The sequence below is a fragment of the Ascidiella aspersa genome, chromosome 2 (genome assembly GCF_963924565.1).
Source record: "Ascidiella aspersa chromosome 2, kaAscAspe10.2, whole genome shotgun sequence".
Classification (NCBI taxonomy): domain Eukaryota; kingdom Metazoa; phylum Chordata; class Ascidiacea; order Phlebobranchia; family Ascidiidae; genus Ascidiella; species Ascidiella aspersa.
In genome coordinates, this window is record NC_139448.1 from 36,884,919 (window position 1) to 37,021,200 (window position 136,282).

At 35.8% G+C, this 136,282-nt stretch overlaps 10 protein-coding genes across 12 annotated transcripts; all 10 read left to right on the forward strand.

Annotated features, from left to right (window-relative positions):
- Positions 1 to 6,678: 6,678 nt before the first annotated feature.
- LOC146165564 (uncharacterized) lies at positions 6,679 to 7,200 on the forward strand. Its single transcript, XM_083383119.1, has one exon. The coding sequence runs from the start codon at positions 6,715 to 6,717 to the stop codon at positions 7,198 to 7,200; it is 486 nt and encodes a 161-aa protein (XP_083239245.1). The 5' UTR covers positions 6,679 to 6,714.
- Positions 7,201 to 10,249: 3,049 nt separating this feature from the next.
- Positions 10,250 to 31,487, forward strand: LOC146165565 (uncharacterized). Its single transcript, XM_083380966.1, has 19 exons — positions 10,250 to 10,376; positions 11,734 to 11,952; positions 12,702 to 12,872; positions 13,368 to 13,505; positions 13,860 to 14,039; positions 14,367 to 14,497; positions 16,254 to 16,413; positions 19,561 to 19,665; positions 20,267 to 20,409; positions 20,999 to 21,212; positions 21,665 to 21,798; positions 22,458 to 22,645; positions 24,432 to 24,743; positions 25,708 to 25,892; positions 26,568 to 26,673; positions 27,354 to 28,697; positions 29,015 to 29,467; positions 29,987 to 30,213; positions 30,786 to 31,487. The coding sequence occupies exons 1-19, from the start codon at positions 10,275 to 10,277 to the stop codon at positions 31,032 to 31,034; spliced, it is 4,761 nt and encodes a 1,586-aa protein (XP_083237092.1). The 5' UTR covers positions 10,250 to 10,274; the 3' UTR covers positions 31,035 to 31,487.
- A 6,936-nt stretch (positions 31,488 to 38,423) lies between these two features.
- LOC146165566 (kelch-like protein 12) lies at positions 38,424 to 55,733 on the forward strand. Its single transcript, XM_083380967.1, has 15 exons — positions 38,424 to 38,601; positions 39,197 to 39,320; positions 40,629 to 40,779; positions 41,408 to 41,622; positions 42,138 to 42,284; positions 42,407 to 42,509; positions 42,848 to 42,954; positions 43,079 to 43,253; positions 43,942 to 44,015; positions 45,513 to 45,618; positions 47,221 to 47,368; positions 48,722 to 48,839; positions 54,023 to 54,157; positions 54,207 to 54,353; positions 55,551 to 55,733. The coding sequence occupies exons 1-15, from the start codon at positions 38,525 to 38,527 to the stop codon at positions 55,731 to 55,733; spliced, it is 2,010 nt and encodes a 669-aa protein (XP_083237093.1). The 5' UTR covers positions 38,424 to 38,524.
- Positions 55,734 to 59,195: 3,462 nt separating this feature from the next.
- On the forward strand, positions 59,196 to 70,323 carry LOC146165567 (kelch-like protein 23). The gene is made up of 13 exons (XM_083380968.1): positions 59,196 to 59,473; positions 60,181 to 60,304; positions 60,955 to 61,105; positions 63,234 to 63,451; positions 63,845 to 63,991; positions 64,273 to 64,375; positions 65,480 to 65,565; positions 65,918 to 66,092; positions 66,339 to 66,403; positions 67,024 to 67,129; positions 67,815 to 67,982; positions 69,603 to 69,726; positions 70,215 to 70,323. The coding sequence occupies exons 1-13, from the start codon at positions 59,397 to 59,399 to the stop codon at positions 70,321 to 70,323; spliced, it is 1,653 nt and encodes a 550-aa protein (XP_083237094.1). The 5' UTR covers positions 59,196 to 59,396.
- A 5,211-nt stretch (positions 70,324 to 75,534) lies between these two features.
- Positions 75,535 to 77,725, forward strand: LOC146165568 (kelch-like protein 12). The gene is made up of 3 exons (XM_083380969.1): positions 75,535 to 75,633; positions 76,441 to 76,564; positions 77,519 to 77,725. Exons 1-3 carry the CDS (start codon positions 75,578 to 75,580, stop codon positions 77,723 to 77,725), a joined length of 387 nt encoding a protein of 128 aa, XP_083237095.1. The 5' UTR covers positions 75,535 to 75,577.
- A 1,054-nt stretch (positions 77,726 to 78,779) lies between these two features.
- On the forward strand, positions 78,780 to 83,358 carry LOC146165569 (kelch-like protein 41). 2 transcript variants are annotated; one of them, XM_083382365.1, is made up of 8 exons: positions 78,780 to 78,992; positions 79,083 to 79,232; positions 79,525 to 79,594; positions 79,714 to 79,802; positions 79,866 to 80,064; positions 80,121 to 80,273; positions 80,567 to 80,713; positions 82,250 to 83,358. In XM_083382365.1, exons 1-8 carry the CDS (start codon positions 78,945 to 78,947, stop codon positions 82,402 to 82,404), a joined length of 1,011 nt encoding a protein of 336 aa, XP_083238491.1. In that variant the 5' UTR covers positions 78,780 to 78,944; the 3' UTR covers positions 82,405 to 83,358. The 2 variants fall into 2 exon arrangements, with proteins under 2 accessions (XP_083238491.1, XP_083238490.1); XM_083382364.1 differs by having other exon boundaries at positions 79,714 to 80,064.
- Positions 83,359 to 92,700: 9,342 nt separating this feature from the next.
- LOC146165570 (kelch-like protein 21) lies at positions 92,701 to 105,709 on the forward strand. The gene is made up of 6 exons (XM_083380970.1): positions 92,701 to 93,006; positions 93,072 to 93,195; positions 93,252 to 93,405; positions 105,103 to 105,320; positions 105,399 to 105,539; positions 105,632 to 105,709. The coding sequence occupies exons 1-6, from the start codon at positions 92,948 to 92,950 to the stop codon at positions 105,707 to 105,709; spliced, it is 774 nt and encodes a 257-aa protein (XP_083237096.1). The 5' UTR covers positions 92,701 to 92,947.
- Positions 105,710 to 106,662: 953 nt separating this feature from the next.
- On the forward strand, positions 106,663 to 108,832 carry LOC146165571 (uncharacterized). Of its 2 annotated transcripts, none has more exons than XM_083383214.1 (3): positions 106,663 to 106,772; positions 107,860 to 107,992; positions 108,640 to 108,832. In XM_083383214.1, the coding sequence occupies exons 1-3, from the start codon at positions 106,703 to 106,705 to the stop codon at positions 108,767 to 108,769; spliced, it is 333 nt and encodes a 110-aa protein (XP_083239340.1). In that variant the 5' UTR covers positions 106,663 to 106,702; the 3' UTR covers positions 108,770 to 108,832. The 2 variants fall into 2 exon arrangements, with proteins under 2 accessions (XP_083239340.1, XP_083239341.1); XM_083383215.1 differs by having other exon boundaries at positions 107,863 to 107,992.
- A 2,501-nt stretch (positions 108,833 to 111,333) lies between these two features.
- LOC146165572 (uncharacterized) lies at positions 111,334 to 112,732 on the forward strand. The gene is made up of 2 exons (XM_083380971.1): positions 111,334 to 112,555; positions 112,659 to 112,732. The coding sequence occupies exons 1-2, from the start codon at positions 111,334 to 111,336 to the stop codon at positions 112,730 to 112,732; spliced, it is 1,296 nt and encodes a 431-aa protein (XP_083237097.1).
- A 66-nt stretch (positions 112,733 to 112,798) lies between these two features.
- On the forward strand, positions 112,799 to 117,687 carry LOC146165573 (uncharacterized). The gene is made up of 2 exons (XM_083380973.1): positions 112,799 to 113,547; positions 113,689 to 117,687. Exons 1-2 carry the CDS (start codon positions 112,915 to 112,917, stop codon positions 117,157 to 117,159), a joined length of 4,104 nt encoding a protein of 1,367 aa, XP_083237099.1. The 5' UTR covers positions 112,799 to 112,914; the 3' UTR covers positions 117,160 to 117,687.
- The last annotated feature ends 18,595 nt before the right edge of the window (positions 117,688 to 136,282 follow it).

The following is a 136,282-nucleotide window of genomic DNA, read 5'->3' on the forward strand; positions in this document are numbered from 1 at the left end:
CACAAACGACAAACAAATAGTAGCAGAAGCAATAAAATCGTTCCACAACGTTGGGCACAGTATAATTTGTAAACGGAAACACACAATAAGACCTACAAAAAAACCATATCTAGAACAGAACCATCTATAATAACATAGTATTACAACAACGACATAATAAGGCCAAATATGCAGTAATATCCACGACAGAATAAAATCTAAATAGTCTGAATAAAACTAATACATGTCTGAATAAGACCTAAATTCAACTGAATAAGGCATAAATGGCCAAAATAACACCAGTAACTGTAGATACATGTTTACATTTAATCATTGAAGTAAATAACCCAATATTCCTTTAATAAATTTAATAAAAACACTTATATATGTAATTTGCGTAAATGTCTTAAGTTCAAGATAGGTCGTTTTGTCGGAAGTTGAGTCCAATCATTTGAAAACAGTGACTTATACTTTCCAGTAAGTCACTGTTTTCAACATTTGATAATATTTGAGAAAGCTGGGATTTATTTGTAAAGTTACTAATAATTTGTGGTAACAAAAATCTCTAATACAAAAAGCCTTTACGGGTAAAAGACGACACTGACGTCAAATTCAGGCAAAGATTTTTTAGACTTTTAGGGAGTAATCAAAGTCAGTCTTTTATGAGCTCTTATTTCTTTTATTTAAAGGCCTTAAGAAAAAATATACCCTTACCAAATTGGATTATGACAAAGTCTAAAAAGAATATTAACCAGCATCTCTCTAATTGCATTAACAAACTCACCAGAACTAAACTTGCTAGTGCTGCTTTTATTCCTTTGAATCTTGACTAAATAAAAAATATAAGTTAAAACTTGAACCAAACGGAACCTCACAAAGGGTATAAAATAATCTAACACACGTTTATGTAAAAACAGAAATTTTGGTTATTTATAGAAATAAAGTGGTTTAGATCTCTTTGATACCCATTGTGGTTCTGTTTGAAAAGATGAACAACTGGCTGTGTAGAAGAAGCTTAGTTCCGAATATAAACAATAAAGATAATATTAATAGTATTATTATTTTATCAAATTAAAACGTAAAAATATTGGCATTTTAACCAGAATAATCAACACGTCTTACCATTTGAATACTCTTGTTATCCAATAATTACAAACACAGCAACTTAATAATCCAAGTAAAATCTGCTAGTTATCAGTTAGAACTGCAATTTGCGCTAACAAACTATTCCCTATTGCCACAAACAGTTGTTTAACTTTATTTTTTTTAAAGTAGGCCTATTTCAACAGTTTTGGAGGGGAATTACCTCATATTGGTGCCCCTTCTGTTTCGCCTCACGCGATATTTGTTATGGCTTTTTCACGGACCAACGAACGTCTAAGTACCTTGAGTTTTAACTTGTATCTTGCGATTTAAGTTTTTTCTCGACATTAAAAATGAACGTTGTTAAATAGAACTTCCCAATTTCGAAATAGTTTTTCTGTGCATTTTTGTAAATAACCAAAAAATATGGAATTGCTTGGGCAAGCTTGTTTTTTCCAGTTAGTAATAATCTCAGCCATACCACGAAATAACTAACCACCAGCTAGCCAAATATAAAAATAAATTAATTTTAAACAATTTTATTTAGAGGTTCACGAAAAGCCATCGCAGGCCAACCGAATCTATCAATGATTCAAGCAAGGCTGCCTAAAAAACAACTAGCCTGTGGTAAGCGTTGGTCTACCACCTAAGCTACACAGGATGGTAGAGGAACGAGTCGAGAAATTCTCATAACACCGTTGCCTGCCGTGTTCTGTTAGTACAAGCAACTTTATAAGGGGGATATACAGATCTACAGTTAAATGTGTGTGTATCTTTCACGGAAATATTTTACACTTTCATTTATATGTATTTGAAAATGTCAATATCTTTAATAAATAACTAAACGGATAGTAAGCAGTTTTTATTTCAGAATAATGGATTAAAGTGTGTGCCGTTCGTTATCCGCAGCCCATATTGCAGCACTTAGGTTTAAAATAGGAGTAACTCCCAATAAAAAACACATAATTAAAATTTGCAAAAAATGTTGAATTTTTAACAAGACTCAATTTTTTACTAAGAAATTATATTGGCTTGTTTATTCGAATTGTAAAAAACACTGTTTTGGGGGCTTTGTATTTTTGTCAATTCTCTTTAAATTACTTTTGAGTGTGTAACCTTTTACGGCCGAAAAAGAGCAACGGACACCAATATAAACAAAACCTTTTTATTCGTTTTAAGAAAAAAAGGCTCCCAATCGTTTATTTTATAAGTACTAAAAGGCCCTTTAATCATTATAGATAGTAAAAAAAACATAACCAAATGTTTTAAATAAATAAATAGTGGCCCAGCTGAAAACATTGTAAACATTGTTGGTTTCGCCACCTCTCGAATTGCGTGATGTTTCACTTTGTTAAAGTCATTCCGATGCACCGAAGCGTTAAGTTTGGTCATGCTTACGAAATTGTCTGGGTAAAAATAACTTTAACATCACCCATCGGTGGTTCCCCTGATATTTTCCTGCTAGAGAGTCCCTTTTTCCAACTTGCGTCAGGTCCCTATACTTTGTATGTACGATCATATCGGACCGGAGCCGATACCTGATGTAAAGTGGTAGTATCGGTATTCGTCCGATAATATCGGATCGGAGCCGATACCCGATGCCAAGTGGTAGTATCGGTATTCGTCCGATAATATCGGATCGGAGCCGATACTCGATACCAAGTGGTAGTATCGGTATTCGTCCGATAATATCGAATCAGAGCCGATACCTGATTGCCAAGTGGCAGTATCGGTACTCGTCCGATAATATCGGATCGGAGCTGATACCTGATGCCAAGTGGTAGTATCGGTACTCGTCCGATAATATCGGATCGGAGCCGATACCCGATGCCAAGTGGTAGTATCGGTATTCGTCCGATAATATCGAATCAGAGCCGATACCTGATTGCCAAGTGGCAGTATCGGTACTCGTCCGATAATATCGGATCGGAGCTGATACCTGATGCCAAGTGGTAGTATCGGTATTCGTCCGATAATATCGGATCGGAGCCGATACCAGATGCCAAGTGGTAGTATCGGTATTCGTCCGATAATATCGGATCGGAGCCGATACCTGATGCCAAGTGGTAGTATCGGTATTCGTCCGATAATATCGGATCGGAGCCGATACCTGATGCCAAGTGGTAGTATCGGTACTCGTCCGATAATATCGGATCGGAGCCGATACCTGATGCCAAGTGGTAGTATCGGTATTCGTCCGATAATATCGGATCGGAGCCGATAGCTGATGCCAAGTGGTAGTATCGGTATTCGTCCGATAATATCGGATCTGAGCTGATACCTGATTGCCAAGTGGCAGTATCGGTACTCGTCCGATAATATCGGATCGGAGCCGATACCTGATGCCAAGTGGTAGTATCGGTATTCGTCCGATACTATCGGATCGGAGCCGATACCTGATGCCAAGTGGCAGTATCGGTACTATAGTTTTGTGCCGTGAAAAAGAAATTTCTTGAAAAATTTAATATAAATATAGGTTTTCTTGTTGCAAATTGTTTTGAAAATGTCGGTTATCAGTTTTGGGCTAAAAACAATCGCTAGGCCCTCTTCCGACGGCAAAAACAGTAGAGATTAAACGTATCGCCTTATAGTCGACTCGACCGAGTAACGAGTATCGTATATTTTCTTATCTATTAATCACTATAAATTATTTCCCGATTTACTGTTGTTAGGTATGAAAAGACGTTAAATTGAACATTTCACCAACGAGTGTTTTTTTGGCTTATTATATTAGAACATTTAAATTTACAAAGAAAACATATTACCTAAAAATTGCGAACCCATTTTTAACAAAAAAATTGAAAACAATTAATTAAAGTTATTTGTCTTAACATCCCAATTGCTAGTTAACCCATTCGTACAAACGGGTTAAGGCAAGTCAAGACATTTTGACGAAATTTCATAAGACATTTCATCTCATATCTTAATAAAAACTTTGAACTTCATTGATACAAGGATTGAATTTTAGTATTCCAACGTGTCATTGACCTAATTTCGTTTAATTTGGTGAATATGCTCGGCCTTTAAGATTTCATTAAACGAAGGCCGAAAATGTTTTGGTCGACACCAATGACAAAAATATTTTTACCATGTTATTATATATATATTTTTAAGTGAATGGAATAATGTAAGTAAGCGTAAAAACTTCCTTTCCTAAAATAACTACTACTTCTGTTTTTGCGATGTACCTAATAAAAAAATATTATAAAACGTGATTCATGTATGAAATACACCGCCACAACATTCTTAATAGCATTTTACAATTTATTTATCTAGATAACTGCTAAAAAATAACTCATTAATGTTAAAATTAAAATATTTCTATCTCCTTTCAATTTGCCACATTGTTGTGTCACCATGCTTTTCAGTTTCGCCAAGGTACACATTTAAATGACATATGCTAGTACGCCACCGTGCGACAGGTTAATAGTCGAAATTTTTTTCAATAAGGGTAAGGTAACTGTACTACCATGGAGTCAAGTGACGAAGAGGATGGAAGGCTAGTCTCGATACCTTTGATTTCTGCTGGTGTAACAAGAGCAAACCCAAATGGTAAACGCCATGCAAGAAGAAGGCCAAAGTACAGGGAAATGGTTTGCGAAGCAATCGAAAAACTTCAAGAACCAAAAGGATCCAGTTACCGTTCCATTACAGGGTTCATTAAAAATAAGTACCATGTTGAGAGCGAATTCATTATAAAGCGCATAATAAGCTGGCTGGCCGACAAAAAAGTTGTGAGCAAGAAAGGTGGAAGGGTTAAATTAACAGGAAATTCACTGTTCCTGCATGCTAGCAAGTGCGTTCCCCCCAAAGGGCATGCATTCAAGATTAGTAAGTCAAAGGGAGGGAAAAAATTGAAACTGAAGAAGGCGAAAAAGCCTAAGAAGAATAAGAATAAGAGGAAGAAAAATAAGAGAAAGAAGAATAAGAGAAAGAAGAATAAGAGAAAGAAGAATAAGAGAAAGAAGAATAAGAGAAAGAAGAATAGGAGAAAGAAGAATAAGAGAAAGAAGAGTAAGAGGAAGAAGAAGGCAAAACGATCCAAGAAATCAAAGAAATCGAGAAAGTCAAAGAAGGGGAAAAGAAGGCGCTAATAACCGTCAATAAGCGCAATAAAAAAAAAAACCATAAATCTCTTGTCAAACGTTGTTGCGAACTACTAGTGTTTAATTTTGTTGTGTATAGGGAAATTGGTTAGGATATAAGCCTAATCCACAAACCGTCAAAATCTAAAAAGATAAATTAAATTCAAACTCGTAAACTAGGCATTTTGCGAAAAGCAAAGCACAGTTTCAGATTATTACACAATATGGTTTCGTTGCAAAATACGATGACCTTTTTGGCATAACAAATTTGCTAGGTGGCAATGTTCGCGCTTAAATTACTTCTTCTTTAGGGTCAGCAGATTCAAATAACCACCCTTGCCTTGCTGCGTATTTGCGCAAACTAAATAATGGCGTCTTTGTATAACTGTTACAAATTCTAAAATCTTATTGATCGGGTAAAAATGAGATTTGAAACGCTTTACTGAATGTTTATAAACCAGTGGCATTAGTGCGCTTAAAAATAGACTTAAAAGGATTTTAACTAGAATTTATTCGATTCATGCAAACTTTTACTCTTAATTAGAATTCGTTAATAAGTTGACTAGGTTAAGATAATGAACAACTGTTTTGTCATAGGCAGCTAAAACGCATACCAACAGTGAATTAAACAAATAGTATTTACATAATGTTGGGGCATGCCTGTCAAAACAGTAATGTATATCAAAAGTGGCAGTCGTAATTAATCTTTTTCGTAATTAAAAAAAAACAATATAAACATTTTTGGCGGAAGGGAGGAGGGGGGGGGGGGTTATTTATTACTCGTTAATCAATACGAATTAATTTATATAAATATTCTTTTTTTTTAGGTTTTTGGGTAATTTTATTTTATTTTGGGTTTCCGAATGTTTTCTTGATATGCTTTTTTTTAGTTTTTTTTCTCTTTTTCATCAACAAAAATGTCTGAAAATCGATGAAAAAGAATGATTTTAATTTCTTTGCAAAAAATTGTTGAACAGGAGGGGAATAAAATTACCTAAAAATTCCAAAACGTACTCCAAATAGAAAAAAAAAAAAAGGGCCATCATGAAAAGACCACAACCACACAAAATATTTACCATTGAATAGTTAAGTACAGTACAAATGTTTATTTTTTTTATTTGCCTACCAAAATTAAATTAAATAAAATTATTGAGTAGTTGAATATTTTATTTAGAGAACGCCAGAAAACAAAGCTAAAGTTGTAATTTGCTAGAAACTTATCTTGGTTCAATTTAATTTTCGAAAACTTTTGAACGGGGATTTAATTCTAAATTTTATCTGCACCAACACACTAGCTGTAGTGAACAATAAATCAAACGGAAACCTCTTCATAATTGTTGAAAAATAACTCTCTATTGAGATTCAGTTTTCACGGTTTTCTCAATGTTTAGTTTTTTGGCTCATTGTTACGTCACTATAGGTTAAATTTCGCACAGGTACGAAATAAACTGACTTATCCTAGTACGCCACCGTGCGGCAGATTAATAGTCGAAAATTTTGCCGCTAGGTGTAAGTTAGCTGCCCCGTTATGGTGTCAAGCGACGAGGATGACGTTTCGCAGGCCTCGATGCCTTTCATTTCCGCCGGACCAAAACGAAAGACCAAGAAAAGCAAGAAAAAGGGTAAAGCCCGCCGAAAAAGAAGGCCTAAGTACAGAGAAATGGTTTGCAGTGCAATTAAAGCCCTCCATGAACCAAAAGGATCCAATTATGGAGCCATTGCGAGATACATTGAGGAGAGGTATCACGTTCGAAATGACTTTGTCATCAAGCACGTAATCAGCTGGCTGTGCCAGAAGAGAGTGTTGGTGAAAAAAGGTGGAAGGTTCAGGATTACCGGCAAGTCATTAAGGCTTAAAAAAAGTGGTGGAAATAGAAAGAAAGCCAATAAGAGAAAGAAAAAGAAGGCGAAAAAATCAAAAAAGAAGAAGGCGAAAAAGTCTAAAAAGAAGAAGAAAAAGAAGAAGAAGAAGAAGAAGAAGAAGAAGAAGAAGAAGAGGGCAAAGAAATCGAAAAGGTCAGGGAAAGGCAAAAGGAAACGAAGAAGGCGTTAATAATCGTCGTTGAAAGCAATAAAACAACAAAACACCCACTAAAATTATTATTCTATTGAAAGCATTTTTAGGCAAAAAACATATTAAAAAAATAGGCGACAATGAAAACAAACGAAAAAGCATGTCATGCCTACGACTGAAAAACTATACAAGATAAAGATTGTTTTAAATTCTATACCGGTAGGTAATAATAAGTCATTTTATAGTTTAGTCGCTTACAGAAGCTAAATAATTAAAATCAAGGATTAACTAGGAAAACGAAGTTTAAAAAGATCCGTTTAAAAGACAAGTTTAGTTTGTTTAAAATAAATCAACGCACAACGCAAAAAATTAGTTAAAAAAATCAACGCACAACGCAAAAATAAGTTTCCGTGAGGGGTATTTTTGCGTATTTTATTGGTAAAACATTATTTACTGTGTATTATTTCCGTACACTTGGGGTCACCATTTCTCCGCCCGCACATTTTTCGTGACGCGGTGAATACAAACATGATTGTGACGTTTTTTGTCGTCACAACAGTCGAATCAAGAGGCTGTGGCTTTTAAAACAGTCGTGCTCGAGAAATATAGGCCGTGTATTTAATGTATTTAAAATTGCGGTTTTAAAAGCTATAGTGCCTTGAAATACTTGATTGCATGTCTCTGGCATTGCGTTATTTTACCAAAAGTGTTGGCGCAGCTCTAGAATCTTACCACAGCGTTGAAATTAATAAACAACGCACAATATTTAGGTTAGGGTGTTGGTTAGTGTTTGGTTGAGGGTGGGTCAAGAATAATATTTAATAATATTACTTAAATTAACCAAACGCTAACCTGCACCTAACACATAATACTGTGCATTGTGGTAGGATTCAAAACCAGCACCAACGTGCTCATTTTTTAATGGTTTATTTCTGTTGGTTACGTTATTTCCGATTAGTAATTGGGGATTACGCTGAAGGTAAACGGATGTTCAAGTAATTAGGAAGTTCCACCTTTGTAAGTACACTGAGTGTAGTTAGGTGTTTCATGAATAGGCGCTGGTCTAGAATCCTACCACAACGAAACACCACTTGGGTTAGGGTGCGGGTTAGCGTTTGGGTTAAGGTGGGTCAGGTATTATTATTAAACAAAGAATATAATAATACTTGACCCACCCACACCCAAACGCTAACCCGCACCCTAACTCAAATTTTGTGCGTTGATTTTAGAACTGTGGTAGGATTCTAGACCAGCGCCCATGAATATGCTAAAACTGTATCATTTCCAGAATTAAACAACCTTTATGCATAATTTTTAGTTATTTATCAGCCTAAAGCTGTGTTAATTTATTGCAAGTTTCCATTTCGTGACTGGTGCACACCTGAGATATTTTTTTAAGAAATAAAGTTTTATTGCCTTCAACTATATATTATTTTACGGCCCTGATCTAAAAAAATCCTAAAAATGCTAGAAGCTTGTGTAATCCAACAAAGAATTGGACACTGATCTAGAATCCTATCACTTTTTTTTCAGTAACGCAACTAATTGTAAAAATGTATATTGCAAGAGATAAATAGCTTGATAATGAATTGCAAAGCCGAAAAGGTCGAGTAGATCGACATCATCTTGATTAAGACGTTTCGATACGAGCTTGTACCAGGTTTGGTTAGCGCTCAGCCGCGGTCATAGCTGCGCATTTCGTGTAAAATCAACGTTAAATGAGGCCAGCCGCGAAACGTCGCGCTAACGGTTTTTTCTTTCGTCGCGCTAACGTTTTTAGTATAGTAGGAGTTCCCATTTTCAGCTGTCCCCCTTGCAAAATCCAAAGTTTCCAATCTGGAGCTTGTATCATCTTCAGTTAATACAAGCTCATATCGAAACGTCTTAATCAAGATGATGTCGATCTACTCGACATTTTTGGCTTTGCAATTTATTATCAAGCTACATTACAGATTCGTGCATAGTGTACCCAAGAGATAAATAAATATGGGAAAATAAATATAATAATAATACTTGACCCACCCAAACCCAAGTGCTAACTTGCACCCCAACCCGAATAACGGTAGCAATATAAACCCTCTGGACGAAAAATTTAGTATGATTGTAGACAAGTTTCATTATTTTTAGTCTTTTGTGGCTGGTGCACACTGAGATTTTTTTAAGATGTTAAAGTTTTATTGCCTTTACCCATGTACTCTAAAAAGTCCTAATAGGTTTTATTTCATTCAAATTACTATTCTATTGTGTCAGGTTTGTTTTACATTTTTTTTGCACTTAACTTCTTTAACAATCACTGAACAAAAAAATATCAAACTACTTTCTTGTTAAAGTTTGTGCATGTCCATAGAACTAGAATATTTTGAGTTTCATATTTCATACTTGCTCGGTTTTAACTAAGCACCTGCAATTCTAATACCTCACTTTTGAAGCCTTCTAAAAGATGCCGTTTCACATAAAAAAGTTTTCCCATAATTGTTCATAACACTTGTCAATTTTTTAGTACTTATGTTCAAAAGTATATAAGAAGAGGCAGTAAGTAAAGTTCAATTGAATAACAGTTAGGATTTCGTGTTTAAAGTAAAACGCTCATCAATGCCATTGTAATTCGCTATGACAAGTGCTGATTGGCACTCCTAAGCTTATTATCAGACCTAGTGTGGACTAAGTTTGTGTATGTGCGGCCAATTATTTTATATGCCAAAGACTGAAAAAAAATTTTTTTTTTTTACAAACCTGTTCGCCAGTAAAACAAGGGCATTAAAATGGTAAAGTATCAGACACAGCATTTTTGGCGAATATTGCTTTGTCCGAGCGATTACTGATTGGTAGACGCCAGAGTGGCAAATGTAAATTTTAATTCCGAAAAAACCTGGCTGTTTTACCTTTATATTTATCTGTTTTGTGTTTTTAGAAGAAATTTACTTGTTGATGACCCAACAAAAATGGCCCAAACCACTCTTGATACCTCAACTTACTAAAGCTTATCCAAATTCATGTATTCCAGATTCTAAAAATACTTTGTACAACACACAGTATAGTATTTTGGATGTAGACAGAAGAGCAGAAATAGTTTGCAATGTGTTTATCAAGGATAATTATGAAGATTTGAAGCCATGGATCGTAACACTTCCTCAAAAGATGTGGCTGTCAGAAGAAAAAAGAATTACCCGGGATATCAGTATAGGAGAAGAAGTAAAGCGAATTATGCAGACCAGGTAAAATATTCATATAAGATAACGAACCTGTTATAGTTGAAAAACTAAATGATATTTAAACAAGATATGACCTTGCCCTTTTAAGTAAACGACGACAATGGGTTAAATTAAATTAAATATTCTGTGGAAATTAGTCTATTAAATATTTGTAATAATTAAGAATGGCACGGATTATAAGTGTATAATTGTATATATACTGCTGAGGCAGATGACAGAAAAGAAGGATACAAGCAGAAATACACTATGTAAACTGGGATAGTTAGTGTACGGACAATAAGTGTGTAGGTCGCCAATAATAGTAAGAATATCAAAGCCCATACAAAAGTAGGTATTATGTTAAGCATTTTGAAGATTTTTAAACTGTTTATTCATTTTCAACATAGTGAGAAGGCAATCAAATAGCTAATCAATAAAATCACAAATTGTTTTAAATATTAAAATGTGCACTACGCTTCAATCAAAGTACCTGTTTAGTGGGACGATTGATTAACCCAAGGCAGCAAACTGTTGTGCAAACAATGTTGGAATCTGACATTGTTTGACCTAAAATCAAGTCAGCATTCCATTCTCAATGGTCTAGGCTTGACATAACATACGTTGTAGTGGTTGTACTGGTCCCAGCATTTCTATCACGCTTCGATGCCATTGTTTAACACCTGTAACGTGAGCCTACCGGCTTGGTTTTGTTTCACTTTAGAAGCAGAAGGACCCCTGTGTTTAGCAACTTGTTTACGAAAGCGTGCCCCGACAATTTAAATCTATTATGCCAACTGCCACTCTCAGTTTAAATGTTTTGTCAGTTTGTGGCCGACCTAATTCTTGTCGCATTTCGTTCTCAATTAAACTTTTTGTTATTAACAAAGATTGTCACCACCCTGAATTTTTTTTCTTTTAGTAGGTACCTATTTTTATAAACTTTGACCCACCATGTATAAAAGATTTACCATTTGTAAGACATATAAATTAGTTTAAACAAGAAAACAGTGTTCTGGAAATTTGCATCAAAATGGGTCTTTTTTAAGAATTATTTTTTTAGATGTTGATTTTTCGATTGACATTATGATAACCTATTGAAACTGATTGCCAATGATTGATTGGAAGGAATAAACTACTTTCTATTTTTTATAGTAAGAAAAGTGTATATCTCAATTGATGGACAGGATTGATTTCTGTTACATAATTTACAAAAATATAATTTCCTCATTTTAAATAAAAACTGTAAAAACACTTATAGATGTTTTACACTATATATATATATATTGTTTTGTGTAAATATTTACACGTAATATACTCGACAAGAAAAGAAGATTGTTGTATTTACACTGTTTTAGTGAAATCATGTTCTATTTTTTTCCAGTATTCGGCCGAACTTCAACACATCCTTGGTCTAACGCTGAAGAGCAACTGTGCGTTTGCATGCGACCCCAACACCGGTTTGCTTGCATACCCCGCTGGATGCGTAATCGTGCTGCACAACCCACGAAATGGAAAGCAGCTCTTCATATTCAATCCTGGGCAGAAAACGATTACGTGCCTGAAATTTTCACGCGACGGGAACTTTATAGTAACAGGAGAGGTGAGTTGGAAATCTTCTTTTTTTTGAAAAATAAAGACTCAGTAAAATGTTTTGTTTTCCACTCGATTAAATTTAGCTTTCTTAAAGTTCTCTTTTTGTTTGCCACTAAAGTAAACCTTTTGTTGTGACACTGACACCACATACAACGCTAACAAATGGTTACAGAATAAATCAATAGTGTACACTAAAGTTCACTTTTAAGATAGTTACACAGAATTAAGTATAAAAGCATCCTCGCAAAAATTCCAAGGTGTAAAACTTATTTTGGTTTAAAACTTAAGTTTTCATAGAGTTCCAGTAATTTGAACAGAAACCTTTTGAATTACCTGATTCACATCAATATACACTCAAGGATTATCAGAAATCCAGCACTATCTATGAGTATATAATAATAATTACACATGACTATAAAAACTGGCATTGTTTAATAATTAGAAAAAATATTAAATGTGTAAGAAAAGGCAACATATGTCAGTTGAAATCTTCGTTAATTTAAACCTTGCATAATGTTGATTCCTATGTTTGCCAAAGGTGAGCCTATTTTAAAAGCATCAAGGGCTTGTAAAAAAAGTTCATTTATTTTGATATGTCATTTTTACAACATTATCACAAAACCTATTAATCTTACATTACATCCAACATTGATTTGCGCGTGTTTATTAATTGTGTTGAAAGTTAGTCAATCAAGATACTTTGAAAAGCCGAACATCTGTAACTATTTGCTTTAGACAAACCCTGTTTATTTGCAGAGCGGTCATCAGCCGTGCGTTCGAGTTTTTTCCGTTGCTGATCGCCAACAAATAACTTCGTTCCTATCTCACAAATTTGGTGTCTCCTGTGTGGAATTTTCTCCCAACTTGAAATACGTAATTTCAATTGGATTCCAACATGACAACGTGATTAATGTGTGGGATTGGAAGGTGGGTTAAAAATAGACACCCTGTCCTTTTTTGACGATTTTAATTGTAAGCCAGTTTGCTGTTTAAAGGCCCTGTTACATTTAGTGTTTTCTATTTCGGACAATTACTTTTAACATTTACCAGTTTTACTATCTTGTCATTCTAATATTTGAAAACTAATTTTTTTTGTTCTTGTTTTTTTTTAAAACCACAATTCTAATCAACATTTTTTATGCTAGTTTACAAAACTTTATTGATAGGCTAAATACAATATGGTATAACCCACAATTTTTGTTGAAATATGAAGGCTTTTCGGGCTTGAAAATTATTCAACAAGTTTATTTTAATTTATATATATTACATAACTACCTTTAAAAATCAAGTGTAAATGTATAAATGATAAGTCTTTCCATCTGTATGTTTTTGCCTTTTACTTAGATGTGTATGAAATAAAATTGTTCTTTGCTTCTTAAATAATTCTATTAAAATATTTTTTTTACTTTTGTGTTGTTTTAGAAAAATGTTCTTGCCGCTTCCAACAAGGTTTCGACCAAAGTCAAATCGCTCGCATTTTCCGAGGACAACAATTATTTTGTTACCGTGGGCAACCGGCATGTAAAGTTCTGGTACCTGGAAAAAGCCACAACTCCTGATGTAAGAGTAGTATAAAAACCAAAAATATTAGTAGTGAATTTCATGTGAAAACTTGAAAGAAAGTTACATTAATTTTTTGTTTTCCATTAATAAGAATGAATCTTAACGTTACCACAGTGTATATATCTTATTCATCAAAATACATGACTCTCTGGCTGCAGAGTTTTACCAAGATATAAACGAATTTCAAATCTGCCAAAAATCAGTGTGTTTTAATGATATTTAAAAGTAAAAATCCTAAATTTAAAAACTTCATAAAAGTTACATAAACTATAGCACTACAAATGGCACTTCTAAAGCTCATTATTACCTTGTATTTTTTTTTCAAGAGCTGTTAATTTGCTGTCTTTTCAGAACTGTACAGTTCCCCTGAAAGGTCGTTCAGCCATACTGGAAACCCTGCGTAACCACATGTTCTGCGATGTTGTGTGCGGGGTTGGGTCAGATTCTGAGCTAACTTTTGCGATTACACGATCCGGCCTGCTGTGTCAGTTCAACGCTAAACGAACAGTTTCTAGGCATGTGGAACTTAAGGTAAAGACTTTTTTATTCTTTTTTTTTAAATGTGGTTAAAAATACTACCTATGTTGAATGGCCACGTTAATTTCTCACTTATCAATGTTATGTATTTTAAGGTTTACCAACTTTTTTTCAATCTTATTTAAGTGTCTGTGTTTCATGAGTTCAATGTATTTAGTGTTATATTTATATTAAATAAAACTAAAAAATGTTACAAAACTTACACAGTTCGATATGCATTCAAACTGTTGTACTTTTATTTCCTTAGATAGAATAACTTTTAGGTTTAATAATGGTTTAGATTAAGTTTAATGGGACATTAAAAAATGTTGTGTATTACAGAGTGGTACTGGTCGTACAATTTGTATCATCAATGACTCACTTCTGTGCGGATGTGGAAATGGGTCTGTTTGTGTGTTTTCTACAACCTCTCTTGATTTTGTAACGGAAATTTTTCCCCCAAATAATATGTGGTAAGTAGAAATGTTAAAGTATTATTGTCAAGGCTTATAATAAAAAGTAATTATATGCGCCAGTTTAACAAGAATTTTTATTTTGTAAAAACATTTTCACCAAAGTTTGGTGGCCAAAGTTTGGTGTATTCTAATTAGTACTGATGGTAGTGCAATAATATGTAAGTTAAATGCTAATACTCCTTGAAATACAAATAAAATAAAACATCTAAATGTCATATGCAACCCTATAAGTGACATGTTTTGTATCTATACTAATCAATATCCACAAAACCATTCACATTGCCGTTCTTTTAATAAAAAAAAATCAATGGAAAATGTTGCATCCAAATGAAAATATATAAAAAAACGTGCAAAATTTGCCCGACCAGGCACTCAAGACTCAATCATATCTCATTTAGATCTTAACACAGAAACTTTCTTTATTAGCCTGGTCCTATTATGGTTGTATTTATTTTATGGCACAATTATTGGCAGCCAAGGCTAGTTTTGGAAAAGTCCTTTGATGCAATTCAAACAGTAGCTTCAGTACAACGCCCCTAAACTTTCAAAGTGTAGCCAAAGAAGCCCTAAGTCAATCTAAACCCGAGATAATCCCTTGATAATTTAGAGACATGAGCTATATCTTATCTCTTATATCTGTAATCCCAATAAGACTAGGATGGCCCATATTCTTATACTTGATGTGGTTATTGTTGTCGTGATCACTTACTATTGTGCGTTGTGGCTTCTACGTACACAAACTCCCAATCGCTAAGCCCTTATAGGTGAGAACAAAAGACTATTCCCAGTATTGGTCCACTGTTGGTTTTGCTGAAGTGGAATTTGAAAACTTGAAGCTATATTCAGAACATTTTGCGTCACATTTTCGTTTACATGCTTAAAGTGTGGAAAAAGTGAAAAATTTGACTTCTTTTTTTTAAATATACCTGCTCAAAAATATAAATTTATTCCTGGCGATAAATTTTAACACTTTCTAACATTTGTCCTCTTCAATCACTTTAAAAGTTTTGTCTGCTAGTTAAAATATGTTGTGCTTTATTTACATCAACTCAGTAAATCATTATAAACATTCTAAAAAATGGTTTGCTCAATAGGAAATCTATACCTAAAATTTTTTCTACTCCTTATCCAAACAAACTATTTTAATTAGGCAAAAGTGACATATATTCTGTTAAGGTTTTTGAAGCATAATTTACCATGTCCATTATTATGTTCAATGTGTTGCATTTTTCAAGGGTGGAGTATTTAATTAGAGTTAGTTTGATATCAGTTTAAAACATTACACAAATTTCAGTCGGGACATTTTTGATGTTCATTTTATGATCTATGATAATTTTTCAAATGCTGGCAGTTAATAATAATTTCTTCATACAAAAAGATAGAAAAGGGCTACTGACGTTTAACATGCTTGTGGTTCTTTTTAGATATTACAATCTTTTTAGTTCTTTTACCATAGTTTTACTTTGTTAACTGAAGAGATTAGACCAGCTGTGGAGTTGCTTAAAAATAACCAGAGTCGGAATCTGGCCAAAAAATAAGCCTGAGTTTCATCAGGCTAAATTCCACTTATAATTTTCGTGTGATGAATCAACAAAAAAATTTCTGTTTCAATTTGTTTAATTTGTTTAAAGTTTACATGCATATAAAAATTGTATTAATTGGAGTAGCACTTCATGATTGAATGTTGTTAAAGTTTTATATAAAACTACTTTGCAGCCCTAAACACTTCTTAATGTACTCTTTTGTTGTGCAGTGGCCAAGATATCCTTGCTACTGCGATAGATAGCAACAATATGTGGCTACACTGTGTGTTCGCCGATCATTCGCTTGTCATCGCAGATATCATGGACTTTTGCAACGTTCACATCAATTCCGTCGCAAGGTTTCACAATTCCTGTGTGTGGGATGTTAAAGTGAGTCTAAAAGAAAAATACTTGAGTTAATAAAAAGCAAAAAGATTATTCTTTGTAAAAAACACAGGCACAACATTTGAAATTAACAGCCTTACTGTGACAGGGTTGCCACAAAGTCAAATGAAACCTTTAAATTTTTTTAAATGTGCTTCAATTTGTTTGTGAATTAAATGTATATATTTGAAAAACTATATTTTTTTTTTATGTCTGGCTTAAATGTGTTTTGAAAGAAAAACATGGACACATGCTATTAATTCTGTAAATTATATTTTAATTTTTACCCAAAAGGATTAATTTACCTAAAGTTGCACAAAAGATTATAATTGCCTCAAATTTCCAAAAGTGTGGTCGTTTTGTGTACACAGTAATTTTCTTGAAATTAATGTTGTGATTTTGACCTTCTAGATTCACAGCAGGCAGTCGAGTCTAGACTATATTTATTTTTAATGTTGACATTGCAAGAGCTTTTGTGCCATGCCATTATTCAAATTCACAAAACTAAATTGCCAATAGCTCATAATTATAAGAATTCCCAAAATATAAAATTAACCCTTATCATACTGATCTTTGTATAAAAATTGTTTTTTTTTTCTCTGATTATTATCATAAAATTTCTATGACAGTTCAAGTAATCGTTATATAAAAAATGATTTGTTTTATTGTTCAATAGTTGTAAAACTCATCATATTTAGAAAAACACATATTTGTTTAAACTCCTTATATATTTGACTGTACTTCTAATCATAAAAGTATTCGTTTTAAATTGCCTAATTATTATAATATTTGATCCTCCGTCCAACATTTGTATAACAAATTGTATGTTTTATTGTCTGATCATTATAACAGTTAATTTGACCCTACATCCAAAAGCAATATGTTTATAACCTAGATCCCAAATTCACGAAATTCACAAAATTTAAGCCAAAATTTCTCAATAAAAAATCAACAGCCAGTAGGGTATTTTACTTTTAATTAAAATCCCATTGTGGCGTCTAACAGCCAGAGCAATGCTTAAAAATTATAATAATTTTGACAATTTGTGACCTAACGTTTAAGTTTTGACAAATGTTTGACTTTTTTGACAATTAAAAAAATTAATCTCCTTATTTATTTATAACCTATTCCAAAGTCACGAAATTTGCAAATCCATCTTTAGGAAAGTCCTTTGTTCCGGCAAAAATTTGTCAAAAACAACACCCGGTAAGGTTTTTTCACCCACTTTCGATTTAAACGCCATTGTGGTGTCCAATACCCAGACCAATGCTTTTAATGTTTTTTAGTGTTTGTGTTGTTAAGCACATGTTTGCTTAGTGAAACTGCATGCAGTGGATGCCCCAGGCAACACACACAGTATGACGTTTACATTGTATGCAATCAGCAATAAAACAAGCATTTTGTTGTTTTCTGGCAATCTACATCCAACTGGCACTAGCTGTTAGTATTTTGGGTTTTTGTTGGACAATTTTTTGCAAAAACACCTTTAGAAACAACTATTACAATGAACAATAATAAAGCATGCATTTTAATTGTGTGTAATCAGCAATAAAACAAGCATTTTGTTGTTGTTTTTCGGCAATCTACATCCAACTGGCACTAGCTGCTAGTATTTTGGGTTTTTGTTTGACAATTTTTTTGCAAAAACACCTTTAGAAACAACTATTACAATGAACATTAATAAAGCATGCATTTTAATTGTGTGCAATCAGCAATAAAACAAGCATTTTGTTGTTGTTTTTCGGCAATCTACATCCAACTGGCACTAGCTGTTAGTATTTTGGAGTTTTGTTTGACAAATTTCTTGCAAAAACACCTTTAGAAACAATTATTACAAGTAATAAAGCACACATTTGAATTGTGTACAATCATCAATAAAACAAGCATTTTGTTGTTTTCTACATTCAAATTGTGCACTTATCACAACCTTCACCATCAAAACTAACCAGCAACCAATATTGCCAATAATTTAGGTGTAATTTAAAAAAGTGTTTTAACCTTCAATGGCTAAAATATTGACTATTTAAAACATCATACAATTAATAGTTAATAAATATTTGTACAGCAATGAAACAAACAATATGGTTTCTTTATAACCAACATTTAAAACAGTTTAATCAGCAAAATTTACTAGCAGTACTAGCAGCTTATATTTTTTTGTGTTTTTTAACAGTTTTAAGGTAGTGATTATTACTAACAAAATCTAATGCATTAAACTCTAATAAAAGTTTACAGCAGAAGAGCGATTTCTATCTATTGATATGTTGCCTGGTGGAGCTAACTCTATTTTTAATGTTTTTAATTATGTTGGTGTTTTTACCAGCAGACACAATAAACCTGTATGTAACACAGTTTAAAATGCAGAATACAGTATATAATCCAACCAAGTTGTATTGCTTTGGGTGTTGAATAGTGAAAAAAGTGAACTGAAACCTGTTTGTGCTAAATATAAACCTGAGTTTTGTACAGCTGTCTATAAATCAAGTTCAAATTGGACAAAAAGTAAACTGTGTATTGTTACATATTGAAAACCACTGGTCTACACAACTGTCCAGTTTTTTTAACATTCCTTATCAGTTCAAAAACCTTTTAAAACATATTAAACAGAGAATAATAGTTTTATAATGTTTTCATAGTATCTTGAAAATATAGATCAGGGGTGGGCAAACTGTGGCTCGTGAGTCACATACAGCTCTTCAGCATGTTTTTTGTGGCTCTTCTAGTCGAATCCTAAAATACCCAAAAAATTGTAAAGGCTACCTAGATACCGTTTATGAACGTTTCTCTTTTTTTCTTTTCTTTATTTCGGCCAGCATTTCATTTATGACGTAACACTAGACATACCATCCGAAGAGTCAGTTAACAAAAGACTAATATTGATAAATTGTAAAGTTCTAAGTGTTATTTTGTTATTACCGTTGTTATTATTATTGTGTTAACTATTACGGGTTTGTTATATTACAATTCTGTTGTTATTGCTAAACCTGCAGTATTTACCGTTTTTGTATGGAATAATTTAGAGGCTCTCTGGTACTTGTATATTTTCTGCAAATGGCTCTTCCATTGAATACATTTGCCCACCCCTGATATAGATTTATGTTAAACCTTATTGACTTTGTATTTATAAATTTCTTTATATTTATTTTCCTTTAGATTCTACCTCCAAGCAACTTGCTTGATTCCGAGTCGTCCAATTCTTTTATAACTTGTTCCAACGATGGCTCGGTGAGAATTTGGAGTTTGAACGACCAGGAATATGTAAGTATCATTATAATATAGCATTTGTAGTACATCACAGTTAGGCCTGTGGTAATTTATTTTGAGCCAGCATAGCTCGGTTAGTAGCATGAAGACTGAAGATCCCAGTATTCCAAAGGTCATGGGTTTAAATCTTATTGTAGGGCATCTTTTCATTGTCTCACTTAAATAGAAATTCTTGAATGTTCAAATATTATGATTTGTCTACTCAAAACACTCTTGCACCAATAATATTATGTAGATATTTCGGCTGATAAAATCTAAATTAAGTATTTTTTTTAATTAAACCTAATAAAAAAATGCTTTTAATAAACACCCTTTTACAAATTAATTGTATTCACATTTTTTAATTATTGCAATCTCTGGCCAACTTAGATGCACACAGTGTTATTTTTCATGTTGCTTTGATTTAAAGTTGCTGTGTTAAATGATGTTTTTGTGGCATATTACCGGTCGTTCTTGTATGCAACGAACAATTATTTTTTCATGTCAGTGTTCGGTATTTAAAAGGATGTGACATATCTAAAAAGGGTTGTTGGAAATTTACTTTTATTTTTGTTTAATGATTCATTTTATTGTTGAATTTTTTTTTTATCAACAGAAACTGGTCAAGGTTATTCATCTTCAAAGTCAAAGTGATTCCACAAAGAACCTTGAAAACCTTCCCAAGGTCGAAGCAAGGTCGATTTGTGTCCGGCATGATGGAAAGCATGTTGCCATCGGTGACAGAACTGGCCACATTCAGTAAGCTCATTTTTAAATTAACGTTTTTCGTATTTAAGAAATAAATCAGAGAAATTCAAAATATGGAAAAGTATCAGATTCAACTAAGGTTCATTCCTTCTCATTTGACCAACTTTAAAGGCTAATACATATTCTATCCAATATATCAGCCTGTAGGTAAAATAAGATTTAAGTTCTCAGATAAGGATTTAAAAATATATCTAATTTGGTAATGGTCTAATAACACAACTGATGCAAAAACACAACTAAGTTAGATTGCAAGTGTATTTGTAGTTGTAATTTCCAGGAGATGTTTAAACTATTTTTTGAACACATCCAACCCTTTGTATTTGTGTCTTCAGTAACTTGCCCTGAACAGTATCTATTAGTTTAATTTGTTAAAATAAATGTGATGACTTTTTAGAGCCTGTTTTCCTATAGCCTACATACATTTAATTATTTTTTCCCACTTATCCATTCATCCTAAAAATTGGGGCATTGAATTTCAAAAGTTTAGTGCTATTTGTTGAATCAACATATAAAAGTCAATGGGAAATATTGTTAATGTTTTTTAAAAAAAATGTGTGTTAATTATTCCAATATATTTCAGTGTCTTTGACCTTGAGACCTTTGAGAGGGTCGCCTTTATCCCAACACACGATGGTGACATACTGTGCATGGATTACTCGCAATCTGGAATGCTCGCTAGCGCAAGTCGAGACCGGTGTGTACACACATTCTCCGAGGGTTACACTCCAACGCACACAATCGCTGATCATTCTGCAGCTGTAACTGCTGTAAAATTTGCAGAGCATGACCAAAAAGTGAGTGTAGTAGCTTTAATATTAACAACTAAGCTAAAAAAAAGTATATTTTCCAATGTAAGAAATACACTTAAAGCTGTCACAGTAAGTATATCAAAGCTCATCAAAAGTAGGTAACATTTTGAATGTTTCGAATAACTCAGAGGTATTTCAAAATGTTATCTACTTCTGTACGAGCTTTGAAATTCTTACTACGTCTTACTACAATTAGCCTCCAACCAAAGTGCTCCAAAACTTAAGGCCGACTTAACAAAAAAAATAATTTAGAGTTTATGAATTGTCCTATTAAATAATTGTCTTTTTTAAATTTTAATTAGTTGTAGAAAGTAGTAAAATCAAATTTCAGAGCTTGATCATTAACCTGTGTATAAAGATCATTCAGTTGGTGATTAAGTATAAGATTGGTATGACTTTTGAAACTCCAAATATTTACCAGAAATTTTGTGTTACAGTTCCGTCTGATGACCTGTGGTTCTGACAAGTCCCTTTATTTCAATGCCATCTCCTCCACTTCTGGAAAAACAGAAATTAACAGGGAACAGCATTTCGTTGAGAAACACTCCATGGGTCATATGGCAATAATTGAGTAAGACATAAGTTTTATTAGAAATTAGATTAATTTGATCGACTGATTCGGTTAGGTTTTAGTACGTGTTTGTTTACGATTTTTTTAAATTTATTTTTTTCTTTAATATGTAGTGTTAAATTATAAAGACCTACTTCTTCCAAAGGTGCAAGAACTATGTTGTTTGTTTGACTTTTCTGGTATAATTAATTCAGTCATTCTATAAGAAAAATCTTTTATGAAACGTAAAAAAACTATGTTCCATCTAAAATTACATATTCGGTCTCCAGTTCAAATAAGTCTCGTAAAATAAAACTGACCTTAATTATGTAAGAAAGTTCTAAGTAATACCTTCTTTTATTTAAAATCAGTTTCATTAATTACTTGCTTACAAGGGCATGTGCTCCCATTAAAAAGCATCAGTTTTGCTTCAGTCAATCTATAAAAAAAATATTTTATAAGCTATAAAAGAGAAATATTTTTATCTAAAATTGCATCATTGGTCGCCAGTACAAATAAATCTTATAAAAAAAATGCTGACAGTATTTTATGTAAGAATTGTCTTAAAAATAATACCTTCTTTCATTTAAAATCAGTTTCCCCATTTACTTAAAAGGGCAGGTTATACCATCAATAAGCATTAGTTTGCTTTTGCTATAAGGCATTTCATTGTTTTCTAGCGATTCAGTAATAGTTGCTTGCGGGAGCAATTTAAGCGAATATGACATCTTCGGGGCTCGCTTGAAACGCACTTTTCGTGGCAACGAGGTCGGTTCGAACATACTTCACGTCGCTGTGGACGTCCAGGGCACACTGCTGGCCACATCGTGTATCGACAAGAATATCTACGTGCTCGGTTTTATGACAGGTTAGTATATATCAACTGTTACTGTTCAACCTTACTTGTAAATGTCTGGAATCGTTTTTTTGTCATTTATAAAATAAGTGACAAACAGGTGTATGTTTTTTGTTGCTTATATTGAAAGTTGTAAAAGAATTTATAAAATAAACATTAAACTAAAAAATAATAAAATACAAAGACATAAACATCCAAATAAAATCACAAACTACACCAAAAGGTGTGCTTAGATAATTTACGACAGGTGAACATTTTAATCATTGATATTAAAAGTTGCTTTTTTTAAAACCTAAAACGAAAAATACATTTTAAATCACATTTTTCAGTAAAATATCAGAATGGTTTTAAAAGAGTAAAAAATTTCTAAATCAACCCAACATGTAATTACGACAAAACTATGCAACTTAAAAGCATATAATGGAAACTTCTATTTAATGAGCAATATGCTGCTTTGTTTTCGGTATCATACGTGTTACACGTGGTTCTATTGAAGTTTTTCACATACAACTGCTCCTAAAGTTTAAGACTTAAACGAATTGTTGCCTACTTTTAAACAGTTGGGCACAACGCTTGTAGCAATGTGACGTACGATAAAGTCCAAGTAGACCACTCTATGTTACGTCACAATGCTGCAAATTACGGAACTGGCGAAGTCTTTTGATGGTCAAGCCTTCAGCAAGCATCTTGCATTTGCAATAGAGTTATGTTTGGCGGACCGGCAGAAAAAATGACGCGGACCGGTGGTATAGAACCACTGATATAGAACAATCCTTAACAAAATTTAACTTCCCCATCAAATATGAAAATTTTGTGGCGCAGCCTATATTTTAGATGCTGAATTGCATTGTTGCATAATTAATTGAATAATTTCATATCATATTATGGTTAGAAAGTTTGATGTTTTATTGATGAAATTACCTGCAGATACCTGAATTTTTAATGTAGTTAGAAATGATATGAACTGAGCGGCCCCTAGTGCTATAATGTCATCTGGTGTGTTGTCAAGATTTATCCTAAGGGACTTTTAACCTATTGGGAATTTGCTAGATATATATCCAATTTCCTAATCTGATTTAAAGCGGTTAAATTGAATTAAAGGTAGCCTTTGATTTTTCTTTGGTTCATTGGCTGCAAATTTGGCTTTTATCCCATAGAACAGTGGTTCTTAACCTTTTATGGCTTTTAGTATCGTGCAAGAAAGATAAATAATTTGCAGCGCTCTTACTGGTATTTCTGCTAATTGGTTAACTATAATGTCACAATAATGTGTATTGGCTTACAACATTTCACGGCTACAGCTCCCTTCAGAAAAATAAATTAAAGCAACACACATTACTGTGCGCAATGTAGGAATAAATAATTTTTTTAGAAGCTCAGCAAAAAAGCAAAAATTTGTATCGTAAAAATCCAAAATATATCCAAGTTGGGAAACCTCTTATTGCATCTAAAGGTGCTTTGGGGCGGATTTTTGTGCAAAATCGTGACAACTTACAGTTCGATCTGTGTTCAAATTACCATAAATCAGTTTTGTGTTTCATTAATTAGAAGCTGATGGTGTCGTTGAATTTAAGGCGATGTCTTGTTGACATACAACCTGTATGCTTTTAGCTTGCACTCTGTATTTGGTAGTAAATATCACCAATAAAAATGAAATAACAATCAAAGGATTTATGAAAGCAGAATACTATATAGTTACACAACACTTTCCTATTTTGGCATAAGAATTGAAGTGCAAAATATAACTTTAACAAACTTTATAAAGACTGATCTAAACCTGTCTGTATTTATTCTGCAGCCGAGTGTTTGTGTGTGATCAATGGTCATTCAGAGGTGGCGGTTTCGCTTGCATTCGACAGTGAGTCTCATCTCCTCTCAACATCAGCCGACAGTTCCATATTTGTGTGGTCTTTACACCACAGGGTGGCAGAAGAGGTCAGGCACTTGCAATCGATCGCAAACTCGGCCAGTTCCAATCTTTCGACCCCCGGGAGCCCAGATTTGAACCGCACCTCGTATTTTGCCAGCGAGGAAACCTTGAATGTGGAGAGTATTGGGGACAGCGTTGAAAATACACCGCGTTCTGTTAACGGAGACGCGATTTCGGCGCTTTTCGGAGCAAATATGGTTTCGCAAGATGTCTCGGAAATAAATTTCAATATCGCTTCTGGTAGGTTTCAAATAGTTGTATATTTTGCGCTGATTTCTGTCAGAAAATACGTCATAGTTTAACTGAAAGAATAAAAAACAATTATTTCTTTTTTTGTTTTGTGTTTATAAATTCCTCTCAGTTCATGAAGTTTTTAGTTTTTTTCTTTACCTTTCACAAACTAAATTGATACACCGGAAGCCTTTGACGAATTAATCAAAATAGTTGATTAAGATGCAAGCAAAGCAGACTAGAAAAACAACTAGCCTTTAGTGAGGTTCGAACTCGCGACCTTGGTCTTACCGGGACCGTCGCTCTACCAACTGAGCTACACAGGCTCAGAGAGGAGCAAGTCGAGAAACAACCCACGGCACCGGAGCCTGCTGCATCCTGTTCGTAAAACTAACCTTTGGTGAGATTCGAACTCACGACCTCGGACATACCGGGACCGTCGCTCTACCAACCGAGCTACACAGGCTCAGAGAGGAGCTAGTCGAGAAACAACCATAGCACCGTTGCTTGTTCTGTCGATGGCTTCCTGTGTGCTGTGATATGTAGGCTGTTATCATTGGTCAAAACACAGCTGGGCTAAATCACAGTTGTTGTACACGATGTTTGTGTATCTTTCAACGACTAAATATGATATTAGAATATACTCTGAAAATAAGTTATTTTATATTTTTGTTTTCCGAAGTTTCTGATACCTATCCAGGATGCCTTCATTTTTGTGTCGTTTTATTTTGCGTGATGTTGTTACATTCCCTGATGAAGGCATCTGGATCGTTAGCCGAAATGTCGGTAAACAAAGAAATACCACAATAGCTTTCAGTATATACTATACCTGGTTGGAACAGCATTTGTTATACTGTATGTTTTTATATTAGTCTTTTCTGTGGAATTTCTTTATTTTTTCCGAATTCCATTTCAAACACAATATGTTTTCACATTTTTTCAGGTGATAACAATGCAAATGCGAATCAAAAAGTTGATGAGTCACTCCTGCCAACTTGGGTGACCAAGCAGTTTACCCCCGAGGAGCCCGTGGTTGCCGGGGGCAACAGGGTATCAGCTGACTTGGGAAAATGGGGAAATCGACTGGAACAAGATAAGGTAAGGATAAATCTGTGGTTTTAAACACAAAAGAAAAGAAAACCAGTGTTTGAAGCCAGTCGTTTTAAAATGACTAAGTCTTAGTTAAGTCTTTTAAAAAAATAACAACCAGTCAAAGTCTTAATTAGAGTAAATAAACTTCAAGGCAATGTATTAAAAGAAAAATGAAGCGCTAAACTTTTCGAATTGGTACTTTTCTGAACGTAAGAAAAAACTCGACTAAAAAATATAAAACATATATAAAAAGTCAAGTATTTTAGGTTAAGTTAATCACAACACTGAATAAAACGATGAAATAATAAAGTAGTCGGTGTTGTGCCCTAGATATCTAATGTTATCTGTAACTTGTTGATTAAGATTCCTAGATAGAGCAATAAAAGCACCCTTGAATCATTCACTTGCAGTCGTTTAAGCAAAAACCAAGTATTTTTTATTTATTTTTTAATTAAAACAGTTCCAAGTCAAAAAAATAACGTCTAAGCTGTCAAATAAGATCATCCAAATGTATCATTAGAAAATATAATGTATTTTTTACTAAAAAGTGAGAATAAACACTATAGAACCTTAGTTTTGTTGTTGCATATATTAGTATAAACCCTTCTTTCATCTATGTAACTCGATCATGACAGCAAGTGCTACATTAGCTTTCCAACTTTTTTCTTAACTGTTGTTCAGATTTGCGAGGAGATCGGTAATTTGGCCCAGGCGCGCGATTTATGTTCGGTTGCAAGTTCTTATGATGATGAGAGTGTCGTGTCGGAATGGAAGGACGATATATCAGGTAAAAAAAACGGTCAACAAAGAACTGATGTAGCAATAAGGATGTTTAAAAAATTTACTTTAAAGTTACCAAAAATTTTCGCGAAATCGACTGTTTAAATACAAATTTCATTCTGAAATTTTTAAGTTTAGCATGATTTTCTTTCTCGTATGGCGACCAGTTTGGTCAAACATTAACCTCATATAATTTACAACCACAACCATGAACAAATCGATTTATTTTTTCGATTTAAACAAATTTACATTTGTGATTCCAAATTAAACACGCTTCTGCTTGATTTTGCTGTTTTTCTAGGCACATATGAAATGTGTGGCTATCATTTTTATCATTCGTAGTAAGAATATCAAAGCCTATGCAGTACTGGGTTGCATTTTGAACGTTTCAAATGTCTCTTTGTTAACCTACAGCATATTGAAAATTATATTCACTTTCACTGCCCATGTAATTAAAGTTTTTTTTTTTAAATATACATTACTTTTTGCAAAAACATGTTGATAATATTTAAAGAGTTGTTTAGAAACGTTCAAAACGCTGCTTACTTTTGTATGGGCTTTAATATCCTTACTACGTCTAACTACAACCTATATCCATTATGATGCTCCAAATTTTGTTATTTTTTTTTATTATTTTACAACTAATAATAAAACGATTATGTTTCATGCATGCCTTTGTTTAATTAGTTGATGAAAATCAGCCCTTCCCTAACGACAACAAAGCACATGAAGAAAGCCCTCTCGCAAACAATATAAACACTGAAAAAGCTGAAAACTCAGACATTACCCCTCAACCATTAGAACCAAGCCATATACATCATCCACTAAATCAAACATACTCAAAAAACGAACTTCCAAAAAAGCCGCAAAGCCAAGTTGAAAACTGTGAAGCACCAAGTCAAGATTCAAACATTAGCGATATTGTTGAATCCAAGCAGCCTAGCGACAACTTCGAGACAAGCCCGGTGTTGGATAAACTGCTCACCAAAAACCCAACAGAGGACCTTCAGGACTTCGAAGTCCCGAGTCTGGCCCACGAACTCTTGCTGGCCGAGACTAACGACTCCGACGACATCCCGGATTTTGACGCTTTGGCGCAAACCTTGGATGAAAACGCCCGCATTTCCGCCAGAATATCGGAGGGTTTAGAGCCGGTTAAGCTTGAGTCGACTAAAACACCAGATTTAAGCGAAGTTCAAAGTGAATATAAACCTGTTGAGTGCGTTGAACATGTTGATATCAGGAAAATCATGTTCGGCGCGAGCCAAAATGGCATTCAGAAAGCCGTCGAAACGGTCAACGAGGCAAGAAAAACAGACCCAGAAAGCATCGTGGATAAATTGTCACCTCCCAAACGCGAAATCCCAGAAAAACCTAGCGAATCCCCAAATAAGAAATTGGAGAAGGTGATACCAACACCTGAGTTTGTCTCGAAATCTGTGTTCAGTATATGTCCAAGTCCCAGAGGGTTGCCTGATCCTTTGGGTATCACTACTCCAGAATCACCCAGCAGTTCTCCTTTAAAACAACAGGAAGACACAGTTCCCAGCTTGGCTGAAGCTTTTGAACCTGTAACGGAGCAAAACGATGTGATTTCCCCTGGAGAACAGGAAAACGCCAAAGATGTAGCTCCTCAGGTGGATGTTAATGGCATTTCTTCGGAAAATCCTTATCAAATTGACCTTATAAGCTTCCAGGATAACCTAGCTACAGAACCTGGTTCAATTCCGAACTCCAACGTCGAATTAAAACCAAACAGCAAAGAATCGCAACCAAATAACGACACAAGCGTTAAACAGCAAATTCCTTACGATGAAGAAATTAAACTGCATTGTAACGGCTTTTCCGAGATTGGAAATGCGGACTCATCAAAAGAGGACGAACAATGCGATCTTCATCCATCTACAAATCCTCCTTCGCCGGAGCAGATCATCTCTGCGTCCTTCCAACTTGTGGAAGACGTGCTTGCCGGTGTGGAGGATGTTTCTGAATCCAGCTCAGACTTATCGGAGGAGGTTGGGGATTTGAAAGGTAAAAAATGAGTGACCTAGCAAAATAAGCAGGTTAATAACTGGACATAAACTTCGGCTAAACTTCTAACGCTAGAATCCTAGATAATATTACCTTTCTATTTCATACTACTGACGGTATTTGGTATTAAAAAACCTTTTGTAAAAGCTTTATTATGCAAACAGTAACTGTTGTTTATTAATTTTTTTTATTCTGTGTGGTGGGTCTTATTTACCAGTTTATAAAAAGTAAATATTTACTCGATGTTCATTAATTTTGTCTTCATTGAAATAATTAAAACCATTTGGCTTACATTTAAGGTAAATGTTTTCTTACAGTGAACGATGGCTCGTCAAGTACCGAGAACTTACGTGTTCACCAGGAAGGCGACATACTTACAGTTACAAGCGTTGCGAAAGCCGGAGATGATGCTTTGGAATCATCAAATCACTTAAACTGTGAAAATCAGGATTTAAACGGTGATTCTGAACACAAAAACAAAGATAACGACAGAAAATCTGAAACTTCTTACGAAACTGTAAATTTAAACCCTGAAAAAGGCACAGATGCCCCCACATTACCCCCTCCTGTGAAGCTAAAAGCCCCTCAGACCCCCACCAACACTGTAGCCATGCCCCCCGCCTTTGCCGAGCTCCTGGCCAGTTTGAAGCGCGGTAAAATCGGCAAGAACTTCCGCAGCCCTCCGAAAACACTCCCCGTTAAGTTAAATTATACGCATCAGGAGCGACATCGTGCGGATGACGACGAACAGGATTCTGATAACGATTCAGGTAAAAAGAAGAAAATACTGAAAAAAATTCTCACAGGACTTACTAGGTTTTCATTTTAATTTCGGTTACTGTAAAAATTTATTTATAAATATAACATTTTTTAGCACGTTTTTCTCAGTTTTTGCTTTGTGATTTTTTAAGTTTCAAAGTTCTTTATTAAATATTTCTAATTTTTACCGTTAGTTATCTAGAACACGATTTTCTTTAAAAATGATTTTTTTTTAAAGTGCCCTAAACTCACGTTAAAAGAACTTTTTAAAACTTATTATGCACACGGCGAGAAAATTATTGCGAAAAACTGTCCAAGATTTTATAAGTTTCTTTATTTTGCCTTGCTCAACGTTTTCAGTTAAAACAATAACAATAATACCGTAAAATCTATATACTTTTCGTTCTTACTTAAAAGCATGGAAATAATAAATATAGCAGAACTGCACTAAATTACACTTTTCAGCAGAACTGCACTAAATTACACTTTTCTGGGCTATTTCAGCAACTTTTAAGCCTTTTACATGACAGCAAATTCCGCTTCATATCATGACAACGGCGCCGAAAAGAATAACAACAACACTCACTATTACATGAGCGATCATATGAACGGCCATCATATGAGCGATCATATGAATGGCAATCACGTGAGCGACGATCACGATGAACGTGATGACTCGTACACCGAATGTGAAAAAGCAAGTCACGACCTCATGAACCAGTTCAACCAGGCAGAAGCCATTTATCACAAGTGGAAGGTAAGACAAATGCGGTCTAGGTCTTTCTTACCAAATCAATGTAGGAATTTAGGCTATGATTTGCTGTTTAACGGAGTAATTTCTAAGAAGTAAATTCATCAAAAATAAAAGGTTATGGCTGAATGTAACTAGACTTCTTGGTGATAAAGCAAATTTTAGCCTAATTGGTTTTGATGTCCCAATCAATTAACTGGAATCGCTTTCTGAAAGGTTTGCGTGTACTTACCGAAAAAAAATTGCTTCACATTTACTAATGAACACCAAGGATAACACATGGCTCATAATATTTAGCCTGTCGGTGGTATATATTGCTGCAAATTTGGTACACAATTGCATTTTTTGTTGCCTATTTTCTACGGGTTTGAGTAATAATGCTGTTTAGAGTTTTTTTTAGTATCGGTAAATTTTGCCAACTTTAATATTTGAAGGTTTTTTTTTTAACATAAAAAAGGGGTTTCTCTTTGGCATCTCAAAAACTAAATTGTCCCTTTTTGCAAATTGCTTTGTCGTTTTTTCTTTTGGCATTATTTCTTTATAGAACTAAACAAAAATTCCTTTCACAAATTGCACAGGACGAAGGAATTGACGAGAACCAATACGGAATGCTGAAGCTCGCTCAAACCTTCAAAACGATTCAAAGCAAAATCGGCAATCTGAAATTAGCCGAGATTAAACTGCCACTGAGCTCTTCACTTGAAGATTTGGACGCCGGCTCGCCGGTTATTTCCCTTTTGCGAGAATACTCGGACCGCCTGGTCGACATAGTGCACCACCAAGTGGCCAGTGGCAAGGTCAGGGAGGGTCAGTCGGACACAGTTTGAAGAAAGTCCCAGAAAAATCGAGATGTTCAATCGCTATGCAGTCGCTGGTTTTTTGAGCGCAGTTTTTTTTCTCTTAAAGAAAGCGACAAAATGTGCAGGGATTTCAATCTATTTTTGTTTTTGGCAGTAAGTTTATTTTGCCGGATTGGAAATGGTATTTTACATTCCAAAATAGGGATGACCGTTACTTGGTATATTTTTCCGATACCTGATACCCGATATTTTTGACAAAGAGCTTCGCTATCGTAGTAAAATACCAGATTACGTCAATACCACGACCAAGAAATCAAAATCGATTAAATTTAATTATTCCGATACCGAATATTTTGGCCAAAAATTATCGCGATCCTATCGAATACCAAATTGAGTCAATATTATGGCCAAAAAAATAAAAAGTGATAAAATGTAAAAGCTATAACCCGGCTTATCGCTAGGAAACTTTTTCACCTTTATTGGTAAAGGTTGAATATGCTTGGTTAGATCCCAAACCATAGCTTAAATGCATTTAAATTTGTATCCGATCGACAGCGATACCACCCTAGTATCGGATGGGCACAAGTATCGGTTATCGGATCCGATCCGATATTATCGGACATCCCTATTAACAATTGGTCTGTCACAAATTACTTATAAATCAAATTACTTATAAAATCACAAATTACTTATGAATGTTGCACTTCAATACCTTCGATACAAGGTTAAACTCATGCAAATATGTCTAAGATGATTTAAATCAGGGGTTCTTAAACTTTTTTACTGCGAACCCCCAATTTATTGTGTTTTTTTTTGCTTTACGTTGACCACAGTAGACAAGAAAATTTCAGAGATGACGTCACAATACAAATAGACTTTAGGAATTTGCTGATTGCGTTCCAAAAACGTTTTAGTTTTGTTTAAACTCCTTTTCTTCGTAAAATTGATTACATCTTAAATGTACGCTAACATTTAAGTTAGGTTTTCATGGACCCCTGAAACTTGTTCATGGACCCCAATTTAAGAACCCCTGCCTTAAATCAACTGGAAATGAAACTGGTTTAAATTAATTCCAATTAAAAGTGAATAAACTAGAAACTTTACAAGCCGTTGAGGCATAGCTGCGTCACAAATCCACAATTTTCAGCTGTCTATAAACTATTAGGCTTTATAATATGCTATGCACACTTTCTTGCCTATTCAATTCATTCTACACTTACTATTATTTGTTGTCCGCGCTGTATTGCTTATTTAGGCAAGTCATTTTTGTTTTCTGTTATTTTTTTTCACTGTTCTTCTCGAATTATTTTGCAATATATTTTTGATTTCTTTCCACAATGGTGACTACTTATGACTTGAAGAGATGAATTCCAATGTATGACGTGCTACAATGTATAAGTTGGTAGTGGTTAATTAGTGAAGAATAATCATGGTGTTTATGTTTTTGCGCCCCAAGCCATTTTACAAGAGGGATTATGAAGAGCTGACTTTTTTGGTGTTTTTTCTTGTATGTTGACTATTTTCTTCCATGGTACTCTAATATCTAAAAGGTACGTTTTGAATTTGCATATCTCCATTATACTATTTGCATATTTAACTGAGTTATTCCACTGTCTTTACATTTTTCCACTGTAAAGAAACCTGTTTGCAATTGAAAAACATATAAAATTTGATTTTGTGCTCACAACAGATTTACTGTGACGAAAACCTAACTCTTTATATTTATTCCAGTCATTTTACTTTCTTTTCCCCTATAAAGTCTTCAAGTCCCCAAAACTCTTCTTTAATTTATTTGTTTTTGATATTATTGTGCTTCGTGCCTCTGTCAGAGTACATTCTACTTTAAATTCATTTTTTTTTACTTCATTAGAGTATACAGTGAATACTGGTGAAGTAAAATGCTTCCATACAAAACTTTTTGGTTTTAAAAATAATTTTTGTAAATGGCCGTATTTGTCTAATTCTAAATACGGTAATGAGGTGGCACTATATGTACTTTTTACGGGCCAAGCATAATAGGCTATGAAAGCCTGTGTCAATATTTCGTTTACTAAACTTGTGAAACTTATATTTCTCTGATTGCTTTTTTTCGCTTTTCTCTGTGTACGATGTATGCGATCACTATGAAACAACATGATTTAAAACAATCGTGAAACACTAAATTAAACAGTATTCCGCGTCACAAATAATATAGCCTGGTTTTAGGCCACCCTTTTTTTTTAAATGAGTTCCTATTCATTTGATGCTGTTGGTAAACCATAGGTTTTGGTTTTAATTTTAACACTGTTAGCACTATATAGAGACAAATTGTATTAAATGCTCGACAATCAGGCCTAAGTAGGAAATACTTATAAAGCACGATTGTGCGAAAGCTTGTCAAGATTTCAATACAATTTGTCTTTATACAGTGCCACCTGATAATCTTATTGAGAATTAGACAAATACGGCCATTTACAAAGATTCTTAACCAAAGTTTCCTTAACACGTTCAAAAAACAAACAGATTTTCATAATTAACTTTTATTTTAGTATTAAATTCCCCTGGTTAAATTACAAAGCAGAAAAATGTAGCGAGTAAACTTTTGCCATGGGGTTTAAGCACTGCCTATTTCGAACCCGTGCCTTTTTCTTATTGTCCATGACTTTTTCTTGTGGTACAGTATTTTTGTGTGCTTATATTTAAGTTTAAAATTGACGTATCGACATTAACTGCGTTATACGAGAAATTTTGTTTAATATATTGCCTTTCTGTGTTTTAACAGTTTCATTGTGTACGTCCAATTATTAACTTTATTTCTTGCGCCTACTTTTTGGAGGTGCAGGGTGTAAAAGGTAAACACCTGTGTGGTTGTCGGTCTTGATTCGTGACTAACTTTCCGTTTCCTTATTTTTTTCTGACGAAATATACTTTTGACATTCTGTCCTGGTTTGATTCGCTTGTTACTGTATTAGTTAAGTATTTAACATAAAACAAGTCTTACTGGTCTTTAAACGGTCTAATACTTATACATTAACTAATATGTCGAACAATCACGACCACAAAATTGATAAAAAAGAGTAATTTAGACTTCTCATCATTCAAAAGTGATGGTTTTTTATTCCGTAAAATTACGACTTGATTTAGATATTTCGGCTTTGCTTAAAATTAATTAGGTTTGTTTCGCCAGGAAAAGTAAAAGTAAATTAATGCTTTTAGTTTTCAGGTTTTAAATCCTTTAGGTTTATAGTTTTCACCTATTTTTCGAAGGGACAGGGCATGAAATTATAATGCCTGTATGATCGACGGTCTTTATTCATGACTAACTTGATGTTTCCTCTTTTTCCACGAAATATACTTACTACTTTCTGTCTTGCTAAGTCTCAATAAGCCGAAGGTATAACTGTATTACTAGCACGTGAATAGCTATAAATTAAGCCTTACTTAAGCATTTTGTAATTGTAAAATTAACGTATAAGAGCCATTTTAAAAGTTTTGTTTAAAAGTTATACCCGTTTTTAATACGTTGATAGAGAAAGTGAAAACTTCAGTTAGTTTGAAGCGTAATGGTTGGAGGTTGCAGTAAGAATATGCCCGTACAGAAGTATGATTGATTCATTGTAAACCTTTCGAATAAAGCTTTTTTGAAACGTTTTATACCATAATCTTATCGTATGTTGAACAGTGTACAACTGTACATCAAAGTGTTGCATGTCTGGCTGCATGCCAATTTGGAATACAAATCGGTTATTTTGCAAAATTACAAAAATCTCTGCGACACGCTTACTGAGATACATTGGCGCCCACCGGCACACAATTTGAGAATCACTAGTTTAACGAAGTGCTCTGCAACTTTTTTCCACTTGCGGCACACAACCAAAGTTAATTAAATCTAATTCGGCGGCACTCTTACGAAATATAATTCGATCGGCAATAGACAACATCAGCAAATATTTTAGGCAGTCAATCGAAAAAGGAGCGATTAATGATGTGAGATGCGAACAATTTTAAGTATTACTACATTCCTTTCGTTTCTGATTTGGGAGTTTGCTGACTTCCTGAAATTTCTGAAGCCGATCAAAGTTTTGTACCCCCTTGCAATAGCTGATTAGAGAACTGCGAGATTTTAATAGCATTGGAAAAACAAAACCTTTCATTGGCACTTTGCAGTCTACTTTTTTCCTAATTTATTTTCGAAACCACTGACAGGAATAAATATACAACCACAAAAACACCAATTATATGTTAACAATGATATTTTTATGGTTATTCTCTCTTTCCACTTTGGTGAAAATACAAGTATACCGCGACACATCGGTTGCGGAACACTGGTCTAACGTATGACTTTACTTATTACGACAATTCAATGAATTATCCCTCCCACTGATTATAATAAGAATTTGTTCAGTGTTACCGCAGCGGTCGAATTGGTTTAGAATAAATGCGAATGAACATTTTAACAGCGAGAAGCTATTTCAGGGCTGAAATGCAATGTGATTGAAAAAACAAAAAATCCAATTTTAATCTTAAAGTTACATTTGACAAATTACTCCTATGAGCGTAATATGGAAAGTGAGAAACAAGTGCATATCTGCATTGACTTAATTATATATTTTTTTTGACTTGGGATTGCCACTCAGTTTATAACAAAAATTCAAAGTCATTAAAAAAAATTTCAAAGAAAATTTGTACATAATAGAGGAGTGCCATATGGTCAACAATAACAAATATAGTTTAAAAAACATTGTTTTACCAGGCACTTTCTAAACACGTAATTTTTAGTTAAACATAAAATACATTGAAAGACTTTGTCGCAGCCCTGTAGGTATTAATATGCTGGTTTTAGCTTAATTATCATTTCGATCTCTGCAGTGCGTTTGTGTGAACCTAATTTCAACCACTGCGGTATAAACGTGCTTATGTGCGAATAAACTACCAAGTGAATCATTATAGTGCTGACATAACGTTTATACATCCTGAAACAGTTGGAGGGTTTGTTTTGACTTTAGGTTTGCATTTTGTAGAGTGAGTATATTGCCTTGATTGCAGTTGTTGAAGTAAGAATGTTAGCCTTTCAGGTCAAACTTATTTTGAGAACCATTGGTAGTAGGCTACCTAACTAAAAATTTGGGCGCTCGTCTAGAATCTTACCACAACGAACATTATTTGGGTTAGGGAGCCGGTTAGCGTTTGGTTTGGGTGAGTCCAGTAATAGTGTTAAAGTTAAACAATAATACTTGACCCTCCATCAACCAAACACTAACCAACACCCTAACCCACATATTGTGCATTGCTTAATAATTATTTCAACGTTGTGGTAGGATTGTAGACCAGCGCCCAAAATTTGTTCTACTTTTTTTCAAATCTACAGACTAATTGTAGCCGCACAAGACAGTTAAGTTGGCATAGCCAAAGTTTAAGGGTGTGAATAGCCAAATTCAATGATTTACTTCAGTGCACCACTTAAAGTAGGACACCAAACGGGTCTATTTAATTAAATTTCCACTGGTATCTCATTCAGAAGTGAAACAATTTTCTAGCATCCCGATGCAAACGTTACCTTCGAGGTTTATATTTTGAAAGCAGACTCGGCAAAACAATTGTTTTCAGTTTGGGTAATTCCCATTAGAAAAACGAAAGGCAGTTTTTATTTCAGCTACGTTCCAACAAAGAGATTTAAGTTAGTCTCTTTGGTTGCAATTATATTTTCGTTATTTTTTATTAGTAATCGGCGATTAGGTTAAAGCTAAAATGACTTTCAAGTATGTAGGAAGTTGCACCTTAGTCGGTACATCAAGTGCAGTTAGGTGTTTCATGAATAAATATGGTTACAGCGGCGCTCTTTCACTTATGTACGTAAAAAGTTATGCATAAAACAAAACAAAATAATACCGCATACCACAACGCATATTGTTTGGGTTAGGGTGCGGGTTAGCGTTTGGGTGTGGGTGGGTCAAGTAATATTATGTTTATTATTAATAATAACTTGACCCACCCTCACCCAAACGCTAACCCGCACCCTAACCCAAACAATATGTGTTTTGGTATGCGGTATTTGAAGAAAAATTTTTTTTATTAATTTTTACGTACAATAGTGAAAGAGCGCCGTTACAGCCCAGGTTGGAAAGTTTGGCCTGCGCGGGGGATTTATCCCCCGCGCAGTAGCACTTTCAGCCGCGGTCACAGCCGCGCATTTTATAGAAAATGTGTTCAGCCGCGCAAATCTGACTCGAGCAAACGCGCAAAACTTCAGCCGCGCAAACTTCTGTATGAAACTTAACAAGCAAAAAAAAATTGGCGGGCCGCATACTGAAGTTGCATAACATTTTTTAACGCTAGACTAGAAGACGTATATAATATAATGCATCATGTAGAATCACTTGCGAAACGCTAAAAACGCACAGTTCGGCGATTTGGTCACGCATCAGTGGACAACGGTCACGTGTTTAGTGACGTCAAATTAGGCAATTTCGAGTAATATTGCATATTAAATGCTATACTATCCAACTTTTTAAATATTTACCTGCGCACTGCGCCCGCACTCCAACCAAAAATTGCGCATTGATTCAAGTATTCTATGAACGCTGTAAGTTTAATATAAATTTGCAATTTACAACTTTCGGTAGCCTGATGGTTTATTTTCAGCCGCGCAAGTTCAAGTCGAAATTTTATTTTCAGCCGCGCATTTTTTCAGCTGCAAAACATCTCCCCCGCGCAATATCCAAAGTTTCCAATCTGGGTTACAGCTTTTGTGCAATTATTTTGAGCGAGTGTTTTGGTATTATTTGTACTAGGGACGAAACTTAGTTATTCGGCCCGTACAAACTCCACAATGGGCCTTATTTCCGTAGCATAATATTAAAGTAGGCTATACTTTTCTCACAGAAAAAAATGTTTCTGTAATTATCATAGTCTCAGAAAACACACCGATCCTATTGTTGAAAAGTAATATTTAGGCAAAAATAATGCATACTCATTATCAACATCAGTTAAATAATGATGCCTGAGAGCAAAACTTTATATTCCAAGTATTGGAACCCAACTCTTGGTAGGTTAAAATAAAAAATAGCATGATAAACGAAAATGACTATAAGTGTAGTTTCTGAAAATAAAAATAACAAGTTTACCATTGTCAAACTGGTTTTACCATGCACTATTGCACACCTACCTATAACCACATTTGTTAGTTAAGACAAAAGAGACACTTTCAACTGTTATTTTGCTATCTTTTTTAAATATTTATCTAAGATTGTATTATTTAATATATTGTATTGAGTTAAAGTGTGGTAGTTTGTTAAACCAATTTATTGTTTTTTACTAGAATTTTTCATTCACGGGTTATTTTTCATTCATGGGCTATTTTTCTTTGCCAAATTCTTTTTTTTAATCATGGTTGAAAGCCGTATTTGTGTTATTTAAACATAGAAGAACAGGTAGAACTGTTGAAAACTGTTTACTGTTGCCTTTTAGCACAAATTCTTGCCAATTCCTGTAATTTTCTTGTTCTTGTGACTACACTGTAGTGCTGCATTGTGTTTATCATGGGCACACCAGCTATTTCAACTGATAAACTCTCAAGACTGACCAACCAAGCAAAGATTATTGAACTCCTAAACACGTGGGTTGTTGGCTGATTTGCTAAATATGTTTAAGTGGAGTTCTGGTACCTTCGGTAACATTTAACCTACAAAGAGGGTTAATGTACTGGTTTTGCTTGCTTTTTAATTATTCATATTTATAAACTAGAATTATAAAAATAATTGAGGTACATTCACACACACATAGAATAGGCGCCGGACTTGGGGATGCAGAGCGTTGTTTGGCGCCCAGAGTTTTTTGCAGTTGTCAAAATGCCCTAAGAGTATTATCCAAAATGTGCAAAAAAATTCCGTGCTCACTTTGCTCGCTCCATCTGTATGTATGCCACGACTTATAATATGTAATGAAACACTGCGTAAAGTAAATTGACAATACCCTTCATTATTTTAACGTAGGACCAAGCACGCATTAGCTTTGAGTACAATTTATTCTGGCCAAATTTAAGAGACAAAGCGTAAGCCCTGGGATTTTGAAAGTTCAGCGCCTTTGTATGTTATATATCTGTGTATGCGTTTAGCGCAAATGTTTTTTATATTTATATAGCTATCATGTGCAATACCTAAGTGCTTTCTTTTGTAAGAATTTATGTACTACAACCGTTGTTTGTTTTTCAGTGATCGATTGGGTGACAAAGTGTTTTGTGATGCAACTATCAAAGCAGAAGAGAGTATTTATTCTGTACATACATTGGTTCTAGGAAGTGTGTCCGAATACTTCAAGAACCTATTTAATAGTCAGGTACATCTCTAAAGTTTTACTAGCCTACTCGATAGAGGTAACAAGAACAGTTTTGAAATAAACAGAAGGTTGTTGAAGTTCTGAATGTGAATTCTCCCTTAAAAGGTCACTATAGCTAAGATTTAGATTAGGCAGCAGAGTCAGAGTCCTATTGTGGACACAGGACTCATCTGAGTCAAATAATTTGGATAAAATGTAGGACTTAACTATATTTTTTGGCAGAAAGGGGACTTGGGTTGTTTTAAACCCTGGGGGTGGGCAACCTTTTCCTAGTCGTGGGCCAAAACCACCCTCAGAAAGGTCTCTGCCAGCCGTAATACAATTTAACTGACAATTAGGCATTGAGATACAATAAGTTGGTAAACATTTGAAATATTTTCGCATTAATTTTTAAATAAAATTGCGAAAACATATAAGAGACCTCAGCCATTTAGTAAAGGAGGTAGGGCTGGATTTGGACCGCAGTCCGTATTTGTTTTAAACTGACTCCTCCCAGGCTGTGAGAAGTACAAAAAGCTGTTTTACCGCAGCAATTGTAGCTGTAAGTCCTTTATCCTTATTGTTTAAAACAAGTTATTGAATCAGCTAGTAGTGCTGTGAAACGAAATGTATAATTAATAGGAGTTCTTCTAGCTGATCACTGTTAACTAACAATGAACTTAACAAATAATTAATTCTGTTTTTTGACAAAGATAAACTGTTTCTAAGATAATTTTATCCATCAGCTTTTTTATTTTAGCTGGTTCACAAGATTATAAACTTACCTAAGTAAAAACTAACCTCAGTTTCTTGACTTTAAACAAGCGCTTTTTGTTTGTTGCAAATATTCTTGTTTCTGCTTTTAATATTAACTCAATAGCTTTGTTGCCTACAAAAATTTTTTTCTTTAAAATATTTTTTAATGAGCTTTATTTTTATGCAACGCGAATCAGCATCTCTAAATTGTACCAAATTGTATTTTTTGAATCGAATTTCACGACAGCAATTTTTATTGCAATATAAAAAAATATTTGTTTAACTGTTTGCATGTACTTCTTATGTATAGTCAAGCTAAAGTTTGGAATTATACAATGCATACTGTATGTGTTCCCTTTTTTCTAAATAAATTGTTTTTTAACGAAAAACATATGATAAATAACTAGCTCTAGATCTGTGCACCAAGCAAAAGTGTTTTTATTACTTTAAGCTTTATACATATACTATCCTTGTGTCCTCAATCATTAAATGTAATTTAATATTCCTGCAATTTTTTTTTGTAAAGAGACAAACTCGGTTTTGCGATTTATGTTGCTCTTTTATTGTTTTCAGATGAAAGAAGGTTATACAAAGGAGGCAGTGACTGATATGCCGGCTGAAAGATTCGAATTGGTTCTTGAGTTTGTGTATTGCGGTGGCGTTGAAATATCCAACGATAATGTCCTGACCCTATTAGACGCTGCTGAATACACTCAAATACATGGTAAGACAGCCAACTAACCAAGCTAAAATGTTGTATGGAAATTGTTTATCTCCAAAATTAACAGATACGGTCACCAATGTATTACAAAATTCAATTTTCAGTTTGGGAAATGAATATAAAAACTTAGGAAATTTGTTGGTTTTTAAGGAACGCTGCACAATAAATCATAATACAATATCGAAAGTATGCCGATTTTCTTATGTTTTTTGGTTGTTGTTTGGTAGGCTCCAAATTACACCTTTTTTATTTACTGTTGATTAAGGATATATTATGTATATGTTTCATCACTTTTTCACCATTTTTTTAACAATTTCAGACGGAGTCAGTTTGTTGAGTAAGACTACATAAAACTACCGGAGTCTAACATACACTTGTGCAGTACCAAATCTGAAATGTTATATTGCCGCTAACTGTAAATTGTAAAGGTGGAATAGCATAAAATGAATATTTTCCAACCATGTATTTTGAGTGAATGAGTTGTATGACACCCTTATGAGAGAATTGCTAAAAATCCATCTTAATTTAGTAATGTTAGTGGGTGACAGGCTGTAGAGTCAGAGCCAGACTCGTAACTCAAATTGGAGATTTGACTGGGAGTTGTACCCTGTTTATTTTTTGTGAATTACAGGGCTCAAACTAGCTTGCAGCACTTTTCTTTTGGCAAGTGTGCAAGTGGAAAATTGCCTGAAGCTTCGTTCCTATGCCAAACGTTACAACTTGGATAAAGTTTTGGAGAAAACTTATGAAACAATTGGAGACAGCTTTGCTGAAGTTGTAAAACTAGATGATTTCATGCAACTTGGTGGTGCAGATATCAGTGAAATTGTTGAGAAATGTGTTAAAGTAAGTTTTCCCGTGCATTCTTGTAGCCAGACAAACCTGTGAATGTTGCACAGCCAGCATTGCATAAGATTTTATCATTGTATATACTTTTGTAACAAGAACTTATTATTATCTGTAGGCTAAGCACCGACTTTATGACCTTTTTTATTATCTCAATAACAGGCTATTCAATTTATTAGTTTTCTACTAAACAAAGTGTTATATTCTGTATTGAGACTGTTATTGACAGGCATGATACGTTTCAAAACAGTCCTTCTAGCTACTCCATTTGTTGTCAAAATTTGTTTTTGACATCCTATACAAGCCGCCTTTATACACTGAACAATAAACACATAGAATATATAAGGAAAAAACACACAGAACAATACGATAAAAATTTTGTACGAAGTAAAGAAATCCAACACCTAGAAAAGCTGTTTTGATTGTCAAATTCTATGTATTAATATATGCAAAAAGCAAAAAGAATTAGGTTAAATAAAAACACTCTAATTGAAATCTAAATTTATTTTTTCCAGTATCAATCAGAGGCAGTATTTACTGGTATAATTGCCTGGATAAACCATGATTCAATCGACCGGAATGATTTGTTTGTTGATCTTTTTAACCAACTCGATCTTACAATGATGTCAACTGAATTTCTCATGAAAAATGTCATTACTGAGGTGCGTTCAACATTTTTAGATGAAATGTCAAATTCAAAGTTGATATATTCTATTAAAGTTACATTTACATTCGTGTACAACATCTGTACATATTAGATTAAAATTACCAATTTACCATATAGGAACTTGTTCGTGAAAACACAGCTTGTACTAACTCTGTGGTGGCTTCACTTCCTCAATCTAAGCCTGCCAACCACTTGAAAGTACATCAGCATTCAACAAGAGGTTAGCTGTTATTTAATGACACACAAAAATGTCTTCTTGTTCGGGTAGATAATATATTATATATTTGTGTGCAAACACATAATGCAATAGTTTCTGTGTAAGCCATGTTTGGGGTCACCAAACTACAGCTCTGAAACAAAATGGAAAATTCTCCGAGGAAAATATTTTGCAAAAACATAAAAAAGGCAAAACTTTCACCCTGTTCATTTAATTTCTAAATCACCATAGTAAAAGTGTGTATGCAGTTTTATTTTATTTGAAAAGTGCATAAAATCTTAAACCACAAAACGATATGTATGATTTTTTTTTATATTATTATTTTTGGCGTTTTTTTTTAGTTTGGGCCCATTTGTTGATTTTCGGAACCGACAAAGGAAACTTCTTCGACAATGGAATGGAACTCCATAAGATTGACGCAATCACACGAAATACTACTCCGTTTCCTGTAAGATATTTTTTATTTGAAAAAATACTTCTTAAACATTGTAGGCAGTCGTAGCCTAACTAGCATAGCATGCTTTAAATTTATTTAACAGATAAAACTTCCTGCCTAATAACTTCTCTCTTAGTGTCCAAACCGCGGAGGTGAAAAGTCAGCCTTGGTTTTGATGGGCTCAAAGCTTTTTCGCATCGGTGGGGATGATAAGACCTGTGAAATATTTGACCAAGACAAGTGTTCAAATTGGAAATACATTTATGATATGCCTGGATGTGGCTCCTTTGCGGCGGCCACAGCATTAGACGGTGAGTTATCAGTGGATTTCCGATATTATCGAGATATTTGGAGCGTATAGTAATAGTTGGACGTATTAGGAATATAAATCCGGTGTGAGCTGTTCCTACCTCTATGCATTTTTTCATTTTCTATATGACATTTATCATGTATTGTTATTAAAATATCATACAGCTAATTTAATGACTAAAAATTAGGAACTAAAATAAAGGCTCAAAACAGATTGTCATTTTTGAAGAGTTTTACCTCTTCGTGTACAGATGCAAAATTCTCATTACGAACTATACTTTTAAGGGGCTGTTTTAGTTTTAAATAGCAGTTAAAGTAGTCCACATGACAAAAATTGTTAAGAAGCTCACATGCAAATTTAACACTTACATCATTAGATTAACAATCATGTAGCCTACACCGAAAGCCATCGCAGACTATCCGAATCTGCCGATCAATGATGCAAGCAAGACAGGCTAGAAAAACAACTATCCTGCAGTGAGCTTCGAACTCACGACCTCGGTTATACCGGGACCGTCGCTCTACCAACTGAGCTATGCAGGCTCAGAAGGGAGCGAGTCGAGAAACAGCCATATGCCAATGCTTGCTTCATTCTGTTAGAAGGGCTAGATCACAGTTGTTGAACACATATTGTGTGCGTATATTTCGTTGAACAACCAGGTACCCATATATTAAAGTAATCTTTTATAGGATGTGTATATGTTTCTGGTGGAATTATTCCGAAGAGTGATTATTCGTCCCCCAAGCGATCCAGAAACACTCAGGTGCATAGTATAACTTATTGGCGGTATGTTAATATTTTACTTCACAAAAATGTCCACACTTTTTACGATAAAATAAATTAATCAGCTCCAAATTTAACCCCAAATATTTGCGGAAGAAAAAGTGCTGTCAAGCAAAAAAATTTCACACACATAGCAAAATAACCACATAAAAAATAAAATTTAATTAATATTAAAAAAAATGAAATTGCTGGACAGGTGGCTCTAAGTTTTGTTACTCAATACGTTTTTCCGATTTAACTGAGCTTTTAGGTCAGGGATGTCCAACCTGCGGCCCGCCTGATATTTACGTGCGGCCCACCACTTATTGTCACGCCTTTATTAAAAACAATTGTCTCGACTATCATTAAAACGTGTAGAACGCGCAGTATTTGATGTAGGCCTAATCTTATGTTTTTAAAGACTATAATCGAGTCTAATGTCGCATTTCAACATCCATCGAACACTTTGTGCTCACACCATTGCTAAGCAAGATCTTCGTTTTTCTAAATGTGTATTTTTCCGGACCGTTTTAAGGAAATATGTAAGCCCAAACATGTAAAAACTCAAATTTTCGCGCTTCGCCATAATAAAAATAATAAATAAGGTCGAGATTACTTGCATATTTGCGCACGAGTTCACTCTCGAAGAGCGGGTGTTTTAAAGTTAAGTTGTTTTATGACGTTACGATATGACTGAACTTATGACGTCACCCCTTTAATTTGAGAGGTTTTGCGGCCCATCGGAATTTTTGAAGTGGCAACGCGGCCCATTCTGCTAAAAGGTTGGACATCCCTGTCTTGGGTGATAAGTTTTCTCACCGATTAGAACACTTTTAAAAATCGCGGCTTTTTAAAAAACGTTTTAGAGGTTTCGGTTCTTGTCTGGCTGTTATATGATTGGTGTGATTTCTTGGTTTAAACAACCAGTCCTGGTATCCGTTTTTATTCATCCAACATGTTTAATTTCGTTAGCTTCGTCAGTATTGCCAGTGCAAAATTTTGAAGTTCGGTGTAGCAGAGTGTTTACAACCGAGCGTTTGTGCTAAAGATGGTGATCCTATCTGAAATTTCATATCAATGTGATGCTTTTCTGAATACCATGATTGTGGGTGTATTTTTGGTTCATTTTTAATGTAATTTTAGTTCGAATTCTAGTTGTAATTTGTAATAAATCGGTAATTCTAGTTCCAATCTAATTTAAAAAAAATTGAATGCTCTTATTTGTTTTTATCTAATTCAATTAAACTAAAATAAAACTAGTTGTTTAATTCTGCTACTGTTATTGGCGAAAGACATTCAGATTTGTTTGAATTATGCCTTCCGCTGATTTTAAATATCCGTTTATACAGTATAAAACATGGGTCTGTTACTACCTTTATATACTGTTTAAAAATTATTTCGATTTTTTTTTTAATTAATTTCATATAAAAGTATGCGGCAATCCTCTTACATTCCCTGGGAACTTTTGACCAGTAATAACAACATTTCCTTACATTAGGAAGCGGTGGCGACTTGCTTAAAGTACGATGTTGACAACGAAACGTGGTCACAAATCGCCAACATGGCTACCCCAAGATCCCGACACGCAATGATTGCGTTTGAAGGTAAGTAAAAATGTGCTTTGTTTTTCACACCAAGTAAGGCAGCTTGAGCAGCTTGGTTCTGAATTTTTAATTTGTAAAATATTATGTAAACGCAATGGAATGTCCGTTACTTGACATTTTGTTTCATATCTTATTTTTGGGACGAAATTCATCGCGATTTAATCTATTATCAAATGACGTCATTGCTACAAAGGCGTCTGAGCTGCCAAGGCTCAGAGGGGAGCAAGCAAGAAACAACCATAACACCGTTGCCTGCATCGAATACAAAAACCACACAAGTCACCGCTGCCTGCTGAATCTCAACATTGTTTTTTGATTAATATTTTCCAGGCAAACTTTATTGCTTCGGTGGCTTAAAAGGTGAAAAAACTTATGATGACATCATTAGTAGCTGCGAAAAGTACACAAAGAACGCTTGGCGTCCCATCGCGAATATGAACGAGAAAAGATATGGATTGGCGGTAGCTGAGGTCAATGGATTTATTTTCGCAATCGGTGGAGGTATTCAATGAAACATTCACACATATGTGTGTTAATAGCTGAGATCTAGCCCTTCGAAGCTGCTTTATGACCAACGACTACGGCTTGCGTATAATTAGTACACCGAAAGCCATCGCAGACTCACCGAATCTGTTGATCTATGATGCAAGCAGAGCAGACTAGAAAAACAACTAGCCTGCAGTGAGGTTCGAACTCACGACCTCGGTCAATCCTGAACCGTCGCTCTACCAACTGAGCTATGCAGGCTCAGAAGGGAAGAGTCGAGAAACAACCATACGCCAATGCTTGCTCAATCTCTTAGTACAAGCAACCTCATTGAAGGGGATCCACAGTACCATATCATTAATTCGGTGGAGGTATTTATTAAAATTTGTTTTTACTTATTTTCCAATATCCAGAAAAATAGTTATTACCTGTCAAACTAAATTAAAAATTAGCCACCAAGAAAGGGGCTCGCTTATTGCATAATTGTTACATAAAGCCCAAGAGAAGGTTTTTTAACCAGGTGTCGGTGTTGCAAACATGTCCCAGCCAAGTAATTTGTGGGAATAACCTTAATCCAAAGTTAAGTTATTTTCTTTAATTAACAAATCAAGTCCTTACTATCCCAAGTCAATTCCAAGTCAAGTCATTGGCATTAAAACAATTGTTAGCCTATTAGAATTTTTGAATAAGTTTTATTTGAAGAAATGTTTTGGATAGCATACACCACAAATATATCATTTTTTTATATCTACGAATGCACGTAAGTTAAGTTAGTCATTAAAACACTGGCAAAATCCTGGGGGTACAAATCCCTAAAGAAAGGGACAGGCGGTTAATTGTTGGAGCAGAATCCCAGGTAATATGTTGTTTAGCGTCATCTGATCATCATCAAAGTCAGTCATTTTATATGATTGTGAAAGAAAATACAGGGCGAAATAGAAACTGGAGATGCCTTTTGGCGAAATATATTTCTCCCGCATTAACTGATGTTGATACAACTACGCATCGAAACGATTTATCAAGATAATGTCTATTTGACCGGCGATTATTTACGTTGGCTAGCCGGGCTAAGTCGTAGTTCAAGTTGCTGTACTATTTGTTTTTAATACATTGTAGGTTGTGCCACAGTTGAACGTTACGATCCTGTAACAAACAGATGGTTGAGGAGACAACCGATGAAATGTAGCCGAACCGATCATGCAGCTTGCACCTTGAACGGAAAGATCTACGTTTTTGGAGGGCGCCCTGACAAAATCGTGTCACGGTTCGGGTGACAAGCATTTTCGGCCTAAAAGCTTCGGTTTTTAGTCATGTCTCTAAAGTTAAATGTTGTATTAGCCTATCGAATGTATACAACTTGCTTTAGGCGATAAACAAGAAAATCCTGGAAAAAAAGTGACCTAAGAGTTGCGGCGCCAAATTCTTTCTTATTCGTGCTTAAAAGATATAGGCTATATTAGATTGAATTTGTGTAAAAACAATAACCAGTTTGTTTTTGTGAAAAAAAAAATTGCACCAATTTTTTCGGTTTTCTATAATATGATTCTTCGGTCGACATAGTCGCCAAGTCGCCAGAACTCGGCCATACTCTTGGAAAGTAACTGAAATATTTCGTTACTTGTGTATAACTGTCCACAAGAGTGATCCGAAAGACTGGGGCAAACGGAAGTCAGTCGGCCTCCCAGGGATTATTGTGCAAGCAAAGCAAGACTAGTGAAAGCTAACCTGTGGTGGGATTCGAACTCACGACCTTGGCAAAATTAGCCCTGTCGCTCTGCTGACTGTGTTATACAGTACAGTGTTAAAGCTCGTCGATCGTGAACTAGAAATGTCCGGTAGTAACAGATCGAAGTCGATACCCGAGGTCAAAGTGTCCGATACTAGGGCGGTATCGGTGCCGATCCGATACCTAATTAATTTGTTTATTACAGCCATGTAATATTATTAAATCTACAAACTTAGGTGGTCTTTTTCTAAGAATAAAAATATGCAACAGATATTCTATTAAATTGGTAAAAACTATGATTGTAAAAACTTTCAAACGTTTTTTATGTAAATTAAAAACTAGTTTGAACTAAACTTGGTGCTTGTAAGTAGATTGACATTTTGCTTCAATTCTTAAAATAAGAAAAGAAAAAAAAACCTAAATCATTTGCAAAAATCCTTTGCAACAAAAGTACATTTCCGTGGCAAATTATATAGTTAACATTATGTCGGCATAGATTAGAAATCTTATTTTGTTAAAGCGAAAATTGCCTAAATGGTAGTCTACGTAGCCTACTGCAATTGAAAAAGCGCAAAAGCAATGTTCGGCCTAATCATTATCGATTTTACTTTTTTTACTATACTATCAATTTGAGTATATGTCATTTTATATCTGGCAGCGAAACTTTTGGCTTAAAATAAATACAATCGGATTGGAAAATATCCATTATTCGGACATTTCTACAACCAACAACAGCATCGTTGCCTTTTGTACCCTGTTCGTAAAACTAGCCTGTGGGGTGGTTCAAACTCACTTAGAAGGTGGAGTAAGCGAAGCATAAATTACAGCTTAATAAAATTAAGCCGCAACTTTTTTATTTGCAATAACAAAAATAGGAATATATCGCTATAGGAATATTTCCAGCAGCGACAACTACAACAACTCTGCCGAAGTTTACGACCCAGATCAAGATACTTGGTCCACTTGCTTTGAAATGAACATTAACCTGACGAAAACCTTTATGTTTGCTGTTTAATAAGGTATACTATAATTTCATTTTAAATGTATTAACGCTTTATAGTTGACACCTAAATAATGATATATTTCAGCCACATATCGCCCCACGTTTTTCATTTTATTTGCCCTCAGTTTTTTTTCTTTCCTTTTTTTAATTTCTATATTCAACTTCAGGTATTGCCGTACATATCTTTTAAAATATTGTTGAATTAACGAGGCCCGAACTCACGCGCGTTGGAATACGCGACCAATACTTGATCAGTTATAATATCAAAGAACTTGGATAGATCTTGTGGTAACTCGCGACCATTGATTAAACAAATACATAAGATCAATGAGATTTTAACTTACGCCCGTTGGAATATGCGACCACTTATTTGCCAAGCTGGGTGAAATTCAATATCACACCTGTAAAAACACGTGAGCAATGCTTTAGAAACTAAGTTATTAAACAGCTTAAGTGGGAGTCGAACTCAAGCTCGTTGGAATAAGCGACCCATGCTCTACCGATTGAGCTATAATTAATTGATCCCAAAACGCGAGTCATGTGTACTTCTATGTCAGGTTTCAGGTGGGTCTGTGAAGACAATAACTTTATCTACGAAGCTTCCACTTCCACCAGAAGATTGCACAAGATTGCCCAATGCAATCTACAAATTCAAGATTTTCCCCAATTTCAGACTGGGGATAGTGATTATCATAAAGATAAGAATAAGACTTCTTGAAAAAAAAATGAATTTGTAATTGTAGAAACTAATGCTGTAATGCCGTTCTTTCAGTCACGCCAAATTTTCACATTTACTGTCCTAAAAAAAACTGTTGTTTCAACTTTTGCAATACGTTTTTTATTCATTAAATTTTCTTCGTTAGTTTCTTCCTTCGTGTTATATGTTTTAACATCATGTAAAAAACACTGCTATCACTGCGCTTGTCTTAGTTTTAACACCGGCCTCATCTGCCCCGCTTAAATTGTTTTCAGAAATCTTTATCTTTTATGAGGAATCCCGGAATGTTAAAAGCTTTGGAGACGCAGTGTGATACCTAACAGCGATTTAACGAAGATGGTAGGACCATGAGGATAATTAAAATTTAAAGAAATAATAATTTATTTTATATTGATTTACATTTGATTTCCTTTGGTCTAGGCCAGGGGCCAGATGCAACCCACGGTGCCAATTTTCACCGCATATGTTTTAACGTTTTCAACTTTCAACGCATATTTTTTTCACGGTGTCAATTTTGAGAGCATCTTTGCCTAATGAGGATGAGGTACAGTTTAAATGAATAGATGCATATCCAAATAAAGTTTCAATAAAACGTTAGACGGTTCTTGGTATATGGTTACTTATATTTTTTTGTTTAACGATAACCAAGTTAAAATGTCATTTTTTAATTTGTATAGAGCAGTGGTTCTCAACTTTATTGTACCCGTGGCCCCTTTTTGACGCTTTCAACTAGTCGCGGACCACTTAGATTTTTCTGGTGTAATATCTGCGTTTAATTCGTAAGTATTCAGTATATCTGTGTAGTGCACCTTATGTTGACCAAAGTAACAGACAACACCAAATTATCTTTTGACAAGTTTATTTTAATGTGATTTCTGCTGTTGCATCTCTGAAGCAAGTCTTGAAATGCGAGGTTGTGTTATTTTGTTACTGTTAGACGTATGTCAACCTTGCAAACGATAGCATCAACCAAAATCCAGTATATCGGAACTGTTGTAATGCTGACTTTCATTTTACAATATATTTATGTTACATCACAATGGAAATGTTACGTCACACTCAATGCGATTTACAACTCGGTAGAACGTGATTTTATCACTTACCAAATTGTGACTAAGCGTGTAACCCAGCGTTGGTTAATTTAATAAAGGTATATTTAGAGTTTTTGCGGACCCCCGGTTAAACACCCCTGGTGTAGAGTATGATCTTGATCGTTTTTTCTTAAAACAGATTGCTTTCATTTTGTTTTAGATTGTTTGTACTTTCACTTTTTTAACGTTTTTACTTTAACAGGGACATGTTTTTATACTGTTAGCAGCTCGTTATCTTACACCAACATGTACATTTCCATTGCTTAACTAATAAAAAAACATAACTTCGTTTCAAAAATTGCAAGCCCAAATTTATTCCTGACGATTGATTTATGTCGCAGTTATAACTATAAGCCTGTACATGTTTTGACGTTGTGTTTTTAAAAAAATCATTTTTTTCTATAAATTTTCGGCGATTCGCCGTTTTAATGTCCGTTATACGGTTTGCAAAATTAAAAAAACATCAATTTTGAAATAAAACACAGTTCTAAATAAGACAAATATATCAGATATTACGTCTAAATCGGAGTAAGGCCTAAAATGGTCGGAATAACATATAACTGGCCAGAAATAGGCCTAAACAGCGTTTTATCAAACGTTTTCACCAACCAACTACCCTAATATTTTCATCTTCAACCTGTAGTATCGCAAGCAATAATTAATGTATAACTTTACATGTAATGGAATATTTGTTGTATTGCGTAATTTCTGATGTGTTGCTGTTTTCGCTTTGGCGCTGTATGCCACTTTGAATGCGCCGTTTAGTGATATTTCACGTCCGCTAAGCTAAAAGCCGGCCTAGTTCCCTTTGTCTCGAGCTTTTTCCGTCATCAAAGATTTACCAGTCACATGAAACGACATGAGTAACCGCCAGGTCAAACATCCGCACCTTTTGAGAAGTAGGCCGCTGTATAATATTATATTTCCGTGTCGCAATTTTTTCATGCAAATTCTCAACTTGTATAAGCGAGAGCGTTACATGAATATACCCCAGTTGGTGTCAGTCAATAAACAGAACGGTTGTGGCTCGCTGCTTTGCTTGCTGGCTTTCATGCTGGCTTGTTTAAAACCAGCCAACAAAATCTGTGTGGACTTGTAATCAGACTCAGATAATACCATTGAAGAAGTAGGGAAGATTCTTCGGGCAAAAAAAAAGACTTTAATGATTCCCATAATCAACCCACTTCGCTTTAAACCCAATTCCTAAGCTCACCTATTAACCCGTGACAATATGCTTAAATGTTGACACAAAAATGACCAATTTTATAAAGGTGTTCCGTAATCGTCCAACACCCTCCCCCTAAAGTTTTAGGCGTTATTTTGTCCATTTATTATAGATTGTTCTGTTTAAAATATTGTTGCTTTGTAGGTCCTATTTTATGTTCACGGACAGACCACCGGCTAAAGCCAATTAAACTGAAAACTAAAAAAAAATCATTTTTTTATTACATCCTGTACCTTTAAAATACCTTATTTAGGTATTGGTCAAGCTTCAACTTGCAGGGTCGCAATTGCTTTTGGGGTGACTGGTGAGTCAAGACCAACCCCAATATAAAATTAACTAGAACAAATTGCGAATATCCACGTATGCCTAAAAATCTTGAGAAGATTTGTAAATATAAACGTTGGTTGTTAAATCTTGCACTTAGAAGTTTGATACGCAGTGTGGTAAACAGTAAATTTATGTTCAGTCACACAGGAGAAAATGGTCGGAAAATCAGTTTGTTATTCCAACCCAAACCTTTTTAATTCAAAGATGTTCTAAATTAAAATTGTTTTACGTGTGTAGCAGTTTGTTTTTTTGGAACGATGACCCCATAAACTCTGGCCGCCTGTGAACAGCTTGCCGGTTGGATCGCTCATGCTGTCATTTTAATTTCCCGCCGCGTGTTGTAAAATTCGTTCGTCGAATGGCCGATTTCCTAAGTCGTGTTATGTGTCATGTTTTCTAACGAATTAGTAACTACTAACATCTGGCCGATGTAGGCTATATAAGAAATGTGGTAAATCGTTAATTTAGCAGTCCCTACTGTTCACTTCTTGAGTCTAGATCGCGTACGTCAGAGGTTCCCAACGTGGGCGGTACCGCCCCCTTGTGGGCGTTGGCGAGTTACAAGGGGGCGTTTTAGGTCTTTTCTCAATTGGGGGGCGCTGAACGCACATAAGGGGGCGTTACATGATAGTACTTATGGAAAAAATTTATAAAAAGTTCACATAAAAATAGTAACAAACAGGACTGTAGGCAACTTTTTACCTTAAATGGCAACTTCCGTACTGCGAACTTGTTTCCCGACCACTGTTACGTAATAATTGGCTTTTTTATGTAAAGTCGTTGGTTGTTGTTTGCGTTTTACCGTTTTATACGCGGCACGATGTTTGTATATTTAAAGCAGGGGTCGCCAACCTACGGCCCGCCGCGAAATGATCTTTCTACGTCCGGTTAGTTTACGTTTTAATGGCATCTTTCGACTAGATCAGCACTTCTTTAGCGTTGCGCCGTTAAAGGCTGCCAAGTGAGTCGCGGACAAACGGAAAACGTATATCAAAATATTAGGCATATATTTTTTAACATTTTTTGATGTTATTTTTCGGCTATGTATTAACAAACTAGCAGGAAATTTAAAAGAAATGCCAGTATACCCCGAAAAACTCGCGATTGCTTCGCTTGCCAGGTGCGCCCGGACTTTAAAATATTAACAAACACTGAACTACACTATCTAATTAAGGTTACCGCATTTCCTCAAAGTACCTTTATTACACTTTTCATTAGTAGTATGGATGAAAAAAAAATCCGAGGCCCTCCAGATTCACAGTTGTTCTAACACAATTATTAGTTAACATTTTGTGCGGCCCGCAGAGACATTTCTGAGTTTGGTTATATGTTCGGTTACCTATACATGCCTTATAGTTTTTTTAATAAGCACCAATGTCCTAATTTTGTTCAATTTATACACATGCTCATGTAAATTCCCATAGTGAATGTATGTTAGACAATCTAAAATATGACTGACAGCTTATCGAAACGAAGGTGAAGACAATATTATGTTAGCAACGATTAATATAATACTTTACCAGGTAATAAGGGCATGAATTCGAACGTTTCTATCAAGCTTCGTCAAACGCAATTGGGCTTTAGTTCTCTTTCTAAACTTGTTTCTCCTTTCTCTAAAAACAAATTTTTAGAAAGCAATGATGTTCCAATGCCGTCGGTTCCAGTTGTTCCACCGATTGCAGTTCCAATCTCGTCTAACGTTCTGTTTCTCAACCTGCAGCTTCTCTTTTAGCTGGGCCGCAGATGGGCATCAACGACCAACCACGTCCAACTTTCGAAGCCGCTTCTACCTTGTTTTGCAGTTCGGCAAAACCTTTGGTCTTTTCAGACTGCTGTAGATGCGTCCAGCAACGAATTTTCAACTGCAGAAGCGACGCCTCGTCAACAACGCGAGTTTATTCGATCTGCTACATTCGACACATCTATGACGTCATGCAATTCTACGTCAATTTCTATTCTAAAGGTGCTCGAAACCTATCTTTTACACCTATGCTTTTCTATAATCTTATCAGACAGGATTTCTTGCCGACCATATGATGTTGCTGAGTTTTGCGATGCTTGAAAACGTCCGCCCGACTTATCTGCTTGCAAGCGAACTATGCGCACCTATTGCGATGAAAGCCGAATTTCCTACGACGTTTACACCTGATGATAACCTAGTAGGCTTTCATAACTTTACTTTACCTTATCTATCTACGTCTTCTTACCATCCTAACCTCTGACTATCCTAATCTTCGTTTCCCCTTATTCTCAGCCTTTGGCTAGTTTTATGATACACGTTTAGTTAACGTTCTTGGGAATTTTTAGCGCCTATGGCTTAAAGTTATCGCTAACGCAGGGATGGGCCTTACACCAATCAAATTGTTTTATACCTATAGGCTTGTACGTAGGATGGCAGCTATAGTTTATTCGTAATTCTTGTGCGCGCTGTGCATTGTCAAATATTAAACATGCCTTGTTTATATTTTACGCAACACGCCTGTTTTTCTCTCTAAGCCGCCGCCATTGTAAGTGTGTTCTCGCTGAATTATGCGCACGTTTTAATGTTGTCATATCGGTCGATCAATGCAGATTTAAAACCACCTTCGAACTAAAACTAAATTTACGGCACAGCTGTTCAGTCATTTGCAAAATTACGTCTCTTTTTGTTAAGTTAAATGTGAAACTTTACTTAAGAGAATATTCTTCTCTCGTAAACTATTCTCTAAGCCTATAAACAGATAATTTATCTCTCACACTTACAGAAGTTGCGCCTTCCAAAGTGCCATTTCCGTTTGCAGCTAACCTGCAGTCTGGTCCTATATGGTTTACGGTGTTTGATCAGAGATATCACACCTAAAATAACCTGACCGTTTTGTTTGTATTCCGGGCAAAGTTCCCGATGTTTTCAAGGCCACGTGATGCCTTTTTTACCTTACTGACGGCTGAGATACCCGTCGCATGTCCGTTTGAGTTACAAGATTACATAGTGTAGCTTTTTAGTTTAACCTTTACGCCAAGGTTAAAATGTCTGTTATTTAGGGAATACTTTAAAAATGGACAAGGCGTTAATTTTGTTTTCGAGTTTCAGGGATTAGCACCTTTTACTTCCTTGATTTCGATATTCTAGAACGATAGATTCTAGGCATTTGACTGACGGTTTTTGTCTTTTCACATAAAATTACGGTTTTGTACGGCTCTTTTTCTGCATTGTAGGCTGTGCATTTCTTGTATTCGCATGTTGTTAAACGCCGGTGTAAGTATTTTTACACAGATCGTTCAGCTACAACGAACCAGCTCGATAACGGAGGAATTATCAAATACATAAGGAGCAGTTCAGCCTCAGCTCTTTAACTACCAACGCGCTTTGTACGAAGCAAGCTTTTCATGACAACAGTATTCTATTTACGGTCGCCTCCGCTCCTGACTTGTGCTACAAAGAGCCGATCGACAAGGAGGACTTTCTTACCCAATGGACAATGTTTGACATGCTGGAGGAAGAAGAGCAACATGAAGTTTCTCCGGATTTTTGCCTTAAAGGCAGGGAGAGTGAATTGTAGAGGTTTGGACTTTGGAACTACGACCCAGCAGCTCTGTTATTTCGGTGAACAGCTTGTCTGGTTGGATCGCCCATTCATTCTGGCCGGTTGTGACATCGTCACACCAGCCTGTGTGAATTCATCAAATTGACAGCATATTGCCTGATCGTGTTTCGTCGAATCTCCGAATTTCCTGCGTCGTCGAATCGCACTGTTATGAAATATAATTAACGCTGTCTGGTATAAAGTATAAAGGGATTTCATTTTATACCAAAAAGAACAGTCTTGCATACTGTTCATTGTGGAGTCCAGATCGCGTACGTTACGGAGGTAATTATTGTACGTATATCGTAAGTACCTGTAAGTACTGTTTATCGTTTGTTTATTTGCAATAAATATTATTCCATTGTGGCTGCGCCCCACACATTTAATACAGTAAGTATATTGCTTTGATTGCTGTTGTAAGAAGAATGTTAGCCTTTCAGGTCAAAACTTGGTTAGGCCTACTTGGTTTGGAACCAATGGTAGTTACTAAAAAACGTCCACTATTTTTGATGTACAGACTAATTGTAGCTTGGTATAGCCAAAAAAAAAAAAAAAAAAAAAAAAAAAAAAAAAAAGTTGGTATAGCCAAAGTTTAAGGGTGTGAATAGCCAAATTTAATGACTTTACTTCAGGGCACCACTTAAAGTAGGTCACCAAACGGGTCTATTTAATTAAATTTCCACTGGTATCTCATTCAGAAGTGAAACAATTTTCTTTAATGACAGGTTCAGGCATACAATTTTTTTAACTTTAAATCGTTAGGTTTTTTTCAGAGATTACTGTTAAGCTTCCGACGCTTTACTATGTAGATTTTAACAGGGAAAATGACTACCCAAACTCCACTAAATCGAAACTCAAAAACAAACTTTCATTGAATTTGAAGGACATACTGTCAGGTCGCTTATAGATTTATTGAACATTCGAAAACTTCAGCATAGCTACGCTTTCAGTAAAACAGCTTACCGCGCAGTAAAAACACATCTCGACATTGAAGGCGTGCTTTTTGTTGTCTACTCTAGTGCTTCTTAAACTTTTTTAGTTTTGTTTACCTCTAGCGTCTATCTCCAGATTTCATTCACCCTTGTCTTTTTGGAAATTCTCACCTGTTCACTAAACAGGTTGAACACCCGGAATATCCGCCCTGCTCGCAAGCTATCTCATTAAATTCTAACGGTTCACCCTTATTTACCCCTTTTAGTTGGTTCACCCATAGAAAAAAATTATTCACCCTGGGGTGAAGCATTGACCTGCTACTCTATAGTTCTCCCTTTTTCTATTAACCGCGTAAAACAACATAGCACAAGACCTACTGCGTTGTGGATTAGTTGATTTTAAATGCCGACTGGATAAGGCCCGGTAAGGAAAAGAGTATCGAGGTAAAATGATTAACACTTTTCTAGGCGAACACGCTATCACAAGCACAAACAGACATGCGTCGCGCTACTGGATAACGATTTAGTTAAATCGGCGTGCTTATTCTTTATTATACTATATTATAGAAAAAAACTTGGATTGTAGCTTGGGGCGAATATTTTTTGACCTAAAAAATAAGAAATTTTGACCTAAAAAATTGTAATTTTGACAAATTTTGACCTAAAAATAATTTATTTGACAATGGTTTGACCTTTTAGAAATACATTGATTTAAGTAACCTAGGCGTCATTAATCACGCGTTTTTTATCCGTATATTGCTCTAATAAATATATAATGCGGTTAAAATGACTTTAAACATAAATCAAAACTAATGTATTTTGTTAAAATTGAACGATAAATTTCAAAACAATGAAAGACCAATTTCAAAAAGCTCACCATACTTTTTTTTAATTTTTTAGACGATTTATGTGCATTTTTATTCGATTTTGACTTGAAAATTTTCACCTAACGTGTCAATTTTGACAAAATTTTGACTTTTTTGACAAGTCAAAAAATAATCCTCCTACTCATTCATTAATAGTTGATTGAATGACTAATCTAGCATCCTGATGCAAACGTCACATGCGAGGACAAGTAAAATGGCAAAATATTTTTTTTCTAAATGCTAAATAAAACTATGTTTATTTTCCCATTAAAATTGTAGGATAAGATAGGGCGAGATTTTTACTTTGGCTATCTCTTGATGACCTGCGAGGTTCATAATTATTTTAAAAGTAGGACGGCAAACAAGTGTTTCGTATTTGGGTAATTCCCATTTGGAAAACGAAAGGCATTATTTTGTTACAGCCATAGTTACCATTGTCACTTCGAAAAAATAAATTTTTGGTATTTTTTTTATTTTTTAAATTTGTTTACCACCAACTGTTTATGTTTATTTTTTAATACTTACTTCAAAATAAGCAAAAAATTGCAGAAATGCAAGTCTAATTTCGTTGAAAAAACGGTGAATGGGGAGAGTTAGAGACCAATGTGATTCAGAAGAGATGTTTAGACTTGCACTTCTGCAATTTTTAAATCATTCTGCAATAAGAAAAAAAATTGTCCTTGTTAAACTTGATTAGCCGTCTTTGTTTGCGTATTTTGCCATAGTTAGTCTTCGAAATGTTATTTCGTTGGAAAACGGTGAATGGGGAGAGTTAGAGACCAATGTCATTAAAATGAGAGATATTTATATTCGAATTTCTGCCATCTTTATCTCATTCTTCAATAAGGAATAATATTTGTCGTTTGTTAAACTTGGTTTACCGCCTTTATTTTGCGATTTTTGCCATAGTTAGTCTTCGAAAAACTTATTTCGTTGGAAAACGGTGAATGGGTAGAGTTAGAGACCAATTTCATTCGAATGAGAGATTTTTAGACTTGCATTTCTGCAATTTTTCAGGTTATTTTGAAGTAAGTTTTAATAAATAGACATATATTCGTTTGTGGTAAACAGATGCAAAAAAATACCAAAAATTTATTTCGCCGAAAATACAATGGTCCATAGTTAACATTATAGACAATCTTAGATCTAGATGTTTTGGAATGACTATAAATGTAGAACTATGTAGATGAGCCATTTTTTGTATAACTTAGTGTAAATTGGTAAAAGATTCATAAATGTCTTAGATCTAGTATTTTCTGTTCAATAAAACGTTTGGTGCTGGTCTAGATTCTAACCACATGTATTTTAACACCAGAAACTATACAGCACCAAAGAGTTAGCACAATTTGTTTATTAAACGGTTGGAAATGTTTTAATCTTGTCTTTTATGACGAACATTAATATAAATATTGTTTATTTTGTGCTAAATTATTGGTGCTGGTCTAGAATCTTACCACATGTATTTTAACACTAACAAAACAAGTTGTCTAAGTTAAAATGGCATTGAAGGCATAAATGTGTAAGAATAAATATAATAATAATACTTGACTCACCCAAACCCAAACTATCACCATAACCAAAATATTTGTTAGCAATACCCCCAACGAAAGTGTTGTAGGTTTCCAGACCAATCTCAAAGTGTTCATTATTCACTTTATTGGCCGTTTTTCAATTGTTTATTTCTGTTGGTTAAATTATTTCTAACTAGTATAATAAAAACAAGTACAACTGTTACAAATTCTAATCTGCTGATTGACAAGCTTTTAGCATCAAATATTCTTTCTAGTTCCACTATTTCTTTAGTTTTAGTGACTACACTGTAGAGCTGCATTGTGGTCATCATGGGCACAACGGTAATCTCAACTGATAAACTCTCAAGATTGACCAACCAAGCAAAGATTATTGAACTCCTAAACACGTGGGTTGTTGCTGATTTGCTAAATATGTTTAAGCAGAACATATTTTCTTTCTGGTACCTTAGGTAACATTTAACCTACAAAGGGGGTTATTGTACTGGTTTTGCTTGCTTTTTGATTCTTCCTATTTATCAACTAGAATAATGAAAATTATTGCGCTACACGAACACACACACATGTACATTTTCATAGGCGCCAAATGTCGGTTTGCAGAGTGTTTTTTGACACCCTGAGTTTCTTGCAGGGCATCAAAACACCCTAAATTTGACCATGTATTATCAATATATAGTCTGAAAAATCCGGATGTATGCCACAGCGGATAATATGTTATGAAGCACTGCTCATAGTAGATGACACTAACATCGTCATTTTAATGCAGGACCAACAAAGCATTAGCTTTGAGTACAATTTATTTGGACCAACTTACAAGAGACAAAGCGTATTGTTTCGAAAATAAATAATTACAAAATTACAAAATCGTTTTCAAGACCTGCTACGTTCTGTTGGTCATGAGTAAGCTCTGGTTGAGAAAAAGCTTTGGAATTTTGAAAGTTCAGTCCCCATGTATATTATATATATATATATCTGTGTATGTGTTAGGCGCAATGATTTTTACTATTTATATAGCTGTCATGTGCAATCATCAAGTGCTTTTTTTAAGAGGGATTATGTAAAAATTTATGTACTTCAACCGTTGTTTGTTTTTTAGAGATCGATTGGGTGACAAAGTGTTTTGTGATGCAACTATCAAAGCAGAAGAGAATATTTATTCTGTTCATACATTGGTTCTAGGAAGTGTGTCCAAATACTTCAAGAATCTATTTAATACTGAGGTACATCTCTAAAGTTTCACTAGCCTACAAAATCCAGCAAGGTTTATTTTTAAGCAACTGGATCCAGCATTTCTTAATTGAGCCAAATTGTATTTTTTGAATCAAATTTGAAGACAGCAATTTTTATTCCATTATAAAAAAATATTTGGTTAACCGTTTTGACATTTCATTTCAACAAAATTGAATCTTTGCAAAATAAAGGTTTGGAAACTAAACCTGCTGCCAATGGTTTTGGATTCTATAAAGATAGGCCCTTTATATATTAAAAAAAAAGTTTAATCTTTTTGGCGCCTAAAAACAACTGGAATTAGCTCAGCTGGCCATTTAGTTATATTGAGACAATATCTTCTAATGTATAATCAAGCTCAAGTTTGGAATGCAATGCAGATGTGTTTCCTTTTTTTTAGACAATTTTGAGATGTGGGTTGCTACCATAAATTCGTAAGCTGCGTATCTTAAAAAAAACATACAGTATGATAACTCACTAGCTTTAGATCTGTGCACCAGACAAAAGTGTGTTTATTACTTTAAACCCTATACATATATTATCCTTGTGTACTCTTATCATTAGATGTAATTTATTGTTTCTACAATATTCTTATAATTAGACCAGCCCTGGCTTTGCAACTGATGTTGCTCTTTTTATTTAGATGAAGGAAGGTTATACAAAGGAGGCAGTAACTGATATGCCGGCTGAAAGATTGGAATTGGTTCTTGAGTATGTGTATTGCGGTGGCGTTGAAATAACCAACGATAATGTCCTGACTCTATTAGACGCTGCTGAATACACCCAAATTCATGGTAAGATAGCCAAGCTCCACTCAACCCAGCTAAAATGTTGTATGGAAACTTGTCCGAATTGCAGAAGCCTAAAGCAGTGCTTCTCTAATTTTTTTTACTTGCAGCACATTATAGAAATTAAAAAATAATCGCAGAAAACTTTTTACAAAACAATCATTTTATAAGTTAACAATCGCTGTTAATTCCGGGCAATATACTTGGACAACAAGATAGTTCTAGTTTTCAGATTCAATGAATTAGAACAAAATGCGACTAATTCTTTATTTTGATATCTGTTATAATTTTAAAAAACTCCAAAAGTACCCTGTTTGGATACCAAATGACATTCTTTTTTTTTTTTTATTATGTTCACACAAGCAAAATAAATGCAGTTAACCAGTCAAAAATAACCTTTTTCCAGATTATCAAGCTAAAATTTTCTTGCATTTCAAAAGTTGTTTTCCCACTATATTTCAAAAAATTAAACTTAAGGTAAAATTACTGGGTTGGATTGCACTTCATGATGGAAATTCTTAAATTAGTTTGGTCTCGAATTGGCACTGATACCGTCCTAGTATTGGACGAGTAACCATACTACTACTCAGCATTTGATATCAGCTTCTATCTGATATATCCGACATACCTAGTCTTGTGCATTCAATAGTGTGGTAAACAATCATGGCCAACTATACATGAACTATGTAAACACACCCATATAAAAAATCAAAAGTATCATTTTGTCTGGGTGAGTGCTAATTGAAAGACACTCATCGACTGGAAAGTGCAAATTTAAAATAAAATTTAGTTGTGATCTGACCATAATGGAAATTTTATATTGCTTAAATTTTAAACAGTAATGGTATATGCGACAATTCATATTTTGTTAAATGTTAATTTGTGATCTGGAAAAAATTGTTTGGAGTTGCATGCATGTTGGAAATACATCTAGGTAAACACAAGTACTGGAATCCCCATTTTGAATTACTCAAGTAGGCTAAACAGATAAGTTATACAAGAGTATTAAAAATCATTCATAATATTGGTGGAACCTAGTTTTGTAAAAAGGTTTAAAACTACAACATTGTACCAACAACCAGAAAAAAAGTGTTTTATAATGTAGTTTTGGGGAACTGTTAAAAATTGCACATATTCTGTATTTTTTTCTTTTTGTTGCAAATGTTTCATGTTTGCCACTGAAATTATTTTGTAAGTTCAAAACAGTTTCATATGTATTTGATTTTAAAAGGATGTGGGTTTGCCAATAGGTTCGTACTATAAAGCAATAACCCTGGTGTGAATAAGGTTTGAGTTCTAATCTCACTGTTGGCTATTTTTTAGTGGCAAACTTAATGAAATAATAAGTTTATGGTGCTTTTTGGTATAAATAACATTTTTGTTTTAATGTCAGCTGTAGCAATGTAAAAATGCCTATTTTAATGTTTTTTGGTAAGACCTCCAAGTTACACCTTTTTTCATTTACTATTGATTAAAGATATTTTACATGTTTCAACACCAGTATTTTTACTGTTTTTTTCAACATTTACTTTCTGTAAAAAAATAAGCTTTCTGTAAAAAAACTATTATTACATTAGACAACTAAACAACGTTCTTGAAATGAAAAACTGTCCTTGATTAAGGTTTTTAGCTCCTATAAATATGTGCACATTAGCCTAAAATAAATATAGCCTCAAAAACTGCCTGGCTAAATACACTTTTAACCAACACTGGAGAGGCTACAATTTAGGCCTTTGGCTCCTAAACTAACTAAAGCCATATTACTTTATGTTAGGGCTACGGAGTCGGTCTCGTGACTCGGCGGAGTCGGTTTATTGTAAGTCCCTGCAAAACTAACCCTGTAAAAGTCCCGAGTCTAACATGCGTAGGTGCAGTACCCAATTTTAAAACTGATATTGCCACCAACTGTAAATTCTAAAGTTGGAATATCATAAGATGGATATTTTCCAACTATGTGTGAATGGATGGATTATATGTCACCCTTATGAGTGGATTGTTGAAAATCCACCTTAAATTAGTTGCGTCTCAGGTTTATTTTTTGGCCGCATCGGACTCAGGAGTTGGACTCAGGTTATTTTTAACCGACTCTGCATGTTTGTTTACAGTACCCTGTTTATTTTTTTGTGAATTACAGGGCTCAAACTGGCTTGCAGCACTTTTCTTTTAAAAAGTGTGCAAGTGGAAAATTGCCTGAAACTTCGTTCCTATGCCAAACGCTACAACTTGGATAACGTTTTGGAGAAAATTTATTCGACAATTGGAGACAAATTTGCTGCTGTTGTAAAACTTAATGATTTCTTGCAACTTGGTATTGCAGATATCAGGGGAATAATTCAAGAGAAATGTGTTAAAGTAAGTTTTCCCATGCATTCTTGTAGCTAGACGAACCTGTGAATATTGCAAAGTCATTGTGCATACACTTGTAACAAGAATTTTTTATTATCAATAAACCCTAATAAAAACCCAATAATCACAGGCTATTAAATTTAATCCTTTTTGTTTAATCAAAGTGTTATATTTTGTATTGAAACTTTTATTGACAGGCATAATACCATTCAAAACAGTACTTCTAGCTATTCCATTTTTTTCCTAAACATTTTGTCAAACACAAAAAAAATAAATGAGAAAAAAAACTCACGAAGCAACACGATAAAAAAAATGCTGTTTTGATTGTAACATATAATTCTATATACTAATATATGCAAAAAGCAAATCGAATTAGGTCTTTAAATTTATTTTTTCCAGTATCAAGCAGAGGCAGTATTTACTGGTATAATTGCCTGGATCAACCATGATTCAATTGGCCGGAATGATTTGTTTGTTGATCTTTTTAACCAACTCGATCTTACAATGATGTCAGCCGAATTTCTCATGAGAAATGTCATTTCTGAGGTGCGTTAAACAGTTTTTAAATGACATTAACTGAAGATGATACAAGCTCATATCGAAACGTCTTAATCAAGATGCTGTCGATCTACTCGACCTTTTTGCCTTTGCAATTCATTACCAAGCTACATTACAGATCCTTGCTTAGTGTACCCAAGTTTTAAAATAAATCTTAAAGAATGTGACAAAATGTCAAATTTAAAAGTGATATATTCTATTAAAGATACATTTACATTCGTGTACAAAATCTGTACATTTTAGATTAAAATAGCCAATTTACCATATAGGAACTTGTTCGTGAAAACACAGCTTGTACTAACTCTGTGGTGGCTGCACTTCCTCAATCTAAGCCTGCCAACCACTTGAAAGTACATCAGCATTCAACAAGAGGTTAGCGGTTATTTAACGACACACAAAAATGCCTTATTGTCTTGGTTAGATAATATATTTGCAAACACATGATGCAATGGTTCCTGTTACGTGTTTACTACCACATTAAACACATAAATCAATTGCCATAAGCACAATCTTGGAGTTCATATTATTATTAGGTTCTAGTATAAATTGATAAATAGGGTTTTAGATTATGCGTTTCAGCTTTCGTTTGCCAAACATTTTCTTCAGTTACATAATATCATATTTGATGATGCAAAGTTTTCCGTATTGTTGTGTGTAAAATTCCTTAGTTTTTGTGCTTCCGTTCGCCTTGTTTCAAACTTGACATGTAACCTTTAATCTCTTAATATAAAAACAGTCAGCCTTGCGGGCGGTAGACTGCAAAACAAGCCACTTGTTTTGCTGGCGTCGTACTCCCGCTGCAAATTGGCCTTAGAATGGCCGCTGTAATCTTAAAAAAGTGCCTAGCCATGTTTACAAAGTTCCGGCCAGTCTTAATTGGCCAAATATGACGTAACGTTCGTGTCCTTTCTTTTTAAGTAATGGCCATAAGCAGTCTTTAGCGCAGTCTTTGGCGGAGTCTTTCGCGCAGTCTCGACCGACAGTCGATGCAATAGTCGGTGGCTGTCTGTCTCACATTAACTTGAAAACAAATATACGTTCACTAATGCTATTTGATAACATTTTACTGCACATTGTAACAAGATACTTTTGATTGGTATTTTAGTTGTGGTTTTAACAGGTAGCATATCTATCCAGAAATCTTCACTAACCAAAAAGAACTCACACTCCGTAGCCATATCTAGGGTCCCCAAACTACAGCTCAGGAACAAAAAGTAAAATTAATGAAATTAATCCAAGAAAAATGTTTTTACAATAATTCGTGCAAGAGTTTTACCTCAAGTTGCCAAAAACATTGCGTTGCATTTGGGAATTCTAAGGCAAACATTCACCATTTTCATTTAATTTGTAAATTACCATATAAAAGTTCATAAACTGTTTTATTTTAATCAATAAGTAATAAAATCTTAAACAATAAACTGATATGTAGTATTTTTTTATTTTTTACTGATAAAAAAATTTGAGTTTCTTATTTAGTTTGGGACCATTTGATGATTTTGGGATTGCAAAGTGGAAGTATCATAAAGATTGACGCAATCACACGAAAAACTACTATGTTTCCAGCAAGATAATTTTTATTTTAAAATAACACTTTGTTTTATATTTGCAAACGCAGCCTAAAAATAGCAAAGCATGCTTTAAATGCCTTTGATTGTTTTTAATGTATCTGTATGTTAAAAAAACTTGTGTTGTTACAAATGTCCTTGAATAGTTTTTTATTTGATTTTATGTGAAAGTCATGTGTTTTGAAGGTGTCCTAGTAAAACTATTTTTTTAACTATTTGTTATTGTGTTGACCATGGCGTTTATACTGTTTGATTTTCAAATTTAAATTTTCTTTGAAAAGTGTTTGAATGTCTCTGGATTTACTTCATAAAAATGCGTGGCAACCCTTTCTAACAACTTCTCTTACAGAGTCCAAACGAGAGAGGTGCAAACTCAACCTTAATTTTGATGGGCTCAAAACTTTTTCGCATTGGTGGCGATGATACGTCCTTTGAAATATTTGACCAAGACAATTGTTCAAATTGGAAATACGGTTATGATATGCCTAGACGTTGCCCGTTTGCGGCGGCCACAGCATTAGACGGTGAGTTAACTTTAGAGGTTTCTGATAATATCAGTAGCTGATAACCGATGCTAAATATTGGTAGCTGTACTCGTCCGATAAAAGGGTGTAATCGGTGGCGATTCAATACCAAATTATTTCGTGCTTAACAGCCCTGTTTTGCGATGCAAAGCTGTAATTTGCACCCTTTTCCTTTTTCCATGTAAATTTCTGATTTTAACCACATAGAATAACAAGGTAACAATATATTAAAGTAATGTTTTACAGGATGTATATATGTTTCTGGTGGAATTATTCCGAAGACTTATACTTCGTACAACAAGTACACTCAGGTGATTAGCGTGTAGTGCAGGGGTGGGCAACCTTTTTAACACAAGGGCCAGTTAGGAAATGTAATGCTTACAGGAGGGCGCACATCAAATAAACACTAATTGATATTTTCAGCTTTTACTAGAAAAACATAAGTACAACCGGATATGAAATATCATAGCAGACACACCTGTGGATGTTCAAATAGAAGTTAGTGAGAAGGCTGATGCTGGATATTCGGATCGGCTCAGTACAATTTAATTAACAGCCTAAATTCAAAACCAGCTGTTAAACATAACATCTCAGTCAATATGTATGGCAAAAGTCTGTCACACCTTGACCATACCAGACAAGTGTAATTGTTGCAAAATATTTTTTTATCATTACAACGTGACACAAGTAAAACTTTATGAATGAAGGTTGTTTTGTAATACCACGTAAAAAAATGTATTTTATAATTGTTTTTTTACAAAGTGAAATTTCCTTATACGTTTTCTTACTCTAAATCAGTGGTTTTAAACTTGGGGGTCGGTAAAACTTTGTCAACCGGTTGAAGTATCGTGTTACGTTTAGTTTTCGCCGAGACCCTGTTACGTTTTCTGTGGAACTTTGAACCAGTATCGATAATATTTCCTTACATTAGGAAGACTTGGCGACTTGCTTAAAGTACGATGTTGACAACGAAAAGTGGTCACAAATAGACAACATGACTACCCCAAGATCCCATCACGCAATGGTTGCGTTTAAAGGTAAGTAAAAAATGTATCTTTGTTCATTCACCAAGTAAGGTATGTTGAGCAGATTTATTCTGAATTAATCGCAGCGTTGGTTAGCAAATCATGGTCGAAATTCCTGTAATAATTAATCACTATAGGTAACAGATCGGCACCGATACCACATTACTATCGAACCAGTGACGATACTTTCTGTTTCACATCGCGTATCCGCTCCGTCCGATATTAACGGACATATCTAGTCATGGCTTAAATTACTATCAGAATTCAGTATCGGATCGGCACCGATAAAACCCTAGTATCGGACGAGTATCGATACAACCACTTGGTATCGGGTATCGGCTCCGATCCGATATTATCGGACATCCTTAATAAAATTTTCAATTTGAAAACTGTTTTTGTTGCCATTTCATCCTCAGTTAATGTTTATTGTAGAATAATCCTGAATTATTTAGTAGTTATTTTACTGTAGAATAAATATAAAACTAGGAGTCTAAAAATTGTGCTTTGTAACACCGGGATGCCTCGTTAAGACTATTAAAATAGGTCAGCCAATGATGTTTTGATTGCAAGCAAGACAATCGTCGCCGGAAAATCTAGCCTGTGGTGACTGGTGAGGTTCGAACCCACGACCTCGGCCATACCAGGACCGTCGCTTTACTTACTGAGCTGCATTGTTTTTTCGCTATATTTTTTCCAGGCGAACTTTGGTGCTTCGGTGGCTTAAAAGGTGGCGACACTTCTGTTACCATTAGTAGTTGCGAAAGGTACACAAACAACGCTTGGCGTCCCATCGCTAATATGAATGACAAAAGATATGGATTGGCAGTTGCTGAGGTCAATGGATTTATTTTCGCCATCGGTGGAGGTATTTATTGGAATATATTTTTGCTTATTTCAAATCCACTTATTTTCAAATTCCTAGAAAAATAGTTGTTATATGTCAGCTAAAATGAAAGATTTGCCAATGAGAAAAAGGATTCTGCTTATTGCTTAGTTGATCAATAAAGCCAAAGAGAAGTTTTTTTAACCAGGGGGTGATGTTGTAAACAAGTCCCAGTCAAGTCATTTGTAAAATAACTTTAGTACAAGTCAAGTCCTAAATCCATTCCAAGTCAATTCATTGCAATGGCAAGTCAATTCCAGTCAAGTAATTGTCATAGAAAGTCAATTTCAATCAAGTCATTGCAATGGCAAGTCAATTCCAGTCAAGTAATTGTCATAGAAAGTCAATTTCAATCAAATCATTGCAATGGCAAGTCAATTCCAATCAAGTCATCGCCATAACAAGTAAATTCTAATCAAGTCATTGGCGTTAAACTAATTGTTAACCTATTAAAACTAATTCAAGAAATATTTTGTATAGTAAACACCAACAACCAAGCAAATATTTTTTACATCTATGAGTTGTGATAAATGCTTTTTTAACACAAAATCCTTTAATTAAAATCCTTAACTTTAAGGTAAGTCACTTGCCAAAATGACTTCTCCTTTTCTCAAGCCAATTTTGGAATGACTTAATTTAAACCATTTCGCCCAAATGACTTCAGTCAAGTCAAGTCGTTTGAAAACAGTGACTTAGGTGCACATAAGTCAAGCAAGTCATTATAACACGTTGGGTTACCTTAGAACAGGAGTGGGCAACCATTTTAAGTCGCGGCCAAAACCTCAGCAAGGTCTCGGCGGGCAGTACTAATTTTTCACAATAAACATTCAAAATGATATAAGATATGAGACCTCTCAATCAGGACAAATCTACGATTTTTGTGCTATTTAAAAAAAGTAATTGTAGTCAAGGAAACGAAGGCAAGGCATTCTCGCGAAACGAAAACGAAAATGCATTTAAAAAAGAAAAATGTGTAAGGCTAATTGGCCCACAGATTTATTGCTGCACATAAACATTGTAAAAACTTGTGGTAAAGCACAACTATTGCGTTTATATTGGTAAAATTCTTGATTTGACTTGGGGGCTGTTACTTACGTTACATTATAGCCATATTGCGCATACGATAAAATTGCATAAATGCTATTATTGGGCAGTAATTGCATGTTGAAAAAAATGAAGTCCACAAGGAAAGAGACAGAATAATTTTGTTTTCTCATTTAAGGTGTCATTTGATATACTCTCGATTTAATGTCGGATTTAAAACCGCAAAGCATTTATGCAAAGCGCGAGAAAAAAACATTAAAATATGCTACGTTGGAAAACTTTCATGGTTGAGAGTTCCAGGATATACATATGGCTTTTGACCTGAAATAATTTCCGCAAAAAAAACAGAAACTCATCGAAAAACTTGTATAGCCAGAGCCTAGAATATATGGTGCAACGTCTTGTGGCTCGTATAAAAAAGAGGTGGCTGAACGGATAATTTTATTTGGCTGGCCGAATGCGGGTCGTGGATTGTCCAACCCTGCGTTATATTAATGACTATACGATTAAGTCGTAGTTCAAGTTTGTTTACTAGTTGTTTTTACCACTTCATTATAGGTTGTTCCACGGTTGAACGTTACGATCCTGTAACAAACAGATGGCTCAGAAAACAACCGATGCAACGTTGTCGAACCGACCATGCAGCTTGCGCTTTCAACGGAAAGATCTACGTTTTTGGAGGGTAACTCAAATATTTAGTCACTTCTATAACTGTTATAATCTTGGCCAAAAAGTTACCGGAAATAAGTAGGCCTCCTATGGAGTTTTGTGCAAGCATGGCAAGATAAATTTCCAAGAAAATATTAGATTTTAAATAAAGATAAAAACGCTTCTACAAAAAGCGCAAAAGCAATGTTCGGACTAATCTTTATCAATTTTACTTTTTTACTATAGTATTAATTTGCTTTTTTGGACTTTATGTCATTTGGTATCATGTCGCGAAACTTTTGGCTGAAAATAAATACAATCGGATTGACAAATATCAAGTATCGGACATTTCTACAACCAACAACAGCATCGCTGCCTTTTGTACCCTGTTCGTAAAACTAGCCTGTGGGGTGGTTCAAACTCACTTAGAAGGTGGAGTAAGTGAAGCATAAATTGCATATTAATAAAATTAAGCCGAAACTTTTTATTTGCAATAACAAAAATAGGAATAAAACTTTTCAGCACCGAGTACAACAACTCTGCCGAAGTTTACGATCCAGATCAAGATACTTGGTCGCTTTGCGTTGAAACGAACATTCAATTGACGAAAACCTTTATGTTTGCGGTTTGATAAGGTATACTATGATTTCATTATAAATAGATTAGTGCTTTATGGTTGACACCTAAATAATGATGTACTTAAGCCACAAATCGCCCCACGGTTTTCATTTTATTTGCCTTTATTTTATATTTCTTTCTTATTTTTAAATTTCAAAATTCCACTTCAGATATTGCCATACATCTCTTTTAAAATATTGTTGACTAAAAGAGGTTCGAACTCACGCGCGTTGGAATACGCGACCAATACTTGATCAATTATAATATCAAACAACTTAAATAGATATGAACTTACAACTGTGGTAACTCGCGACCATTAATTTAACAAATGCATAATCAAGCAACTTTAATGAGATTTGAACTTACGCCCGTTGGAATATGCGACCACTTGTTTCCCAAGCTGGGTGAAATTTAATATCACACCTGTGGAATCATGTTACCAATGCTTTACAAACCAATTTATTAAATAACTTGAGTGAGAGTCGAACTCGAGCTCGTCGGAATAAGCGACCACTTACCTATCGATTTAGCTACCAAGCACACGGATAATTGATCCCTAAACGCGAGTAATATGTTCTTCCGTATCAGGTGGGTCTGTGACATTAATTTGATCTACGAAGCTTCCACTGTCAACAGAAGATTGCCCAATGCAATCTACACATTCAAGATTTTCCTCCAATTTCAGATACTACATCAATGCCGTAACTTTTAGTGCTTTTCATGTAGATAAGAATATTAGGACTTCTTCAAAAAACAAAACTAATGCTGTTATATCGCTCTTTCAGTTGCGCTCAATTTTCATATTGGCTGGTCATCAAAAACTCTTGCTTCAACTTTTTTAATACGTTTTTTCTCCATATGTTTTTTTTTCTTCGTTGCTTTCTGTCGTCATTTTATATGTTTTAATATCATGTACATGTAGACACACTGCTGTCATTTCGCTTGGCATCTTTCCCGCTTAATTTGTTTCCAGAATTTTTTACCTTTCATGAGAAACCCCGGAATGTGTGATGTGATTTCACAGCGACTTACGACGCGCGATCGCGATTGTTTGCTATTGTTGTTGGTTGCTCGTGTAACCTGTGTGCGTCATTAGGAACGCGTCAGGTAAAAACCTAAGCTGTATAAACTGTATATAAACTACTCGCAAAACCGCGTATTTCTAGAAGCGTTATCCCATTGTGTTTTCAATTTTCACCGCATGTTTTTTTCACGGTGTCAGTTTCACCGCATCTTTGCCTAATGAAGATGAAGTACAGTTTAAATGTATAGATGCATATCCAAATAAAGTTTCTATAAAACGTTAGAACAACATTTTGCTCACTACGTTCTTGGTAAATGGTTACTTATATTTCTTTGTTTAACGATAACCAAGTTAAAATGTCATTTTTTAATTTGTGTAGAGTATGATCTTGATCGTTTTTTATCTTAAAACAGATTGCTTTTATTTTGTTTTAAATTGCTTGTACCTTCACTTTTTTAACTTTTCTACTTTTTTTCTACTTTTTTTTAACAGGGACATGTGTTTATACTGTTAGCAGCTCGTTATCTTACACCAGGGGTCGGCAACCTTTCACAAAAGCGCGAATAAAATACGTTTGTTTGGTTTAAAATCCGAGTCCACACATCGTCATCCATACTACTAATGAAAAGTGTAATAAAACTACTTTGAGGAAACGCAATAACATTAGTTAATCTAGTTGAGTGGTGGTCAACCTTTTGAAGTCAGGGCACACCTGGCGAGCGAAGCGAGCGCGAAGTTTTCATTAGCCTACATTGCCGACAATAAAAAATAAAAAAAGCTAAAAAATATATGTCCAATATTTGTAAATACGTTTTCCGTTTGTCCGCGACGCACTTGGCAGCCTTCCGCGGCACAACGGTAAAGAAGCGCTGATCTATATTTCAAAAGACAGCGTCAAAGCGTAAACAAACCAAATGGAGAAGGATCATTCGCGCGAAGCGCGAAAATTTTTCGCACTTACGTAGTTAAAATAGTTAAAAGGTATTTGAAATGGAATCGTGCCCAGTTTGTCAAAGAGGCGGCGGGCCGGACGAATTTAATCGGCGAACATGTACATGTACATTGCTTAATAACTAAAAAAATATACTTTCGTTTTAAAAATTGCTAGTCCAAATTTATTCCTGATGATTGATTTATGTAGCTGGCTAGAGGCCTGTATGCACAATTGTAGGCTACATTAGGGTTGTTCAAAAAAACACTTTTTTGTCAAATTTTATTGGGGACCCCCTGGAATTGTTAGGTTGCGTCTAAAAACCCCACAAAACAAATCTGAGCACGTTTGGTTCAGTATTGACCGTGCTACGTCAATTTGAAAATTTAAATTAAGGCTAAAATTTTTGAAAAAAACAAATTTTCCTTGCCCTGATTTTTTTTTTCTTTTTTTTTTGCATTGCTTAGCAATTGAATAGCTATAAATAAACCTGTTTTGCAGTAAAAAAGTGAGTAGTCATGGTACAAATGTCACATTTCAACAACTTTTGTTAGGCTGTTTTGTCCGAAAAATGGCTTACAATTTAAGAATAAAGTAGATGCAACACACATGACACCAAATCAATAAAATAGTGCACTCAGTCTTCACACAATTATATTAATTACCTATCTAAAGTTCAAAAAAAGCGCTAAAAAGCCATTTTTCGTACAAAACAGCCTAACAAATGTTGTTGAACATTGGTAGGGTCACCATTGCTATTGGGGTAACTGGTGAGTCAACCCAAATAGAAAATTTACTAGAACAAATTGCTAATACCCACGTTTCCCTAAAAATCTTTAGAAGATTTGTAAATATAAACGTTGGTTGTTAAATCTTGCATTTAGAAGTTTAATACGCAGAGTGGTAAACAGTAAATTTCGGTTCAGTCACACAGAAAAAAATGGTCATAAAACAAGTTTGTTATTCCCACCCAAACCTTTTAATTCTAAGATGTTCTACATCAAAATTGTTCTACGTGCAATATTTATGTACTGTAAACAAATCATTTTTACAAAAATGTATTTAAATACCACACTTAATTTTCAGGTACCTTATTTTGTCAAACCACCCCAAGTCAAGTAAATTTAAAAAGCGACTTAAATGCACTCACTCACTGCGAACATTAAAACAGCAAAACCTTATTTTCAAACTTGTTAATTTCCTTTCAATCAGCTGTTAGTCGCTCGCCACACCATGGCTTGCCAGTTTGTGAGGTCACAAAAGCTGCGTCTATTTGCAAACAACAAGTGTAGTACAATGAATGCTCACTAATCAGGGTGCCGGTTATTGCTGGGCACAGGTCACGTAGGCTACAATGTTAGCAGTAACTTTTTCATATTATGCATTTTAAGGGTATTCTCGTTTTGCATTGAAATTGCGCATCCTCCTTATTGTTTAGCTGTGAAAGGAGTCGGTTAGTCTTATGCAGAATTTATTTGTGCTAAGAGGTATTGTGATTTCATTAGCACTTTAATCGTAGGGTTATTATTACTCCTGTTTGCATACGATTAGAGCGCATTAAATCAAAAAGTTTTTTCTCCTTTTTACACAGCTGATGAGTTTTTGCGTATTCCAACATTACAGTAAATGACTTAGTGTAAGCCAGTAGGGAGGCTATTTAGGTTTTCTACAAGTGCACAAAGTTAGAACAGTTAAGAACCACTGGTCTAACCAGTTGTCCTTATTCTGGGGAGGCCCAATAACGGGCCGTAATTTGGTGTACACTGTTGTAGAAAATAGAATGCGAAGTTTAGCTGGTAATTGAAAACACTGGTGATCAGTGGAGCGTTACGTTCGGTCTCGCTTGAATGACTTCCAACTCTGGTTTGTTGACAATAGGAAAGGCAAGCAACTTTAGTTCTACGTTTAACATCTATGAAAGTATAAGTGCTATCGAGAACAGGTTTTTTAACGTTACTCAGAGTAAGGCAGCCTATCCAGCAATCCAATTTGAAGATTTGGTTATTACCATAAACATTACTATATTACTATAAGTTATTATCGTCGCTCTTTCACTATTGTACGTAAAAATTAATAAAAAAAAAACTTTCTTCAAATGCCGCATACCACAACGCATATTGTTTGGGTTAGGGTGCGGGTTAGCGTTTAGTTGAGGGTGGGTCAAGTTATTATTAATAATAAACATAATATTACTTGACCCACCCTCACCCAAACGCTAACCCACACCCTAACCCAAACAATATGTGTTGTGGTATGCGGTATTATTTTGTTTTGTTTTTTGCATAACTTTTCACGTACATAAGTGAAAGAGCGCCTTATTATCTACTTTAACGTCTATAACCTGCAGAAAAAGACCTTCATGGTAAAAAGCATCTTAGACTTATAGATGTAGTCTTCAAAAAGAACCCGACTTTATAAACTCTTTAATGCTGCTCATAACTGGTTTGTTGAGTGGCTTCACATGGAACAGAAATAATCATAGCTTTTCATACATTTTGCTTATTGCCAGATTAAAAACTTTTTCAGCTTTAAATTGCGCAGCTGTAATAACATTTTCGCCTAAATTTTCGCGGCTGTAATAACGTTATTTGTAAAATTTGCACGGCTAAAATGGAGTACTATACTAAAAACCGTTACCTCGATGGAAATTTTGCACATTTGAGCGATTTTTCCCGGCTGACCGCAATTGACGTTGATTTTACATTAAATGCGCGGCTGAGCGGAAAACTGCACGGAGATAAATCCAGGCCTTACTTTCCAAACTGGGCTTGTTGCTTGTTCCGGGTTGTTTCCCCCCTAACTAACATGAAGTACTGTACCAACAAGATACAGCAGGCAATGCTGTTAAGGTTGTTGTCAGCCCTCTCCCTTCTTTGCTTGTGTAGCTCTGTTGGTAGAGCGGCAGCCTCACTATGACCGGAGGGCGTGAGTTTCGAACCCTCATCTAGCCTTGTCTTGCTTGCACTACATTTTTTGATTAAGCCAACTGATTTAGGTATTAACCTTACCGAAGTTACTCGGCATACCTTTGAATGTAAATTATTTTTTGGGTAATTTACCGTATTATCTTTTTGAAAACTTACTGTAAAACTTCTCTGCTATTACTTCAAATAAAAAGTCACAGGTATGTTCATCGCTTAGTTTTCTTTACTTTGAAATTTACCGTTTCTTGCACAATATTTTTATAGTTTCATCAACATTAGGTTTTCACCCAGTGCATCACATTTCTTTAAGGCTGCTTATAGCTGTATTTATGTTTTTTATATTTTAGCATCACCTGATTGATTAGGGCTTAACTGTAGTGTTTGTAACATGACCAAATTTGTTGATCGCAATCAATCGAACGACATTCTGGAAAAACTTAACGAGTAAGTAAAGAAATTTCAAATTTGGTTTACATCTGCAAAATATGTTATCTTAGTTCTCTTCTCAAAAAAAATTATAATAGAATTGTCATTATCGCGATTGGACATTTCTAAAACTTTCTTTGTTTTATACTGATGCCCTAACTTTTTAGCGAAAAGTCGGTCGCTGAAAAGTCGGTCGCATGTTGTTACTGCCATCAAATAAAAAAGGGATAAAATTGGAAAATGTTTCCAGGTACTGAGCAAACTTTTTTATTAGCGTTAAGGAGCTTACTTAACTGGGATTTTAATTTACTTTTAATTTAATTTTTTTCAAAGACGAAAACGTTGCATGGATCGCGAACCATGTCTGAAACAAAATAATAGTTTTGATATGTCGAAACCCTACACCATCTTAGAATCGGATTAGTACCCTTACTACCACTTGTTATCGGATATCGACTGCATTCCTGTTATTTTTGGGCATCTATAATGTCAAGTTTGAAACGAGGCGCAAAACTGAAGCAGGAAACCACAGGAATTTTACACACAACAATACGGAAAACTTTGCATCATCAAATATGATATTATGTAACTGAAGAATATATTTGGCAAACGAAAGCTGAAACGCGTAATCTAAAGCCCTATTTAAAAATTCGTAAGATAACTTAATGAACTCTAAGATTTGGCTTATGGCAATTAATTAATTTGGGTGTTTAAGGGTTGATAAACACGTAACATATAACCACGATAGTTACCTAATCATCTTTATTCGTTAAGTACAGGGGTAAAGCTGTATTGGGACCATTACCTTTGAATCGTCTTTTTCAGGGATCGCAAAATCGGAACTAAAACTTGTGATATCAAGTTGGAATGCAATGGCAAGACTTTTTATGCGCATAAATGGATTCTATCGAAAGTTTCCGAATATTTTGAGAAGCTATTCTACTCTGAGGTAAATAAAAATGTCTTTGTAAGTAACTAAGAGCTACCTTTTATAAATCGTACCAAAGATAACGATAAACCTATGTTTACAAAGAGAGTTTTCAAGAGGTTCTACTAAAATTTACCAACGCTTTGAGGTTTTAAAGCATTGCTCAGTACAAAGCCCCTTTATGACTAAGTTTGTCAGTTATCTCACCTCGGGTTAGTTTTGAAAAAACAGGATGCAACATGGAACATTGGTATGGTTGTCGATTTACCTCACCACTGATACTGCGTAGCTCAGTTGGTAGAACGATGCTTCTAAAATGGCTCCTAGTGGGTTGGAATCTCACAACATGCTCGTTTTTTTAGCCTTGCTTTTGCTGAAATTCATGAAAGATTGTCTGATTTGGTATCTCTGAATATTTATACTTTCAAAATACATCCTTTCAACTAGGGATTTTTAATAATATATCGGATCGGAGGCGATACCCCATACCCAAGTGGTAGTTATGGTACTCTCCGATACTAGTGTGGTGCCGATCCAACACTAAATAAACATAGGTATTTTATCCATGATTTGTCACCCAATACAATTACTACCTTAAAAGGTATATTCATCAATAAATATTACCTTTAAAACTGATGGTAATAAAATTTCTTTAAACTACACAAATTTTGGCCTAATAATCAGAGAAAAAGTATTGTTGAAGGTTTTAATTTAAACTGTTTTATTTGTTTGAGGTATCTGATCGGTTCGCAATACATTTTGTTTAAAATATCGGATATCGTTATCGGGTTAAAATGTCAAGTATTGAACATCTCTACTTTCAACTGTTGGTTTGTACGGGCCATTATCGTCATTTCTACCTTTCCTTCTTTGCATCAAAATTCCTTTACTACTGACTAATTAGGTTTTTCTAATTCTGCTTGTATATATGGTTTATTACTACCTATAAGCATTCACCGATTTTTTTTTCTTTAGATGAAGGAAAAATACCAAGATACAGTCCAAGTGAATGGCATGACAGCGGAAACGTTCGGACACATGTTGGAATTCATCTACACCGCTGAAATTACCATCGATGCCGACAACCTACACCCTTTGTTGGCTGCTGCAAATTATCTTCTTGTTCAGGGTATGCTGCTTCCTACTATAAAACAGTATAGCACAAAGATACAAAAGTATTAACCAAAAACGGCTTTTCTGTTAATTTTAATTGTTAAGCAATGTTTTGGCAAGCATATTGTATATGTGTGAACATTTTTTAGGATAAATGACATCAGGGTGGAAACATTGGTTAACAATTCCAATTACCAGAAGAGCTGTTTTTGATCATTTTTTGTATGCCTGGTAGCAGCAGTTTAAATATGTATACAATAAATTCCTCAAAATAGGGTGGCCGTTTGATTTGTTTGGGTTGCCGACTGCAATAGTTTGCATGGTTAGGTTTTGTGCAAGATTTCTCCATATTTGAGAAAATTGCGGAAGCTGTAGATAAAGACATGAGCTCACATTATTAAAATTTAAAACTTATTTTTTTAATCTATTACGTTTTGTTTTCTTACAATAACGTTCAGTGAAGAAAATTGTGTCGCCAAAGCCTCGCTGTTTTTCTGAAGGCTGGTTCACACTAGACGCGTTGCGTCTAACGGCTAACATCGTCCAGTTCACACATAACGCGTTGCCAGCGTTAAAGGCAAATTTCCTCGCTTCTAACCGAAAGCGTTTTTTAAAAACGTTTGACGTTAACGCTAGACGCGTCTAGTGTGAACCAGCCTTTACACTTAGTATTTGAATCGCCGAAAAAGAATGCCGAGAAACACTGCATTAGGCTAAAATCAGGAGATATACAATTGAATTTATACAACATTTATAAATATACTGTTGCTACCAGGCACAGTATATCCTAAAAATAAGTTATCCTTGTATTTTATTTGTGGAATGTTGCAGCTGCCTATCCAGGATGCATGCATTTATCAGGGAATGTAACAACACCACACAAAGTAAAACAACACCAAAAAAGGAGATAAAAGTGCGCTAAACAACGTTCAAATAGGCATCAGAAACGTCAGACAAACAAATAAATACCAGAAGAACTTATTTTCAGTATAACGTTTGTCTTAATTTATTTTTTTATATCAGGATTTTGAGCTAAATGGGTTTTTTGTTCAAAAGAAGGTGCAGTATTGCTACATGCAGTACTCTGAAAAAATGACTAATTTCAATTAAATTTTCAGGCATAATCGGCTTCTGTGCTGCATTTTTACGGGAATTGCTTGATTGCAGTAATGCTGCAAAAAATTGGGTACAGATTAAAAAATTGGACCTCCCAACACACACTAAAATATGTGAGAATTTTCTCAAGGAAAAGTTTGCCTTTCTTCCACGATCGGAAGACATTGACTTAATGGACGCTGATTTATTTCAAAGCTTTATAGAAACAAGGCGAAAAGATGTATGACAAGTTACATTTGTTGCATTTTGCACATGTCAACATTTAAACTGAATTATTGAACATGCTTTTCCACATACAAATCTTTTTAAGGCAAAAAGTGAAGAAACAGCTTTTCGATTCACAGTGGCTTGGGTCGAACATGATTTGGAAGAAAGAAAACATTTATTTCCACAACTTTTTGAGATAATTGATTTGAAATTAGTGAATCCAGAGTTTCTTTCTTATGATGTAGCAGACCAGGTAATATTTTTACTAGAGTTACTTTTTATCTCAAGACGATGTCATTTCAAGCATTTCTGTTGGCATAGTGTTTTTACTTGGTCAGGACAAATTAAGACTTATGGATTGTGGTTAATAAGGCGATAACATACTTTAACATGATTTAGTGGTGCTTAGCGGTATTACCATAATGACCAAACACATGTTACATCTAGCCTTATTGTTTTATTCGGCCACATCAGTTACAAGTAAAAACAACAGATATTAGACCTGCTTTTAGTTGGTTTCTCATTTTGAATTATTGTTTTTTTAGGTGCTTGTTGCCCAATTTCCTTCATGTTTGCTTCGTTTTGCCAAACACATAAAATATTTTATCGGACCCAGTAAGTATTTGTAACACATTTCAATACAACAATGTTGAAAGTGCAGATGTTGTTAGTCTTTTTGTATTTATTTATACATGATCATTGCTGTATAAACCGTAATTACCTTTAACTTATAGATCCTGATAATAGCATAATAACCATAAATGAAAACTCAACAAGTGTTAAATTATTGGATATCAAGAAAGGTGTTGAAAAAGAAATTTTAGTGAGTTTTGTGAAGTTGTGTAATTTCAAAAACATATTTTGTAAACACCAAAAACGTTTTCAGAAATTAGAAATGATAAGAACTCAGAGCAGTTTTGCAATGTACAAGAACTACTTATATATGATCGGTGGGTTTGTCAGCGATTTGGAAAACAAGACTGATTCAGTGTTTAGACTGGATGTAAGATCACCAAATAAGGGTTGGGAGAAACAACCCTCGTTGAATAAGGAGCGCCGAAATGCTGGAGTGGCTGTTTTAAACGGTAAGCTCAATTTTTAATTTCGTGTTTCCTGGAGATTAACTTTGTTTTTTACTTAGACTCAATTTTTGTATTCGGTGGATTTACTAAGGAGGTGGGAACATTTACCGTAAGCAATATCCCAGAGAAAATCCAGTTAGAACCAGAGGCAAAAGAATGGACGAAAATGAAAACAACTAAGAATTTACCAATTGACGTTACAGTTTGCCAAGGTACCTGTGTAGTGTATATAATAATAGAAACATTTACTTTTATAAGAAAGATTTCACTTTTACCATGACTAGACAGGAATAGACTTGCCAGACGTCCCGTTTTACAGAGAGAGTCCCAGTTTTGGTGCTTCTCTGCCAGTTAACATGATGTGTTTACTCTGATTAGCTAACTTGCTAAATACTGTTGCATGATTTGTAGTTTTGTTAAACCTTTTTTTCGCATATTTGGTAAGCCTAACGGAAACACAGAGTTTTTTGTTTACAATACGTTGCTATTTATTATGTGATTACAGGTGTTTTGTACTCGATGTATTATCCAGCAACCCTGACATGTGAGAAATACGACCCTGTTACTGAAACTTCAACATTGATGCCCAATCTACCAGATGGTTGTGTTAAGCTTGTAGCAATGGAGGATCAGTTGTACGCGATTTGTAAGGGTGAGATAACTGTTTCTTAAGTAATATGCCTAGTACACCGTAAGTCTTCAACAGACTAACCGAATCAGTCGATAAGTTTAGGATATTCATGCAACCAAGGCTGGATAAACAACTAGCGTGTTGTGGGGTTCGAACTCACGACCTCCGACCATTCCCGGGCCGTTATCGTTGATCAAACAATCACTTCAGGTGGCTTAGATTACAGTGATTTTACACGTATGTGTGTGTATCTTTCATAGAGTATGAATATTATAATTTAACATTTTATTAAATTGTTTAAAATATCTTTGTGACTCATCCTGAAAAATGCGACATGTGCAATTCGTGGGACCCAGACTATAAAGCAGTGATTCTCAACCGCGGCTCTCAGAGTTTTCAATTATATGCCTACTGTTGTTTTTTATACTGCTCCTTGCCTAATGGCTTCCACTGCCTTCCCGCCAGAGATATTTGGCGTGGAATACTTGCTCAAAATCCCGCCAGTGACGACATTTGGCGTGGAATATTGTCGGCCTAGTACAGGGGTCGGCAACCTACGGCCCGCGGGCCGGATCCGGCCCGCCGATGAAATCCATCCGGCCCGCCGTCTCCTAGACAAATCAGACACGAGTCTATTTCCCATACTTTTTGATTAATTTTACTACTTAATTGCGAAAAATTTTCGCGCTTCGCGCGAATGTGCATTATGCATTTGATTTGTATACGTATTGATGGTGCCTGTTTAACTAGGTCAGCGATTCTTTACCGTTGCGATCGCGCTCGCTTCGCTCGCCTGGTGCGCCTTGTCTTAAAACCATTAACAAACGATTAACTTTAAATGTTATCGCGTTCCCCAAAGTAGTTTTATTACACTTTTCATTAGTAGTATGGATGACGACGTGTGAACTTGAATTTTTAACCAAACGAACGCTTTTTTTCGCGCTTTGCGTCAACACGAAACGTACAAAATGGTACCTACTTCCGTATGGGCTTTTATATTCTTCCTCTGTAAATGCAATTAAAACGTTTTTAAGTGCAAAAAATATTCGAGGCCCGCCTGATTGACAGTTGCTCTAGTTATCATTTGTGCGGCCCGCAGAGACCTTTCTAAGTTTGGTTTTGGCCCGCGACTAGAAAAAGGTTGCCGACCCCTGGCCTAGTAAGTTTACCAAAAAAAATTGTCGCTTTTGGCGCATATATCGTCCTAGTTTGACGTAAGATTTCCGGTGAAAAAAAATTCTGGCGTAAATCTTTGGCGGCCACAAATTGTGGAATGCAGTCAGGGCTCCTGGCAAACCTAAGGTTTGAAATGCGGCTCTGGCACTAAAACGGTTGAGAATCACTGCTATAGAGTCTAGCCGGACTCGGGACTCGATGAAATCGTACAATTGGCCGAAGTCGGAATCAGGTTTATTTTTTTGGCCGAAGTCGGACTTGGGTTATTTTTAACCGACTCCGCAGCCCTGCTAAAAATCAAACTAATTACCCACCGAAAAAAGTTGCCCTTTTAGGTCCAAAACTTGTAAAATATCGCTAATATACTGAATTCTTATTCAGTAAGCAATCAGCTTTCAATCTGCAAATACGACCCTGAATCTGGTGAATCACATGATAAGAGTAAGGACATAAGTGTTGGTGAGTTTCGTGATGCTTGTGTTGCTCACGGACAGATCGTTGTGTCATATAAGAGGTGCGTGATACATTTTATTTAGATTGCGAAAGTTTTAAGCATAACTTTTAAGTGATAAGTGCCTACGTTCCCCAATTGAAGGATCAACACTTTCTACTGGTACACCGAAAGCAATCGCTAACTCGCCGAATCAGTCGATCAATGATATAAGTAAGGCAGGCTAGAAAAACATTTAGCCTGCAGTGAGGTCCGAACTCACGACCTCGGACATACCGGGACCGTCGCTCATCCAACTAAGCTACACAGGCTCGGAGGGGAGCTAGTCGAGAAACAATCATAGCACCATTGGCTTCTGCATCCTGCTTGTAAAAGTAGCCTGTAGTGAGGTTCGAACTCACGACCTCGGACATACCGGGATCGTCGCTCTACCAACTGAGCTACAGAGGCTCAGAGAGGAGCAAGTCGAAAAAAAGTGAAGGAACAATACTTTCTAATAGTTCATTTATTAGTTTCACATCTACGACATATGTCACATAATGTTTTGTATTGCCTTGAAAAAGTAAGGCGAAACTGTCCGGAGTGGCGTTCAAGTGAAGAAATTTCCTAGGTACGACGTATCAAGAAAAATTTGTTTTCTGGCCGGCCCTTGTCCTTTTTAACCATGCCATTCCACCCAACAGGGGATATGGCGTTGTTTTGAAAATGTGCGTACATTTAAAAATGCCTTTATAAATATGCTCACTTTTTTCTGAATGTCCGCACATTTGAAAATGACTTTAGGAATGTGCGCACATTTTAAAGTTGAGGTAGTTAGGGTTAGAGTTGTGCCCGCATTACCTTTCTCAAAATGTGCGCACATTTTAAATGAAAATCCTCAACAGGCCATCCCACCATCTCCTTAAATCTATTTAAACTAAGATTATTTTGTTACCTACATTGAACAATAAAATCAGGGGTGAGTTTATCGTTCAATCACGTTTCCTTATGACGTAATAGTGTGATGTCATCATTAAAAATTTTCCCGCGTTCCGGTAGGAATTGTTTTCTATTTTTACCCCTGGCTAATTGTTTTCAGCATTTTAAGTGTGGTCATCTCCGCTTATAACTTTGATGCAAAAGAGTGGAAACGTGTCACTATAAGTCTAGATAATTCAGACTACTGGAAACTCGTTCATTTTCATTCCAATCCATTTGAGTAAATTTGTGTAGAAGACCATTCATCTTTAAACAATACTGTTAACATTTGATCACGTTTAAAACTTGCCTTGCATTATGCTGTATAGTGTATAACGTTTATATTTGCCTCTTTCTATTTTAGTTTTTATGGCGTTTTTAATTTTTAATTTTTTTATTTTTGCTGTCGTTTTATATGAACTCCACGATTATAAAAAAGCTGGTCGAAGAAAAAATACTATTTATATTACCCTTGTTCTTTTCGTTTTTTTTTTTATATGTTTTAACTCTTTTTTTATGCCATTTCTTCAGCTGACGATTATTCTTTCATTCTAATAAATAACACGAGCACATACTGCGTTTTCATTTATTGCATTTGTTAAATACAATATTTCTTTATAATCACTTCATGTTCGTTTTGGTTCTGCTATTTGGCAAGAGTAGATAAAAATGGTAAAGTAATAAAATTAGCTCTAATCATTTTTAAGTAGTAGGAGCCCTATAGACTTGTAGGTTTTACATTATACGAATCAAGTCGATTATGACTACATATTAATATTTATGAATAATTAAAATAAAAACTAAAAGTCTAACTGCTAAATAGGTCAGGTTGCCTGTAAAAAAACCGCGAGATATAACACTGTTAACTTTTAAGCTTCGAGTTTCCCTTTTGTTAATCTGCTCACCTAATGAACTCACTTAATCGTCCTTATACTTGCATCAGTTGAGGATAATATTTAGCGTTTTAATATTTTTTGTCTGATAGCTGGCTAAGTTAGATTTCTTTGAGTAATGCGTGAATATTTCCGATCAATGACTTAAATACTTACGGCGATATTAACCGGTGAAGTTTCGAACTGCGTGCTTTCCTTTGGTTAACCAAGTATACATGTAAGTAGTGTTTTGTTGCGCCAAGCCGCCAAACACGTGACGTCATGTGACCAGAAGTGTGGTGGGGTGACCCTCAGCTGTAAGTTATGTAAAGTGACCAGAAGTGTCTTTGGGTCGAACAAATGATTTTGATAAGTAACCTGAAGTGAGGGTGGAAGTGTGCTGATTAGACCTCAGGCAACCCTATATGTTACAAGGTTTTTGTTAAGTGTTAACAAAAAAAAATTGTTAAAACGTTCAAAAGTGTCTTCGGGTAAAATAATGGATTAACAAATAAACGGAAGTGTGTTGAAGTGACTTTATATTTTGCAAGGTTTTTGTTAACCAAAAAAAATTGACGAATAGTGCCCTTTGTCTATAGAATATAGTGTGCCAATCTGAAAAATCGCCGATTCGCGAAGTTTGCCAATCTATAAATAAGTAGGTTTAGAGTTATACATTGCTCTGTTGGTGACAGTTTTGTACTCGGCGTTCACAGAGTGGCAAGCAGAGAGGAAACAATTCCCGATTAAAGCTATAGTGTTTTACTATTGTATATTTCAACAGGTGAGACATGACCACCGTGCTATCTGAACTCCACTAAATCGAAAATAAACAAACTGCCATAGCATTTCAAAGTGCATACTGTCAGGTCGCTTGTACATGCACATAATTTAGCATATTTCGCTTTCAATAAAAGAGCTTACAGCGCAGTAAAAACACGTGTTGCCAGTAAGGAGTGCATTGTTGACTGTTGTTTTTAATCCAGCAGCAGCGTGACACTACATGGCACAAGAACGACTGCGTTGGGGATTAATTGAGTCGAAATGCCGGCTGAATTTGCCAGAACGGCCACGAAAGGAAATGAGTATCGAGGTGAAATATTTAACACTTTACCAGGCGAACACGCTATAATTACAAGCACAAACAAACATGCGTCGTTCCTCTACAACACTATTAACGTGTAGACTGTTGGTTTATAGCTAACTAATTTTTCAAGTTGTTAATTTCACCTTGGATTAGATGGATTTCATTCACCCCTTTACTCATGTCGTAGCTGGTTTAACGGGTTGTGGTAAAACACAGTTTGTGAAACGTGTTATCGAAGAAGAATATTAAACCAAAAACATGAAAACTTTGTTTAAACATGGAAACTTTGTTTTAAATCAGAGCTTATATACAATTTATTAACAATTATTTAAATCAATATAGATATAGGCCTATATATATATTTCAAAACAGCTATTTGTTGACATTCCCATCAATGGTATGGATTATACAGGCAAAATAACGATGAAATAATTAAAAGGAAGCCACACAATTTTAATTTGTATAACGACTACAAATTATACTAAATTTATTTAGTTTTTTTATTTTAAGTACATTTTTTAGCTTGGAAGGTGTGATTGATTGCTCTGTTTAGAATCCTCGAGTCGAGACAAAGTTCTTGTCTATTTTAATTCTGTAACTAAATTAGACTTACGTCGCTGAATATTGTCATGACGGCTTCAGACAGGTGTCAGTTCTACCGCTCGATGTCGCCCTTGAGCTCCTTTAGTTTACCGCAAATAACTCTCAATCTCAGCAAGCTTTATTGCTCAACTTCATTCAGTAGATAACTGACTAGCTCTAGCGTATTTTACAACATGTTTTAACGCTACATAGTAAAATAAATATGTATTGAACACATTAAATATGGGCCACCCTCATGCTAATGTTTGGTCGGACAGCGACATGGACTGGGGTCAAACATCATTAACAACTTCTAATCTCCGCCAGCCACGTTTAGTACTTGTAACGCGCCACTCCGCGATTGTGTGGTCTAATGGCAAGACACAGGTCTTAATCGAATTTTTTTTCTGCTAAAGAGAGAAATAATTAAGTTTATTACCTGTTGAAATTGAACTAAAGTTTGTAGCAACTATTGCTGTATTTTGCTATATGACAAACTAGTTTGCAAATCAAAATCCCTGTTTATTTATTTGTTTTCGTCAAATACGAGCGAAGTAGTTTAAAGGTCAGCACTATATTTGTCAAATATGGCGACTTGAAGTTCTTACAGATTTTGTTAATTTTTGCAAATCATAATGCTTTTTGTTATTTTACTTAATGATTTTATCTAATTACTTGTAAAACTGTTTAAAATCATTTCACAATATTTTTTAAGATCTTTGCACCGATTTGCACTTTACAATTAAAATAATCGAATGTTTTTGTCTGCCTCATTATTCGGTGAAAGTTGATTCCGATATTTCTCTTTCTACAGACTCGAGACCAATTAAACAAAGGGAAGGTGTTACGTAACAATGTAGAGCGCTGCGCTGTATTGTGACGCGTGTTGAAAACAATGGCTTCGGTTTTACAAATGTGAGATACTTGATATTTTGCAAACTCTGGTTCGCTTGAAATCGCTTGATATTTAACTTGTATGCGGGAATAGGCGACCAATGCTTTACCAACTGAACTATGAACTATGTAAACAAACTAATGTTTGTCGAAAACTTGTGTAAATATCTGTTAATAATAAAACCGCGTCCTTTATTTTAGCTCTGCGCAGTTTAACTCAATCAAGGTTGTATAATAACATAAAAATTAATTTGCGTTCGATGTTAATACATGTACATTTTTTTAAAGTCATATTTTTCATTTTCATTACTTTATATTTATCTCTTTAAATCAAATATTGGACGCCTAATAAAGATTTCCGAATAGGGCACCTTAACATTTTCCACATATATGTGATATTTTGTCTCATAAGCGGGAATTAAAGGGTCAATGGATTTTAAAGACAATCGAAGATCAATTCAAATTAATTTGGCCTATTCATCCAACAGTGATTATATAGAAGTTTATTTTTTGGGTTTCAAGGCACGTTTTGCAAGTTTCAATGTTTCATTGCATTCTTTAATTCTTTTGCTCGCCAAAGAATGGTTGATTTTTCTCCACAACTTGATTGCTGTTTTCAAACTCTGCATTGCTTTTTCGTGTAGCTTCATCTGCAAATAACTTTGACCGATATACAAGTGACAATCCACAATAAACTTCGCTACTTCTTTATCAGGTTCCGACGTCGAATGAAGTTCGATTTCTTGTTCAAAGTATTTCACTGCACTTTCAAAGTTGCCAAGTATTTGATACGAGCGACCGATTAAATAAGGCAAATGTTTTCGTTGTTCTTGTGAAAGCTGTTTTATATATTCTTGCCCCGTTTTAAAATTAGCAACAACTTGCTCATGTTTGTTCAGGTGATACATGCATTCAATAAGGACCAAGAAGCTTTTTCCAATCCAGAAATCCCATTCTACAGTTTTTGGCAGTCCTAAAAACATTCCCAGGGAACTTTTAATAATGGTATAGGCTTCTTCGAATCGCTCAAGTTCCTTTAAACGATTTCCGGCGATTAACTTAGCGTGTGCAATTTTTGCACGTCGCTGATGTCCATCACACACTGTGAGTGGTTTTTCTAACTGATCTAAAGCGAACATGTCGTTTTTGTTTATTGCAATGGACAAATTCATCTTATCCCTGACACGATCTCTGTTTTGTTGAAATTGTTTACTTGAGGGGTAGAGCTCATAAGCTTCCTTGAAAAAGTCATTTGCCCGAAGAAAGTCACTTTTCTGGAAATGGATTTCGCCCAAAAGCTCTTTGCAATCTGCAGGTATGTTATTGGAGAAATTTAAGACGTAATGCTTATTCTTTAAAATATTTTCCGCCATTTCAACTTTACTTTCAGCTTCTGCATAGTTTTCCGTGGCGAGGTAAGCTTTACAAAGATACATCAACGCAACCGCAGTGCTGTTATCTGAAGTTTCATCAAAGGCTCTTTTACGGCATTGATGTAGATGTTTCTCGCCGTATTCAATGCTTTCTTTGTATTTACCGATAGCAAGGTAATATCGAGAAATATGAAGTTGTGCAACTGTCGAAACATTGTTGTTTAGAACAAGATTAACCATGTCACCGGCCTCCTCAAAAAGCTTCTCTTCTACATACAATATCAATAAATCACATTGTACTTCTTGTGAAATCGTATCTCGACAGCTTGAATACAACACTTTTTCGTAGCATTTAATCGCATCCAGGTTCTTTCCAAGCTCAGTGTAACAAAGTCCCATCTTGTACAACGTTGTAACCCGCATTTGTTGCTGGTATCTATAATAATCAAATGCACGCTGAAAGCAGTTTAAAGCGATTTCATGCCGATGAAGTTTAAAGTGAGCCAAACCTTCGAAATAAGATATGACTGAGATATGACCCTTTTTTTCTTGAGTTTCAAATATATTTTTGTTTCTGAATTTTTTTAGGACCACTATTGCTTCGTTATACAAACGTAAAGACATAAGCGAAAATATAACACGCATCCAAGTTGATTCTTTAAATTCCCATTTCTTGATAGTAAACATTTGCAAAGAGGAAGCAAGTAAGAAAAAATCAACAATTCTTGATTTTCCAAATGCCTTAATCAACAAATCATGAAAAGGTTCGAATCTTCTGTCAAGATAATCGCACTGGCCGGAGTATTTGAAGTAAACCCGCAATCTAACTTCACAGGCGAAAGCAAGTGCGAACATAAAATCATCTGATTGTTGCTGTGATATTTGGCTTGGAGTCAATTCCCGCAGAATATCGAAAGAAGACGACGATTTGCAATTATATCGTCTACTAAGTGCTGCTATAAACAAAGTAACGCTTCGAAATACGACGCTTTTGATATTTACTGAGTTTTCTTCGTGCATCAAAGTCAAGCATGTGTCGATGTTAAATTTTTCAGTATCCTCCTTGAGTTGTTTTTCTAGATTCTCGTCGAAACTATGTTGCTGTAAAATGTCAATGGTTTCCTTCTTCATTTGATCGTAGATTGCATCATCGCCACAAACAAAGCATATTTTAGTTAAAATATCGCCCAAGTGGTACCCGTTTTTAATGTCAATATCTCTTCCTAGATATTCAAGCATTTTAGAAATAGGTTTGATCAGCTCAGTATCCCAGGGTTTGTCCGGTGTAGCCGATCTCCCAAGTGGGAACTTGCAAGCATGTGGCATCATTCCATCAAACGAAATGCCACGAGGTGTGTGCGCATCAAAGAACCAATCTTGGTCGTTTTCCTGATCATTAATGAAAGGCAAAGCTACGCTTGGTATTATGGTTTCACCAAAGTTTACAACCACAACTTGAAACATCACAGACACCCAACGGAAATATTCCAGTATTTCTTCATAATCTGAACGATTTTGAACACCTTCTTCTAACAAATAGATGTGCTCGAAATCCGAATAAGGAGTGATTTCATTTCTAGCAAGTGACCCCATTCCAACCAAAGCATATTTACAAGGAGCTGGACCTGTAGCTTCCACACAAAACTCCATTATATCTGCCATGAGCCACTTGTACTTTTCTGTGGTGATATTTTGCAAACTCTCTATCAGACTAGCTCTACGTTGATCGGTTTCTGCAAGTGAAATTGCTCTTAACGCAATATCCTTTATCCAACACCGAAAGTCTTTCACTTTAGTGACAGATGCTTCAACCAGCTCCTTGAAACTGGTATCATGGCTGCCAGCAAGTTGAAGAACACGCGAACAAAGCTCATCGAGATGTTTCTCAACCTCAGCAACGCTGTCAGGTTTCCTCACAACAGCTGCATTTAACAACACGGCGCTGCGTATGAGAGATATTTTCTTGTCTCTACCCTCGGATAATTCATCAGCTATTTCGTGATATGCCCGGCCGAGTTGATGGATAACTTTGGCGGATTGTTTTACATCACGTTCCTTTCCGTTTGCGTAACATAATGACTTTAATTTCTTCGCAAGTTTAAAAGTTTTAGCTTTGTGAATACTAGCTTTATTATCCGACCACACTTCCATATTTAAACTGATTGTAAATTCGTAAAAGAGCAATTGCTGTAACACAAAAAATGCAGATTATAATCAATCCTTGTATTTCTCTATAAATGCACTTCAAATCTAAAAAAACGACTTCTAAACTACAAGCGACTAAGTACTACTGACTGTAATTTAGTCTACATTGCAACTCCAGCACAACATTAAGCAGAACAATCCAAGTAAGCTAGCTGTGACGCAACAATTACCGATTGTGACATGTGAATAAATATGGACCTCGAGCCATTGTTGTCAAAGCGAGCAACAAGCAAACATACCCATTAATGTTCGTTTTAAAGCGGAAAAAAATATTTCTGGGCTAAGCAACAACTTGTAGTTAGGATAAAAATCTTTTGGAACCAAAGGAAAAATCCTTCTGTTTAGAAGTTCAAATAAATTCATATAAATTTAAATATGTGAGTTAAATGCAAGTTCTTATTTGATAAGGTCTCTTCGGAATTCTTGACATCAACTATTTTGTAAATTGTTATTTTTTTGTCGTTAATACTGTTAACATAATGGTGTTTAAATATTATTACTTGTTTCTACTTTGTTTTGCGTCAATTTCAAGAACCCCTACGTTTGGTTTTTGTTCTTGTTAAACTAAACCGCAAAAACTTGTTGCAATTTTAGATCTTTATCAACGCCTAGCGGAAAAACATTTACTTACTGGACTTTTAGGTATAAGGTTTACACCACAACTTGAGTTATGTATGCAGTGAGATTGTCCGATAATTAACTCAAGTTTTATTCGATAATTTTCAAACAGCAGGGGCCAAGAGAATTAAAAAAAAACTTGGTTAAAAGGCTTTATGTTTATATTTAATAAACCTAATTTATTATTTATAATCCGACTCTTGATGTTTTATTCCGATAACGATATCCGATATTTTTAAACAAAATATCGTCATCCTAATACCAATAATGACCTTAATGTTACGCTCTAAGAAGCACGTAGTTAAAATTGAAACTTAAGAAGGCCTTTCGCTGGGTTTTGAGGCCGAAATTTTCTCTAGCGTTAAGAGGTTTAGTTTGAACCTATTGATTTTCTTACCAGCTTCTCGGAAGGAGCTTTTAATCACAACCGCGGATTCTAAACAAATCAATCAATCACATCCGCAGGGTAGGAAATGTATTTAAACAACTAAAAACTAAATAAATTTAGTATAACTGGTAGTCGTTTTACAAATTAGATTGTTTGGCTTAGATACAAATGTTTTGGGGTGGGGTTGGTTTGTTTTTTACTGGGTTTATTTTAACTCACTAGCCGAAGCGGCAACGTTTTTATTGTAATTGGGTCACGCGTCATAAGCTACTGCGAAAATGAAATTAAACGCAAAACGCTATCTTTCGTCATCGTTTGCACAATGGTGGGCCGTAAACGCTTTTTTGGTAGAGCGCGGTTCTCCTTTCGTTCAGGTTGGCTGATCAGCAAGTTTGTATTCGACAATTTACAACACTAAATTCAGCCTTCCTTTTTTTATCTCTGAAAATGCCAGTTAGATCCAGCTAATGTTCCTCGATGACCGCTGTTCGCTGTCTGTGCGAACATCCGATACTGCTGTAACAACGGCGTTTTTTTAACTAACTTAGATTATTTTAAAAGGTTGTCTAACTGTGACTTTCGCCTCGATTTAAAGTCTCCATTTTTAATGATAGTTAGCTCAAAATTATTCTGTATAAGCATATTCTGATACTAAGTGATTAGTGTTTAATTGATACTTTACCCTCAACCGCAGCTTGTATTTTAGCTGAGTTGGCACGCAGCTCGGCGCAGATGTTGAGCTAATCGTGGCAGAATAGCACCAGCGTAAACATCTTTGTTTAGTATTGCAGGTGGCGAAAGGTGTGCTTGTAGTTAAGTGCAGCCCCTTGCATGGAACTTAGGAAACTTATCTGCTGATAGTGGAATTATGAATGTGCAATGTTACAATATCAAGGCAACGAATGGTCGATTGCACATCGGGTTTCCGCGGTTGGCACCGGCAGGAATGTTGCAACGCGCGTGTTTGCTTAACGTCAAAAAGTCTACATTCGTTGGACTTTCATTGGTTGAACAGCTTCCGATTAGTGTTTTCCTTTTTATGGCGTCATTACCACCACTATTTTATGACGTCATTATTCATAATGGGGAAATTTCCCTAATTTAAAAAATCGGGATCACTTCCGGTTTTCTTGATACGGCCCTGTTTGTTAAAAACTAAGAGTTTTACATAACTTACAAAATCTCGTCCTATTATTTTACCGGCGAAATAAATATATTTATGCAGCATTTAAAAAAGATTGCCATCACAATAGAAAGTTCTATATTTTATTAATATCAAAAAAAAAACTAAATTAAGAAAGATGCCACTGATATGGGGGATAAGGTTTTAATTCAAAGATAACCAATATTCATATTCATAACCGATCGTCAATAAAATCATGTTTTGAAGCAAAATGAACTTTCTCCCAGCTTGATTTTGTTAGGGGCATTTGTTAATAGATTTCAAACTTGAATTTATGCATAAGTGTAAATGTGCTAGATTTAAATGGTGATTATGGAAAGTATGTTAGCGACCTCACGAAAAAAATGTAGCATTACAACTTGAGTGCGTTGTAGCATTACAACTTGAGTGCGTTGTAGCATTACAACTTGAGTGGGTTGTCGTAATTTATAATAATGATGAGCTTCTTTATGGTTGAAATTGTAGTTTAATGATGGAACAAAACTTTGATTCTGGTCATTTCAGTGACTTAATGAAAAAGCTTAACAAGTAAGAAGCTTTATAACTGTAATATTGCAAAAAATAATGAAAAATAAGAAAGTTTTCCTCTACAGACAAAGGCTAAATGGCGACGAAACTTGTGACATTCTATTGAAATGTGATGGAAAGGATTTTCACGCGCACAAAAATATTCTTGCAAATTTATCAGAATACTTTAACAGGCTATTCTTCTCTGAGGTAAGTTGCCAAATAAACTTTTTTGGGTATCTTTTTTAAAATATTTTCAAAATTAGATGCAAGAAAAGTATCCAGATGTGATTGAAATTTCTGCGGTAAACTCTGAAACATTTGAACAAATATTAAATTTCGCCTACACTGGAAAAATCACAATAAATCGTGAAAATGTGGATGATGTACTGAATGCAGCAAATTATTTTTTGTTGAAAGGTTAGCTCATAAAAGTGGTAAACATGTCAATTAAAAGTGTTTTAATGAAAACTTAATTAGTTTTAGATTGGACTATATTTTGAAAATATTGAACAAAGCATGGAATATTTGCATTTTAAAAGATGCATACACATAGGTGAACAACAACTGTGATATAGCTCTTCTGAAGTGGTTGTTTGATCAACGATAACGGCTTACATATTATAGTACATAATAAATCTTCAACAGACTAACTGAGTCAGTTGATTAAAGCATATTTATGCAAGCCAGGCTATTCAATTCAATTTTTATTATTAGCACATAACGTTGATACAACAACAAAAGCAATAAGATTTTAATATGCCAGAAGGCACTGATACAATTTGTAACTATACGGAAATGCAAAACCTTATAGCGCTTCGCGCGAGTCTGACATTTTTTCCCCAGTACGTCTAACCCTACTTTGGAAAACAAACTTAGCCAAAGAGCGTCCTGCATCTCATCGCACCATCGAAAATGAAAACTACATCTCTCTAAGGTAGCTTTTGTATTTAAAGTAACAGCTCTGGAACCTTGAACTTTAACAAAATACACTAAATGTGTGGTGTTCTTAAGGTTACTTTTGATGGCGTTATGTTAAGATATAACACTGTGACGTCACGTTTTGACGTAACTTTGAGGCGTTATGTCTGAAAAACATTTCATGTCCCTCATCCCCAAACAGAAATCTTCAATCCGCGCCTTGACGTCTGGCTATGGAAATTTCGTTATTTAACTCAATGGATCAGAATGTTAGGTGCGGTAAATCAAGACAAAAATTCCTAGCCATAACAACTTTTAAAACAAAGTGCAATGAGTGTACGGCTATAACGCGGCCAACATTCACATAAAAATGTAACATATAAAACAATAGCTTGCGACCCACCAAAAATGACTAATAGCATACATTTGGTGCGCTGCCAAGAGTTTGCCGACCACTACTTAAAGCGGTTGTCCTCAGCCGGGGTGCCGCGGTACTCTCGCGTGCCATTTTTAACGCTCAAGGGTGCGGAGAGATATTTCAAGTTCTCTAGGATTCCAATTTTTGCTCTATTGGTAAGCTTTTTAAATGTGCCAAAATAATTACAACGGTTTTACTAACCTTGTTGCACAGTTAATGTGCTGTTTTAATCTCGTTTATTGTAACGTTACAGTTAACCACTCAGCAAAAATACGAGCAAGGGTGCCCCGAACTATTTATAATTTCTGTAGGGTGCCGCAAGCCAAAAAAGGTTGTGAAACAGCCCGGAATTAAAGGTTTGAGGCCATGGATTTTTTTTACATGAGCTTTTATGCATTATATAAACAACTTCATTCGTGTTTAAAGTAGAGCATTTTTCGTTTAGACTGCGATAAAAATAATCACTTTACGTTGATCAGCAGTTGCAACAAGCAGCGTGCGTTTTAAAAATCTTGACGCTTGTTTGTCTTCAAACGTGCCTGTGTGACGTCATTGTTGAATGAACAATGGACAGACTGAATCACAAGAACAACAACAATCCTGCTTTTGAAATACATAGCCTATAATAATTGATCAGTTAAATGCGGTATTCTAATTGATGCAGATTTTTTTTTTATAGCAATATAATGCAAATATCAAGAAAACGAATGTTAATACGCCATTTGTTGTGAGTGATATTACGGTCGTCTTTGGAGTGGGGCATATTCAAAACATGCAAAAAACAGCAAAATGCGACGGCGTTGTGTAGTTCGCCACAGGAAGTTAGTCGATTGGATTTATTTATTTTAAAGGTTTGTTATTTCGGGTTACTTTGTCGTTCGGAATTTTTAAGCTGTCCAATGAGCTTGTGTGCCGGGGTTACTGATTGGATAAAAGCTAGTGCTGTGAACAAGTTATTCCGAAACTAATTTATAAGATGGCTCATTTATTTTAGTTATTTATAACATGGCTCATTTGCAACAATTAGTAAGTCACGTTTCAGTCCTAAATCATTGCACGTCAATAGCAAAGACAATAAGTAATCGGCATCAAAAATTTATATTAAACAGTTTAAATAGATAAATTTACTATATTGCATATAACGCATTTATTTTGAAAATATTTGTAGTTAAAACACATAAAATTATAATGAAATTTGTATGAACAAAAAAACAAGTCAAGTCGTTTGTTCAAATTACATAGGTCAAGCATTTTCTTCCCAAACCTAAGTGCACTTTAACTTAAGTGTAAATGACTTACAAGTCAAATGCCAAAATAATCTCGCTACTGCTGTATATACGTCACTTGTTTTCTCACAGTAATTTAAAGCTAAAAAACGCATTTTTTGCCTTGACTCAAGGGAATGTATTGAGATTTCCAGAGCACGACTCGACCAAGAACAGCACGCTGTCGGGATTGCTTAACTGCGAATGGTTGAGCAAAATACAAGATCCCGCAACCGCCCCTGTTTGTTTATTGTTAAACTTTATTAGGCAGTGAGCTGGTTTGAAAACGAAGTGTTACTTAAATAAAATACAAATTTTTCTACATTTATCGTCTTCTGCGGGTTGCTCCGTAAAATAATGAGCCAAAAGACCAACTTGCGTCATCAAAAGGAAAAAGAACAACGTGAAAATGACAAAACGTGCAGAAACTTGAGTCATTTCGACAAATATTGTATAAACCTATTTTTTTGGTAAGACAGGTTTGGCGTAATTTCAACAAGATTCAACATGCGTGGTAAAATGTCGCGAAGTACTTTGAACAGCAAAATATATCGCAAAGGTGCATGTTGCGAAGGTCTTACGTTTTGCCAACGCATCTACTGCTTCTAATGTAGCCTAAGGTTGTTATAGCGGTTAGAAACCGATTATTTTCAAACAGCACAGTCTACAGTGTGAGAACAGGTCAAATTTGCATTTACTGAAGGTTGGCGAGCTGTTGATTTTGATGGACTAAAAAGTGAAGCATTTATTGTCGATATTGCGTGCAAGTTAGACCGTTCATTGGCTTTATTGTGTTACTACGCCTTATATTCCAAAAACTATATGGTTAATGTTTAGTAATATAAACATTTAAGTTTTAATTTATTAAGTTATCTAACAAAATGAAATTGGCACACCTGTATAATAATAAGCATGTAATGGTCAGATAGTTAACACTAAAACATGTTTTATTTCTTTTTAGCAAAGCAAACGGTTTGAATTGTAGATTAAATGTAAATGAAAAACTTGGATGTTTTATTAATCTAGAAAGGCAGATAAATATCTCGCTTGAGAAATAAGTTTAATATATAAACATATGCGATAGAGGAGCCTTCACTTAGAAGATAAAGCATTAGACAGAACAACAAACAAATATGAAGAAATCAAACGTGTTTTATATATTTAACTTGACTTGGATCCTATTGAATAACATTTGCGTATTTTGAACAGTTCCTTGAATAATATTGCGTATTTTGAACAGTTCCAATACACTTTGCTTGCATAGTTCAATTGCAAAAGTTCAAGTTTGGTATTTTACAAATGACTTAACTGGGACTTGAGTCATTTTAAAGCGACTTGTTTACAACACTGTGGCGTATTTAATGAACTTTTAATTCGATATTTGTACGTTGATTTTAGTCACGCCAACTTAGCGTTAACTTTTCCTTCTTGAATGGCGTTAGAGTTGGTTTGCCTCTCCAAGGCCCGTGGATTGGTGGTAGGGGGAATATGCACGTTTGGATTCCTTCTGCTCTTGGATGTGAATTTGGATGAGGAAAGAATTTCGGTGGAATCATTTGGTTCTCACATGCGGGGCTTCACCGACGCAGCCGTCACGCAAACGTCAACTTCTCCGACAAATGTGTCAAGTGCAATTCTGGCACGAAATTTGTCGTTTTCGGCTAAAAATGCGTCATTTTTAGCTAACAAGATCGAAGATGTTTGTTCTGCGTGGTCCAAAGAAAAACTTCAATGCCGTAAAGTCATTCGCCCTCTGATATATCTTGATCCAGACAGGTTTCTGTACCCTGGCTTGCTTTATGGTCCTAACAACCAGATCCACGGATTTTGGCAGTCGGTCTATTTAGCGATTCGGTTAAACAGGTGAATGATCATTCGTAGTTTTCAGGTTGTTGAGCAAAAAATCCGTTATCATGTTTTGATTACACGATTTTTTATAACAATTATTTTGGAGCTTTATAATTAATTAATGTCAAAGCCAAAGACGTCGAGTAAAACGATATTATCTTGATGCAGATGCATTAAAATGAGCTTGTATCATCATCAGTTTAATGTGACTGAAATATTTCCACGCCTCACTTATAAAAGATTTAACGCAGTTCTTTATCAAGATCAGAGGTTCTCAACCAGTGGGCCATGACTCATTAGTGGGCCATCAGAACATTTGAGGTGGGCCACAGACCAATTTAAAAAAGCTAGATTTAGTTTCATTTGTGTCACTATATTTAATTTTACTGGAATAATGGCTTGGGGAGGAAATAAAAAGGAATGTAAATTTATTGTTCAGCCGCAAGTATCTCACTAATGCACGGTTGAATAAATAATCTGTTTTGAAATATGTTCTGCTGTATTTTGTTCTAAATATATTTTACATTTTTTTCTTATATAAAATTTTATTGGGCCACAGAATATTTTTGCAGCGTAAATGGGCCACGAAAGAAAAAAGGTTGAGAACCACTGATCAAGATGGTGTCGATTTACTTGGCCTTTTTGGCACCAAAACTACATTACAGATCCGCAGTGTTCTAAACAAGTCATTTTGAAATAACTTAATTCCCAGTCAAGTCATTTGAAAAATAGTTTAAGTCCAAGTCAAGTCTTTTGCGAAAATAACAAGTCAAGTCCCAGTCAAAGTCATCGCTTGCCCAAGTCAAGTCCCAGTCAAGTCATTATGAGAGCAAGTCAATTTCAAGTCATGTCATTGACATAAAAGTAAATTGTTAAACTATTGAAATTGGTAAAATTGTCCGATCATAAGCAACAATTAAACTAAAAAACTAACACAATATACAGCACTTAAAGTGTTTAATGTGCAAAACTTAAAATAAATTTTAATGAAAAACACTTAATTTAATCCCAAGTTATTTGAGATAATGACTTAAGTCCAAGTCAAGTCATTTGTCGAAAAGACTTAAGTCAAGTCAAGTCATTTTGGTCAAAAGACTTAAGTCATTACCCCACTGCAGATCCGTGCATGTAGTTTACCAAAAAAAAAGATTGTTTGCAAAATATCTTACCAATGTGCCAAGTTTGTTTTGCAAAACAACTTTTGATCCTGCCTTTTATTGAAGCTGCAAATTACTTAATCCAAAGGCGTGTTGCTACGCTTAGGTATTTGGAAATAGACTTAAGTTTAAGTCAGGACAATTGCAAATAAGCTAAACTAAAATATACAAAAAATAGTAAAAATAATAATTCAAGTCAAGGCCAACTTGTTTGCTAGAAGCTTTAGTCAAAGTAAGCTGTTTGAATTATAAATGATATCCATCAAATTTGTCTACTTTACGTCAAGTATTCCCAATAATGTTGTAATGAATCAAGTCAATGAATTAAGCGCTTTTGTCCTTGTTTCAACTGACTGGCTTGACTTGGTCAACTTACTTTAGTTGAAACGAATTAAAACGAACCGATTTTATTAATTTAGATCTTCAGTTGTACCACAAGGACTTGGACTATTTTACTAATGATTTGACTGGGACTTAATTCGTTTTAAAATGGGATGTTTACAACACTTCTTCCACCGATAAACACACAATGTCAAAAAAACAACGTTAGTGTCAAATCCTTGTAAGGCTTGGGAACTTTCAACATTATCATTGAGCCAGCAAACTTCAATGTAACTAGGATACTCTTTACTCCTATGTCACTTTTTCGTTTTCGCTTGCAAATAACTGGGACGTACAGGACTTTGGTACTTCCACGCTTCGCTTCACACAAAAGCAACGGACAGACTTGGGTTCCACCATACCAAAGAATCGACGTACAAACACTACGACAATTTATTTCAACGATCACCGTCGACAAATTCCGAAGAATTTGCAACGGAACTTTCGATGTTGCTTTTCAGGTTAGCGTTACGTTCTGTGTAAAGCATTAAAGCGTTTAAGGTCCGAAATTCAGAGCTCTGTAGTTAGAGCCGGAGTCGGACTCGAATTTATTTTTTTGGCGGACTCGGACCCGAGTTGTTTTAATAAATAGCGCAAATACCAGAATTTGGTTAAATTTAGTTTCTCGCGGAGCGACCCCGAGTATTTGGCAGTCCAAATTTCGCAAAGTATTGGTTGGAGGTTGTACCTGGGTACAGTAAGAATATCAAACACCCTTCATAAGTAGATAAGAATTTTAATTTTCGAAAAACGTTTGAGTTATTCTAAAACGTTTAAAATTATACATGCTTCTGAAGGGGCTTTGATATTCTAACTACGTCTTAACCCAATGAAACATGCCCACATATATGTGTGCGTTAACAACTGTGACCCATCTCCTCTAAAGCTGCTCTTTGACCCACGATTGTGGCTCACGTATCCTACACCAAAAGCCATTGTAGGCTCACCTAATCTGTCGATCAGTGATTCAAGCAGGCCAGAAAAATAACTAGCCTGCAGTGAGGTTCGAACTTACGACCTCCGGAAATTCTGAGACATTCGCTCAACTGACTGAGATATGCTGAGCTCCTAACCTAATTTTTTTACATATAGGCTATGAGGGTTGCCTTATACCAGTTGGGCGTGATTGAAGCTAGTGCTGGAATGAAGCTTCGACGAATACCGAAACACAAAGGCCGTGGGTTGGCAAGCATACGATTAAGATGGGGAGCACCACCATACTTGGCTCCAAGCATACCCACCTACCCTCTAGCAGAGTTCGCCTTCGGTTGGCTTCCCTGGGTAGAAGCAGATCAGGAATCGCTACGAGACGTCTACAACTCAACAAAGAAGTGCGCGGTTTTTGTGTCGCCCTATCGCAACATTAAACTTCCACGGGCCGAACACCTGCCTCCGCCCCCGACCGACTTCTCCTTTGACAATTCCACCGACTTGGAACTGTACACGACTGCTGTGAAGAACATAAGAGCTCCAAAGTGCGTAAGGGAAGCCGCAACTGATTTTGTCGCGAAAATTTTGGATGGCGACGATTTTCTCGCGATACACTGGCGCTTCAACAAGGACTGGGGCGGGCGGTGTCTGGGAAAAATTACCTCAAGATATATCCGGGACATTTGCGCTCACATTGACAATGTAATCGCTCTTGATGTGGCAAAAGGTGTGGCTGAAGAACTCACAAGAAACAACATTACGGACTGGAGTCGCGCTTATATTGCTGTCCCGCCTGATCTCAACCAATTCAAGGCGAGAATATACAAGGCGTTTTCACTTGTAAATCCTCGTTTCAAAGCACCAAGGCAAGAAATCGAGGATTTTTTGTCCAGTCGCTACAGCAAATGTTGGATGCAACACGGTTGGAACAACAGGCCGGATGTGACGTCAATGGTCGAACAGGAAATCGTCATTCGCAGCGCCTGGTTTTTCTACTCCAAGGTTTCCACCTGGTCGGCCAACATTCAGCCCGCTAGGCTGCGACAGAGCCCCCCTGGGAAAACGACCCGGAAGTTCGAGGCTTCCGCGTTCGACGTCACCAAAATTGCGATGTTGCGAAGGTTGGCAAAAGCTGGTAAAAAGATTGTGGCTTGATTTGTTGCTTTGTGGTTTTCTGGCGAGTTTGCATTCCGAGTAGGGATGTCCGAAATCTAATTTTTACAATCGCCCTTAACACACGACAAACTATATGTAAATGTCTCAATGTTATAAATTTATAATGGGTGGTTCGTATTTTTGTCTGAAGTTCCTGCGTGTATGCCTGTTGGTAATACAAATAACTTTTTGGTAATAAAAATATTTTTTTTTAAATTACAAAAAGTTGGCATCGGGTATCGGCTTCGACCCGATATTATCGGATCTACGAAGGTAAAATGTTGGACTGTGAGCTTTTCTGAGGAATGTAGTTCCATGCTCTGCAATCATTAAAGTTCCTAGTGTTGTAATGACTTACTTACTTACGTACACTTAAGTCACTGTTTCTAAATGACTTGACTTAATTTTCAGCCATTTGGGAAAAATGGCTTTACTTGACCTAATACTTTCGGGCAAATGACTTGGCTTAAAAACTTATTACTTTCATTAACTATCTAACAAAATTTATAATTTAAATAGAAATTCAACTCGCAAAGTATAATATGGTCATAGTATTTGTTCGCAAACTATCAGTAGTGTTTTTAAAGTCCCTGTTAAGACAAAACAATTACCACAATTATATCAACCACATTAACTATTAACAAGAATAGATTACATATAATTCACTGTGCTATATAAAACCACTTTGAAATTACCTTTTTTTTGTGCACATGTTTTTTAAAATGCCTGAAAGGTTTGAAATTTTTCTGTTTAGTTTTTTTTATATCATTGTAAGTTGAAGTTTGTATACATTGTGATGGTGCTGCAAAAATGCGAATCCTGTTGCAATTTATTGTTTTGCTTTGACGTATGTCGGAAACATATCGCACTATTTTTTTATGTTAGAAACGCAACGACATTGAATACTGCTTTAGGAAGATTCTACTGTTTTAGCAACTTACATGCTTTTAGCTTCATATATCAGGGGTGAAAGGAAAATAATTAAAGTTTTACCAAAACGCATGAACGTTTTTGTATAGATGACGTCACAAAGTTACGTCATAACATGTCGTCTAAAACATTTTACCTTATAGCTGTGGTTCTTAATCTTTTTAGCATACGGACGCAACAGTATGCAACTAAAACCCTTCTTAGCTTTCACATACAACTGGTCTTAAAGTTTAACACTTAAACGAGATGTAGCCTACATTTAAACAGTTGACCAAAACACTTAGCATTGTGACGTACAATAAGTCGAAAGTAGACCATTATCTCTCTATGGTACGTTGTAGAGCGCACGACTAATTACCGACTAAGAGCTTTTGTATTTACGGTGCAGTTTACCCTGTATCGACCTATGCCCCAGATTTATTGTCTACTCGCACCAAAGTGTAAAGTGCTTACTGGCTTGCATTTTCTCATGCGGTCCGCACAGGGTTTTGTGTGTTTAAGACCGCTTTTTTTTTAACTGGGTGTTCGCTTATCAGATAATACAATTATTAATCACCAGACGCATTGTGGCTGGCTAAAGAGTTATACGCACGCAACCTTCAAGTCAACTTAAAACTATAGAGTCAGGAGTTCAGCTATTAAACTCGTGCCCCACAACGTGACAATGCTGCAAATTGCGGAGCTGGCGAAGTTCTAAATTTGATGAATAAGCCTTCAACATCTTGAATTTTGCAATTGAGAAATAAAATTGTAATATATTTGGCGGACCGGCAGGAAAGTGGAGGCGGACCGGCGGTTGAAAACCACTGCCTTATAGAACATCTGTTTATTTTAAACAAAAAACTGTTCCAAAGTTAAACTTTGAAAAAAGAATTTCCCAAAATATAAAATGAAAACTCTAAATGACTACACTCGATAAAACGCACAAACCTTCTAATAACGTTGTACACTAAATTTAATGCGCGAAACCAAATGTTCCAAACACGACTGGAGTTATTTCACATCATTGCTGTCACTTCTACTAACGTTGTATACTCTTATGTTTATTCGTCGAATCAAAACATTCATAACATGATTTGATGGGTTATTTTCGGGCCAGGTGACTGGTTGCTATAAAGCGTGGAGTTTAATATTTTGTTGTTCGTTTAGTGAATCAATACGTCTGACAAGCAGACTTGGGCAACTAGATAATTCTAATTGTCTAATTCGAAGAATTGTAGGGCAAAATGCGGCTAATTCTAATTCTAATCTAATTTGCTTGACGCTCTAAATCTCGTAGTATTCTAATTCGGATTTTACCAAAAATGCTACTTTGTTATACGGCATTTTTAGTCTCTTAGTCAAAACAAGAGTTTGAATTCAAACTTGGAACGTTGCGTTAGAACGCAATTTTCACAGTCTGAAAATTATATGCTATGCTCAAATGCATCACAATTAGCACATATATATTTACCATTCGCATTCTTATCAAAATACTTGTCGATTTACTGAAATTCATTGTAAATAATGAAATGTAATTCTGGTTCAAATTCGTTTTTTCAAGAATTCGGTTATTCTAATCTAAGTTGAAAAAACTCAAAATGATCTAATTCTAATTCTAATCCAATTTTGAAAAACTGAAAATCCCCCATTTTAATTCTAATCTAATTTTTAAAAGTCCAAGTCTGCAGAAAGGGGCGGATGTACAGGGACACGTGGCAAACCCTCCCAAAACACTGGATTTTTTGCCTATTGTAACCAGGGCTGTGGAGCCACCGTAAAATAGCATTAGCTCCGGCTCCAGCTCCGGAGCCATCAGGCAATTATTAAATGGCTCCGGCTCCAGCTCCGGAGTCGTAAAACTCAATCCTTTGGCTCCGGCTCCAGCTCCGGAGCCATCAAACACACACCCAATGACTCCGGCTCCAGCTCCGGTGCCACCAGTCACTTATTCAATGGCAAGTTTTAAAAATTGCTTTTGGCTAATTAACGTTGGAGATGGAACAAAATATAATTTCTTAGCTTTAGCACCACAAATTGAAAAATGGCTCCAGCTCCACAAAAATAATAAAAATGGCTCGGGCTCCGGCTCCGGCTCCGGCTCCGGCTCCACAAAAATAATAACAATGGCTCCGGCTCCGGCTCTGGTGGCTCCAGAGAAAATGCTTAGCTCCGGGCTCCGGGCTCCAGCTCCGGCTCCGGCTCCCCAGCCCTGGATACAACCACCAGGTTTAAAAATTGGCGGGCCGCATACTGAAGTTGCATAACATTTTTTAAAGCTAGTTTATAAGACGTATATAATATAATGCATCATATAGAATCACCTGCGAAATGCTAAAAACGCACAGTTCGGCGATTTGGTCACGCATCAGTGGACAACGGTCACGTTTTTAGTGACGTCAAATTCGGCAATTTAGAGTACAATTGCATATTAAATGCTATACTATCCAACTTTTTAAATATTTACCTGCGCACTGCGCCCGCACACCAACCAAAAATTGCGCAGTGATTCAAGTATTCTATGAACGCTGTAAGTTTAATATAAATTCGCAATTTACAACTTTCGGTAGCCTGATGGTTTATTTTCAGCCGCGCAAGTTCAAGTCGAAATTTTATTTTCAGCCGCGTATTGTTTCAGCTGCAAAACATCTCCCCCGCGCAATATCCAAAATTTCCAATCTGGGTCAGTGGTGAGGTTCGAACTCACGACCTCCGGCCAAATTGGGACCATCGCTCTACAAACTGAGCTACATAGACTCAGAGGGAATTATGGTGAGAAACGACCATGGCATTTGGAACTGTCCCTTCAATATGGAGTTAACTGTACTAATAAGATGCAAGTAATAGTGCTACAGTTGTTTCTCGCCATGCTCCGGTCTGAACTTGTGGAACACAGTTGGAAGATTGACGGTCCCCAGTTTGAGCGAGGTCGTGAGTTTGAATCTCACCACTAACTAGTTGTTTTTCCTGAATGTGTTTAATTGATTGACTGATTCTGTCGAAGAATTACAGTGCTATATTGACTAAATGACATATTTTTTTAAATTATCAAGTGTCTAATCTAAACTGTTATTTAAATAAAAGTATACGCTTATAGTTTTATAATGACAATATTTTCTCTTTTCCTGGAAAGATTTACTCAATTTTTGTTGCACATTTCTTCTGGAAACATTGGATTACAACAACGCCGTGCAATATTGGAAAACCGGGAAACGATTATGCATAGAAACACTGGAAAAGTCTGTCCAACAATTTATTACCCAAAACTTTAAGTGTTTAAGTGATGTTCAGGGTGTTAATGCAATGGATAGGACAACATTCAAGGAATTTCTAGAAGCTAAATCAGAGGATGTAAATTGTTTTTTTAAAGTTAATTGTAATAAATGTTAATATACCAAACTAATTATCACTAATTTTTTTTAAATTCAGGATGAAAGAGCTTTTCAATTAATAGTGTCTTGGGTGAAACATGATTTAAAAGAAAGAAAACATTTATTTCCACAATTTCTTGATTTATTGGATTTTAGATTTCTTAGCCCTTCATTTTTTTGCTTTGAATTGGCTAGCGAGGTAATTTTACAAAAATTTGTGTTAAAAAAATTATTGAAGAAAATAATTATTTGACAAATCGTTCAAATTAATTTAACCCTTAACTTTTTAAGAGTCTGGTTCAGTCATTTCAGGAATGTCTACTGCGAATGGCAAAACACTTGAGTCATTTACATGGACCTCGTAAGTAGCCTAGATTACTTTTATGTTGCTATATAAACTATGGGTAAACTGTGGTGTAATGATCCTCAGTCAATGACTTTCCTTATCTTATGTACCAATAATTTATAGTTGCATTTAATTTAGTATATTTTAGTGATATCTAACAAATTAAACCTTTTTAAACAGGTGCAGAATACAGCATTTTGATTATGAATGAAAATTCAACAGTCCTAATAATGTTGGACCTACATGCGGCTATTCAAAACGAGATTGCAGTGGGTTCAAAAATAACATTTGTTATGCTTTCCCTGTTAACTTTCTGTCGTGCTGTAGATATTAAAGAAACCACGGAAACAAGCCAGCTTTGCCATTTACAAGAACTACTTGTATATGGTCGGTGGATTTATCAGGGATGCGAAAAGCAGGACAGGCTCTGTACGAAGAATGGACTTAAGATGCCCAAAGAAGGGTTGGGAGAAACAACCTACTTTAAATATTAAACGCCGTGAAGCCGGGGTAGCTGTTTTGAATGGTAAGCTTAGTTTGTTTATTTATGATTTGTTATTTTCTGGAGATTATATTGTTTTGTTAATTTTCACTTAGACACAATCTTTGTTTTCGGAGGATTTGTTGCAGATGTTGATACATATACTGTAAGTAATGTTCCAGAGAAAATTGAAATTGAACAAGAGGAAGAAAATTGGACTAAAATACCAAAAACTAAAAAATTGCCCATTGATCTCACAGTTTGCCAAGGTACCAATATATATTGATATAAATATATACTGTTAATATAATAAATTAACTCTGACCATGGTCTTAGTATAAACTATTGCATGGTTGTCAGGGGTGTATTAAAGATCTTCATTTAAGGGGGCTTGGGAATTTTAAAGATGATCTCACAAAACTGCAATTAATCTTAAATGCAAACCGCAAAATTTTTTTCTGCTGACTCTCATTACAGGTGTTTTGTACTCCTGACATGTGAAAAATATGACCCTGTTACTGAAACATCAACAGTAATGTATCAACTACCAAAAGGTTGTGTAAAGCTTGTGGCAATGGAGGATCAGTTGTACGCATTGTGTAAAAGTAAGACATTTGAGTGGTGACATTGAGATTTGTAGTTTTAACTAAGGATGTCCGATATTTGACATTTTATTCGGATGCTGATGTTCGATATTTTGGACAAAAATATCGTGCTCAGATTTGATACCAATATTTTGTTCAAACAAGAAAAAATATTGTCACGCTCATAACCAATTGCCTGAGTCATTTTTTACTAATTTTCAAAGTTTTTGATTCAGTCACTCCTTGTTAGCTTAAGTCATTTTTAGGTAATTTCCCACTTGCTTGTGCATAAAATGACTCAGGCCTTTTTTCTATGGATGGGGATGGCAACAAGGAGTGACTTGGCAAAAACTCTGAAAATCGGGTTACGAATTTGGTTATAAACGTGACAAAATTGAATTGATCTATTGAAATGAGTTTTTCCAGGTCTGTAGGCCAAACTTTGCTTTAAATTTAAGAAATGTAGTTACTTCCAGTTGTTTCTAATTGTTGACGAATTTACTTTAAATTGCTGTGTTAAGCCCCAAATCATCTCAAACTTATATTTTAATGTAATATAGATAGGAATCGGCACTGATACCACCCTAGTATTGGATAAGTATCTAAACTACCATATCTTATCCAATCCGCTATTATCAAACATCCCTAGCTGTAATCATATCTGTGTTGGTTATACTTTGGTAGTTTAACAATATTGTATGTGTGTGAAGTGTTGCAGTTGTAACGATCATGTATTTTCAATAGACTAACAGGCATTCTATTAGTTTTAGAATGGTCAGACCTTTGTCTTATAAAATTTTCTATGTAGACCTGTGCCAAGTAGATTGTTCTGTGAGTTGGCTGAACCAATTATATTAAGACAAATTATTATGGGATTTTATCAAACAAAAAGAACTCTGTTGTAGGTTATCACTGTAAACAGTTTTGGCAACTTAGCGCAAAATATTAAAGTGTCCCCCCAAAAAACAACCATGATAATTGTGTATGTTACAAGTCTGAGTTCCGTAAAGAGAAGACAGATAAATAAAAACTCCTTGGCACATCAAATTAGCATGTAAGTCTCAGGTCTGAAACCCAACGAACAAATCGCTAATACTTGCTTATTCAGTAGGCGAACAGCTTTCAATCTGGAAATATGACCCTGTATCTGGTGAATCAAAAGATGAGAGTGAGATCATAAATATTGGTGAGTTCCGTGATGCTTGTGCTGCTCACGGACAGATCGTCGTATCATATGAAAGGTATGTGTTAATATTTGGCATAAACAACCTTTTTGGACTACAAACGTGGTTTATGAAAATTAAGAAAATTTTGGACCACAGTGGCTGAGCCTATGTAGCTCATTTGGTACAGCGACGGTCCCGGTATGATCGGACGTCGTGAGTTCGAACCTCACCTCAGGCTAGTTATACAAACAGGTTGCAGCAGGCAACAGTGCTATGGTTGTTTCTTGACTTGCTCCCTTTGAAGCCCGTGTAGCTCCTCAGATAAAAGCGACGGTTCCGGTTTGGCCGGAGGTCGTGAGTTCGAACCTCACCACAGGCTAGTTTTACCGACAGAATGTGGCAAGCATTGCCGCATGGTTGTTTCTCGACTTAGGTAAAGCAACGATCCCAGTATGACCGAGGTCATGGGTTCGAACCTCACCGCAGGCTAGTTGTTTTTTCATCCTAGCCTTGCTTGCACTACAATCCTGACCAGGCTGACTGATTTCAATAAGCCTCCTTGAAGACGTACTGCAGTATGGGCTTTGACATTCTTACTACGTAATATAGTTTTAATTTTTATAAACGTTGCATAACAAACTTTACGTTATGCATAATTGTTTTACCAATGGTTTCCTGTTTCAATATTTGTGAGTTGACTGATGTTTAAAATATTTGTCCAGTTCTCAGGATTCGAGTGCGTGCATCTCTGCTTATAACTTTGAAGCAAAAGAGTGGAGACTTGTCATTTCAAGTCCAAATACTTCAGCCTACTGGAAACTCATTCCGTTTCATTCCAATCCATTTGAGTAAATTTATGAAGGGGGCCATTGTTCTATCTTGAAATAGTCTTATAACCATCACGTTTAAACCATTCCTTGCAGTATGCTGCATATCGTTGTCGTTATTTCCTCGTCCATTTTCAATTTTGCATAAAGTTTTTAATTATTTCGCTTTTTTTTTCAGATTAAAGCTTTTTGAATAAAAATGCTCTTTTTATTACCCTTTTCCTTTCGTTTTTTCGGGGGGATTTTCCTACCTCCTTTTTAAACCATTTCTTCTTCAGCTGACGATTATTTCTTCATTGTAATAAATATCACGAGCATACTTCGTTTCATTTTCCGCATTTGTTCAATAAAATGTTTCTTTCTAATCACTTCATTTGTGTTTTTGTTCTGATAACTTACCAATTACTGTTTAAAAAGTTTTACTACTTCATGCAGCCGAAAAGTGATATATATTATTAATTCATTAAACATATTCTAGCGATTTATACGACTTTGTCAAAAAAAGTCGCATTTACTTATTTGACATAGGATACTAATGATTCAAACGGGACTTGACTTACTATGATTTAAAACGCCTCATTTTGACCTAAACCTCAACGATCAAGCAACAGATAAAACGTGGCTAATATTCATTCGGGATTCGAGACGGGGATATAAGCATCACTATGTGCTCAAAAATATGCGCACACTTTATTCAGATATCTAACTTTTGTCGTGTTTTGACTGGTGTTCAATTGAAACCCACATCGCAGATCAATTGACTCATAAACTCTTGTAAGACATGTTACCCTAACTATTTATGAGTAATTCTTGGAAGATTTACTACCCTTGTTATAAAGGTCACTGATTGTGCAACTTTTCACCTCGCGGACACTTTTGCACCCTTGAAATGATATGGATCCACATCAGTTTAAAAAAAATAAACGTTGAAACTTTATACTCACGTTTACTAAACAAGTTCTCAAATGATATCATCAAAACTCAATAAAAAACGTGATTTGCCCAATACGATTTATCAGTCAATGAATTTAAATTATACCAAACTGAGCCATTAAAATTACCTAACGTATCTCCTCGTTCATCAAACCCAAATTTGAGAACTACTTTCTAGACTTTAACACGCTGATGTTACTGCCTACATTTCTGATATGCTTTTTTTATCAGATTACCAATTGCCGGAAATTATAAACGTAGCATAACGAGGTTTGCGATGTAGGTGTTTTAGTAGTTTGCTGAACTTAAGCAGTAAGGCATCTAAAAAATGACCTGAATGCCGTTTTTCAAGTAACAGAATGTCTGCACAATTTTACAAGTCAAAATTCGTTTATTTTGTGAGTAAATACAGATGCAAACCAATACAGTATACAGCACCCGATAACTTTTAATGCGATTTTTTTAAATATTTTACTTTACTTCGGTTTTTCATTATAAGGTTGGGCATGTTTATTTATTTATGTATTGCATGATCGTAACAAAAATAAAGTATTTGTAGAAGGCTACGTTTATTCAAAGGCGACCTTTCAAGAAGTTGGCTATAGTAGTATTGTATTCACGTTAAGTTAATTATGTAAAAACTTAAAATAGGGGTGTAAGTTTATTATTACGGTAAAAAACGAAATAATAAATATACTTTTATATATTTTTTACGTTCAGTGGGTCGTCAATATCGACTTCGAAATCAACGCGTATCAGAGACATGCCATACATAGCAGGTGGTAGTAACTTCGTGGCATAGTTGGTAAAATGACACTAATTGTTACAGCGAGAAACGTTGTTTAATTTCTATGTTGATGACGTCACAATGTTTCGGTTTTTCTCATCTAGTTTCTCAAATGTTGCTAGCAAAAAGCACATGGCGCAAGTTCTTAACTTTTAGTTGCTAACTGTAAATTGGGTTTTTCTGTACTAGTTAGTTGTATTGACAAGTCGTATTAAGCTTAGAATTTGTAAGAAGTTAATAATATTACGTTTATTGTTTGTTTAGTAATTGATTACAAACTTTAAATTGCAATTGAAACCTAGCCGTGACTGATTATATCCAAGTTAATCCTGGATCCCTAACAAGTTGGTACGTACATTTATTGTGGCTATATTTCCTTGTCGTCAATATAAAAGTAAAAAGCCATTTAATTAGGATTAATATTGTTTGTGCTAAGTTACGAATATCTTGAGTTCTGTTAATGTTATGCTGTAAATGCCCGTCTGCCATAGCCATGTATGACGTCATAATCGCATTTCGTTGTGTTGATTTTTCGTTCTGTTTAACAGAGAACCGTCACCGTTCAAGACTGTGTGGCAACTATAGGCAGTGCTGGCGGGGACGCGTTCCAACAAAAAACACCCATGCAACGGTTGATGTAGGCCAGGCTACATAGGTCGCTTAGGTGCAGCCACGACCGTTACAATGAAGTTCTCAACTTTTCTGGAGGACTAACGTGAGAACATTGAAGTTCTCAACTTTTCTGGAGGACTAACGTGAGAACATTGAAGTTCTCAACTTTTCTGGAGGACTAACGTGAGAACATTGAAGTTCTCAACTTTTCTGGAGGACTAACGTGAGAACATTGAAGTTTAATTGACTGTTTCAACATGGTTGTAAATAAGGCAACGCTTAATGAAATCGTCAAGCAGCTTAATTTATCGTACAAAGAAGCCGAGGAATTAATGGTTGACTTTAATAAGGAAGACCAGTTAAACAAAAAGCTGTCGTTAATTGCTGAGTTGTACGAAGAGTATCTGGAATCACATTACGCTTATGTTAATGCCACAAAAAATAAGAAACATAAAGAATGCGCTAAGAAAGAACTGTCCAGCATGAAGAGTGGAAAAGAAGAATTTGACGAGCGTATTAAGCAGTGGTTTTCTAAAGTTAAAGATAGAGAGGAGGTGCACAGTCACAAGTCTAACCACAGTCATTCTTCAAGGTCATCTAGGCCCACAACGCATATGTCCCATGCTAGTTCCAGGTCTAGCACCAAACGCACTGAAGCTGCTGTTCGCAAAGAAAAGGCAGCGCTTAGAAGAAAGCAGTTGGAGGAAGAGCAGAAAAGAGAAGCTGAACTTGAACAAATGAAACGACAAAGGGAAGATGAACTCGAGCAACTGAAAAAAGGAAAAGAAAGACAACTTGAACTCCTAAGGGCAGACCACGAGCTGCAAGTCGCGACGGTTGAAGCCGATATTTGGGAGGCGCGATCGGTCACAGGTTCACACGTGTCTCGTCATCGGGATACCGTCCGATTTGCGACAGATGTTTCCCCGTGCTCCCAAGTGGAAGCTGATATGGGAGTTCCTGTAAAAACAAGTCCGGAGTCAAATAACGTCGTGCCATCGCAACGAGAACCACAAGCAAGTTGGGAGGAACTGTCGCGTCCTCAGGGTATATGCCAAGCGTCGCCTAACCCTGTGTCTACCAGTACGGCTGAACAGAAGCCGCAGGTTAGTGAATTTATGCATTTTGCTTCTCTTCTCCAAGATGGTATGGATTTGCCAAAGCCAGACTTGTTAAATTTTGATGGAAATCCTCTACAATATACACGATTTATTACGACCTTTGACGAACATATCGCCAGTCGCGCCATGACTGATGGAAAGAAATTAAGCTACCTTATACAGTTTTGCACCGGCGAAGCTAAACGCTTAATATCGTTCTGTTCTGTACTCGATGCTAGTACTGGGTACAAAAAGGCCCGACAAGTGTTACACGATAATTATGGTCGCCCATTTATCATTGCCCGTACCTACGTTGAACGATTAACAGTTGGTCCAAGTTTGAAGCCTGACGATATTGATGGGTTACAGAAGCTTGCACGTAATTTGGAGGAATGTAATGTGACACTGTCTCATTTAGGTTACTTTGCTGACATAAATAACTTCGAACATTTGCTCAGTATTGCTAAACGTTTGCCATTTAGCATGCAGCAACGATGGAAAAGACACGCCGGAAAAATCGAGCTTGGCGGTACCGAGCCGCAGTTTCGGCATTTAGTGGAATTTGTGCAGAATGAAGCGTCGATTTCGCACACGCTGTTTAGTAGAATGATGAGTGAAAAAAGAGAGCATGCTCCACAGAGAAGCGCCGCAGTGAAGCCCCAGACGAGAGCTCTTCGAGCGACGGCACACGCCACCAGCGTCACCACCACAAAACTGGGTGAGAGACAACCTGGTCGAATGGGAAAGCCAGGTGACTACTGTCCTGTATGTAATCGCGCACATGAGTTAGTACGTTGCTACGACTTTAAACGAATGCCATTGAATGAACGCCTAAATGTATTGCGACGAGCAAGGCTTTGTGACAACTGTTTTTGTCGAGGTCACATTGCAAGAGGTTGTAATAAGGAGGGTTCATGCTCAGTGGAAGGATGTCGTCGCAAGCACCACACGCTCTTGCATCGCGATTACATCAAAAACGCCAGCTTTCCACCGAGGAACAATCAGAACCAGAGGCCAGTAGAACCGCCAAGGGAAGACGGTGAAAAGCCGGCTGTCACTTCAACATCGTGTGCCGCCAAGGCGTCAGTACGTCCACAGGTTGGTCAACGGGTGTATATGAATATTGTTCCTGTAAAAGTAGTAGGCAATAATGGGCACGAGACCGAGACGTATGCCTTTGTGGACTCTGGTTCTAACTCCACGATGTGCGACAGGCGTCTTCTCGAGCTACTTGAAATAAACGGCGAGGAAATCGAGTACTCGCTTTCTACTGTAAACGGAAGGTCTATGTCAAAGGACGGTGCAGTCGTCAAGCTAGCCGTCAAGTCCATAGACGGAGAAAATACTGTCAATTTGCCTTGTGTGATTACAGTTGAAAGTCTACCTGTTGCGCCCAACAGATGCGATAAAAAATGGTCACACTTAAAGGGGATAGAATTTGCGAAAGCATCTAACGACGAAGTGCTACTTCTAATTGGTTTAGACGTGCCCGAGGTGTTTTGGGTCGAAGAGGACCGAAGAGGGAAACGAGGTGAGCCAAGCGCTATAAAGACGGTGCTCGGTTGGTCACTGTTTGGTCCCGCTTCGTCTCAGTCCAGTGATCTCGGTGTGCATCACGTTAAAGTCAACCACGTAAATTTGTCATGCGATTTGCTGCACGAGCAAGTCAAGAAGATGTGGGAAACGGAGTTCAAGGATTCCAGTTTGATTCCCGGCGTAGGGATGTCTAAGGACGACAAGTACGCTCTCAAGCTGATGAATGACTCGGTGAAACTGAAGGACCGTCACTACCAGTTGCGGTTGCCATGGCGCGCAGGCTCACCGAACCTGCCGAACAACCGCATACAAGCGATGCAAAGACTAGGATACCTAAAGCGCCGTTTGAGCAAAGAAGACTCCCTTTGCAGGAAATACAAGGAGACAATCGAAGCGTATGTGCGCAATGGCTACGCTCGTCGTGTCGATGAGGAGCCCGTGAATGACCAAGTATGGTACCTGCCGCATCACCCCGTTCTCCATCCGCAAAAACCGGGAAAGGTGAGGGTAGTGTTCGATTGCGCTGCAAAGTACCGCAACACGTCATTGAATGATCAACTGCTACAAGGACCCGATTTAATGAACGGCCTCGTAGGTGTGCTGCTAAGATTCCGCCAAGAGAAAATTGCATTAGTTGCTGACGTAGAAGCGATGTTCCACCAAGTGAGGGTCGATCCAGTGGACATCAACTGCTTACGGTTTGTTTGGTGGCCAGACGGCGATACGACTAAAGAGCCTGTTGACTACCAAATGTTGGTTCACTTGTTTGGCGCAACGTCGTCGCCATGCTGCGCTAGTTTCTGTCTTCGACGGACCGCAGACGATAATAGCAAGGATTTCGCCCCTGAAACTGTTGCAACAGTCCATGAAAACTTCTATGTCGACGACTGCCTAAAGTCTGTTGCAACTCCTAATGAGGCAACAAAACTAATCAAAGAACTACGCGAATTGCTTCAGCGCGGTGGTTTTAATTTACGAAAATGGTTAAGCAATTGCGAAGAGATTTTGGACGCCGTTCCAGTAGGCGACACAGCTAAGTCGTCGTTTCCGTTGAACGCCGAAGTGGAAAGAGTACTTGGAGTAAGCTGGAATTTTCGGTCTGATGCCTTCCAGTTTGACGTTAATTTAAAGCAAAAACCTGTCACGAGAAGGGGTATATTGTCTGTTACCAGTTCCCTGTTTGATCCTATGGGATTTGTGGCACCTGTGGTGTTGCAGGCCAGAATGCTGCTGCAAGAGCTGTGTAAGCAAAAGCTGGGATGGGACGAAGAAGTGCCGGACGACATTGCTAGTGCGTGGCACCAGTGGGTCTCTGAGTTGCCAAATTTATCCAGCGTACAAATTCCCAGATGTTTGAAACCAAACGACGTCGAAACAATTAAGTGCTACGACTTACACCATTTCGCGGATGCTTCATCATACGGTTATGGAACAGTGTCGTATTTAAGAGTCGTTGACTACGAAGAAAGAGTACACTGCACTATTCTGTTCGCTAAAGCACGCCTAGCTCCACTGAAAACCGTTTCAATACCGAGGCTGGAGTTGACTGCAGCTACTCTTGCTGTGAAAATGGACCAGGTTTTACGAAAGGAATTGAATCTGAAAATTCAAAAGTCTGTGTTTTGGACCGACTCAACGTCAGTTTTGCGGTGCATCAACAACAAAACGAAGCGTTTCCCTACCTTTGTAGCGAATCGGCTCACGAAGATAGACGAGGGTTCGGATGCATTGCAATGGAGACACGTGCCAACAAAGCTCAATCCAGCCGATGACGCGTCCCGGGGGTTGAGTGTTAAGGCCCTCATGGAAAGAGACCGCTGGTTCAAAGGTCCGCCGTTTCTGTATCAGGATGAAACCCAGTGGCCGTCTAGTCCGCTATACGCCGATGAACTACCTGACGAATTTGTGAAGAAGCCACCGTCAGATGTGAAAGTCCACTTCGTTTCACACAATCCCAACTGTTTAGATACGCTGCTACATCGTTACTCGTCATGGACGAGGTTGAAAAAGGCTGTAGCTTGGTTGCTGCGTTTCGTAAATTACATACGAAATAAGAAATCGAAGTTTGCATCATTGTTGACTGTACCTGAACTTAAGACTGCCGAACGCGCAGTGATCAAGTACGTGCAAAAACAAAACTTCCCAGAAGAAATCCGGGTTTTGTCACAGTGTCAAAAGGAGCGCGGCGCTGGTAAGCGCGCGCTAAAGAAAATGACCTTGCAAAAACTGAACCCGATGTTGGTCGAAGGCGTTTTGCGCGTTGGGGGGCGCCTTAATTACGCTCCGGTGTCATACGATCTGAAGCATCCTGTGATACTGCCACACAAACACCACGTAACGGACTTGATTATTGAGGATCACCATCAAACAGTTCGCCACTCTGGCATGGGCCTAACATGGAACTTGCTGCGCCAAAGATATTGGGTCGTTCGCGGAGGAGTTGCTGTACGACGAGTGCTTGGAAAATGCATTTTCTGCCGCCGACGAAATGCGCCCAGCGGACAACAGAAGATGGCCGATTTACCGCGTGAGCGTATTACGCCTCACCATCCGCCATTTTCATTTGTGGGCGTCGACTATTTTGGTCCGCTCATGGTTAAACAAGGCCGTAGCGAAGTCAAACGCTACGGGTGCTTGTTTACTTGCTTAACGATACGTGCGGTTCATATTGAGATCGCACACTCAATGACAACTGACTCGTTTATTGACGCGCTTCGCAGATTTATCGGTCGCCGAGGTAAACCCAAAAAGATTTTTAGCGACAACGGAACCAACTTCGTGGGGGCCGAGCGCGTTCTCCGCAAATCATTGCAGGACTGGAATCAATCCCAGATAATTGACAATCTGCGACAGAGCAACGTCGAATGGGCATTCAACCCGCCCGCCGCCAGTCACATGGGCGGTGTCTGGGAAAGGCAAATTCGCTCAGTGCGCAAGATTCTGAATGTTTTGATGGCTGGCCAACAGCCTGGTGATGAGACTCTCAACACGTTTTTGGTGGAAGTAGAAGCGATTCTAAACTCGCGCCCGCTTACACCAGTCACGATGGATCCGGAAAGCGACGAGCCGCTAACGCCGAATCATTTGGTGTTGCTCGGTCGCTGCGATACGCTGCCTCCAGGCGTCTTCGATGAGAAGGACAACTACGTGAGGCGGCGATGGCGCCAGGTGCAATACCTGGCAAATCAATTCTGGCTGAGATGGGTTGCCGAGTACTTACCGACATTGCAAATGCGGCAAAAATGGACTGTCCAGGAGCGCAACTTCGTGCGCGATGATCTCGTTCTCCTTGCGGACAACTCGGTTCCGCGGGGCCAATGGCTCTCTGGGAGAGTCGTGGAAACCTATCCCGACAAAAAGGGATCGGTTCGGAGTGTGTTGGTGAAAACCAAAAATGGGACACTTAAAAGGCCAATTGCTAAATTGTGCCTCATTTCCGCTGCGTAACGTCGCGATTTCTGCGTTGCTATGTAAATTGTAAATACGCCTGTTCCTTGTTGTTCTCGCTGTTTAGTAATTGGGTTAAGATGTGCTCTAGTTCGGATACGCACATCGGGGCCGGGAATGTTACAGCGAGAAACGTTGTTTAATTTCTATGTTGATGACGTCACAATGTTTCGGTTTTTCTCATCTAGTTTCTCAAATGTTGCTAGCAAAAAGCACATGGCGCAAGTTCTTAACTTTTAGTTGCTAACTGTAAATTGGGTTTTTCTGTACTAGTTAGTTGTATTGACAAGTCGTATTAAGCTTAGAATTTGTAAGAAGTTAATAATATTACGTTTATTGTTTGTTTAGTAATTGATTACAAACTTTAAATTGCAATTGAAACCTAGCCGTGACTGATTATATCCAAGTTAATCCTGGATCCCTAACAAGTTGGTACGTACATTTATTGTGGCTATATTTCCTTGTCGTCAATATAAAAGTAAAAAGCCATTTAATTAGGATTAATATTGTTTGTGCTAAGTTACGAATATCTTGAGTTCTGTTAATGTTATGCTGTAAATGCCCGTCTGCCATGGCCATGTATGACGTCATAATCGCATTTCGTTGTGTTGATTTTTCGTTCTGTTTAACAGAGAACCGTCACCGTTCAAGACTGTGTGGCAACTATAGGCAGTGCTGGCGGGGACGCGTTCCAACAAAAAACACCCATGCAACGGTTGATGTAGGCCAGGCTACATAGGTCGCTTAGGTGCAGCCACGACCGTTACACTAATGTTAGCAATTTATTGTCGGACAAACGAACTATAAAACGTGGCGGAGAGTATGTTGACAGTTTGATATAAACACACAGCCAGGTGCTTCTTGGGGTGGCCGCTGAGCGTTGTTTGGCCGTTGACAAAATTCCCAGGAAAATTAGATCTACATCAAAATAACTAGGCTATGCTGTCTATGAAAAATGGTTTGACATTTTGCAAAATTAAATCATTTAGAGTTGTGATTAAATCATTTAGAGCGCCAGGTTTTAAAATACGCGAAGTGCTTACAATCTCCTCTGGTTAAACCCAAATAAGGTCATTTGCTTAATATTGCCGTCCTTCTAATAAAAAAACACCTCACCAGGCGGAAGCTTGTAATTCCTTATTTGGAAACGTTTTGGGCATTTAAATGCGTGAGTGTGTTTGTGTGTGTGTGTAAGCGGGTGTGTGTGTGTGTTTGAAGACTGCGCCCGATTGCTGCAAACCTGCAATCACGTTTGAGGCACGCGGGAAAATAATAATTTGCAATCAACGCCGCATTCTTGGCTGTTTAAAACTCCTCACAACAGATCTTGCGTTTTTAGAACATTTCAAGTAGTTATCGGATGAATAGTTCATATGTTGGGGGTAAAGTGTATGGCCCTGTGTATGGATTACATCCCGCAAATTTGGACGAAGCAAATTATTTTCTAACTTGATTCTGTATCAAAATTTGTACTTTCTGGAATACAACTGGTTTTTAAAGAGCAAATGTTGTCATCAAATCAATTTTTCGGTAAGTTAAGAATGTATTTTTGCATCCATGTAATACTATTTGTTACTTTTTTTGGCGTAAAAAAAACGGTCCTAATAAGCTATCATTAAAACAGTCTGCTTTAGCAATTTAAATTTTAACTGCCGCCATTTTTAGTCTCGAACATGTGTAATTTAGGTAGAAAACTATGGCGGGAAATAAAATGCCGATCTGTATTCTTGCCTACACACGACGATATATTCTTAAATCTCGTGGGTAATGATTTATAGCAGGCTTTTGCTTGAACAAAATGTTTTGGAGACTGGTAAAAAAGGATTTTGAAGTACATAAAATATAAAACTCGTTTTAAGTATGAATAGGCGAGCAATGAGTGTGCCTGTAACAAAAAACGGCGCTGGTCTAGAATCTTACCCAAATACACATTATTTGTGTTAGTGTGTGAGTTAGCGTTTTGGGTTAGGGTTGGTCCAGTATTATTAAATGATGAATATGACCCATCACCAAAAACGCTATACTCGCACCCTAACCCAAACATTGTGCAGTGATTTATTAATTGTGGTTCTAGACCAGCGCCAAAACAAAAACAAGAAAAAAACAAATAAAATTTCTTAGCAGGACTGGCGTTAGTCTGGAATCCTAACCATATTTTCTTGGGGATTTGTATTGCTAAAATGATTTTTGTGTTAGGGTTTAGGGATGTTCAAAGTAGGATTCCAGGGGATTTTAGTTTCGAATGTAGAATAACTAATTCAGAATACTGCATTCTAATTATTTAACCTCTACTTTGTTTGGGAGAGAAAGATTAATCTTAATATACCCTATAATACTTTTAATATAGGCCAGCGCCCCACAGTCACAGCAATAAATCGCAAAACAATTGGACAACATGTGTTTATTCTAATAAAAATGTAATCTTTCCAAAGTTTAACATTGATTCTTAAACATTGTTATTTTAAATAGTCGTGTAAACTGTAGTACATGTCCATATTGCTGCCAAAACTTAATATTTGTGACATTGAAACAATACACAATATACTCTTATGTATCACTGTATGTCAGTTCTACTGTTTTTTACTAACGTGATCTGTTATGCAATCAAAAAATGTACTCTAAAGAATACAACTTATTATAGCATTGACGATTATGCTGTGCATAACCTTGCTGAATATTGGCATGAAATTGACCTTAAATAACCCTATACCAGCACGTTTTATGAGGGAATGTTCCTTTGTAACTAACACAGTTAAGAAATTAACTGTGATCTCTGCACCTAGCATTACAAGTTAGTCGCTTGCCCAATAATGCTGACCGACACTTAATTATTAGGCGAAGGTTATCGTGAGACAATCTAATTGGTTGCCAAAACAACGCTAACACCGCATTTTAGGCTCCTACATTTAAAGCAAGCACTATAAATGTGTCTTTTATCTAAACTTGCCACTCGCGTATGTACAATTAGGCGCAACCATCAGTGGTAGAACATTAAATTGTATCGGTTCCAATTACCCAATATAAACGGCAAAATTGGTTGAATCCCAAGGATTTAGAAAACACACTCCTTTCATAAATGTTTGGAAGCCTTTGGGTTAGGGTGGGCAAGTCATACAATTTTATTTATTTTCCTTCCTTTATTTCTTCCTTGCAATTTCCATTTTATCAACTTGTTTAGTTACTGTTAAATAAGTAGTAGGATACTAGTTTTTGCTTAAAAGTTGAATGCTAGTTTTTGCTTTGTGAAACGCTAGTTTTGGCTTAAAGACGTGAGCGCTAGTTTTTTGCTTAAAGTTTAATTGAAAACTAGCCCATATCGGTTAAATTTCATAGCAGGTTTCCTCATAAAAATATTAGTTTTTTTTAAGTATAACTCATAAAAATATTAGTTTTTTTTAAGTATAACTCATAAAAATATTAGTTTTTTTTAAGTATAACTCATAAAAATATTAGTTTTTTTAAGTATAATTTCTTTACAGCATAATTTATCTTCTTTGTTTTCCATACTTTTAGGTTGACATAAAATGCATGAAATTTCTGATAAAAAAAAACATTTACAAAGCTGCAAAAAATAAGATCTACTTTTTGGATATTATCTCTATGTGACTATCAAATAATCTGGGTAATTGCGATTTAAGACTAGTTATCACAGTGGCTATTCACGATGTTAAACGGTCCCCATAATATCAGAGTCTATTTTCACTGTTTGGTTTCAGACCTCAATAAATGTGACTGTCAATCTCTTGTCTAAAGCAACATATTCTAGAACAGATGGTTGAGTTGGAGAACATTAAAATGTTGGCTGAATAATACCAAGTAATTTATTGTTTATTTGTTTTATATATATAGTAGTAGTTGTTCTACTTTGGTTTATGCAAGTTTTTTTTTATACATTCAAGCCACTTTGTCAACACAATCTTGGATAATACCAGAAAAGGTTTATTGAAATGATACATCCTGAAATAAATGGTTGAAGACCACTTATGTTGACTGTATAACACCAGGTACTTAATAGTTTATTTGTGTTTCGAAAATACTCTAGTCAAATTAACTGTAATTTCTTTTAATATAATCCAGATTAGAAACTGGAAATAGCGAGTCTATGTTGCATTTAAATATGCTGGAGTTGCGACTTTTCGCGGTCATCACTTTACCTGGAATGTAAAGTTCACCTTTTCATCACAGTCCTGAATTTAGTAAACTCCGCTCCAACATACACTGCTGGTAAATAAATTGGTATTTTTTCATTACTTTAGATTACTTGGCAACTAATTATTTGTTTCGCAAAATCCTTGCAGCTATTTCATGAAGAGAGAAAATGGAGAACTGAATTAGTCTGAAAAATTACTTTTTATCTCACCTCTGAAGAAGCTACCACAGTTTTTCAACAGTTTTGCAAGAATGAAAAAATTAAGATTATTCTCCATGCAGTGGACCGAGCCCTCAAACTTCTATGGAATCAGATAAGTCATCTGCATGATATCTACAAGGAAAATGTCTTTGTAGCGTTTGTGTTGCTAATTATGTGTATACAGCCCGGAATTTAAAAGCTTTAATGTGTAGGCATCATCATGTTAAAATAAATGTTAAGGTTAGACTTCTATATTACTATAGTGTTGTAATTTATTAATTATGTCTTGTTTTTTTACTGTTTTGTTCCTTGAACTGAATTACATCACATAATGTATGTTATGTAACTAAGGTTTTTTGTGTTATCTGATGTTATGATATTTAAAAAAAATGGAATTGTATATGTTTTAATTAGAGCTCTCGCCTTTATAACTATTCATTTTGGGTACATGCCGTTTTCCATCACAAAATGATTGCAACATTTCTGTAGGTTTCCATGCAAAGTTAAGTAACTGGTTATCAATAGATATTCAGTTAATTAGTCAACTGTGTTTAGACTTACTATAGAGAGGAAAGACAAACCATTTTAACAGGTGTAAATAAGTAGGGCATCCAAGGTCTGCTAGTATCATGTGTTATTAAATCTCCCGAAAAGGAACCATTAACATTTATATTTTCCAGTATTTACACCCTATTTGTAAACTAGTTCTATTTGCCAATCCTAGTTTTGCCAATATCCACAATACCAATTTCTTAACATAACGTTAAGGTCTTTTGTGTGTGATTACTTTTAAATTTGCCACATTTAGGCTTGCATGCAAAAGTATTTATCCATTAACTATATTAAGGTTACCGCATGTTTACGTTCAGGAGTTTATTATGTAGGCAGGTTTAAGCACATTGTAGTCACTACTCAGTGTCAGGACTTTTCCGTATTAGTTTTTAACCCAAACCTGGAATATAAGGATAAATGTTTTCCTCTAAATTTAATTATGTCAATATATTTTTAATCCTTCTAAAGTATTATTAGTATTAAACTTAGTCTTGTTTTTCAGTTTGTTGTCTTAGTTTCTCTCTGACAAGTTTAATTAGAGAATCCTTGCTCTATTTGTATGGAATTATAATTCGTAACACATTTACACGCCGTTACGCAATGGTTTGAATGTAGATTTATAATTTTAACAAATTTTCTGACTGGAGAATGTATTGAAGCAAAGCAAATGGAGTTTTAACAAACAGGAGCACTTTATTACCCTCAAATTTAAACAAATTGTATTGTCATATCAATCACTGAATCAATGTGTCGTCACTTAATCATTAATTATGACTATTCGGATCTATATTTGCGTATTTTGACCTTTTGAATAAAAATTAGTTTACCAAAACATAATATTGCCAATATACCACAATATCACTTAATCTATTAGCATTTTCTTCGAAATTTAGCATTGCACAGTAAAATGCTTTCTAAACAAAGGTGACAAATAATAGCGCAATTATAGTTGTCTGTGCTCCTGAGTTAACTAATTTAAAGTAATTAATTTAAAAGCAAACAATTTTCAACAAAATATTTATCTGTTTTTTTCCTGAAATGAATTGTCAAGTGTTTTTAGTCATACAACGGTTTGCAATTTATCTTGTCATCTTTTGTTAGGCATAAGTCTTTTGGAGCAAAACTTTTCCAGCCTTAGTTTGTTTTTTATTACAAAAGTTTTTCTGGTGTACAGTAAGTTTTGAATCTTATATTGTAGAAGCTACAAATTTTCTTTAATTTCATCTTTTTTTCATATTTTTGGTTCATTGTGTCAAAGTTCTAATACATGCTCTGCCAGAGCTGACCGGAATGATCTTTTGTGGTGGACATCACACATGTTCAGGTTTCCTGGTGTGAAGGGAACGTTTAGTTTCACTATGTATGTTGCTTAAAGTGTTCAAATTTTCCTGGCTTTTCAACATACATTTTGGTTTTTCTCTAAGACCTGGAATATAAGGAATAATGGCCAGACCTTTCGTTTCTGGTTTAGCTGTTAACGGTCGTTTTTTGTTATGGCCTTTTTGTTGGCTTCTTTCTTATGTTGGTGCAAAGTTTTGAAGCTCGGTGTAGCGGGATGTTCGTAATCAAGCGTTTGTGCAGAAGAGGGTGATCCCATTGAAAATTTAAGTAGCTATAATGCATTATTTTTCGAAATACCTTGGAAGATAGTTTACCCGACCGTTTACGCGTTATTAATGAATCAAGAAATGAATTGCTTTCTGTTTTCGTTGTAAATTTTATGCTGTAGTCTAGAAACTACTGTTATCAGGTTTTTTTTTATAACAAATGTGTCCTGAATGTTTCGCCAAATTCACTTGGGGGCGATTGGAGGTGCTCCCATTGCTGTTCCAAATATCTGTTTGTAATGTTTTCCTCTGAATTTAAGGCATGTGCAGGAATCTAGGCATATTGTTAACCCTTAAATATCATTAGTGATAAACTAAAATATCATTAGTAATAAAATTAGTCCTGTTTTCAAGTTTGGTGTCTTAGTTAAGACCTTGTGTGGTTTTGCGGTAAACAAATTTTTGACCAAAATCTTAGCATTAACCTTGATTACATCTATTTCTGGGGTCCATTTCTATTTTTAAGAGAGCTTTGGCTGCTGGGTTGTTATCCGGGCTGTTAACCAAACGAAAGTGCAACGATTGTCTCGTATAATGATCACTCTAAAATATTTTCTTTGTAAACCTGGTCTGTTCCTACACTTAAAAGAATAAGCAACAGTTTGATTCAAAACAATTTTCTGAATGTCCCTGCACAATGTTGCTTTAAATATTACCTGTTCTGGTTTGATGTCGGATAGCTGTGAATTTGCATACGTTCTCAAGTTCGTTTTTGAATTACACTTTGTAAAAATGTTGGACGCTGTTATCCAATGTTTAGAATAAATATTTAAAATTTTTTATAGGCATGAAATGCTTTGTAACAATTAGCTTTGGAGAAATTGTGCCGCCATAATATGCATTACTGAATCAATATGCCTGTTGCTTAGCCATATGTCGTTTGACAATAGTTCTGTAATCATTTTGATCCATGTTAAAACTGAGTTGATATTTTACACCCACAACAACGGCGTCCCCAGCAACCAACAGGTAAGTTTGAGTTCCATTAGCTTGTTATTGGTTGTCTGTTTGTTGTTAACTACTTTGTGCTTTGTGGGCCAGAGCCTCTCAATTCCTTAATAATAGGGAGGTTTGAGATACTTTCCAAACCTATCCGGTTCTGTGATTCCCTGCTTATTTTCTGACCTTTTCTGTTCCTGTTGCTGAACGATTGCACTAAACTCTTAATCTTTGTGAGTTGTAAAACCTTTTTCTAAATGTGTGATTTGACTTATCCATCGGGTAAAGTACTTTGTTTTCCAGTATGGTCTTCTATTTCAGTTGACTAATTGTCATTAGCTGAACAAAAATACTTGTATAGTTAAATACTTTGTTGTAAGGGTTGTTATCGTAATGCCGTTCTAAGCTCCATGGTTTGTTTTCTCAAGATTTTTATCTTTCTTGTAAGTAAGTATTCACCCTTTTCCTTTCAAAAGTTTCATTCCACCGTCTTGAGTGGTCAATTTTATTCTGACTCAGTGTTCAGTAATGATTTCCTATCTTTTTCCTGGTTTTCTTTTGCAAGTTTCGATACATATTTTTTTTTCGTTTCAATTCTTTAGCTGTAAAAGGTTTCCAATTTTTGTTTTGAATGTTGTTGAAATGTGAATTTTCAAAAGTTTTTTTATCGTTATTCCATCTGGCCTTCCACGTGTTTAGTTCGTTAAGTTTCCAGCTCTGTGTGTAGTAGGCATGGTCCGATCTGAAGTTTTATTACAGATCTGTATATGTTAAAGGTGTACAAAGTTGTAATGTGTTAGTTTGTAGTCTGGATGTAAATCGTGACAAGCTCTTGGCTGTATAAAATTTATTTTCGAGTGATAACCGGTGTACTTCAATTTTCAAGTTTCCTGGTACAAAAGGAACGTTTAGTTTTCCCTATGTTTGTTGCTGAACTTGCACCACAGGAAATAAACATCCCTTTTGCGTTTTTCTGGTTTGACTGGGTCTAATTTTTCTGGCCGGTTTGAAAGCTGTAGAAATGTCGTTGCTTTTCAAAATATGTTTTAGTTTTTCTCCCAGACCTGGAATACGTAATAATGTCCAGACCGTTCGGTTCTATTTTAGCTGTTGCATGGTTAGTTTGTTTTTGCAGTTTACACAACCAAACGGTATGTATCCGTTTTTTCTCATGAAGAACTTTTTAACATGTTTAATTTCTTTATTTTTTTGCTTGCCTAGTCCTTACTGCTAGTTCATTTGAAGCTTGATGGTGTAGCAGGGTGTTCACAACGGAGCATTAGTGCTGAAAAGGGTGGTCCGGTCTAAACTTAAAGTCGCGATTTGAATACGTTACTTTTTTAAATACATTGAAAGATAGGTCTATGTCATTCAATACCAAATTCGCCACAGTTACTGAAAGAATTGATGGGGGGATCCGAATGAATAAAACAATAGGCCTAGGTATGATTTAAGGTTTATGTATTTTTGGTAACCCGTAGAGTGCTGGTGATATAGCATCGGTTGTTTACCCTCTCTTCTTTCTTCAACTGTTGCACTATGTAAATGTGTTTTATGGAATTTTATACCTGCTATAAATTTACCTCCTGCTAGTTCATCTTTACCGGGGCTTTTACTAGTTTAGCTTTTACTAGAATGTCCTTGTACAATGTTTCTTTTTTAAATATTACCTGTTCTGGTTTGATGTCGAACAGCAGTGCAACTGCGAAAGCTATTGCAAAAGAATTGGATCTTTCCCTTTGTTTGCATACCTTGCGTATTTAAAATGTGATGTTTTTAGGCACTTTGCTGAAAAAATGTTGCACAGCGTTACCCAATGGTTAGAATAAATATTTAACCCTAAAATTTCGAAGAAATTGTGCCGCCATAATATGCATTACTGAATCAATATGCCTGTTGCTCAGCCAGATGTCTTTTGACAATAATTCTGTATAATCATTTTGATCCACATTAAAACTGAGTTGATCCACAACAACGGCGTCCCCAGCAACCAACAGCTAAGTTTGAATTCCATTGGCTTGTACTAGTGATTTGACTTATCCATAGGGTAAAGTACTTTGTCCCAATATGGTCTTGTATTTCAGTGGCGAATGTTGTCGTTAGCGGGTTTTTAAGTATTCGCCTACCGAATCTTTCAAAGCACATTTGGAAGAAAAAATAGTTTAGTGACCGGTTACCAGTAATTATTAGAAACTAAATTAAGCTTTGTTCATTGTGTAACGACATTTGTCAATCCTGAATGATTCAATGAACCATCTTTTGTCATAGTGCAGTTCCCAGTGTGTTATGTTACAATTACCCCAATCAATTCCGTGTCGAAGTTCAACCGCATGCTCTGCCAGAGCTGACTGGGATGCCTGAACGTTCAAGTTTCCTGGTTTAAAGCAACGTTTAGTTTTCCTTCACCATACACAGGGCATCTCAAAGAGTCCCTTAGCGTTTTTCTGGTTTAACTGGATCTTTAGTCGAAGGTAAAAGGTTTCCAATTTTTCTGGCCGGTTTGAAAGCAGTTGAAATGTGGTGGCTTTTCAAAATACGTTTTAGTTTTTCTCCCAGACCGGGAATAAGGAATAATGTCCAAACTATTCGGTTGTTAACATGTTTGATTTCGTTTGCTTTGTCCTTTTTGCTAGTGCAAAGTTTTAAAGCTCGGTTTAGCATGGTGTTCACAACTGAGCCTTTGTGCTGTGCTGAAGAAAAGTAGCGATCTGAATGCGTTACTTTGCTAAAAATGTACAGTAAATGCTAGTCTGTATAGCTAAAAGATTTCCTTAGTAATTCTGGTCTATTTCTACGCGTAAAAATGAGCAACAGTTCTATTCAAAACAATTTTCTGAATGTCCCTGCGCAATGTTGCTTCTTTAAATATTACCTTTCTGGTTTGATGTCGTATAGCAGGGCAACTGCAAAAGCTATTGCTAAAGGGCTACAATTGGACCTTTCCCTTTGTTTGCATACCTTTGGAAAAACAGATTTTTAAAATAAATTCCTACTTGTTGTCATACATTTTTTTTTTTTGATGTAAAAAAAGAATAACTTGCTTATGACAGTACATCGGTCCTGAACAATCGTTAGTGACTGTGTATATTCTAATGTAGGAATTATCCTTGATTTCCAACATGCCAATTCTTGCAACTTTCAGACTGTTTACATATCTTCTCCCGTGTGATTCGTACAAGCATTCCCTCGTAAATGGGTTGTATTTCTTTCGATAAAGAACCCATTGAAATAAACCATGGTTTTGCCTAGGTGGAAATTTAGATTTTCAATTATAACCTGGTTCACAAAATGACAACCTCGATTTATAAAAGTAAAGAAGGATGTATGTGTATTACTCGATGCAGACAAGACTGGTTTCTGCGGATGGGTAATTCACCAGCAGTGTCGAATTATAATTGTGAAGCTCACTGTCACTAGCAGGAAATTGTTGATGACTAGTTAACGACATTGGGTAAGGAACAGAACATCCTCGATCAAGCTCTTCATGGTAACGATTGAATGGACTGATGAACGGAACTTTGGCAAGTCCTGAATCAAACTGTAACTTACATTGTTGGAATCATATGTTTCACAAAACAAAACTTAATATTATAGGGAGAATTCGCTAATAGCTCTGTTTCTGCTCAAATTCTCGTCGATTGTTCATAGCAAAAGAAAACATTCGCAGATCTTCCCGTATTTGTCAAAATCATGTTGGAACAAGTGAATTAAAATCTGGTCCTAAAAGAAAATCAGGTCTTTTTGTCAATGATGCGTGCTTAAAACCAACCACCAAAACATTGAGTTTGATTGCAATGTACTTTAGGCCGGTTGCGCGTTGGTAGCTATGTTATGTTTAAAAAACAAATGAGTTATTTGAGGTTCTTGGCCCTAAACTTGTGAAATTTTAGACCGGGGTTACACAATTGCTTGTATCGTTTCTACTTTTAGAACAAAAGGCTCAACACATTAATTGTATTAACGCAAAATAACCTAATGTGTTTTGGGAGTTGGTTACACTTGCGTTTCCGGGTTGTAAACTCTGGCTGCTCTCTTGCGATTTACCTCGTTTTCGTTCTGTAAATTTCCTGCAAAGATCGTTTTGAAGAACCTTCGGGTTGTATCCCTGTAGCTGCCTTGTCTCGCGTTGCCACTGGAGTTTTTAGGTTGTTGTCAGTAAAATAAACTCTGGCTACTTTCTTGCGTTTTACCCTGTTTTCTTTGTGTACAAAGTTTCCGCAAAGGCGGTTTTGTAGAACCTTGGAGTTGTATCCATGTAATTCTGTAGCAAGTGTTTGTGGGCAGCTTCTGAATATGAAGATATATCCTTGTCGTTGACGAAAGTTCCGCCACTTCTGCCGAATCTATTTCTACTTTCGGCAACAGATACGCGTCCAACTGGATAAATCTATGAATTGTGAGAGAGTCTTCTTGCATTAAAGTAACTAACAATAAACGACGTTAAGTACGTTTACTTAGCTTTAACCAACCTGCGTAAAAGAACCGTTCCACGATTAAGTAGCCACGAAGATCTTTACAAAGGTCGGTAACAGTTGATAAGTTTTCCAATACTGCTTTAGCAATCTTTATGTGGATTACCATCAAGAACAACGAAGCGCAAACTTCCACTGTCTGGTCAAAATATTCCTTACTTGTGTCGCTCCAATTTGAAAGACATCGCGAAATCGCTGATATTTCTTTCAAACACCTTGTGGCACTAAATTGTTTTTCATCATTTTCCTAAAACGATTGTTGTGCTTGAATTAGCGATTTAAGAAATGTTCCTACCTCACTACTTTAGCAACGTTTTCTTCATCCGATAATAGGCCCATATTATTCTCGAGGCGTTTCCTGTTTTCCACTATTGTTTCATTCAATTCGGATATGGCAATTCCTGGTCTGGCTAGTCACTCCGTCGTGAACAGCTTGATATATTTAAAAATATATGCGTCTGTCATCTCTTGTACTGCTACCGTTGCTGTGCCGTAAGGTTTCAGAAAATCATTTGGAAAGTGACGAAAGTTTTGAATTCCGGTTTGTTTTTCTGGTGAAGAAGTCCTGTATTACAAAATTTTATCAATAAATATTCCTATTAAATGATAAATCATTAATTTATTCACTTGGTCTATCATTTTCAATTGTACTTCTTCACTGTTTAGTTAAACGTGCTACATTGGCTTGGCGTAGAACAGGTTTATTTTCATTTTTCAATTCTACTTCTTCACTGTCCAGGTTTAGCATCTGTAGAGTTGCTTAAAGTTGCTCATGTTCTGTGTCAAGTTTGTTCCGAATAGTTAAATAATATGCGAGTTGTAGTTGCTTCTGATATCCCAGTAGTTCCAAGTCTCGCTACACTGGCAAGTTAAGCCCGGTCGTTTCTTGTTAAAGCAGCTATCATTCATCGTTTTAGCCGAAAAAACCCTTATAAAATGTAATCTATTTTCATAGATATCTGTTCCAATAGTTTTGTTTTGAAAAGAGAACATTTAAGCTGTTGTACAGTATTTTATTTCTAATCACTATCGATTTTGGCATTTCTCAGCGTAGCGGTATTATTGCTCTTTGTAATTCCTCTTCCCAAATGAACGAAGGGCTGGGTTGAATTGCTTTACTAAATCTTTCTTCATACCATATTTTGCATTTTATCTTTTCTGCTTTCATAAGTAACAAGATTTTTGTTACACCAGTATTGCAGCCTTAATTTTTTGCCTGGTTTACACTAAGTTTTGACATGCAGGAACTCCTACAACCACACAATTTGGATGATACCACTCTTCACAAGAGCAGCATTCCACACAAGTCTTTATTATATCTAACGGCCAAACACAGTTACAAAATACCGGGATTGCTAGTTGCATTCTGTTACGCTTAGTATTATTTTTTTTTCGTTCCACGTCACTTTCTTGGTTGCTACCATGTCGCGTAATCTTTTTTCAACAAAGCTAACTTTCTCCAGCCGAATTCCCAGACAAATAGCTGCGGCGAATGCGATCGCAAATGGGCCACAGTTCCCAGACTCGGTCCGTGTTTGAACCTTTGGAAAAATTACCTCGAATATTTTGTTCTTACCGGAAATTAGTCAGTTATCTTTTATCAGAATACGCACGTGATAAAGCACTATCATAAATGAGGAATTTTGTTCGTTCATTGAAAACATGTTGGACGCTGTTACCCAATAATTGCTGTGCCCCTGGATAATTTGTACAAATGTACCTTTTGGTGTATGTACTGGAGAATTATACGAGGAAAACGCTGAAAACCAGATGCTGCGTAAATTGTTTAAGACAATACGCACATTGCCGCGTCCATATGTAAGTCAGACAACCATTTTCCTTTGTGTTATTTCTGCAAAATCTGTAACTCTTGCTAGCTCTTTTTATCCATGATTACCTGCGTGCGATTATCTTTGGTAAACGTTTGTTCCGGCCTCTTGAATTTTAACATACGATTCTGAATATTGTTTCTAAAATATGTTTTTGTCGTGCCTTCCAAGATCCCCAATCATTATACCTGACCATAGCGCAATATTTGGCAGCGTTAATTTTTGATATTTTGCTGCCATCGCGGTTCCAATGTGGAGGGTTGATGCCACAACAGAACACCTGTAGTAACAAAATGCACAGATAAAGTACGCATATAGATTTCTGAATATTGTTTGTAGAAAATGTATTTGCCGTGCCTTCTAAGCTCGCCAATCATTCCAAGCTCGCACAATAAAAAAATCTTGGTAATAAACAAATATAATTAGGATTGTTTTACCTCCGCATTGGAATATGTTTATTTGGTCATGTCAAAAGGTGACCAATGTGGAGGTTAATTTCTGTAGCAAGACGTCCGCGGTCGTTCTTTAATTGCCTTTGGTTATTTAGAACGTCGTTCGTTCCCAGAGCCAGAACAATCACTTTGACTTACGGAAGAGGTTGGTGGCCTTAAGCTCCAGCAATCCATGTTTGATTGTGCCGCCTGGTATGCTGACGGCAGCAAAGTCCAATGTAAAATTGTGGGAGGGCTTGATTACCGAAGGACAAACAAGATCCCTTCCACTGCTGTCCGAAACAAAGAGTACACATCCAGCCTTCTGGTATGAACCACTTGACTTGTTTGTTTACATGCCCATGGGATATCTTACGTAAGACATTCTGGACCCACATGGCCTTGCTCCAAGCTAAAAAATCAAACAAATAATCAATTTAGCTATTTAAAAACAAAACGATTATAAATAAATTAAACAAATAAACCAGCTCTTACCTTGGTAATACGGCCCAATGAATTCATACTTCCCTAGTGAATTTTTAATATGTTCAAGCAAGATTAATGCAGATTTGTTCGACAAGATATCTCAAAGAGGATGGAATGAATCTTGGTTTACTGAAGAAGCCTATTACTACCACGGTAACTCCGTCTAGTATCCTCCTGTTAGACAGCTCGATGGTGCCATGATGGGTGGTACCACCTGGAATACTTCGACAACAAATATCAAATTGGAAGTTTGATGACGACATAACCAAGCCGGGATTAACCAAGTTTCTGGTGCGTCTGAAACAAACAACGTACGCCTGTGTAAGCAAAGCGCCGAAACTTTTGTTGCTTTTCAAAATATGTTTTGGTTTTTCTCCCAGACCTGGAATAAGTAATAATGTCCAGACCGTTCGGTTCTATTTTAGCTGTTGCATGGTTAATTTCGTTTTACAGTTTAAACAACCAAACGGTATGTATCCGTTTTTTCTCATGAACTTTTTAACACGTTTAATTTACTTTCTTTTTTTGCTTGCTTCGTCCTTATGGCTAGTTCAAAATTTTGAAGCTTGATGGTGTAGCAGGGTGTTCACAACGGAGCATTAGTGCTGAAAAGGGTGGTCCGGTCTAAAATTCAGTCGTGATTATGTGGTATCTAGACAAATTGTAACCCTTAATTCATTCATTATTTGGCTACTTGTATAGCTAGGTTAGCAGGGCAAGGAGACAACATCAAACAACACCATGCTTTCATCTTATATTTGAAGACTAGTAGGATCCGAATGAATAAAACAATAGGCCCTAAGCAGGAATTAAGGTTCAAGTATTCTTGGTAACCGTAGATTGCTGGTAATGTATCATCGGTTGTTTACCTTCTATTCTTTCTTCAACCTAGCATTTTTCCTAACCTGATTGCTGTGCTTGATTAGCGATTTGGGAAATGTTCTTACTTTAGCAACGTTTTCTTCATCTGATAATAGGTCCATGTTATTCTGAATGCGTTTCCAATTTTTTATCAGTATACGCATGTGATAAAGCACCATCATAAATAAGCAATGTTTGTTCGTTCGTTGAAAACCTGTTCGACGCTGTTACCCAATGATTTTGGTGTACCTGGATAATTTGTACAAATTAACCTTTTGGTGTATGTACTGGAGAATAATACGAGGAAAACCAGATTCTGCGTAAATTGTTTAGACAATCCGCACATTGCCGCGTGCATATGCATTCAAAGTTTTTTTTTTTGATTTTTTGCAGCTACGGAGCTGGCTTGAAAGGCGCCGACATATATTTCCCAAAACTAGTATCTGGGGTTGCCACTAGCAATCGCTTTCCCCATGTTTCTTCTGGGTCTGACGACTCAGTATTCGTTCTTTTGCGCTTTTTGCCTACCCTGACACCGTCATATATTCACCAACATGACAGTCGGCGTACATCTGTGCATTTCTTTCCCTGACTCCTCGTTCTTTTTCAACTCTTGCTAGCTCTTTTCCATGATGCCCTGCGTGCGATTATCTTTGGTAAACGTTTGTTCCGGCCTTGAATTATTACCTACGATTCTGAATATTGTTTGTAAAAAATGTTTTTGCCGTGCCTTCCAAGATCCCCAATCATTATACCTGACCATAGCGCAATATTTGGCAGCGTTAATTTTTGATATTTTGCTGCCATCGCGGTTCCAATGTTGAGGGTTGATGCCACAACAGAACACCTGTAGTAACAAAATACCCAGGTGAAGAACAACTATCGATTTTTGACAATAAAAAATTCTTGGTAATAAACATAAATATAATTATTGTTTTAGCTCTTGCTTATTTTTTGGTCATGTCAATAAGATGACCAATTCTGGAGGTTAAATGTAGCAAGACGTTCGGGGTCGTTCTTCAATTAAAATTGTGGGAGGACTTGACTACCAAAGGACAAAAAAGATCCCTTCCACTGCTGTCCGAAACAAAGAGTACACATCCAGCCTTCTGGTATGAACCACTTGACTTGTTTGTTGGGATGCCCATGGGATATCTTACGCAAGACATTCTGGACCCACATGGCCTTAAATTTTTAACTATTTAAAAACCAAAACGAATAAAATATAAATTAAACAAATAAACCAGCTCTTTTTCATACTTCCCTAGTAAATTTTTAATAAGGGCCAAAAATCCAAATGTTCAAGCAAGATTAATGCAGATTTGTTCGACAAGAATAAATTGCTCACGACAATGTATCTCAAAGAGGATGGAATGAATCTTGGTTTACTGAAGAAGCCTATTACCACCACGGTAACTCAGTCTAGTATCCTGCTGTTAGACAGCTCGATGGTGCCATGATGGGTGGTACCACCTGGAATACTTCGACAACAAATATCAAATTGGAAGTTTGATGACGACATAACCAAGCCGGGATTAACCAAGTTTCTGGTGCGTCTGAAACAAACAACGTACGCCTGTGTAAGCAAAGCGCCGAAACTAGTCAGCAAGTTTGTGAGTTGTTTCTTTTCTTAAAACCTTTTTCTAAATGTGTGATTTGACTTATCAATCGGGTAAAGCACTTCAATACCAAATTCGCCACGGTTACTGAAACAATTGATCCCATTGCTGTTCCAAATATCTGTTTGTAATGTGGTTATGTGGAATCCAGACAAAGTCTACCTTTAGTCATTATTTAGCTACTTGTATGGCTAGGTTAGCAGGGCAAGGAGACAACTTCACACAACACCGTGCTTTCATCTTGTATTTGAAGACTATTAGTTTCTTCAACAAAATTATATGTGTGGGATCCTTATGAATAAAGCAATAGGCCTAGGCAGGATTTAAGGTTTATGTAGTTTTGGTAACACTTAGACTGCTGGTGATTTAGCATTGTTTGTTTACCTTCTCTTCTTTCTTCAACCATGTCACATACTTGTTAACAACCTTCACTTTATACCTATGTCTGCCTGTTGAATTATGAATCCTTTGTTTTTTTAAGCTAGGTTCTTTTTTCAACTGGTTGTGGGCTGGATTCTATTTGTTTTATGGGATTTTATACCTGCTATAAATTTACCTCCTACTAGTTCAGCTTTACCCGGGATTTTACTAGTTTAGCTTTTGCTAGAATGTCCCCGGACATTGTTGCTTCTTTAAATATTACCTGTTCTGGTTTGATGTCGGATAGCAGTGCAGACTGCTATCGCAAAAGGACCATGATAGGAGCCCTTTGTTTGCATACTTTGGGTATTTAAAATAACAACTGAAATATATATATATATAATGCTTTGTAACCCTAAAATTTTGAAGAAATTGTGCCGCCATAATATGCATTACTGAATCAATATGCCTGTTGCTTAGCCATATGTTTTGACAATATTCTGTATTTTGATCCATGTTAAAACTGAGTTGATATTTTACACCCACAACAACGGCGTGCCCAGCGACCAACAGGTAAGTTTGAATCTTGAGTTTTCAACCTTATTCAGACTCCGTGTTCAGTAATGATTTTCTATTCCTGGTTTTCTTTTGTTGCAAGTTTCATATTTTTTTTTAGTTTCAATTCTTTAGCTGTAAAACGTTTCCGATTTTTTAATGTCTGTTTTGAATGCTGTTGGAATGTGGACAATTTTCGAAAGTTTTTTTTTCGTTTTTCCATCTGGCCTTCCACGTGTTTAGATCTGTCCGTATTGGTATTTGGCACAAGTTTTCCAGCTCTGTGTGTACAAGAGTGTTTGTCATGGTCCGATCTGAGGTTTTATTACCGTTGGAAAAAAAATAGTTTGAGCTTTTGTTTTCTGTTTCCATTGTGAACCTCATGGTTGGTTCCAAACTGTTCTAAATTTAAGGTATGGGGAATCTAGACATTGAACCCTATTAATATCTTGGGGGTATAAAATTTGATTCGGATGATAACCGGTCTACTTCCATTTTCTTTTGTCAATTTCATTTAACTCATTCCTTTTTGTTCATTGTGTAACGACATTTGGTCAATCCTGAATGATTCAATGAACCATCTTTTGTAATAGTGCAGTTCCTAGTGTATTATGTTACAATTACCCCAATCAATTCCATGTCGAAGTTCAACCGCATGCTCTGCCAGAGCTGACTGGGATGCCCTTTCATGGCGGACATCACACATACGTTCAAGTTTCCTGGTTTAAAGCAACATTTAGTTTTCCTTCACCATACACAGGGCATCTCAAAGAGTCCCTTAGCGTTTTTCTGGTTTAACTGGATCTTTAGTCGAAGGTAAAAGGTTTCCAATTTTTCTGGCCGGTTTGAAAGCAGTTGAAATGTGGTGGCTTTCCAAAATACGTTTTAGTTTTTCTCCCAGACCGGGAATAAGGAATAATGTCCAAACTATTCGGTTGTTAACATGTTTGATTTCGTTTGCTTTGTCCTTTTTGCTAGTGCAAAGTTTTAAAGCTCGGTTTAGCATGGTGTTCACAACCGAGCCTTTGTGCTGAAGAAGTAGCGATCTGAATGCGTTACTT

Excerpts from the sequence above, each read along its gene's own strand:
- LOC146165564 (XM_083383119.1), top strand. The coding sequence starts at position 6,715 with ATGCCTTTCATTTCCGCCGGACCAAAACGAAAGACCAAGAAAAGCAAG.
- LOC146165565 (XM_083380966.1), top strand. The coding sequence starts at position 10,275 with ATGGATCGTAACACTTCCTCAAAAGATGTGGCTGTCAGAAGAAAAAAG. Across the intron at positions 26,674-27,353 it reads ATGGAAGGACGATATATCAG|TTGATGAAAATCAGCCCTTC; the intron begins GTAAAAAAAACG and ends TTGTTTAATTAG. Across the intron at positions 28,698-29,014 it reads GGAGGTTGGGGATTTGAAAG|TGAACGATGGCTCGTCAAGT; the intron begins GTAAAAAATGAG and ends GTTTTCTTACAG.
- LOC146165566 (XM_083380967.1), top strand. The coding sequence starts at position 38,525 with ATGGGCACACCAGCTATTTCAACTGATAAACTCTCAAGACTGACCAAC. Across the intron at positions 41,623-42,137 it reads TTGTTGAGAAATGTGTTAAA|TATCAATCAGAGGCAGTATT; the intron begins GTAAGTTTTCCC and ends TATTTTTTCCAG. Across the intron at positions 42,955-43,078 it reads GAAATACTACTCCGTTTCCT|TGTCCAAACCGCGGAGGTGA; the intron begins GTAAGATATTTT and ends CTTCTCTCTTAG.
- LOC146165567 (XM_083380968.1), top strand. The coding sequence starts at position 59,397 with ATGGGCACAACGGTAATCTCAACTGATAAACTCTCAAGATTGACCAAC. Across the intron at positions 59,474-60,180 it reads ATTATTGAACTCCTAAACAC|AGATCGATTGGGTGACAAAG; the intron begins GTGGGTTGTTGC and ends TTTGTTTTTTAG. Across the intron at positions 60,305-60,954 it reads AGAATCTATTTAATACTGAG|ATGAAGGAAGGTTATACAAA; the intron begins GTACATCTCTAA and ends CTTTTTATTTAG.
- LOC146165568 (XM_083380969.1), top strand. The coding sequence starts at position 75,578 with ATGACCAAATTTGTTGATCGCAATCAATCGAACGACATTCTGGAAAAA. Across the intron at positions 75,634-76,440 it reads ATTCTGGAAAAACTTAACGA|GGATCGCAAAATCGGAACTA; the intron begins GTAAGTAAAGAA and ends CGTCTTTTTCAG. Across the intron at positions 76,565-77,518 it reads AGAAGCTATTCTACTCTGAG|ATGAAGGAAAAATACCAAGA; the intron begins GTAAATAAAAAT and ends TTTTTTCTTTAG.
- LOC146165569 (XM_083382364.1), top strand. The coding sequence starts at position 78,945 with ATGGACGCTGATTTATTTCAAAGCTTTATAGAAACAAGGCGAAAAGAT. Across the intron at positions 79,233-79,524 it reads CTTATGATGTAGCAGACCAG|GTGCTTGTTGCCCAATTTCC; the intron begins GTAATATTTTTA and ends TTGTTTTTTTAG. Across the intron at positions 79,595-79,713 it reads AAAATATTTTATCGGACCCA|ATCCTGATAATAGCATAATA; the intron begins GTAAGTATTTGT and ends TTTAACTTATAG.
- LOC146165570 (XM_083380970.1), top strand. The coding sequence starts at position 92,948 with ATGATGGAACAAAACTTTGATTCTGGTCATTTCAGTGACTTAATGAAA. Across the intron at positions 93,406-105,102 it reads AAATTATTTTTTGTTGAAAG|ATTTACTCAATTTTTGTTGC; the intron begins GTTAGCTCATAA and ends TTTCCTGGAAAG. Across the intron at positions 105,540-105,631 it reads GCTTTGAATTGGCTAGCGAG|AGTCTGGTTCAGTCATTTCA; the intron begins GTAATTTTACAA and ends TAACTTTTTAAG.
- LOC146165571 (XM_083383214.1), top strand. The coding sequence starts at position 106,703 with ATGTATCAACTACCAAAAGGTTGTGTAAAGCTTGTGGCAATGGAGGAT. Across the intron at positions 106,773-107,859 it reads GTTGTACGCATTGTGTAAAA|TAGGCGAACAGCTTTCAATC; the intron begins GTAAGACATTTG and ends TTGCTTATTCAG. Across the intron at positions 107,993-108,639 it reads ATCGTCGTATCATATGAAAG|TTCTCAGGATTCGAGTGCGT; the intron begins GTATGTGTTAAT and ends ATATTTGTCCAG.
- LOC146165572 (XM_083380971.1), top strand. The coding sequence starts at position 111,334 with ATGGTTGTAAATAAGGCAACGCTTAATGAAATCGTCAAGCAGCTTAAT. Across the intron at positions 112,556-112,658 it reads TGGGTTACAGAAGCTTGCAC|CATGCAGCAACGATGGAAAA; the intron begins GTAATTTGGAGG and ends TTTGCCATTTAG.
- LOC146165573 (XM_083380973.1), top strand. The coding sequence starts at position 112,915 with ATGGGAAAGCCAGGTGACTACTGTCCTGTATGTAATCGCGCACATGAG. Across the intron at positions 113,548-113,688 it reads ATTTGCCTTGTGTGATTACA|GACCGAAGAGGGAAACGAGG; the intron begins GTTGAAAGTCTA and ends TGGGTCGAAGAG.